This window comes from Acipenser ruthenus, chromosome 3 (assembly GCF_902713425.1).
Source record: "Acipenser ruthenus chromosome 3, fAciRut3.2 maternal haplotype, whole genome shotgun sequence".
Lineage (NCBI taxonomy): Eukaryota > Metazoa > Chordata > Actinopteri > Acipenseriformes > Acipenseridae > Acipenser > Acipenser ruthenus.
The window spans coordinates 63,865,815-64,009,993 of record NC_081191.1 but is presented as its reverse complement, the minus strand read 5'-3'; the positions used below and the strand labels follow the sequence as shown (position 1 = coordinate 64,009,993).

At 38.6% G+C, this 144,179-nt stretch overlaps 3 protein-coding genes across 5 annotated transcripts in view; all 3 read left to right on the top strand.

Moving 5' to 3' along the window:
• The window catches only part of LOC117435657 (PX domain-containing protein 1-like), a 17,337-nt gene extending 4,458 nt beyond the window's left edge, over positions 1 to 12,879 (top strand). Inside the window, exons 2-5 of one of the 2 annotated variants that reach the window (XM_034058996.3) lie at positions 4,903 to 4,994; positions 5,078 to 5,195; positions 6,291 to 6,402; positions 10,388 to 12,879. In XM_034058996.3, the coding sequence (XP_033914887.3) occupies positions 4,903 to 4,994; positions 5,078 to 5,195; positions 6,291 to 6,402; positions 10,388 to 10,508 (443 nt within the window). In that variant the 3' untranslated portion in view covers positions 10,509 to 12,879. The other variant, XM_059014779.1, reaches the window with a different exon arrangement.
• A 13,973-nt stretch (positions 12,880 to 26,852) lies between these two features.
• LOC117435430 (solute carrier family 22 member 23-like) lies at positions 26,853 to 106,958 on the top strand. Of its 2 annotated transcripts, none has more exons than XM_034058576.3 (10): positions 26,853 to 28,016; positions 48,391 to 48,494; positions 52,061 to 52,215; positions 74,548 to 74,716; positions 75,532 to 75,659; positions 87,013 to 87,115; positions 88,927 to 89,195; positions 93,767 to 93,799; positions 99,749 to 99,872; positions 105,244 to 106,958. In XM_034058576.3, exons 1-10 carry the CDS (start codon positions 27,585 to 27,587, stop codon positions 105,602 to 105,604), a joined length of 1,878 nt encoding a protein of 625 aa, XP_033914467.3. In that variant the 5' UTR covers positions 26,853 to 27,584; the 3' UTR covers positions 105,605 to 106,958. The 2 variants fall into 2 exon arrangements, with proteins under 2 accessions (XP_033914467.3, XP_058870748.1); XM_059014765.1 differs by lacking the exon at positions 26,853 to 28,016 and adding an exon at positions 30,076 to 30,161.
• A 15,627-nt stretch (positions 106,959 to 122,585) lies between these two features.
• On the top strand, positions 122,586 to 126,942 carry LOC117394796 (tubulin beta-2B chain-like). The gene is made up of 4 exons (XM_033993376.3): positions 122,586 to 122,772; positions 123,838 to 123,946; positions 124,902 to 125,012; positions 125,669 to 126,942. The coding sequence occupies exons 1-4, from the start codon at positions 122,716 to 122,718 to the stop codon at positions 126,727 to 126,729; spliced, it is 1,338 nt and encodes a 445-aa protein (XP_033849267.1). The 5' UTR covers positions 122,586 to 122,715; the 3' UTR covers positions 126,730 to 126,942.
• Positions 126,943 to 144,179: the final 17,237 nt, after the last annotated feature.

Genomic DNA, 144,179 nt, shown 5'->3' with positions numbered 1-144,179 from the left:
ATATAGTACATATTTCACATACACATTTCCTATATGAATGTTGCATTGAAAAGATAGTGTCAATAGTGTTTATATTTCTATACAAGGCCACTGCAGTTCACTAGTGGGTTTTTTTTTTAAACAATACTGTAAGCAATGTAGTTATGTGTGTTATAGAGCAATCAAGATTCAAGAGTATCTTGTTTGCTTCTAGAAACTGCATGCAAAAAAAGAAAACTCCTTCTTTGGTTACTTGGAGCCCTAGCTTAGCTAAAAATTTCCATTTGTCATTTAAAACAATCAAACGCCATCTGACTCACCTGTCCAGTTCTTGTTACTCAACAAAATTGCATCAGACAGGTGGGGAATAATAGTTAAACTGTGGACTGTAATGCCTTAAATGTAGCAAAATACAGCAGGGGCTTAGCAGAGGTTTGGTCCACATGGTGCTATATCTGCATCAGTAATCAGCATTGTAATCTTGCACTGTTCTCATATTGTCATTGGCATGCTTGGGATTTGCATTGCAATCTTTACATGTTTCACATGTTTTCAAATGCATACTGTGTAACACATGCGTTTTACCATACTTTTACTAAACTTACACTAAATGTTTACACTAAAAGAAACCAAGCTTGTCATTTAGCAATCTTTAATTCACATTGATCAGAATCTTCAAAAACTTCTGATCATAACAACTCAAAGTAAACTATACATGAGCAGCTAATATGAAGTGTAGTAGCTAATCCATCACATTTACTCAGTGGTTCTCAACAGACCAAAAAAAGAGCAAAACTTTTGTATTTATTTAAAATGTATACGTGACATGACGTTCTGTAGATGGCACGGGTTGATACAATGGTAGTATAACCCCCCCCAAATGCCTAAGGCTTTTGCACAGCAGTGTATATACAGTATATATTATAGCATGCACAGGGGTAGGGGTCAGGGCTGGCAGGTGACACCATCAAATATGAAGACATAAGCTTGATACCAGCTCCTGCAAGGGAGTCGGCTCTTTTGTACAACACTATCGGCGCTATACTTCAGAGCGGGAGGTCCCGGGTTTGTGTCCCACCTCTGCTTGTGAGAAAACCCTGCCTACGGGATATATATATACACACACACACATATATATTCTTTTTGGTTGGAGTAAGAGGTAGAAATTCACTCCACTAAATGAAATGGCACAGTAGTTACATTTTTGTGGATATTAGGGGTGTGCTGATTCGTTGATTCACACGGTGAACCGTGATATATTTCTTGACGATACGATTATCGATATAGTGGCCCCTGTATCAATAACATAAATCTGCTAACATAAACTTGAGCATGCATTAAATTGTGTCTACACTGATAATTAGATAATATTATTTATTAGCATGAACTCTAGCAGCCTCACCTACCAATCACTGTGTTAAGGGTGTTTTTGTCAAGTCCGCCGGCAGTGGAGCGAAATGGAAGATGAGCGGAGGCGGGTTAGTAATGTTGATAATCTCATCAGGGCGGTGGCAAAATTTGACCTGATCTGGCCGGTTTAAAATCCACTGTGGACTCTCCTCATGTTCTTGATAAGAGTCACGCTGTGTATAAAATATTCAAATTTGCAGCGCGCCAGACTGGGTCTAAAATGGTTGTAAATGCGAAAAAGAAATAATTTGTAAAATGTTTTAGGGGTTAGGCGCAGTGGTGCCTGTTACACAAAAAAAGCTGCCTCTGTCTTTAAAACCATGTGTCAATATTTTGAATGCGCTATGACGTCGGCCTGTAAGGGGAAAACACGCATTTAATAAACTGAAGTGTGAGAAGGACGGTAACAAATACACTAATACTAATAATAACATTTTAATTGAATACAAATGCTTGTAAGCGCAGATAGGTGCTGTATTAACACCAGTAGAATACGGGCACCCCAGTTTCATGCAGCAGTTGTGATGGTGACCAAACGGGTTCGCGTGTTGTGTAAACATTTAGTATTTAATATCGTAAATAGCAGAACCAACTCCACTGCAATTTAAACTTGTTTTACTTAAAAATAAACTGAAACATGTAATCAATCATATGAGCTGTCTGTGTTACATGCTGTTAGATCAGGACTTCACTGATAGTACTGAGCATTGGAGCTGCTGCATTGCAGCATGCTGTTTCATATATTAAAACTGTACACAATGAGAGGTGCCGTCACAAATTCCAGACACAACACTTGAAAAAAAAAAAATATATATATATATATATATATATTGTATTTTAAGCAGTTGAATATGATAGCAACCAACTTGCTCCTGAAGTGGCACCAGCAATTGGATTTGACAGAGGAGCCATTGGCTCCAAAGGCAACAGCTGTATCTGGAGCCCTGATTTGTAATTTTGTTTTAAAGCTTTGTAGAGGCTGTGTGGTCCAGTGGTTAAAGAAAAGGGCTTGTAACTAGAAGGTCCCCGGTTTAAGTCCCACCTCAGTCACTGACTTATTGTGTGACCCTGAGCAAGTCACTTAACCTCCTTGTGCTCTGTCTTTTGGGTGCGACAAAGTTGTAAGTGACTCTGCAGCTGATGCATAGTTCACACACCCTTGTCTCTGTAAGTCGCCTTGGATAAAGGTGTCTGCTACATAAACTAATAATAATTATGTTTTTCTTTCAGTTACATAAACAGTGAAGGTTTACTGAAATGCAAATGGTTTGACTGAAGTCAGATTACTGCTGAAGAAAAGGGTGTCTAAACTCAATTATATGCTGAATATTTGTTTTATATGTGACTTGTTACCAGTACCTCCACATCATAAATGATGACCTAATACTGGTAACAAGTTAAATCTGAACTCTGAAGATATTTAAAGTACATTATCTAATGTTTGGCTGCTACTAGAAAAGTAGCATGTGAATAAACAAAGGAGTTACTCATTACAATAAACACTCAGTTAATGACAATTAGTGACAGGTGTAATCAACTACTTAAAACAAGCACAACTTTCAATTAGATAATCATGCAGCTTACTCTTGAATGGTATTAAAGTTATTTGGGACTACAAGTTACGTTTAGACTGTAAGTCGTTCCAAGACCATGGAGCAAAATAAGCAAATGATCTTTTAGCAGCCTCAGTGCGCACAATGCTATTTGCAAGTTCAGCGTGAGTTACACAGCACTGATTTCTAAAAAAAAGTGTTTATAAAAACTGCTGTACTGCACTCCCTCGCCCCCCACAAATTCTCCCAAACTAATGCTAAACTCACAGAATCTGCTGAACCAGTTTTACCACAAGGACTGTTTTTCATTTTCTACTTGCATATTTTGGGCAAACCATAGAATCCTGTCATACTCTGTAATAACAGTACTGTAATATATAATGGTACCAACAGTTTTCAGACAGGTACCCTAATATCCATAGTTTCCTATGTGTTTTTATCCAGTCTGTAATATACTGCTAAAAACTTTTTTTTTTCTTTCATTGTACTATAACCAAACAATTAAATACTTTAATAACTACATTTTGTAACAGTAATATGCATTTTCTCTTTTCAAAAAATGGCAGTAAATTACAGACTGGAGTAAACACTTTGAAAATACACTCTCTGTTACCTCTTGTATCCTTATAAAAGTTCACCATGTTAAAAGTATGGTAAATTATGGTAAAACCCTGTAAAGAATAGTAAAAGCAATAAATCACAGGTAATCACATGTAAACACACACACACACCATTATCAACTTAATTGTGCTGTAAAATAGCTTGACAGATTATCCAATTATTTTATTATCTTAATGTTTACATTAACATTAGTTAATGTGTGTGTATGCCGTCCAAACTGTCAGAATAATTTGAAATAATTAACACTTTACTGCAAACAATTGAAGCTAGCTGTAGTATATAAAACAATATGCTTTATGTAAGTCATAGCATCTGACAATGTAGGCATTAGCAGCAGAGATTATTTTTGTGGGATGAGTGAAACAAGAGTGCTAATGGACCTAGAATTCCGGTACACTAATTTGTCACATGGTGATTCAAGTATTCTATTTTGACTTCCCTTATATCCATTAGTCAGAGCTTTCCACTGTGAGGAACTACTCTGATCCCACTTTATTATCAATAAAAATCATTTAAAAGGCAACTGCATTGTAAGTGAAAAGTGTCTGTTTTCCACTTGAATGAGAAACTCATTTATATACAGCCTCGTTTTTCCATCTTTTAAATTATCTGTTTACTGCTGGCCAGTAAACTTCACTCTGATTTGTAGGCTAATAAAGGACATTTATTGATATAGACCTGAAATCTCTTGAAGCAAATGGACAGGAAAGTTTTCTGAAAGGAATACAACTATTTTCACAGTATATGAAACCATGAAACTTACACAAAGGTACAATTTTAGAAAATATGCCTTTGCATGTATGTGTTTCTCACAATTGTACAAAGCCTCACAAATAAGTTTAAACTGTAACTAAAAGCAGATTTTATTTCTTAGGATTAACCTTTTTTGCAATAGCAATCCTTTGCTATTGATATTTTTTTATTTGGACAGATGATTACAACAATGTGTTCCAAATGCCTGACCTGGCAGACTGCCCTCTTTGGGGGTGAGGGCGTTCTTGGCCCCTCAGTTTGCCTGCAAAGTTACTAAGTGCCAATTGTGCCAAATTGTGCAATTATTTTGTGAAATCATAATTTGAATGCAGGCCTCCAAAAGTGGAGTGAATTTAGTGATATATGTATTATTTTCAAGATGTGTCCAAAATGCAGGGGATTGAATTAGGTGGTCCATTTGGTGTAATTATTATCAGATCCACAATTAGAAATAGCTTGCATTCTTTTCATTTTCACCAATGCATGGCAGGTTTCGTGCTTTTTAAATAGTGGCATACATTAAAATGATCTTCACATTATTTTGACGTGTTTTGACTAACAACTGACAGTATTGTAATTGTTTCAGGTCTTGTCAAGATCAAGGAGGCTCATGACATTGAAGCAAGATTAAACGAAGTTGAGAGATTACTGAAAACTACAATAAACATGCCTTGGAAGGTAGGTAATTGCAGTAAAGCAGAAACAGTATTTGTTATAAGCAAGTAAAAAACTCTGGCTAATTGTTGTCTCTTTCTGTCCAGTATGCCAGGTCTGAAGTGGTACTTACTTTTTTTGAACGGTCACCATTAGACCAAGTATTGAAAAACGACAATGTTCACAAGATTCAGCCATGCTTTCAAAGCCCAGTAAAAATATCAGGTAAGCCTTTTAAATTATTACTAGTTCTCTGACTGATAACACTTGAGATGACAAATGCTTTATACAGTAACAATATCTGTAGGTCTTATCGTTCAACATATTACCTTCTATCAATAAAGAGTTTTCCGAAAACTAATGTTTTGCATGCAAGTACTGTAGTAGCCTAAGTACGATAGTACGGAGACCAATCCAATATAGTGCTTTATCGAAGTGTCAGGTCTTAAATTCAAAGATTACTATCCTATACCTCTATTCAGATTCCCCACAATGTGCAATCAGCCTTTCCAACATCTTATCCTGTTCTATATTACCAGTTTCTTTTGCAGACATCATTTTAAATTATCACGTCATTTTAAAGCTGAAAAACATTTGCTGCTTCAGTATGGGCTATTAACAAATACATACAGACTTTAACAAATGTATTACTTTATCCCTAACTAGACAAATGGATGCATGCAGACTGACTACAGATTATTATTATCTTCTCTGTTTTCTTAAACCATGTGCAGGAATGAAGGTCAAAGTTTGCACATGTGCAGTACGCTTTCGGAATAAGTTTTCCAAAAAGTGTGTTTACATGATATACATTTTGTTAGTTTTTGGAATTTAATCAGAAATTTCTAGGTGCTGTTTTCCGAAAACTGACTTTCGGAATGTTCCGATACATTTTCCGAAAACTGTGTTTACATGACTTTTGATATCGGAATTAGTTTTCAGAAAACTTAGTTTTCCAAAAAATATTGGAATTCTTATGCTCATGTAAACGCACTGAATGACTATTTCTGACAAATCAGCCACGTTATATTATGTTTGCACCAGTGCAATTTGCCCCCCCCCTCCCTTTTCTATAATGTTAATATAATAAATAAAACAACTCAGAACGGCTACTACTTTAACATTAGTTCCTTCTCCACTTGCATGCAAAAAATAATAGCAATGTTGTACAAACTGATGCAAATCGAAAAAAATGATAACATCTACTGATATTCTGCATTTTTAATAAAAAAAAGATCCAGAATATTGTGTGAAACTCCTACCTTATCTAACTATATAAACATGTGAAACAGTGTTTTTTTGTTTTTTTTCAATTCACAGAAATCATGAGGTCAAATGGATTTTGTTTAGCCAACACAGAGACAATAGTCTTTGACCATAAGATACCCAACGGAAAAGAGCGACGCTTATCAACGGATTCCACAGAACACCTGTGAGTAAACTAAGATTGTGAATAACTGAAAGGATATGTAATAAACTAGGTAATAAGAAAGTAGAATCCATCAATGCCTGGATTAAATAAAACTGACCACTATAGCCATTCATTGGGCCCTAGTGTGACACTATGAATATAAATCAGTTCCATCACATGAAGAGTAAAACTGAGACGTCAAAAGCAGTCAGTATGATGGGGGGGAGTCACACCCAAAGGGGCTCCTTCACTAAAGGGAGGTAGCGTTTTTACTGGGTGGTAAATGTGTTTACCATGTGGTATTTCTTCTGTTGTATTTACTATTCCTGATAGCACACAGAGTAAATGGGATTTACAGCATGTTAGATAACACATCATATTTTTACCGCTTCTTGTTCATTTGCATTGAATTCATGATGTTGAATTATGTAAAATTATGTAAAACAGCCTGGAAAATACCGCTAATAAGCCTTTGATGACTATATCATGATAAAGTCAACATTTTCTTTTGATTTTTTTTAATCTAAATCATACTGAATTCCAGCCACAACTCACAATCCTCAGGAGCATAATCATTAGCCTAATTCAGTATTAAGCTCTACCCGTATACCATCCTATCCCACTGTCAGTGTCACGCTACAACAGCTCCCACTGGATACGCCTCAGTCACACAGGACAGGCTAGCAAAGGCAAGGTACTGTACGATTTGGATTGGTTTAATTGTCTGTCATTCAAAGCATCTGGTAGTGACGTTTTACATGACAGATAATACAACCAATCCAACTGTAAAATTAAGAGCCCTTATTTCTGGTCATTCGGCCAGTCCACAGGGGTCGCTGGTGCGCGGTGAGCCGAGGACACCCCGGCCGACCTAGGCCCCCCCAACCCGGGCGACGCTCGGCCAATTGTGCGCCGCCCCTTGGGAGCTCTCGTCCATGGTCGGCAGTGGAATATCCTGGTCTCGAACTGGCGATCTCCAGGCTATAGGGCGCATCCTGCGCTCCACGCGGAGTACCTTTACCGTATGCTCCACACGGGAGCCCCTTACCCTCTCATTTTAACTCTGAGAGAGTAAAATGTCTTTTCAGGGGGTAAAATGCAACATTGCCTTGAAGCCTTGAGTAATCTCGATAAATATTGTACAATCTTTAAGGATAATGGGATAGGCATTAAAAAAGAGCCTTCCATTTTAACTGCAATGTTACTTTGAACTACTGTACAACCACACGCGTGGTTCTACAAGGTTCTTTGTCGGCTCAATTTTTCGAGGTATCACACTAACTCTGCAAATTAATTACGTTACTTATATTTTAACATTCAATTCTTAAACTCAGTAAACATGTTACAACTTCAATATAAAGCCATACAGGTAAATAAAATAAGGAAATGCATTAATAAGTTATTAAAGTTTGTTTAATATTATAGGCACTTCTATAATTTTATTTAGCAGTTGGATTTGTAGCTGGACTGGGGTGTTTATCCTTTAACCTGTGTAGCTTCGAATTTTTGGGTCCTATGAGGCAACATGCGATTATGTCTGCTGACAAATCTGTGTGTCAGCCTGTAAGACTGCTTCTGATAACTGTAGGCTGCTAAAGTTTACATCATTTTTCAAAAAATAAAATAGGATTATGTTACTCTTTTATTACCCTGACCCTTTCCCTGACTATCACCCTAATCTCTACCCGCTAACCCATATCCATAACCCTAACATTTACTCCAGTGGTGGCCAATACACCAAATACTGCGATCCATTTTGGTGGATCTCAACAGGATCCGCGATCCACCAGTAAGCTATGATCAATAATTATTAGCAGGATTTAATATACTGTATATGAGTTTGTTATTTTCCTCATATTAGTCTGACAAACTGTCTGGAAACTAGTAGCCATCGCATGAAATCAGTGAAATTGGCAGGGTATGGGATTTGTAGTTTTTAATGTGTGATTAACAGTGGGCAGTGGACACCAATAAACTACATTCCTAGAGTACATTACGATTGAGCTATGAGTTTAGATCCGACTGTGAGGTTTTTTTTTTCTTTTGTTTTATACTTTTCAGCTGAAAAAATAAATCATGTTTATTGTTTATAGTCAACTTTTAGGAATTTCTAGTCGCATATGTGCGCCCAAATTAAAATGTATGTTCGCACAAACATTTTGTTAGTGTCATACGCAGAAACCGTTAGGATATTTTCATTTGTGCTACTGGACGACACAGAAGGCTCTGGCCATCAGCCGAAACAAAATCTGTTGTATGCTTATATGCTTGTTCTGATTTATGCTTAGTGCTTGTTCTGATTTGTCCTGAGATCCACCGAAAATCGCAATCCATGTATTTGCCACCGCTGATCTACCCCAATAAAATAATACATTCCAGGCCCCAACGTTGACAGTTAAGTCTGTTATTCCTGTCATGTTTCACTGCCAATAAACCAGGATCCTACCATGGAAAAGTAAGCACCTGTTATTTTCTAATTATGTGTGGACTGGGGGTTTCTGTAAATGTTTAAGATGGCAAGGGTAAAATCAAACAAAATCTTTTTAAATTAGTCCTTTCTGCAGTTTCTAGCCCTTTATGAGTGTACAAGTTTCACATAAGCAGTCTCATTCTTGAGGCAACAATTTCACAGAAAGGCATTTGTCAGGAAATTCTAAGACACCACTCCTATGACACACATCCTCCTTCCTCACTGGCTTTCCTCCAGGCCTGGCTGTCTTTACTGGGTTCTTTATTGCTTGATGGTACATGTTGTGCTTTGCCATGCACTTTCACAAACCAGCACTAATTACATCTCTCAACATTTGCTGCAGCGGTGTGCAGAAAATTCTGGCTTGCTATAACATTGATATAATAGCGCAATTATAAAATATGACCACAAGGTTAGGTGGTGAGAGACACTTAGTTAAATACCTAATTAACTAAAATAATGAAGCCTGAGATTCAATTTGAATTATCAGGCCAAACAGATACAGTAATAAAGACTGTGTGTTTTAACAGAACATTATGTATTATCTTTCTGATAGTTGTTGTTATTTGCACCTTTTTAAAAACCCTATACAGGTACTAGTGTTATAATTGTATTGTAAGTTAACAAGTTAAAGTCCAAATTATTTGACCAAGAAAGGGCATCGCCATAGCAATGCCCTTATCACTATTATACTACAACTTTTTTAAGTCATTTATTTATTTACTTTGTTTGTCTGAAATAATCATTGTAGTCCACTGAAAGACTTTATTTTCTGAGAGCAAGGCTTGAGTGTCCATTGCAGTTGGTGCCCTGCTGTTGTATAATAACTGATAATAAACCACAATTAAATACATACAGGTGGAAAGGGTCATTTTACAATATCTGTTTTGCTTAACAGTGTACAAAAATCAAAGAAATAATGTGGCAGTAAAAAAAGTTTCCTGTGGCAAGTAGAATAAGATGAACTGTTAAACAGATAGATATACCAAAAGCTAACTTAATACAGGGTGGTCCAATAGACTGAGCCCTACAATATGGCTCTTCTGATTTATATGTTAAGTACCCCACTTTAGGCTGTTAAAAATGGTATTTAGCAAACAAATACTGAATCAGTGTCTGAGTTCAACTCCTTATTTTTATATTTCTTTGCTACCATCTAGCTAGCGTTTTAGTAATCTGACCCTATTGCAGTATGAAGAGTTTCCATTTTTTTCATGTTTTTGATTCAAGAGCCCATCTGTCCTCAACATGGCTGTTTTAGCCAAAAAGGTTGAACAGCTCTGACTAAATAGAAAAACAGAGAGAGACAGACACGTGGGATGTAAGATGCTAGGAGTCTAAAATCAGGAAGCAGATGTGTAGGATATGTGTTTTGATTTGTGTGTCAGCCATTGTTGCTGATATCGGTAGTGTCATCTTAATTAAAAACCCATTCAAATCATAAATAATCCAATGTATTTTAAAGGAAAGGTAGTGTTCGTGATAATATTTTAGTGATGTATTTTTGCATATCTCTCAATTGCTGTTTCGTTGCAGGTTTGAGAATGGGAGTGACAAAACCCCAGAGCTGGACAACAGTGACGAGGACCCGGAGGCATACGTTACCAATCTGTCCTACTACCACCTAGTCCCTTTTGAGACTGATATTCTGGAGTGAACCTGCGGTTGGATAAAGCCAGAATCAGATAGACAGGACTTTTAATGTCCAGAACTGCCTGAAAAACTTTTGTATCTCCATTCTTGGTATAACAATTTTGAGCAGAGCAAACACGAGTGTGTCTCATCATCACATACCTGGATTCAAACTTTGGATGTTCACATTGCTTGTTGAGAGTTATTCCGCTTCTAACCAGATCCCAGTCTTGGCTAGACACAGTTTCTTGTTGACCTGGGGAATTGGCATTACTTTGTAAGTGCAAGGACATAAATAGCTAGCAGCCACCAATACACTGCAGTAAGAATCTTGAACTCATCAAGTATTTAACAAGCCTCTGTGAGAAGCTTTAGTCAAGCATGGAAATCTTTCCAGTCAGCAATCAACAAACTTAGAGGTGTATTTGAAGAATTCAAAAGGAACAAATATGAAACAGCCTATAGAATTTGCTTTAAATATGCTACGCAGGCTGCATGCAGGCACTGGTTCTGTTTTAAGGTCAATTATTGTTTTTTCTACTGAGCATTTTCAAATCTGCTTCTGCAACCTCCCTCAATTTCCTCCCCTGAAGTAAAACACGGCTGAAATTTAATGTACACTTATACACGTGTCCCTTGGGACCTATTCAAAGTCACACCAATAAATCTCTTGTTTTAACTTCCAAAGGTTGCCACTTTGGCTATTATACCCAACAGATTAAACACTGAAAGTAGTCGGCTGTCCTTCTAAATCACCGGAGTGGTTTTGCTGTGATTATTTCGCTAAATGAGTTTTATCTTCCGTACTGTGCACCCATTTAGATGGCCAAGCGTTGTTCTCATAATACACCCACTGTTTATTTTCAGTCCTGGAATTTCAGCAACAGCAGCCAGCTTCCTAAACTCCCCTCACAAGGAGCCAGTGCAGCTTAGTGCTTACAGCTGCGACATGGAGCCAGTAACAAAATTCAAAAGGAAAGTCTTCCGTGCTTCATTTTACAATTAATAACCTTGTGTTCATTTGCTACTCCTTGATAAATGGGATAACATATTTGAAAATGTTACTGATAAAGAACTGTGAAAGGAAAATAGTTGCTGTGTTGTTCTAAGCCAGATCTTTTACTCCATAAACTGCAACAACGAAGCTTTTATGAGAGCACACATTTTTCACCACTTTTTCTTAAGGGGTTGTTCCCGACTGGTTTTCTGCTGGTATTTACAGCAAATACTGGTGTTATTGTGACTGGGAACTGGAAAACATACCGGTATTTGTTGTTGTTGCTGTTGATTATCCAGCACATACTGTATAGTGGAGCCTTGCTACCCGACCTGAGCCCGACGGCACGGGTTCGGGTCGGGTTGGGTGTACTTTGTATATTATAGTTTGGGCTCAGGTTGGGTCATTGTGTTGGATTATGGCGTTTTTAATTTTAAGTGAGTATTCTATTCTTCTTCTGGTGTGGAAGTGCTTCCTAAAACTCACTTCCTGCTTCACAATTTTTGAAAATCCACTTGCCATGCACCATAGGTTTGTTGAGAAATTACGACATTGTTGTATTCAACAATAATAAAATTGTACAATGTAAATCTTGCAAAATATTACTTAAATATAACGGCATAAAGACGGGAAATTCATTTCTGCAGAGGCACACTAAAACGGGATGTCTTGTAGCTGTTTAAACACCATAGTTGTAGTGTAATATTTGTTATTGAACATTAATATAGCAGTTTCATGGGTGTTCAGTCAAGGGAGCTACATTAAATCAAGCCAATATTATATCATAACTATTTTTAAAAAATGCAGCTTTTCTAGTTCATCTGGAAATTACAAGTGCTGTGTTGAAATGCTTCAGTATCGTTTATAAGGCATCTGTTTACTATAGATAAGTCTCCAATAGTTTTGCATAACCCTATAGAATTAACAAATTCAAATGAAACCTGCTGAATAATGTTACGTTAGCATATTGAATTACATACCGCTTATAGTTTTCCATATACTTAAGGAAAAACTGACAGAAATTGAAAAATCTGACATTTCGAAATCTAACAAGAAATACTGTACTACTGTTATGGCCTCTGATAGACTTTTGCAATGTCATTTTTTGGTTTCTATATATATATTAATTATATCTCAGCCTTAAAATTCTAGGTAATGCAAAACTTTTGGCCATAGCTGTACATGTGATAGTAATTATTAAATGACATTTTATTTAAAATATGGATGGAATAATAATAAAAAATGAATACTGGACATGGACCATAGACCTCCCTTCTACGTACAGTTGGCACACATATGCAGGGTATTTCTTGGTTCAATTTAGGAGTTTTTTTTTGTTTTCTTTCCAGAACAAAGTGATGAAAATCTGTTACTAAAGCTCAGTAAACTCTTATACTCACTTCAGTGTTTTGTTTCTTCACTGTGTGAAATAGTTACCCAGGGAAACCAAACAGTTTTATTGACCTGGCACCCAGCCACACCAGTGTAATTACATAACTATATATTTTGCAAAGGAGTAATGTCCATTTGTACTCAATGCTGAATTGTTTATCTAGCAATTAGTCTTCTGACGACCTTAAAAAAGAAGCTCTTAAATTCTGGCATGCAATCTGTTACATCCAACAGTGTTTCTCTTAGTTATAGCAGTTTGAAAGGAGATGCATTTGTATACAGTACAGTATTTGTACTCTTTTGAGGAAATACTCTAATGCAATATCTAATATTGGTAAATGTAATGAAACCATTACATTACATGATCCCCAAATTGAAGTCAGTATCAAAAGTAATAGTTAAAACAAATGGTCTACACAAGCAGTGCGGCTATGCAGCTGAGTGGAAGAAATACACTAACAAAATCTGTCAAATGTTGCCTTGCTAGTTTGGATTAAAGATATTTGCTAAACAGGATAACAGTAGCTAGGATTACATTTTAATTATAGTGCCCCAAACCAGTTAAAAATACTGTGATACAGATACTCTGCATTGTGTAAACAAAATGCCGAACAATAATCTTGATTAAGAGTTTGTTCTTGACTGTTTAGTTATCTAGTGCTTCTTGAAAGCAGCTTCAATGAAGAAACAGCATTGCCATATTGCAGTTTAATCCCAGCCAGTATTTTATGTAAATAAATTAGAAAGATATAAACATTATTGTTAAGATGTTCCTTTAAGATCCTATGAAAGTAAAACAATTTTACACAAATATTAACAGATTTGTAGGATAATTAATTAATAATGTAATAAAGTTATAGTACACTGCCCTTGATTTGTTTGCCATACTATATATATATATATATATATATATATATATATATATATATATATATATATATATATATATATATATACACACACAACAAAATGGGCTGTTAAATGTTGCATTTAATGATGTGTATACAAAATGTTTAATGCATATGTAAAACACCCTAGCAGAACCATTAGAAGCATACCAGTAAAGTCAATATATAATGGATTTTGAATAAAGTGATCTTGATATATATCACAAATGTACTGATATGGAACCATGATAGTGAAATTGGTGTATCGGTCCATACCATTGTGTACCTTTTGTATGTATGTGAAAATATGAAAATGTTTCCAATGTGCTACCATTCTTCTGGTTCATACCATTGCAGCTGTCCTTGTGCTACCATTGTCCTGGAGTACAGAATGACTGTATTTCCACTGTGCATCGCTTTTGAAGATCATTAGGCAAGGGAATAAATACCAAATTCTCACTTTACTTAACTGTTTGCTAAACTTCCTTGAATACCTATGGAAAATATCCAAGCAAAAATAACACACCAGTACTGTATAGCAGAAAGTCGATTATTTAACCAAACACTGAAGTCCAATAACTAGTTGCTATAATTATATGATACTGGTAAACTGTTAAAAACTTGGAGTGTCACATGTAAAAAATAAACACAAGAAGTAAATATAGGAGTGATGTCTTATGTATCTCTACAAACAAATAAGAATGGACTATAGTGGAAGAAATTTAAGGGCTTTTCACAAGGATTAAAAATGTAAGCATAGTTTAACATCAAGGATCTGGTATCCTTTTACAGTTGTGTTTGCATTCTGGCTTTATTTAGGACAGTAAACAATATTTATCATTGTATAGGGGACTTTATAATTCAGGCTGGTTTGTACTCTTCTCTGTATAACACAGCACAATGTACCAATCAGTATTTTCAAATATTTCTGAATGCAATTGTAATTAAAGGACTTGAACAATTATGATGGACTTCGCAGTGTGCCCTTGCACATGCAGTGTTGCTTCACTAGAGGGGGCTGTGCCTACAGGATCTCTTACTGTTCCTCTAAATGTATGTTTTTACTGTTTACCTGTAAGCTTTTGTAAATAGTAAATTATTGTGGTCTAAAAATAAATGTTTTATATAAGAATTTTTAAATTTATGATACAGACTTAAAACAGCAGTGTTACTTGCATTAGACCACGCGTTCCCTGAAACATTTCAAATTGTTGTTTTATTATTATTATTATTATTATTATTATTATTATTATTATTATTATTATTATTATTATTATTATTAATAAAGTTTAATTAAAGGAAATGGCAAGAATAAAGCAATAATGATAACACCCTCTGTATTCTCCATTGCTTCTTTATTTCTTATGTTTTCTGTCTGCTGCATTACCATTCAGGAGGTAGTGTAAGAAAGGCGAACGCTAGTCTGCCTGCGTCTCTTAAGCAAAGACTGACATTTTGTGTGGTCAAATGTTGAGACCTCACACCTCATTTCACTTGGATTCGAAACCAGGCTTCTATAGATGAAAGGCGTGAATGTGAATTCTCTCGATGTGCCATTAAGGCCCCTTATGTTTGGTCATATTTCACAACTAACAATTACACATTCAAAGCAAAGAGTTAAGTCCTATTGGGAATCAGACTAAGATGTGGGGAATATAGAAGCCAAATGTATACATAGGTTTCTTTTTGTGGAAAACCTATATGCAATAAATATCACTGTAGGGCACATCAAGTGTACTTGGAGATAACAGTATTTCAAAGTGGGTAACATCTGCGAGTCACTAGTCTGCTCCCTGTGTTTACAGTGTTTTGGTCTTTCCTTTTTAAAGGTCCTGAATTTAAATTTTAAAAAGTCGGTCTCATGGTAGGTTATCGCAGGTTTAACAGGATTTGCAAAGAAAAGGAGAGGAGGTTCCACTTGAGAAGATGGATTCATATTCTGTACTTTGCACTGATAACTATGGGTGTCAGTGCACTGTAACAAACATGTTTCAATTCAGTTGTCTCAGTATATTGTTGTTCTCTTCTGGTATATAAAAATGTCAAGAGCACGGGTGAAAAATGAAAAGCAATGTTTGAAAAATCACCCAGCACTCCAGAGAGCAAACATATTTACCAGTAGAGGGCGCTGGCAATCCACAATAGAGCAGATCTCTGTTGCTGTGCAATAGGGTTCAGAGTTTTCCCTTCATGACCAATCAATTATTGTAACTTAAGGGCTTTGACAAAGGGGAATATCTGCAGTAAACATTTACTGTCACCTTCTTGTGAAGAAATTGATGTATTTCAGGTGTATTTTAATAGACAATTAAAGAATCCAAGTTGTTTTAACATTTAAACTGCCATGGTGATTATCCACATGTTGAAATATTGTGTATGAGACAGAACCTGCGTCTCTTTTTAAAAAAACAAACCAAAAAAACAAGACCAGCCTCAGCATGGTAGTGTCTATTTTAATGATTTAAACAGAAACACATCTTAATGCCACAACCCTAAACCTTTTCCATTACATCTGTATAGCCTTTAGTTTCCCATTTGTTTTTATTAATTTTTTTTTCAGTAAAATATACAGTTAGCTGACAAATGTAAAATAACTGATTGTGATTAAGTACCTAGATCAATTATTAATAAATACATTCAACATTTTCAGAGTTAAGTTAGAATTTAGATTTTTTCAGAGTTAAGTTAGAATTTATATTTAACGATATCAATAGTGTAGTCCCTGGGCGACATCAGGATTATTAAAGGGCAGCAATATTTGGATCCCCTTTCTACCCCATTTATCAAAAAATTTAACTGGGGAAAACTAAGCTATTTGGGATTTGAAAACAAAAAAAAATCCAATGATCTCTTAATCATTCCTTTATGGGGCTATTGGTTACCTTAGTCAAATAGGTTTTTAATGATGGTTTTTACTAACTTTTAATATTAACATGTGTGATGTGTTGTGTTGCACAGACAGCAGGTGTCTCTACTGTATTTCTCTCCATACTTTATTGGATTACTTGATGTTGTAGTTGGTCTGCCATTTACTATGTCTTCTCTACTTGTGTTACCATGACAACAGGGTGCACATAACTTGTAATAATATTCTGTACATGACAGCAAGGGGATGTATTCAGGGATTTTCATTAAAAATATCTGAATAAAATATTTAGTTTTCGAAGGGTCTTTAGGGGGATATTTGTACATGTATTATCAGCCTGCAGATAATTTCTATGACCAGATTAAAGTAGACATTTTAAAGTCTCTGCCAGTTTCATGGGTTATAACTATTTAAAACAATTTAGGGATTTGAATCTCTGAATATGATTAAAAAATTATTTTTGTTCCACTGCCAAGCTAAATGAAAGAAAATATATTTCCAATTGAGAGGACAGTACAAAACAGATACAAACATGTTTTGGATCATGAGCACTTAAAAATACTGAAAAGCAAGAAATATTGGTAACACTTTATATTGCATGGCATAAATTAATATTGAATATATGCAATTGCATATTAAACATACGTTCAATTATTCCTTGTTACTTTTCATTAACATTTAAACTGGATTAACTGTATTTTCAAATAAAAACATGTAAACAATGGGAAATAATTACATATTTTCAAGAGTAACAAAACGGATGTGATATGCAATTACATTTTCAATCGAAATTTGGTTAACATTTAGCAAGAAACCAGCTATTGCATATTTATTAAATGTTAATTATCCATTTAATATTAATTTATGCCATGCAATATAAAGCGTTACCAAAATATTGATATGTTTCAAAAGGGAAGAATATAATGGAAAACCCCTTTACACTTCTCATATTCTGCATGAATACAGTAGGTGTCACAGTGAGGCAAGGTTTCTCAAAGAGGGATCCAGCTTTGTCCAGGGGATCCAGATGTTTGGTGTCAAAGTAGGAATGAGGCCTCTAGTAGCCATTGGGAGGGATTTGGAAAAGGGCCTCGCTCCATCTGTCCTTGTTCTGACTGCCACAGCTCAGACTGCTCTTGGACGTGTGGCCCTTAGATGGCTGGCGCTTAGAACGGCTGGCATTCTAAGACACTGTTTGCCAGGTTATACTATCCTGTAGGCCTAGAGCCATATACTTAACACACATTTCTAATCAGCCTCCCAATTCAACACAGCCCAGCACACGAAGGAAATCTAAATTACTATTTTTAAGTGCAGTCTGGTTACCTTAGCAATCAACGATTTAAACTATTAAATTAACTGTAATTCACTTACATATTTCAATGTTGTTTTCGCCAATGGCTGGAAACACATGCGTCTCTGCAGTACACGGCAGTGAAAACAAGAACATTATTTTTACAAAGTGATTAACACAGGCATACATGCTTATTCCTCACTGCGCCATGTGTTTTCATTTAGTTTATGTTCAATATGAATCTACAATTGTGTGTAATACGGTAATTTTGTAGCTGTTCAGTTCTAGCAGGATTTAGGCCAGACAGAGCAGGGAGAGGTTGCAAGCATCCGAATCCACCAGGTTAAACCACATCAACAACGTTAATAAATAGATCCTAGTGAGTAAGAAAAGAAAGAAACAAAGAAAAATGCCAAAACCTGAATGTATTTTTAATGATTTAATTTATTACTATTATTATTATTGAAAATATAAAAGTACGCGATACGTATAACACAATATGGCTACTTAAACTTATTAGCCACAAATGATATACCCAGGAGAGTGTACTGAAATTAGCTGGCTGCTTAATTTATTGATTTTTTTAAAGATAATACTACGAGTGGGAGGATGGCTATTTAAATAACCATTAAAATAGCCTATATTGAATGGTTTAATGTCTTATCAATTAATTATTTAACAATGTGTCCCGGTTTTGAGCTTTGAAAATCTGGTCACCCTACTGATAATAAAAACTAGCTTCAGGGGTTGTTTGCAGAGGGTGGAGAGCATATGGATACAGGACATTTATGCTTTATGACTCAGAAGAAATGACAGCATAAGAATATAGTGCCCCCACATACTCTAAGTTACTGGTTACTTAACAAAGTCAGTGGTCCCTTTTCATAAAAACAAAGTTGTTTTATGGAATGTTTTGTTCAGACATTTTCAAGATTGTTTTGATTAATTAAATCACGTCTGCATTATTATATAACCCAAGCCTTTAAAATTAGAAATAAAATGTGCACTCATTAAGCGACAGAGACATTAGCTATAGATGCAATGTGGACTGAGAAATGTGAGATTCCCCAAATAGATGCATCAATGCAGCTTGATGCAAATTTGAACAAGCAGTCCTGGGCTTCTGTCAAGCAGTGTGGTTCCCAGATGTGCTGTTGTTTGTGAGGTCCTTGAGGGCTAGGTTGACCTAGGTAATTTGTGACTCTGATATAATAATAATAATAATAATAATAATAATAATAATAATAATAATAATAATAATAATAATAATAATAAACCCTCCAAAAACTAGAACATAGGAATACTCCACTTCAATTTCAGACTACAGTATATTACCGGCCCTCCCTCTCTCAATCAACTATGCAAGGTTGTCTTTAATAGCCTTTTAGCCATACAAGGCCTAGTGTAAATCTCTCTGGGGCGTCTCTGAGTAAGCCAATTTAATGTTTAGTACATGACGCAGCGATGACCCTGGTCTCAGCACAAACCTTATTAAAAAGCTGTAGGTCGTATCCAATTGCAGACAGTTATGAATTATAATGTATCCATTATTGAGAAGAGGTAATTTTGAGTGTTGTCCTTCGATTATCCAGTAGCAGAAGCCATCAGGGCAGGTCACCATTCTTCTGATAATTATGCATTTCTGTAAAAGAAACCTAGGTAGCGGGTTCTTGCTTACATTAGGTATATTTAATATTACTTACGAACAAGGTCAGGACACTCTACTGCGATAGTGAATCTTATCTTGAAATCAAAAAAGAATCACATTCTTTTTTTCTGGTGAGTGTGTATTAATAAATTGAAAATGAATGGTTATTTAAATAAATCAAACCATCTTCAATTACAATGCAATCGATTTATAAAAAGAGGGTATGGTAGTACCCCAAGGGTAGCTATAATGGTATGAACCTTTAGTATGACAGTGAAAATATTTTCAAATTGAACCAAAACACACTTCTTATCTTTTGCAGTACCGTATCAGGACCATTGTACAATATCTAACCTAAATCAGTTGTGCTCCTTGCTCTGCCAGCTGTGCAAATGTGGAGCTATGGTGCTAGAGTACCTCATATAGCAACATTACATTCAGCCACCAGTAGGCATGTTAATTATTATTATTATTTTTTAGCTGCTTAGTAACCATAGATGATGATAGTTTCCTGTGTGGGAAGTTGTGAGGGGAGCTTGATTAGGACAGGGTTTGATCATTTAGCACCAGTAGGCTCTCTGGTGCTAAACTTTCAAAACAGTTTAGCACCAATTTCCAAAACGATTTGCACCCCTGTCTGCTGGTGGTCCTTTTACATTGTATTCAGGTAGAAACAAAATACTGGTACAGTATGTATTTTAGAAATACATTGAAGTTTCCTGTAAGTTGACGCAACATAAATTGATCCAATTTTGAGGTAAAGCTAATTCAAACTAATGCCTTTATCTTTATCTCATTATCCATGGATACTACAATATGATTAGTTGTGTCTGTTTGAAAATGTACATGACATTTTAACCATTTGCAGTATGTGTACATTTCTATCAGGTTACTGTAGAGTTTCACTAACCAGGTGAACAGAAGAGTAAGTGCTAGGAAGATATCAAATGCAGAAGGCTATGATATTGAATTTACGTGATGAAGTTAAAGAGGATTTAGAGTCAAGCACCCTGAGGGGTCCTGCATTGCCAGTATCACTCACAGCTGTCACTCTTTGCCACGGTTGTTTGTTGATATCCTATTATTATTATTATTATTTCTTAGTAGACACCCTTATCCAGGGCGACTTACAAGATATCACATTATTTTTACATACAATTACCCATTTATACAGTTGGGTTTTTACTGGAGCAATCTAGGTAAAGTACCTTGCTCAAGGGTACAGCAGCAGTGTCCCCCACCTGGGATTGAACCCACGACCCTCCGGTCAAGAGTCCAGAGCCCTAACCACTACTCCACACTGCTGCCCTGCATTGTCTTCTATGTCCACCTTGTACAACACAGGTGGATTTGCAAGAATAGCGGATCACCAGGGTAAAGCTGCTTATCCTGTAATTATACACTCAGTGTTTTTCATTTTCATAAAGTGCAACCGGGTACGGAGGATATTTTGTGCCAAAATGAAATATAAATAAATAAATAAATAAACATGTCTATATATTTATTTATGTATTCCTATATTTAATTTTGGCATAAAATATCTGCCAAAACCGGGTACATGAAACTATAATTTAATTAATACAGAACATACATTCAAAATTAGGCTACATTAAAATTAGTTTTTTTTTCTGTCCTGACATACTTTTATTGTTATGTTCTATTAAATGTATCTTCTCTTGTTTCTCCGTATCTCCTGAAACACACGTCTGTTTTGTTTTTCTCCACCTTTACTACCTTTCAATCCTACCTGTCCATTGACTGAAATCCTGAAATTGCCTCATTAACATAAAGGTTTCTCATTTAAATACTGAATAGTTATTCCCTCACCTTTATGTAAATTGCACACATTGAGCCTGTCTGAAAACAGCAGAAAAGTGTTTCATTTTATAATGGAAACAACGTTCGGGATGTACTTGCTTTATTATTATGTTCTATTAAATGCATCTTCACTTCTTTCTCTGCATCTCCTGAAACACATTCCTGAAATTACGTAAAAACTGTAATTTGCATCATTAACATATTGTAACAACCCAGACGATGGCAACCTGCTGGACTCTGTGTTTGTCTTGTTGTTTGTTTGTCATGTCTTGTTTTGTGTTGCATGTATTGTACAGGAACGGGGCACACCATTAGCATTAGGGTAGTTAGTGTGTGTGTGTGCATGTGTGTGTGACTGTAGTTACGGGACACTGATAGCCGAGCTGAGAGTGTGTCTGATGGGAGAACATAGAGTTAAGCCCCTACATGGGTCCCGCGCTGATCGCGGGCGAGAAAATGAGAAGAGTGTGAGTAACATGATGCCAAGGGTGAGCAGGCAGGCAAGTCCCCCTGGGAGGCGTACCACACTAAGTTCAGCATGGCAGCGCTCATTAATGGCTGGGGGCCTACTGAGAATGCTGGACAGCTGGACCTGGGCCCAGACGAGATGGTCCAGTATGATGTGTTAGCCACTGTCCTAGAGCGCTGCTTCAGAAGAGTGGAGTCTGCAGTCGACCTGCGCCTACACCTGGCCAACTGAACCCGAGGCCCAGGATAAAAACTGGGCACACTGGCGGCTGATGGCCCAAAGAGGGTACCACGATTTCCCCGACTGACCCCAACTGCCCTGCATCAGCAGTTCTTGCTTGCTGCCCCACCCTCCCTAGAGCTCGCTGTGGCTCATGCAGAAAGAGTTGAGGAGAGGGAGCATGACCGGGCCTCTGGGGTGGAACAGAGTCGGCAGAAGCGGAGGCCCGATCACACACAACCCAGTGAAAAGGAAGCCCCAGAAGCCTACAGTGCTGGTCACCCTTATAAGGGTAGCGATCACCCAGCCTGCCCAGGTGCCTGAGCCCCGCTTGCGGCTGTACTGGGGCTGCGACCAGCCAGGCCACCTACAGCGCCACTGCCCTGTCATCAGGACCCAACAGTGTTGCTGGGAGAGTGGGGTCTCACTCTCACCAGAAGCCGCAGACCGCAGACAGCACAAGCTGGCTGTAGTGGTTGGGAGGACCACTGCAGGGGACTTCTGCCATGTCTCTGTCCGAGTAGAGGGGCTTCCGTGCACTGCTGTAGTGGACACAGTCTCAACAGTGACTCTAGTCCTCCGTAATGCGATCCCTGACTAGGTAAAGGCTGTGCAGGACCCCTGCATACTGGGCCTGGACTTCCTGCACTACACAGGTGGGTAACTAGACCTCTGGACTGGGACATTGCACATACAGGGGGGTATGGCCTTGGCCTTAGTCGACCCGAGGAGGCCAGCCTTCCCAATAAGACCGTTAGTCAGAGTTGGGACCCCACTGTTCAACAACTCCAGGCTCTGCCGAGGGCCCAACGATAGTGAGACGGGGGACCTCAGCCCTCCACCGGGCTCCAACAAACACCAGGCCGCCAGCTCCATTATGCACCAGCGTCACCAGGGACAACGCAGCCCTTTGACGAGCCCAACACCGCAGAGGACTTCAACCTGCGCCACTGCAATCCTCTGCCCACCCCGAGGGACCTCAGCCCTCCCTCGGGCGTCATCATGCACCAGGCTGCCAGCCCCTTCATGCACCAGCGTCGCCAGGGGCAACGCAGCCTCTCTACGGGCCCAACACCTGTGCCACCACAACCCACAGTACACCCCCGGGGGACCTCAGCCATCCCCCAAGCTGCTCAACCAACGGAGTCGGAAAACTTCAGCCACCACCTTGCCGCTGCTGGAAAAGGCAGCCGTCCACCGCCGCCAAAGCTTACAGCCTGCGAGCTCTGGTCCCCTTGTTTGAGGGATGGTGTCCCTGCCCTGGAGCAATGATAATGACGGGATGGAGCTGCTGGAATGGGGGAACTCAGCCCTCCCCCAGCCCAGGCGAGCTCAAAGGAATCAACCCCTTCCCCCCTCTCGCCTTCTACCAGCACCAACTTCATCAAGTGCTCTCAACTGGGCCTTGCCAGCCCCTGTATATTATCCCGCTGTTGCCACGGTGACCACAGTCTGGCATCAGAACTGCGAGGGGCTTTACCCTGAGCAACAGGCCCAGTTGTGGGAACTGTTATTCACGTATCGATCCAGCTTTGCTACCACTTCGGACGACATGGGCCAGACACACCTGGTCCAGCACCAGATCGAGACAGGGGAGGCTTGTCCCATTAAGCTGCGCCCCTGCCGACAACCACTGGCATGTCAGGATGAAAAATAGGTCCTCCAGGAGATGAGAGAAGCTGGGATCTTTGAGCCCTCGGACAACCCCTGGACATCACCAGTGGTCGTGGTCCTCAAGAAGGACGGCAAGTGGCACTTCTGTGTCGACTACCGGCGCCTGAACGATGTGACAGAGAAAGACTCATACCCCCTCCCCCATATCGATGAGTCCCTGAATCTGGTGTCCAGATCAAAGTGGCTCTCCTCTCTCGATCTCCGAAGTGGCTACTGGCAAGTAGCTTTGTTCCCCTCTGCGCGACCCAAGACCGCCTTCTCCACCAGCCGAGGCCTATGGCAGTTTACTGTAATGCCATTTGGACTGTGCAATGCCCCCGCAATGTTTGAACAGCTTATGGAGAAGGTGTTGGCTGAGGTGCCCCCAACCGAATGCCTGGTTTATTTATACGACCTGCTGGTCCATGGGATGACCTTTGGATTCCCTCCAGGAGGGCTCAAGCTGCACCCTGAAAAATGCCAGTTGATGTGCAGAGAAGTCACCTTCCTGGGGCACCAGGTTGGAGAGGAGGGCATCAGCACGGAGGCCAGCAAGATAGAGGCTGTCTGGGACTGGCCCAGACCCATCAACCCTGGCCCACTCAGGGGCTCCCTGGGGCTTGCCTCTTATTATAGGAGATTTGTGCAGGGCTTCGCCACCATCGCTGCTCCCCTGCACAGCCTCCTGCAGAAAGAGGAGCCCTTTGTTTGGACCCCTGAGCGCCAGGAGGCGTTCAGTCGTCACAAGAGCACCCTGTGCCAGTCTCCAGTGTTGACTCCACCGGACCCTCACTTTCCCTTCCTGCTGGACAGAGACGCGAGCGACGAGGGTATCTGAGCTGTCTTGTATTGTACAGGAACAGGGTGCTCATTAGAGTTGTTAGTGTGTGTGCCTGCGTGCGTATGGTGTGTGTATGGTTGGAGGAACCCTCCCTCGAGGCTATAAGTAGGGGTCGGGGGTGGGGGGCATAGACTAGGGTTACCATACGTCCCTGTTTTTCGTGTCCCCGGAACAGTATAAGTAATATAAATGCGTTAATAAATATCAATGTTTCTATCATGATTCATCACTGACATTCGTAGTAACCAATCAGGTTTTGAGTTTAGTTGACTATCCAACCTCCGTTAAAATAAATAAATAAAAAAAAATAAAAAGTTAACATGAGTTGATTGACAGAAATTCCTACCACTCAGTTTCTTTGTATAATCACTGACATTTTACTGTCTGTAGGCTATCGGTCTAGTTTGTTGAGCTGACCCGCTCTTGTTTCAACTGCCAGTAAATCCATCTTCAGTACACACTGGAGCGAGTGTGAAGTACTAGATTTATGCGTTTGTAGCGTTCCTGGTTCCCACAGGCAGGCGCATCACACAGGGCGAGGCAATCCACGCACAGGCGGAGGGCGGGCGCGAACCCGGGATCTCTCGCACTGAACATAGCACCGATACCACTATACAAAAGAGCCGGCTCCTTTGCAGAGCGTATATCGGGCTTATGTCTTTGTGTGTGATTACGTCACCTAAAAGCCCAGCTACTGCCTACCCCCATGCACGCTACACATTATTTAGATTACTTTGTTTTTTTTTAATAAATGCATTACCGTAGTTATGTATTTTTGTCTGAAAACAACAACAACAACAACAACAAAACACGCGTTTAAAAAAAACGTGTCGGTTTAGATAGGCTAACTGCATCGCATGACAAGAAAAAAAAAACAGCTGCATGAGGATTTTACGAAAATGACTAGTGAGTAAGTAAGCTTTATTATAATATATAGTATTTAAGTTTATCCTGGTTTTGGCTCGTTGTCCCGTTTTTCATAAACGCCTGTCTTATGGGCATTAATAAGTGTTCTTGCTTGGTGTGTATGTAAATGTGTTAAACAGTGTTGAAGAAAAAAAAAAACATCAAAATACAAGGGTTTTTTTTTTTTTTTTTTTAAATACTTTTTTTCCTTCTCTAAATTGACATGACATGAAAACCCATAGCAGCATACTGTACAGTAGGATGTCAGTAAAATTCGATTTTATATTTTCAGGAATCTCCTGGGTTTCCATATCCCAAAGTTACCAGTATGTCCATGTGTAACCCTGGCTACTTAACTTTGGCTTGAAGGCAGCAGGAGAAGTAAGCCCTTGCATATTGCCTGTTTTGTATAGTTTGGGGAAGTTTTAAAATGTCTGCTTTGTTTTGAAAATGTAAAGTTTTTTTGCAATTAATCCTGAGTGTGTGTTTGTTTCTGTAGGTTATATGCATATTTGTTTTTTATTTGTAATGGATATGTGCAACTGATAAGATATAAGCTGCTTGCGATACACACTGCAACACATTTCAGGGGACAGACTAGAGAAAGTGAGAGAGAAAGTGAGACTCGGTAGAGGAAAGATAACAGTGAGTGAGGGAGTGTGAGACGATGACAGATTTTATTATTTTTGGCTTGAACCCTGACCCAAAAAGGTATTCGCTGTTATTTTATTTAGTTCAATTAATAATTAAAAAGGAAACATCCCATCTGGTCTCCCCGAGTCCTCTTGCAGCGCGACGAAAGCGTTACAATATATGTTTCTCATTTAAATACTGAATAGTTATTCTGCCACTTTTATGTAAATTGCACCCATTCCACCTTTCGATAAACAGAATAACAGTGTTTCATTTTAAGATAGAAACAACGTTTGGGATAAGAGAGTCGTGTTAAAACAGACGGAGACAGCGAGTTTCGGTTCGGAAAACACTTGATATTTAGGGCCAAGTATTAAAGCATGCGTTTTGGGATGTTAGTGTGAATTGTGCAGCAATTAAAAAAAAACAACAACTATTCGACAGTTTAGTCCCAACGTATGTTGCTGTTAAATCAGAGATAGTGGTTTATAAATAATTAGAAATGTGCGCAATGTCTGTAATTATCTGGCTGATTGTTTTCCAGTAAAGGCAATCTCTTACGTCTTTTGTTCAGGCATATGAACCTCTGGTTGGTATTTTTTACCCTGACCAGACGCAAAAACTCGACTATACATTACTCTAACACCCATATGCGGCAAGCCCCTTGTTGCTCTCGTTCCACTGATACCCAGTATAATTCTGTGCAATTATCATCCCTATGTGTGGTAAGCTTAGTTGGTGATTCAGGGGGGCGGAGGTAATTTTAGGTTGCTTGTTATGCGAGACTGAAACCACATGCTAAGTAGACTCATTGCATTGCATTTTTTTAAGCGGAAACCATAGAAGAATAAATTATAGCTTTATTGATTTTATTTGTGTGAATGTCAAAATAGTAGTAGAGGGCACCACACGTGCAAGTAAGCAGATAATTATTTTAGAACGATGACGACTCTCTCCCACTGAAAGCTTTGTGTGTTGTATATACAGGTGTGTTACCTGCTGTAGTCTCATCAGGAAAGGGGCTGGGTTTGCACTTTCTAGAATTCGTTTACAGTCCGGTTTGTCAGAATTCTTCAGTGCTATTCGTTCAAATGGAAAATGTTTTTCTATACGTCCAGCCTCGATGATAAGGATTCCGTCGGCTTCGCTCTCTCTCTCTTTCTCTCGAATCAGCTGTTAGCTAGAAGAGAAGCGTGAATACATTGTGTACCCGACTCGTGTTACATGAACTCGTTCTTTAGTTTAAAATATATATTTTTTATTAATCTCTTAGGAGTGTACTTTTAGATTTTTTTTCTCCAGATTTTGATTCTTATTTGTATATATATATACATATATATATTTTTTAAAATAATTGACTGCGTTGTATTTTCTTTGTAACATAACAGCGCAGTCACGGAGAGCCAACGACTTAGTGGATTGTCAAGCACAGACGTGCTTTAAAAATACCATTGATTTAAACTGACAATAAAAACACGATGGCCGTAGAAAGACTGGACTCTGAAGAGGTTCACCCAGAATTTCCAGAAAATGGCTTTGTGGCTACCGAAAAAGCTTCTTCGGGAGTGCTCCGTGAATATGACGAATCTGTGGCGCCTTATCTTGGGGGATTTGGGAAATACCAGAAACAACTAATTCTTCTAACCTGGATCCCCGCTTTGTTTATTGGATACAGCCAGAATTCAGACTCTCTTCTTTTAGCCCAGCCCGGCTACACGTGTAAATCTGTGGCTGTGAGTGTGGGAAATAGGACAATAAATCCGGTTTCGTATGTAAATACAACAAATGGCAGCAGGACTGCTTATGTTCATGGGAATGACAGCAGCAACGATATCAAAAACGCAGACTGTCTGTGCAACGATAGGAAATATAATATAAGCATTGGGCTCGTACAAAACGTGGTCACTAAGGTAAGTGCATTCCTCTGTAAAATCATGTGTTCTTTGTAATACTCTCATATGAAATTAAGTGTTTTGCTTTTCTGGACAGACAACTGGTGACGCTACACTGACGTGGTGTCTTTAAATACACCTCCATCAATAATTTGAGAATAAGATAGCAGGCTTTCAGCACAGGGTTTTTTTCTCATTTGTGTGACATGAGGCAACATAAAAGTTGCACATCTGGCCAGGGAAAATTGAGGTGGTCTCAAAAAAGAGGCCAATGGTAGAATGAAAGTGGACAAAACACCCTCATTCCGAGGAAGGAGTTCCAAAGAAGCTAGTGGCAATTTGTAAATTGGAGCAAATAAATGACCAATGCTTCCAATACAGGCCTTTTCAGGAGCACAACGTTAGTGATAATAAATACAAAAATATATATGTAGCCCATTATTGTGGTTGTTGTGTAGAATCGAAATTAATAAACAGAATTGGGCCAAAAATCGAGCCCTGCAGGACCCCACAAAAAAAAATTACAAATTGAAGCATGTTTGAGAGATAGGATCAAAACCAAAACAGGACACTACCTGACAATCCCACCATATTTTTAAGGCGATCAATTAAAACCGAGTGATCAGTAGTGCTATACTTTTATTAGAAATATGCAGGTGTTGCAGTTCAAACTCGCTCCGATGGACTATCAAATCATGTCACCTACAGAAAAGGTACCAGTATGCAGTGGGTGCTATTTAAAATAAATGTATTTGCATATCCTGAATTACTGTTATGCAGATAACCAAAAGAAAGACAAACACAATAAACTAGGACCAGTAATAATGGTATACATATAGTAAGTGGTAAGGACATTGACTTGGTTATTGTTTTGCGTTTCTTTAAGACGACTGTGATCTGAAGACCACCTATAAGGAAAATGTGATCTTATTTAATTGTGGCATACACTTCAAATGTTTCTCCTAAATCCTTATTGCTTAAACGATATAGACCTATTTAGGATGTATATGCTTAAAAATAATGACACATTTAAAAAATGTATGTGAGCTACACATGTAAAACGAGAGACACAAAAGAGAAATGGGTCTACTCAAAATCCTACCATTTTACCCCCTTTACCCACAATATACAGATAACTTAATATTTGTTTATATCTGCATAATTAACTGTGTATTGAAACAATTTCTTTACTTAATACATTGGAAAGCCACCAAAGTTTTGTTTCTAGTAACTCTGAATACACAGAAGGGTAACCTTATAAGAATGTAGTAAACCATCACCAATAATATATTTTTTATGGTTAAACATAAAGAACATTTCATGAATATCAAACCATATTTAAATCGTTGCAGCAGACTTTTCAGGTAAAGTTTTGTGAAAAGTCCATAATCCATAAAATAAGGCTCTGTAACCGACATATTCAGCAGTGTGGAGTAGTGGTTAGGGCTCTGCACTCTTGACCGCAGGGTCGTGGGTTCAGTCCCAGCTGGGGGACACTGCTGCTGTACCCTTCAGCAAGGTACTTTACCTAGATTGCTCCAGTAAAAACCCAGCTGTATAAATGGGTAATTATATGTTAAATTATAATGTGAAATAATGTATAATGTGATATCTTGTTACAATTGTAAGGGTGTCTGCAAAGAAATAAATAATAATAATAATAATATTCATGGGGACAGGAGATGTTATGTGCTATGTGCCATTTTATTCAGTTAGTTTGCTCCCAGTTTACATTTGACGTTAGCTGTGGTGGAGTAGGCCTACGCATTGTATTTAACATAGAACAAAGAACATTGTATACTAGCTTGTATGCAGCTCTGTGTATAACCAGCCACTTGTTTCTGCTTTGTTAAATGGAATGCGGTGTAAATCCGAGGAGAATCCCGGGCCATTTTGTATGCAAATACAGTAGTTCAATGCTGTACAACATTTGCAAAAAAATCCCTTTGACCTTTGTCTGCTGTGAAGTGGCCTTTGAAATCTGGCTAATACTGGTTCTACTGGTGGAATTTGCAAACCAAATCAGCTGCTGTTTCACATATTGTTTTTGAATTGATACTATTATGTTCAGTCTTTTAAGAAATAGGGTTGGAAAAACAAGCATTGGTAAACTGCTGACTGAATACTTGTGATCGGATAGATTTGTGCTCTGTATATGGTGAAGTAAGTAATCCCATTGTTCAACTGCTTTGTTTGCATGTGCTCTGTACAGCTGAAGCCAGATTTAACTAGGTATTTATGCTAAAGAGCATTTGGCACCATGTTTGTTTCTGAGTTACTTGTTTAGTAACATCTACATACCTGTGTATTTTTTCCTGTCACAAAACAGGAATGTGTATTATTAAGTGCTAGGAAATGCATCAAACTACATTTTTAAAGCAGATATTTTAAGCGAAAATTTGAGTTAATTGTATAATTGGCGCATCCTCTAGTTACACATTCAGTATGTTTACATGCAAGAGAAATTTGGAATTATTCTTGATAAACTAACATACAAGTGGAATTTAGTAAGAAGGTGATGACAGAGCACCATCTACAAGACTAGTTTAACAGGAGTAATCTAATGGAGTCTGATTTATTATTATAATAAAGTAAACACTGCACAGACAGTCTCAGTGTGGTTGCAACTCTATTCCGTCCAATAAACTGCTTCTCTTATCCACCTATAGCTGAACTGTATCTGTAGTAGATCAAAATACTGTACAAAGCAAGGCAAACTTCAGTCTAACACTACTGTATGACTATAGTATTATTCATAACACTTAAGGAGTTTAGAATGGTTCTCCGGTAATCTTTGTACATGCACTGTATTTCAATTTCGTGCTGCAGCATCAACCTGTCGGCTATGGAAACAGGCCATTTTTTTGGTAATTAATAACATTTAAGCCCACCATTTTAAACAAATGCTGATATAAACTATGCAAAAAATATAATACCTTAGCTGCTATAAACACACACATTACAATATGTATTGACAGGGAGTTCCTGTCGCTGGTTCTTGAGTGCATGTGTGCCTTTATGGAAGCAGCTGGGACACGCGTTGCTAAGGAACTAATTGAGCAGGTAGGCCTGTCCTGTGATGAGTTGATCGGGAGGTCCTGATTTGCTGGGGGACATGCCCGGGCAGGCTGTGCCACAGCTCAAGGTGTCTGCACCGCCATGCTACACAGATGGGTGCTGTGTTTACATCAAGGATTAGAGTGTCCGCTCCACGGAGGGAACTACTGCACGAAACCCTTCCACTCCAAGACGGTGCTCGTGAAGGTGTTGCCTAGCCGAGGCTGTGTGAAAAGGCTGTTTGAAGGCCGGAGTCGCTGTGAGGATGCCGGGACTCTGGGAGCCCAGAGTAGTAGATTCCTGGAGCCGGACATTCCTTTTAATGGGACTAGTGCTCGCCTTGTGTGGGAAACTTTTATTTTTAACTTTGTTTAGTTTTGTTTTCTTTATTAAATGTGACACTAGGGCTACCATTACTGGTAGCCCTAGAAATATGTAAAAAAATATATATATATAAACAAAATAAAAATACATACATAAAAAATACTATATAAATAATGATTATATATATATATAAGGAGATTTGTTGGTCCCAAACTCAAAATACGATCTTTTAATTAAACAAAACAGCAGTAGACCATGTAGTCAATGTAGTTACACTGGCCTGGTGCAATCTTGCTGTGGACCTCTCCATAAGTTAAATTTCTAAGAAATAATGTGTAACCATGCACAGTTATAGAAAATTCTGGGTTCTACCCAGCCCTTCGAAATAGCCTTCTTAGCTGTTGTCAGCCCTGCCAGTAAGTGTCGTCTGGAATGTAAATTAAGAACAACTTGAGAATCATCTCCAAGCAGGAGCAGACCGGGACACAGAGGAACCTCTACATTGAGAAGTTTAGAGAGAGCTGTGACTACAAAATTCCAAAAACCTATGATAGGTGGACATTCCCAAAACATGTGGAGATAGGTGCTGACTGTCCCTAGAGTGCACCCATGCCACAGATTATCAATAGAGATTTTCATTTGGAATCGATGATAATGGGTAGCATAAAATGTATGTACAAATTTAAAATGAATCGGCACTTGTGTTGTTAATTAAATCTGTGCAGCGTGTCAACACCCACTGCTCTATGCCTGCCTCAGTATTATTCAGTTACATAAGAACATAAGAACGTTTACAAACGAGAGGAGGCCATTCAGCCCATCTTGCTCGTTTGGTTGTTAGTAGCTTATTGATCCCAGAATCTCGTCGAGCAGCTTCTTGAAGAATCCCAGGGTGTCAGCTTCAACAACATTACTGGGGAGTTGTTTCCAGACCCTCACAATTCTCTGTGTAAAAAAGTGCCTCCTATTTTCTGTTCTGAATGCCCCTTTATCTAATCTCCATTTGTGACCCCTGGTCCTTGTTTCTTTTTTCAGGTCAAAAAAGTCCCCTGGGTCGACATTGTCTATACCTTTTAGGATTTTTAATATTTGAATCAGAGCCACCAGATTTCTACATTCTGTCATTGATTAATTCATGATCTTTACATAACAAATTCAGAAAAGTTTTTTCAAAGTAGCACAATATCTTATAAGAGAGAAAGGGTTACAGTGTTTTCTTTTGCTCTTGGGATGAAGCCATAGCATTTGTGTCATTCCACTGAAGCTTCATAGAGCTTGTGTTTTTTAGTGACAGCCTGCCAAATCATTAATGCAATGCATTCTTCCTCTGCGCTGCCTTGCACCCACTCCTGTTTGGGTGTGAACAAAGTACAGCTGTTCAGGCTTTGCTGTGTCTTATCACACAATAGTTTCATTGTTTAAAATACAATCTTTTTTGTACTGTAGTTAAAATAAGAATTTATAACTAGTCGGTAGTGGATCGCTATACTATCAAGGAACTTTGTTATCAATGACAATTGTTGTTGTCTAATTTTGTAACTAAGTTTTTTTATAACTGTATGGTTAATACGTCTTGTTTATTGAGTTGCCAGCTGAAAAGCAGATGGTGACAGTCTGCTTTACAGCAGGTGCCCCCCATCAAGCTCTGCTTTTAATCTTAAGTATACAGCATGAAAACTGAGATACTTCTGACAGCTTCAGCTTTTCTATTCAAATAGTATATTAATGGTAAAAAATGTAAACATTATACTACATGTCCTTGTTGCTTTATCTATCCATACAACTTGGTATTTTTATTTGTAAAGTGTTATGTGGTGTGAGCGTTATATATAATTATTTCCATTACACAAGAGTAGATGTTAAAACTTCATGCTGATTTGAACTCGGCTATCACCAAGATAAGCACCAACTAAGACGTAGCTTTACAGTAAACTAATGTGATCCATATGCGACTCCATCCATTTGCGCTTCCTTCCATATGATGATGTAGATATCCTTCTGTCTGGTGTTAATGGCTGAAGTGTAAAGCTGGCTCCAGGGATCAGCTTATTTTGCCTCCCTGGCGCATCAGCACACACAACGGCTGCGATGCTGGCTCCGGGGATCAACCACATTGCGGCCTCCCCAGCGCATCAGCATGACAACCGTCTGGATTGAGCTAAGTAGGGTACATCTCTGGGGTCTTCAAGTGGGCACCATCCTCAGTGTTTCGTCGACTAGCCCACGACACCTCAAGAGGGCTCAACGGTGATTCTGGCGTCCCAGAATCACCCCCTTCCGTCTCCCACTCAACTCAGCCCAGCTTACTTACCTGTACATCAGCGTTTCTTTCTTTCTATTGTGCTTGAGATCCCCAGCCAGAATCTTTCCGTCTCAACCACAGCCAGTTGCTGCTCCTCTCTGCTGCTTCAGATAAGTTCTTCACTGTGCGACACAACTCTTGGCCACTGAATCCGACGTCTCTGAGAAACCGGGTTGTAAAGTGTGCCACAAATCCTCGACAACCCACCTCCATTGGGTAAACCCGGACTCCATCCTCGCTGTTCCTCTTTAGTGGCTAGTTGAGCATACCGCAGTTTCTTCCTTTCGTACGCCTCATCTACAGCATCCTCCCATGGCACTGTTAACTCTACCAGGTGAACAAGGTGTGCTGATCCAGACCACAAGACAATATCTGGTCGAAGGTTAGTGGTGGCAATCTCAGGTGGAAAAATAAGGCATTGACCAACATCTGCCAGCATTTTCCAGTCTCTAGCAGCTTCCAGTTGTCCTGGGCGAGGATTGGTTTTAACACCTTTTTTTGGTGGTTGCTCTCCTGGGTGGATTAATGTTGTCTTTTGTGTGTAATGTTTTAATGGAACAGGTGGCAACTTATTGGTCATGTTACGCTTGTCTTCCAATGCTAAGGCCAAACATTGCAGCACCTGGTCCTTGGCTAAGAGCCACCTTACATCCTGTCAAAATGTGCCTTAATGTTGCAGGTGATGAACACAAAGGACATGAGGGATCCTCTCCTACCCAGAGGTTTAGGTTCTGTGGTGATGGGAGAACATCATATGTTGACCTGATGAAGAAACTGATCCTGCTATGTTCCATTGACCATAGCTCTTGCCAGCCAATCTTGCGTTGTTCCACACTCTCCCATCTCATCCATTCTCCCTGCTTGGCCTGGGAAATGGCCTTTATACACCTCATCCTCTCCTCCTGCTTTTGCACCTCGTTGATTACCAGCTTCCTCCTTTGAGCTGGGGCTGCCTTGTGCCATGTAGCAGGAGCTGAACTGAGACCAAGACCCCCTCTTCCATGCTGAACTTGCCGCATGATATCACCAATTCGAAGGGCAGCCTTTGCATCTTCCACAGCTTTCTTTGCCGCCCACTTTCTTCCAGTTTTCAACACAGGTGCTGCCTCCCTTACGCATTTGTCGCGTGACTCTGCTAATGTCATTTCCAGTCTGACCTTGGCGCACTTAAACTCCTCGGTTAGAGCGGAGACTGGTAGCTGCAGTATTCCTTTACCATAAAGTCCTACTCTGCTGAGGCAGCGTGGAACTTCCAACCATTTCCTGATGTATGAACTGATTAAAGCTTCCAGCTTCTTGTACACAGTCAGTGGCCACAGCAACCTCGGCAGTAGACCAAACTGAAAGCACCAGAGTTTTAGTTTGCCTGGTAGAGCGCAGCTGTCTATGCTCTTCAACCCTTCCACTGCTTGTTGTCTAACTTCTCCCACACGAACTGTGTCCTTTAGATCCCCGTCGTACCATCTCCCAAGACTCTTCACTGGCTTCTCAGACACTGTTGGTATTGCCTCACCATTAATGAAGAATGTTTTATCTACTACTTTACCTTTAATTATAGAGATGCTCCTTGATTTAGTGGGCTTGAATTGCATTCGTGCCCATTCAATGTTATTGGTTAATTTGCACAATAACCGATTAGTGCAGGCTACTGTTGTAGTCATGGTTGTCATGTCATACTTCCATTGCCATGGTAAAAGCCAGTGGAGAAATGGTGCATCCTGCCATTATTCCAACCTCTAGGCATTGCCATGTAGTGCTGAATTCTGAAGTTGATAAACTAAATTGCAAATCTCCGAAGTAGGCTTTCACTACATTTGTTATTGTCATCGGTACACTGAAAAAATCAAATGCTGCCCAAAGAAGTTCATGTGGCACTGAACCATATGCATTAGCCAAATCCAGGAATGTCACATGGACTCCTTCCTCTCCTTTTTAGCTGATTGAATTTGTTGCCAGATCACATTGATGTGTTCTAAGCATCCTGGGAAACATGGAATGCCCGCTTTTTGTATTGAAGTGTCAATGAAGCAGTTCTTTAATAGGTAAGTTGACAATCTCTGAGCAATAATGCTGAAGAAAATCTTGCCTTCTACGTTTAATAGGGAAATGGGACGAAACTGACTGATGCTTGTAGAATCTTTTTCTTTAGGTATAAAGACTCCACCTGCTCTGCGCCATGCTCTTGGTACAACCTGTTTTTCCCATGCCACTTTCATCAATTTCCATAGAATTCGTAGAATTCCTGAAGCACTCTTATACACTCTGTACGGAACTCCATTAGGCCCTGGAGATGATGAAGCCCTTGCTTTTTTCACAGCTTGCTCTACTTCTTTCCACTTAGGTGCACAGTCCTCCATTTGGTATTCTGGTGGATTGATAGGTGGGATGTCTGACGGAATTGACATAGGCTCCTGCCTTTTTGAATCTGTATGCGTTTCCTCCAAGTATCTCTCCAGCTCAAACTTCGATGCTTTTAGTGTGCCATTCTTCTCACTGGTGAATAACTTCTTTACAAAGTTGAATGGGTCTTTATAAAAGTTAGCTCTCGCCTGCTCCTTCTTTTTGTAGCGTTTCCGTAGGCGCTCAGCTCTGCGCAATGTTGCAAGCTTATCTTTTATGACCCTTTGTAAGAGGTTGAGTCCCTCCTTCTGACTTTGTTCTGCTCTTCTCCATTGCTTTCTCAGCTGTCTCTTTTCTCTAAGCGTTCAATCTCCTGCTGCCGTCTAGACTTTTGAGGAATAGTTTGTACTTTTTCCTTCCTTTTTTCAACTCCAAACCTCTCACTTCCATATGCGTAGATGATGTCCCCAAATTTATTCAGCTTCTTTTCAACTGTTCCACTTAATATTTCCAATGCAAAGCAGAGATCTGTGTTTACTGTGTCCCATGCAGTTTTCTCACAAGCTCTTGGCCATTTAACTCCAGACTTGTGCCCGTTGAGGTTCTTTTCTCTCTTATGCTGGTTTGTCTCACCGGGTTCACAAGGATCATTAGGTTCATCACGTCTATGACGGGTGTTGATATCCTGCGAACTGTGGTTTGCATCCTGTCGCTGGATTTCATTCGACTGACTTGACTGATTTAGTAAGAAGTACTGATCAATGCCAGGCCCTTGTCCCTTCTCCCTCAAGCATTTCATTCTGCCTTGATGAATCTTCAAACCCCTGACCGTTGTCGCCTTGCTCCAGCCGCAGACACAAACCTGGAGTTCCATGTCTTTGCTAACTGCAGATCTTGAACTAGCCTTTTGTGAAGTACTCTCCATACTCATATCCGTTTCCGTTCCTAAGTCGTTAACTGTGTTGTCCAACGTTGAGTCATCTTCCGCCCCCGCTGTCGCACACTCTAGGGGTATTTTTCGCTTTAATTTCTTAGAAGCCTTGGGCGGGTGTCTCCAGCATCCTGTAAACACAGAGCTGGATACTGCCGACAAGGGTAGCTAACCCTTACCCGCCCCGATGGGGTCTCGTTCCTCCTGTCAGCTGTCTCTCCAGGCTGTCGCAAAGTCTTTCCCTTGTTGCCAGCTGCACTATTAACAGCAGTCACTGGACGTATCCAGATCTTCATGTTTTTTATTTTTCTTAAAAATATTTCCCAACATAAAACCAATGTCACCTACAATAATTTATTTTGAGTTTCAGTGTTTTAAAATAAAATATCAAACAGAACGACATTTCAATGTACCATTTATAATTCAGTAATATGAGAGAATTGGTCAGGGGTCTGAATACTTTTGCAAGGCACTGTGTATATATATATATATATATATATATATATATATATATATATATATATATATATATATATATATATATATATATGTATGTATCCTAAATTTATTTTTACAATGTGAAGACAGAAAGGGTTAAATAGTTTTTGCACACGCCTCCCAACTTTTTAATCTTTGGCCACAGTACCGGGTTTGTTAAAAAAAATTAGATAGCTTTTTCAGTATATTAGACTGTGTTGTTAATCTAGAAACAAATATTTACTCATGAAGGAGTGTTAGAAAAATATTAGGAACAAAGAAATGGGTTTCAATAAATTTCAGCAAATATAGGATTTAGTCCAAGTCTTGCCCCTGGTAAAGATATTAATTAAAAACTGATTCAAAATATGCCATTTCGATATTGTAATATGTGAAGGACTGCCTCATATATCCGACACATTACAAGCTTTAGTTTATTTATAATGTGTCAGTAAATTCCAAAACTAATTTGCCACAAATTAAGACTAAATTAACCTAAACCAATTTGACTTTTCTTTCACACTACTGTCTGTTAGCCAAAATGTGAGTAATGTTTGAATACAACTGTGCATTAAGGACCAATTTGTTTCAGAACAGTGTACACAGTACACTGTACATGTATTTAAGCGGATCAACCGGAAAACCCATCATAAGAAGCCTTCCGCTAGTGAGTGAGTGAGTGAGTGATTGATTGATTGATTGATTGATTGATTGATTGATTTATTTATAATATAATAAGAAGCGAAGGAAACAAAACAAACAAAAAAAACCTAATAATAATACATACCTGACTCAGAATTCCGCAGAGACAGTGCAAGGCTTTCTTTTGTAGAAAGTTGTTATATTTTGTATTATTGGGGATCCAGTATACCGGTAGTCCATACAAATTTAACACATTTCTCAGTAGATGCTAATCCACCTGGGCATGTTTGTAATTTTCTGGAACTTCGTTCTGTAAGTCTTAAGCCCTGTATTTGTCTTTTTTGAAGAAATTTGTGGAACCAACAGGTTTTTTTTTTTCATTCTTCTGAAACAAATCTTGCTCTATGAATAAGGTTTAAGAGATTTTACATCAACTCTATACACAGTCGCAAAAACCTGGTACTGAGGTCGGTAGCCTGCAGCAATAATACAGGAGATCACTGACCCCAATTCCCAGCTATGCTAATTTTAATAATTTTTGGGATGCACTTGACTTTTTTTGTCCTTGGTTAGTACCCATGATAGAAGCTACTTAAGGCTAGTGTACAATTAATTGCATTTTATTGCTAAGGGACAGAAAAGTCTAAGCGTAAAGCAATCAGGTATTCGATCACCAAACACGAAAATAACAAGTGGATGAAACAAACTTCTATGCTTTGCAAATAAATATTTATTCATTTACTACTTATTTATTGCAGATTGATACATTTTGTACTTTTTTAGTAGCTTCAGTTTTTTTTTGTAACCTTGCTTATAAAACAACTAAACTATATAATCCTTTTATTAGTCACCTGCAAATGGCAATAATTTGAAACGTTGAATAAATGGTGTCACATAAAAACAAAAGCTTGCCAGGGTTAGTGTCTGAATGTCAGATCTTGTTTGTTAATAAAGATTTGCTTGATACTGCCTTATACATGTAGTAGAACGATGAGTGAGGTTATGTTGTAAACGGGGTCTTTGCTGCTGAAGTCTTGTGAACATATGGTATGGCTTTCAGACTTATTTCCACGCAAAGAAACTTCGTTTTTGGTCAATTTGCACAGCTTTGTAGCGTGAGAAGGCGATTTACCCACCTTTTTAAGTCGCACCATGTTTTTGCCATGCGCTTCCTATAGCGTGAGGAATGTGCGTGATATTTACATGCTAGGTCACATTCTCACAACAATGGAGAGTAAACTGCGTGTAACCCACACCATTGATATCATCTGACATGCATATTGTTGCATACTATTTAACAATTAGGCAAAATAATTTTGGCAAAATAGTGTTATGATCCCCAAAATTATTCATTCCACAAATATCTGATTGTTTATTTGTAATAGCCTCTCAAAAGTTTAGTACATCTAGGTGTTAGAAAATTAGATGTACACTCACCAGTCTTCTTTGTGAGTGTGTGTATGTTTAAAATTCTAATCACATTTACAATAGAAACCATTCAGATGTAATGAGACCTTACTTATTCAGATTTCCTGCTGCACTGTATAATTAGAGTGTTGTTTTTTGGGGGTATAACATCAAAAGCATATCTCTAAAGCTAAATGCATTTTCCAGTAGATACTGTATTCTAATAAACATTGCTAGAAGACTTGCTGACCAGGCATCATTATGTTTGAATTCTGTGGCAGTGTTTGCTCTTGGAGTCAAATTGGTGAATGCTGAATGTTTAACTTCCACCACATGATCTGGTGCTGAAATTCAGTTGGTTTGTCAGTGTTACGTGTAGCGTGCCAACGTCTTTAGCAATACAATTGCTAGAGATGTTCATTTCGTTTAGTCCCTACCTCAGGCTTAATAAATGTGTTACTCTCAAGTGGGGTGTACACTTAGAGGTCTGTTCTTTGCAGTAAATCTGATTTGTGGATGTTGATAATTCTGTATGCTGTATACAATATGGATTAGAATCTCTCACTGTTTTTAATTAAACAATAGTGCCCATTGATGAAGGCTCTACCATGTGCTACTTAACTGCAACTGGAGTTATGAGTGCCGAGCTGAAGCCGAGGGTGCTTACGAAAGTCAAGGTTAACTAACACACGGTAGACCCTTCATCGAGAGGGCACTATCGCGATTAGAAAATCATTTTTCTCATTATTTTCTTTAACCCCTTAACTGCTATTGGACGTACCTGGTATGATCTCAAAAACGCTCGTTCAGTGCTGCCGGATGTACCAGCACTTAAAAAAAAGAAAAATAAATGCTGGATTGCCGTTATTTAACTGTAGCGCTATGCATAAGAAATAGTCTTGAAGCCCAGGTGTTAAATCTGGACAAATTTAGACGCCGAACAAAATAATCTGTTATACAATGACATTAGAAATGCGTGTAGCAAAGGAGAAGCCATACAATTGGGGGATTTCAACTTCCCCCATATAAAATGGGAAAACCCGCTGGGGAGCACGACGGACGAAATTGAAATGGTGGAAATGACAAATGACTGCTTCCTAACGCAATTTGTCAAGGCACCAACTAGAGGGGAGGCATGCCTTGATTTAGAATTTTCAAATAACAAAGACAGAAAAACTAAAACAGAGGTCAGAGAACCATTGGCAAACTCAGACCACAACATGGTCTCATTTGAAGTGATTTTTAAAACCCAAAAAGTAATGACTAAAGCTAAGGTTTACAATTTTAGAAAAGCAAACTATGAAGGTATGAAACAGAGACTAACAGAAGTAGATTGGAGTAAAATTAAGAAAACATCCACAGAAAAAGGATGGCTGTTTTTTTAAAAATGTAGTACTAGAGGCACAAAACAATTACATACAAAAATAGCAAATATACAGACGTGCTCAAATTTGTTGGTACCCTTACAGCTCATGGAAATAATGCTTCATTCCTCCTGAAAAGTGATGAAATTAAAAGCTATTTTATCATGTATACTTGCATACCTTTGGTATGTCATAGAATAAAGCAAAGAAGCTGTGAAAAGAGATGAATTACTGCTTATTCTACAAAGATATTCTAAAATGGCCTGGACACATTTGTTGGTACCCCTTAGAAAAGATAATAAATAATTGGATTATAGTGATATTTCAAACTAATTAGTTTCTTTAATTAGTATCACACATGTCTCCAATCTTGTAATCAGTCATTCAGCCTATTTAAATGGAGAAAAGTAGTCACTGTGCTGTTTGGTATCATTGTGTGCACCACACTGAACATGGACCAGAGAAAGCAAAGGAAAGAGTTGTCTGAGGAGATCAGAAAGAAAATAATAGACAAGCATGGTAAAGGTAAAGGCTACAAGACCATCTCCAAGCAGCTTGATGTTCCTGTGACAACAGTTGCAAATATTATTAAGAAGTTTAAGGTCCATGGAACTGTAGCCAACCTCCCTGGGCGCGGCCGCAAGAGGAAAATCGACCCCAGATTGAACAGAAGGATAGTGTGAATGGTAGAAAAAGAACCAAGGATAACTGCCAAAGAGATACAAGCTGAACTCCAAGGTGAAGGTACGTCAGTTTCTGATCGCACCATCCGTCGCTTTTTGAACGAAAGTGGGCTCCATGGAAGAAGACCCAGGAGGACTCCACTTTTGAAAGAAAAACATAAAAAAGCCAGACTGGAATTTGCTAAAATGCACATTGACAAGCCACAATCCTTCTGGGAGAATGTCCTTTGGACAGATGAGTCAAAACTGGAGCTTTTTGGCAAGTCACATCAGCTCTATGTTCACAGACGAAAAAATGAAGCTTTCAAAGAAAAGAACACCATACCTACAGTGAAACATGGAGGAGGCTCGGTTATGTTTTGGGGCTGCTTTGCTGCGCCTGGCACAGGGTGCCTTGAATCTGTGCAGGGCACAATGAAATCTCAAGACTATCAAGGCATTCTGGAGCGAAACGTACTGCCCAGTGTCAGAAAGCTCTGTCTCAGTCGCAGGTCATGGGTCCTCCAACAGGATAATGACCCAAAACACACAGCTAAAAGCACCCAAGAATGGATAAGAACAAAACATTGGACTATTCTGAAGTGGCCTTCTATGAGTCCTGATCTGAATCCTATCGAACATCTATGGAAACAGCTGAAACTTGCAGTCTGGAGAAGGCACCCATCAAACCTGAGACAGCTGGAGCAGTTTGCTCAGGAAGAGAGGGCCAAACTACCTGTTAACAGGTGCAGAAGTCTCATTGAGAGCTACAGAAAACGTTTGATTGCAGTGATTGCCTCTAAAGGTTGTGCAACAAAATATTAGGTTAGCGGTCCCATCATTTTTGTCCATGCCATTTTCATTTGTTTTATTATTTACAATATTATGTTGAATAAAAAATCAAAAGCAAAGTCTGATTTCTATTAAATATGGAATAAACAATGGTGGATGCCAATTACTTTTGTCAGTTTCAAGTTATTTCAGAGAAAATTGTGCATTCTTCGTTTTTTGTGGAGAGGTACCAGCAAATTTGAGCACGTCTGTATTAAATGATTACTTTTCACATGTTTTTACAAAGGAGGATACGGACAACATGCACCACATTTCGACCTGTTCCTATCCAGTTTTAAATAACTTTAGCATAACAGAGGCAGAAGTGTTAAAGGGACTAGGAGCTCTTAAAATAAACAAATCCCCTGGGCCGGATGAGATCCTCCCAATAGTACTCAAAGAAAAGAAAGAAGTTATTTACAAACCACTAACCAAGATCATGCAACAGTCTCTTGACACAGGGGTTGTACCGACAGACTGGAGAATTTCAAATGTAATACCGATCCACAAAAAGGGAGACAAAACTGACCCAAGCAACTACAGACCAATAAGCCTGACTTCTATTATATGTAAACTTATGGAAACTATAATAAGAACCAAAAGGGAAAATTACCAATATTGTAACAGTATCCTGGGAGACAGTCAGCATGGTTTCAGGAAAGGGAGATCGTGTCTAACTAACCTGCTTGACTTTTTTGAGGATGCAACATCGACAATGGATAATTGCAAAGCATATGACATGGTTTATTTAGATTTCCAGAAAGCTTTTGACAAAGTCCTGCATAAAAGATTAATCCTCAAACTGAACGCAGTAGGGTTTCAAGGAAATGCATGCAGATGGATTAGTGAGTGGTTAACATGTAGAAAACAGAAAGTACTGATTAGAGGAGAAACCTCAAAATGGAGCAAGGTAACCAGTGGTGTACCACAGGGATCAGTATTAGGTCCTCTGCTATTCCTAATCTACATTAATGATTTAGATTCTGGTATAGTAAGCAAACTTGTTAAATTTGCAGACGACACACAAGTAGGAGGAGTGGCAAACACTGCTGCAGCAGCAAAGGTCATTCAAAATGATCTAGACAGCATTCAAAACTGGGCAGACACATGGCAAATTACATTTAATAGAGAAAAGTGTAAGGTACTGCACGAAGGCAATAAAAATGTGCATTATAAATATCATATGGGAGATAATGAAATTGAAGAAGGAATCTATGAAAAAGACCTAGGAGTTTATGTTGACTCAGAGATGTCTTCATCCAGACAATGTGGGGAAGCTATAAAAAAGGCCAACAAGATGCTCGGATATATTGTGAGAAGTGTTGAATTTAAATCAAGGGAAGTAATGTTAAAACTTTAGCAATGCATTAGTAAGACCTCATCTAGAATATTGTGTTCAGTTCCTGCTCATTTGTTACAAAAAGGATATTGCTGCTCTAGAAAGAGTGCAAAGAGCAACCAGAATTATCCCGGGTTTAAAAGGCATGTTCTATGCAGACAGGCTAAAATAATTGAATCTATTCAGTCTTGAACAAAGAAGACTACGCGGCGATCTGATTCAAGCATTCAGAATTCTAAAAGGTATAGACAATGTCGACCCAGGGGACTTTTTTGACCTGAAAAAAGAAACAAGGACCAGGGGTCACAAATGGAGATTAGATAAAGGGGCATTCAGAACAGAAAATAGGAGACACCTTTTTACACAGAGAATTGTGAGGGTCTGGAACCAACTCCCCAGTAATGTTGTTGAAGCTGACACCCTGGGATCCTGCAAGGAGCTGCTTGATGAGATTCTGGGATCAATAAGCTACTAACAACTAAACGAGCAAGATGGGCTGAATGGCCTCCTCTCGTTTGTAAACTTTCTTATCTTCTTATCCAGCCTCAATACACCCTTTTTCTGGCACACCAGGTACCAGTGTGAACACAACTGGATTTACTCGAATTAACTTTTACAGTTGTTCATCACTGAAGACATTTTTGAATATTTGGTAACCCAAACCAATTTGTATACCCAACAATATCTGTCACAGCATGGAAAAACCTGGGGCCACATTCTAAGGTGCGCAAGTGGGTCCCCACAAATGTTTTCAAAATGAAAAAGTTCTGGGGTTTATCGCTTCTAATGGGACTAGGGTATACACCGAGAATTGATTTATTTTGGTCCCCCAACCCAATCCATGCTGCCCCAATTTTACCCTCCACAATGAGCCAGGACAGATTACAGTTAATCTTAAAGTTTCTACATTACAATGACAATTCTCCTGCTGTTCAAGGGGAGGCTTTTCTTTAAACAGTATATTCCCATGAAGCGTGCCCATTATGGGATTAAACTGTACAAACTATGTGAGAGTTCCACTGTGAGTGTACACAGGGAGGAACTCTCAGATTGAGCTGTCTGGCTGCCACCCATGCTTCCAGACCACTGAGAGAAATGTGTGGGATCTTGTTTTTCCCCTGTTAAATCTACCATTTGTATATAGATAACTTCTACACAGGGACCCCTCTGTTTAGGGCCGTGTACACATCACCAAAAAATGGCTTGTGGTACAATAAGACCCAACAGGAAGGTATTTCCATGACAATTGGTAGCCAACAAACCGAGGTGTGGCTCTGAACTTTCAGGAACTGCTGGCAATTAAATACACTGACAAAAAAAGATGTGTACATCCTCACCACCATCCACGATGAGGCTACTGTTGCAGTTCCTGTGTGAGCTCAGGACACACACACACAAGCAAGCCCAGGTGTGTCCTGGAGTACAATAAATACATGGGAGGTGTGAATAGGTCAGACCAGATGTTGGAGCCATACAATGCTGCAAGGAAGACCATGGCATGGTATAAGAAGCTTGGCATGTACATGTTCCAGATTTATGTGTACAATGCCTATGTAGTGTACCTACGAACGACATCAGAGAATCGACTCACATTTCTGGACTTTCAGACCTCTGTGAGCTCCAGCCTTTGTGTTTGATACACAAGAAATACCAGAGACTGAAAGATTTGAAACAGTGGAAAGGCTTAGTGAACATCATTTTATTCAAACTCTGTCACAGTCTGGGAGAAAAGCCAAGCCACAAAAAAGTGCTGTGTATGTTCCAGCAAGGGCATATGAGGGGATACACAGTATTACAGCCAGGCCTCTGTTTGGAGGAGTGTTTTGAAAGGTACCTGTGACAGAGAAAGAATGAATCTTTATTATAAATCTCCCTCCCCATCTGTGAGGATGCTGTGTTAAGGGAACAGTGTGCCCTGGACTGAATGGTCTGACAATTAAATCCAGGGAAAAGTGGAAGTCGGCCATCTAGAAAGGGGCGAAGGCACGGTACACCAAGTCATCTCCCCAGACGGGAAGCGATGTGGCAACCGAGGATTGGAGGAAAAATGTTTGCGATCACTAACCAAGGGGGTGTCACTGACGGTACAAAAGGGGACGTGGCTAAGTGATCTGTTCCTTTGTTATGGTTGAGAGAACCGCTGAAGGAAAATAAAATGTAACCGTGAGTGGTTAGTGTGTGTTTTTTTTTTTTTTTGTCGTTTCTAATTGTACTTGTTTGTTCTTATTAGACACCTAACACGTACCTGGAGCTGTCGCTTAAGGCCAGCACCAACCCGGACAGCACTGCACTACTGTTCACTAATAAATTGTATTTCACCACTTGCACGTTAGCACTCACTCTGGACTTGTGATCGTGTTTGTGTCTTTGTGTGTGTTTATTATTTTGGGACTGTAACCCTTGGTTTAAAACTGTGCAATACACATTGCTGTGTATTGCCTGGGATTATTTTTTACTGTCGCCGCGACCTGGATTAACAATGGAACCAACAAAGAATTGTTTGGACCGTGAACTTTGTTGTCTGTCATCTGTTATGCATTGCATCACTTCTACACCTGCGCACTGCAAACCACTTTGCCACAGTACCACGCTGTAAACGAGTACTGGAAGGACTAAATAAACCCCAGAACAAATACATGCTGTACCAGTACCTGAGGTAACATAACCAAAGGTAGTAAAAATCATTCGTTTTTATATCATGCAGCATTACCTTTGAGCGCCAGAGGAATTATGGGTAACAAACCATTGAAGGGTGATTGTTATGTTACCCATTTCTAATATCCTAATTTTGTGCAGTTTAATAAACAATGTATACTTATGCCAGGGTATCTCATTCTTTGGTGGCGTATTGGGCACATGAAATTGGGTTGTATTGCAAATTTGGAAGTTAAAAAGTTAAGGTGGAGTGGTTTTTGTTCCAACCGAGCTCTCAGTTACTTATTTGCACCAATTAATAGCTTAATTAATCAAGATTAACAGGTGTTCCAGCCATTGATGACATAGCCACTTATAAAACCTGAGGATTTGGGGCTCTCCAGGACCAGGGCTGAAAACCCCTGGTCTGGAGCATATTAAACCCCCAAAACCAATGAAAAGAGTTAGGCATAGGCACATCAGGCTGCTTAAAAGTGTCTACAATCTTACACCAAACATTAGGATTTTAGGGACTAAATGTTTACAATAATAGCTGTATTTTGTGGTCACATGACATGCTGACAAAAAAAAAAAAAAAAACCCTATATAGTTTGCCTAGGGTATCAAAGGGAACATATGGCAATTTTGATGTAAAACAGCTGACTCCCAAAATCACAAAATTTATTATAATAATAATAATAATAATAATACAAATAATATGTTCTATCTTGGTATAAAATGTTGTTTTTTAAAAAAAAATTTAGGGGTCCATATTTATTTTATCATGTGAGATGTTTCAGTTTCTCATGCGGATTATTATTAACACAGTATTGACATTTTTGGTATAGTGGATTCTGACTGCATTCATAAAGGGTGATTTTATATAGTACTTTTAAATCATGGGAAAGCTGAGAGGATTTGAGAAAGATACTTTCAGTTAAACACATCAGGCTCGACTAATTTAATCCTGCTTTTATAAACCAGTGGGCTCTTTATTCTGTTTCTATTTATTCCTGTCTTTCACCAGACCACTGAAGTCAAGCTTTCTCCGATCTTCAGACAAAACGCTATGCCTGAACGAGCCTGAATGTATTCCCACCACGTTTCCCATCTTTGTTTTGCAGCAAAGAGCCCCCAACTTGTTTTGACATTTGCGTGCACTGCGGATGCCAAAAATGTCACAAAATAGAAATGTTCTTTACCTCTTGAGACTTTATTGATGTACAAAGAAAGTCAATTTAAACGCATTCGTCCTTCCAGGATATTAGATAGACACAGGTATCTCACGACTTTCGAGCATAACCAGGAATACATTAACTGGTGATCCTTTTACCTAATCTAAACAAAGGTATTTAAAAAAAGAAAAAATAAGAGTAGTGTAGCTTTTATCACTCTTAATTTACTGAATAGAGACAAAGCAGCATATTTTATATTTAAGTGTTTAATTGCCAATAAGCACAGCTGCAATTCATGATACTTAGTATTTTCCACAGACAGATTTATACTGTGAGCTTGATTGGGCCCATCTGAGCTTTTTTACTCGTTTGCCTAATTTCATGGCTGTACTGTACTGCATGAAGTTACAGTATTCCACTGCATCACTGTTGCCTACAATAACATTTATTATCTAAATCTTGGAAATAGTTCAACAAAATGTAATTAATTTTTTTTTAACATGGTGTTTAGAGGATGGGTCTAGAACTGGTTAAATCTTGATGATATACAAGGTATTAGTAAAACGTATCCGATGTGCTTTTATGTTGTGGTAATGCGAGAAGGAGGTTAGTTTTGTGAAGAAACAAATATTAGCGAAATTATTTGTTCCCAGATCTAAAGTTTAAACAGTAATGAGGCCTTTAAAGAAAAGAGGAAGGAGAATTTCAACAGTCTACTGAGATGTTTTAGTACAAACTCAATGTAAAAAAAAAAAGATACATTTTTTAGCAGCATGTGGGGGTGGGGGGTGATGACATAGATGATTTGAACAATAGAAATGGTACAGATTACTTTAGGGAAGGGGAAACCTGATTTACATGGCTATTATAATGACGATTTAAACATTTTTTTTGTTCCTCTGTCTAGTGGAACTTGGTGTGTGATTCAACCTGGAAGGTCCACATTGCCAAGTTTTCTCTACTGGTTGGTTTAATCTTTGGATATTTGGTGATGGGAGTCTTGGCTGATTGGTAAGTTTTTTTTTTTTTAATTTTTTTTTTTATTATTTTATTTTTTTTAAATAGTGTCACTGAACATTTGCAATCCTAAGGTTCTTTCACTTTTGTACATGTGATTTTTTTTTTGTTAAATATCTTCAAAATTTTGCCCTGGTTATGTGAGCCATTTTATCATATTAAAATGACCTAGTGAATGTGGTGTTAAAAATATGATATTTGCTTCTTATGCTTGCTTTTTTTAATTGAATACTGTACAAAACTAGAATTCGTACTATTTGCATAAATTTAAAAAAAAAATATATATATATATATATATATACAAATGTCAACAAATAAATACAACTAGAAACCACTTTCCAAATTTCTAGCTTTAAAAGAATCAAAACAGATACAGTGCTACCCTGTTATAATGCGGTGTCGGGTTCCATAATTAGGAGACTGTGTTATTTATGTTTCGCCTTATAACACATATTGCCATTTTTGTTACTGAAATGATTTATACTCCCCACAAGCCAAATTATTATTGTAGCGTACGGTGGAAAATGAAGGAAGGAGACACACACAATTTGCAGGTACTCGAATCCACGGTTTACTGGGATGACTTTTCCCTGGGCCACACCAAAAACAACAGTCTTGTTCTCTCACAGCAGCACGTTCACACAGCAGCTTGTCCCACTTGGCACTGCCTGCGCTGATGTGGGCACTCCCCTATACTGTATGCTTTCATGTCCCCGTCTCCCTGGACGTCACCCACCAATCCCGGCTGAGGCAAGCTTACCGCTTCCCTGGTAACAACACACACACACACACACACACACACACACACACACACACACACACACACACACACACACACACACACACACACAACAGGGTCTGTAGACCAGTCCTGCAACAGTATAAATCCCTGGTCATTGCAATATATACAGTATAATAGAAACTGCTTTTCCACCAGTTTAAAGTTTACACCACTCTTATTTCAATTGTATATTTTTTATAATAAATGTTGTAAACTGTAAATAAATAACATAGAATCCAAGGATGTTTATACACACTTGTATTGTTTCGTATTTGTTTTGTAATATTAACGGACAGTTTGTTTTTACTTTTAGAAAAAAAAAAATACAGTGCAAGCATGGGAGCTTTATAAGTACTAAGTCCCAGTTTCAACTTAAATGCGTTTAAATACGGTAATGTAGAAACAATAAAACAAAATCACAGTGTTGTAGGTTTTCTTTTCTTGGTTTTTTTTTTCTATTACAATTTATCCTAGCATAATTCACGATAACATCACCAGGATCACTTAAAGTATCTGGAACGTTCACCCAACATTTGCGAGTCAAATTGCATTATGGGGGAAATGGAAGCCACAACCTTACCGTATTATAAGCGGTTCCGCACTAGAACAGGTCGAGTTATAACGGGATAGCACTGTAGTTAGCAAAACCTAGAAAACGTAACCTAATCTTTTAAAATGTTTAAACTAACGTAATGGCACTGGTAATGCCCTCTATCAGGGTTCTGTTGCTCAATAAATAAACAGCACTATGTAGAAAAGGGAAGTATTAAAATGAGGGCTGTCAAGCAATTAAAAAAAGAATTGTGATTTAATCTTGACATTTAAAAAATTATCTCAGTTAATCTTGGTTTTAATTGCATATTTAATTGATACAATTACTGTATCCATCTCAGTTAAAATTGTATTATTATTATTATTATTATTATTATTATTATTATTATTATTAATATCCAGAAAACAACCCAGCATAAAAACCCTGTTTTCCTATTTCTGGATTCTATTTATAGTTTTATATTTATTTACAATCCAGCATTTGTTGTTAAATTGTTTGGACCATCTGCTAAATCACAATAGATGGTAGGGGCAGCAGTGTGGAGTAGTGGTTAGCGCTCTGGACTCTTGACCGGAGGGTCGTGGGTTCAATCCCAGGTGGGGGACACTGCTGTTGTACCCTTGAGCAATGTACTTTACCTAGATTGCTCCAGTGAAAACCCAACTGTATAAATGGGTAATTGTATGAAAAAATAATGTGATATCTTGTAACAACTGTAAGTCGCCCTGGATAAGGGCGTCTGCTAAGAAATAAATAATAATAAATAATAAAATAGATTCCGTTCGAGAACAGTGATTTTGGACATAGCAGTGTGGCATTATGCAGATGTTTGGGCGCATACGGATTATTATACAATGACCAAATACATTCGGAACAGCAAGGTAGGATAGTTTATGTTTTATTTTTCATATAGTGCTGATGTACACTTAACGGGTCTGCAGTCAGTAGCTATCCAACAGCACTGGGTATCGTACTTAGCTTGATTTCATGGGTTTGCAGTGATCCTGAATTTGTAAAAGAGTACTCTGTCGAAACTGATGGGTTTCATTTGTTGTTGTATTGTTGTTTGTAGCAGAAAAACAACTAGAAAGTGTATTGAGAAGTGAAAGCATGTTTAGCATGCAAGTGGTACAGCATTCGAAACTCACTTTGACGGTACTAGATACAAGTAACCCTCTTTCTATCCAATGAATCGTCAGAAAGTTTAAAAAAAATGAACATCCCATTCACAAGTCCTTCAGTTTGAGTGCTTTGCTACATAATGCGGTTCCGTTACTAATTTTATATTCAACCAATGACCACTACACCCATTCAATCCTGGCATGCACTTGAGTGGTATTGAAATGGTGCCACAGGAAATTAATTATGGTATGCTAAGAGGGACATGACAGGAAAGCGATTTAACATGAATTAAAAAAAATAATCTCCCAAAAAATGAACGTGTTTATCGCAGAAGTTAACTGCGATTAATTGACAGTCCTAATTAAAATGCATTTCCATGAAAGTAATCAATGAACCGTTTAAACAAAAAAATAATTATTCCAAGCATAAAATGTTTTTGTCTTAATGACATTAAAGTGAAACTTTTCTTTGCTGAGTTCTGAACTATTTACCTATGGGCAATCGTAACCTGAAATACCTGACAAATGTGTGGGTTTGTGTTTTAATTATATTCTTGGAATGATAGTCTGTGTAGTACAAGTGTGTTTGGTACCATAATATATTTAAGGCCTTTAAGTTTTTACAGATAAAATAAAACTCCAGGATGCAGATGCAGTAAATCAAATGATTTTGCCACAGAAGAAAATATCCGTGACTTAAATTTAACAGAAGGTTGACAAAACTTGTCTTTTTTTTATTGCGATATTAAAAACTTAACACTGATGTATTCCTGCACCATTAGCTCTGTAAAGCCAAGTGTTTAAGATTTAAACACAATCTTAGGAAACATATTGGTGTTTATTTTAATTTAACGTGTAATAAACATATATACTTTTGACACACTCAAACATGTAGTGTCTCTTTAGGAGTGCTATCACTAATTAAATAACAAATACAATATGCTTCTACACATTAGTGGATGTCTTTTTCTCTGTCTGCTGTTTTCCAAAAGATTTACCTTTTTATACATTTTTTTTAAAAAAAATTTTTGATGTTCAAAATCAACTCCGATTTCACAAGACTGGCTAACACTGAAATGTTTTTTTTTCTGTTTTTGTCTTACAGGTTCGGACGGCAGCCTGTACTTATTATCTCCGTTATTTTCATGTTAATCTTTGGACTAACTGTCGCTCTTTCTGTGAATGTGACCATGTTTAGCACACTGAGGTTCTTCGAAGGATTTTGTCTAGCAGGAATCATTCTTTCCCTGTATGTAATGAGTAAGTACTGCTTGAATATTTCCTTTATAAAGCGGGATGATAACTAAATGCCTCTGAGTTTATTTAACCTAGAAAGAAAGAGACAGTTGTGCTGGTCCGGATGTGGCCCTGGAGCCATTAGTCATTTAACTGTCATGCTGGATATTTGTGTAGGTTTTCATTGAGACTTTTTTCCCCTTTAAAAATATGTGAATTATATAGACAATACTGTAATCGGTTAATCGCTTTTAAGATTGTTGTAGCAGTCTCAGTGAAACATCATTAAAGCCAGGTCATTTTAAAACAGGTAGCAGTTGCTCAGCTACAATTCTTGGGGTTCGTGAACTCATTCTCAAAGCGTTCCATGGCACTCTTGTTATTTGAAAACTCCTGGAGCACTCTCAGGGGACATTCATAAACCCTTTCGATCAAGGTCGCAGATTATTCAGAGCGCACTCTCAGTGCTCCAGCTCCAAAGGTAGTGTTTCAATATGGCTGCTCTTCCCTCTGGGTGGTAGGGGGTTTGCTCCCTGGTGGGTTATTACACTAACTATATTTATAATTTACTTTTAAAACAGATCATGTATTTGTATATTAATACTAATAACAGTATTTAAAAATTAATAATAATAATAATAATAATAATAATAATAATAATAATAATAATAATAATAATAATAATAATACCATCTCCTAGGCACTGACTGACTCAATCATCTAAATGTGTGCCTGTTTTCCCCTACTGTCATAAAATTATTATTAGCACCTTATATCTCTTGTTTTTGTGCCACCATGTTTAATCTCGAAAAGCAAACTGCTTTTTGTAAACTCCAACAGATTTTAACCCTCTGGAGTGCTCTGAAAGTAGTGCCCAGCGAGTGTCAGATTGAGTTTGCCAACGCACCCTTAACCCTTTGCAGTCCATTTATTAAGTGCGCGTCAGGCACGTCAGGTCCAATTTATTTTCACATGCGCAGTTAATTTTAGACGCGCTGTTTAAAAGTATTTTTTTTTTACAGTCAAACGGGTTTAAAAGGCCCTGCATATCAACAAAGCACTCACTAGGCATCTCCAGCCCCGCCCCACCCTTTGGTTCGCTATAGCTTTCACATATGCTAAGAAATAAATAATAATAATAATAATAATAATAATAATAATAGTTGTACATACAGATCAATCATCTCCTGATCACTTGTTTTATCACCAAACTCCTCAATAATACAGTCCAAGTCATTATTTTATTACTATAACATCTCAAAAAAGCTCTGCAAATGTCCGTGATAGTCTCTGTGCGCTGTTGCAGTATCAGACAGCTTGTTTCCTTATGACCACCCATATGGGATGCCAGGGGCAGGTATGACTATTCATGACATATGCGTTTTTTAGATGATGTCGGACAGGTTCCGACAATGGACCGGATAGGAATAATTGCAATGTCGGACCTGGTCCGACTATGGACCGCAAAGGGTTAATGTGATAACTTTCAGTTTACTTACAAAATACCAGAAATGCCGGTACTGAAGGGAAGCAAGATGTCAATCATACAGCAACACAAATGATATTCTTGCATAAGATGTATTTTGTCACCAATATTTGAATGCGAAAATCAATGTAAAATGTTTGGGTGGAATGACATATTTTTCACTTTACTTTTGCTCTGGGGCCACTATGGTAAACAGTGTAGGAAAAAGAGCAATGGAAAGGTAAACATCTCCTACCTATAATATCTCATACTTAAACCATTTTAGATGCCAACTTCAAATTTTCAGTATTATGTAAACTCATTCTACAAAATCTTAACTGTATGCTTCGTATTGACTCCTGACCTAATTTGGCTATCGTATTGATGTCACATGACTTGGGTATAGAGACAGTACATATATCTTCTGTGTGTTTTGTATATTTCTCTGTTGTAATGTGTGTTTGGGATTCTGGTGAAGCTGTTTTTTTGCTTGAAGGATTGATGCCCACTCTTCATTCTGGTAATAAACTAAACCCCAACAAACAAATCTGCTTATCCACGCAGTCTTTATCTTTCCTAAACTTAATGGAATTAAATTTTCTTATCCAAGAATAATGATATAAATTATTGTAACCTGACATGCTTTGGTGTTCTCTATGACCTTACTGTGCTTTCTAAATAGTACCAGCAATATCAGATTAATTGTACATTCACACTGGCACATCCGAGCCGGAACCTTGCCTAGCCCACCCAGCGCTGCTCGGGTCGTTTCACTCTGTTCAAGCAGCACTGTCCGTGGGACGTGATGTCGAATTCAGTTGACACAGGCGCGTGGTGGATTTGTTTTGAATTTGTTTTGAAAATGGATCTTGAGGTCATTGTTCTCTTTTTGTTGTTATTGACTGAAAATGAAAACCAACAACGTGCTGAATATGAAAAGAGGAGAAGAAATTGAATGAGAAACATTCAGAGCTCACGAAAGCTGTACTGAATCTGCCCATAGAGTCACAAGTGCCTGTCTTTCACCAGCTTCCCATGGCTGGACTTTTTTCTCCTCTGCATTGATGTTGACATCCATTGCTCTTCTCACTTTTACAATGGACTAACATGACATGATGACGTGCATGTTAACCCCGGCCCCGCTCGGCTCCGAGCCAGTACCAGATAGCTTGTGAGGCCAATGTGTCACGACTTGGTTCTAGCTCGGCTTGACAAAATGACCAGTGTAAAACGAGCTGTACCGTGAGGGCTCGGCTCGGCTTGGATGTGTCAGTGTAAAAAGGATAGAATTGTTTGCTCAGCAAGTAGGTATTTAACTGACTCATAATCGACCTTGCAGTAGATATACTGTCTATCTGAAAAGCTTGGGTAGTAATAAATGTTTCATAATATTGGCAGTAAGTCAAGGGCAGCAGAATTGAGGGCTACACTGTCCTTGTCAAAATAAGTTATGCTTGATGTCCAGCCTTGGCAAATATAAACAATTTGTGATTGCTAAGAATAGTTTTATTTGTGTCCACAGAGTAGTAATGACTTCCTTTCTTGTACACTTGCAGCTGGATAGGAAATATATTTGATGTCTGGGGTGGGGGAGGGATTTGGGAGCATAGCACAAACAAAGGAAAATATGAACAGAAGGTAATTTATTCAGGAATTGAATCAATGTACAGTTTGAATGGATGTTGACTACCACACAGAAAGTGATTTCCAAATTTTGTGGAAGTACCGTTATTTTGTCACATTGCCAGTACATCCTTGTCAAATAGGTTAGTCTCAATAAGGCAGTTTCTGTTTGAAGAGAATAATTAAACAAAATAACTCTGAACATGCTGTTTTTTGTTTGCATGGTTGGTTGGGTACGAAGAACTTTGCCTGTATAGTCTGTTTAAATTGGAGCATACCGCTTAGGCAATCAGAAAATGCTTTATTAGTCTCCATGTCCGACCTTGAGCCTTGTTTAAAGAGACACTGGCTATCCATCTGTGTAACAAGTTCATGTGGATCTTCTGTTTCCAAAGCTTTTGTGTTTTCCTGTTATTTTTAATAGGAAAACTCATAATTTGTTATTTTAGGTCATTGAGCTGGGGCGAGCTCAGTAGAATCTTAGTCTGATCTTGTATGAAAACCAATCTGCCACAACCTGCTGCAATAGGAAGCTGTATTCATAGGGAAAAGGTAAAGGGTCATTCCAGGACAAATCACCCGACAAGTAACACCCTACCCCATCACGTTTCCACCAATCCCGGTGCACGCTGTTGTCCTGAGCAACAAAAAAACCCCACAAATTTACATTTTCAGCTTCATCGGGTCACAGGATCAAAAGTTATAGAGAAGTCAAACTTTAATCAACCTTTTACTCAAAAACTATTTGTTAAGTGCCATTTTATTGGGAATTGCACATGGATTTCAAAAAATGTATAAAACACATTTGCAAAACAAGTTATGCCTTAACAAAGTATTTGATCTCTGACCTTGGGGTGAACCCCCCCCAAAAATAAAAGGTCAGTGCAGCTGCTTCTCATATACAAAGTTACAGGAAGGTAATATTTTCCATTTGCTGAAAAAAAAAAAAAATCACCCCCACCTGCCTTCCATTCCAAAGAAATATGAAAAATATTCAGCTGATATGTCCTGCCTGTTATAAAGCAACCTGCTATAGTGTGGAATTGGTTATAACATGGTAAGGTCTTGGCTCTTATTTCCCCAATAATGCAATTTTCACTCGCAAACGTTGGGTGAACATTCCAGATATACGGTACGAAGCATGGCAGACAGCAAAAAACTAACATCTTTCTCTAAAATGAAACTTGATGCGGTGGACAGAGTAAGAAAAGGTGAAACTCAAGAAGCAGTTTCAAAAGATGCAGAAAATGCAGAATCTACATTGTGTGGATGGCTAAAAGATGAAGAAAAACTAAGAGGTTTTCTTGATAAGATTGACTCCAAAGAGGGCTCCTCTAGGGAAAAAATGTGATGTGCTAAAGACAATGAATTAGACTCTGCTTTATTCGCTTAGTTTCTGCAGAAACGTCAATAGGGAGGTGGGGACATGAAAGCATATAGGGGGGTGCCCACATCAGCGCGGGCAGAGCCCAGTGAGACAAGACTGTTTGTTGTTTTTGGTGTGGCCCAGGCTAACGGGGAGTGAAATAGTCAGAGGAACGCAGGTTTGTGTTCTAGCTGTGTGGGGATTCCACAGGGAGCGTTGCCATGGCTCTTTTCCTCAAGGGGCCGGTAGCTCGCGAATATTAGCTGTAGAGCTCTTGGGTTTAAAAAGGTAATTGGCTTTATCGTGGGATTGGAGGATACCCAATAATCATGTATACTGCAAATCTATAGTGGTATTTTTCTATAAACTGTTTGTTATTATATATACACAGTCACAAGCAACTGTGAGTAACCTGATTTAATCACATTAAAATATATAAGGCAAGAGAAGTAACTCAAAAAGTTCAGGTGAAGGACAGTACAGAATAAATAGGACAAAGGCTATATTTATTTTACATGGAAATATGCGTTTTTGTAAATATGCAGGTCCCCTGACTTTACCATAACAACCTGTATAACACAATCTGTCAACACTACAGTTCAGACCTTAACTGTGATCTACAGTTGATACTTGCCAAGGTTCATTGGTCTGTAGCAGATTCTTGAAAGAACAGATCAGCTAGAGATGCTCTTTCCACAGGGTGAGTCTGGTGAATTTCACAGCTTGTACCTGCAATGTCTCTTCCAGAACAGTTTATTTGAACATGTTGATGTAGGAAATGATTATAGAAATATAGATCTAAATAAACCCCAGAACACTGAAATCTTCTGATTTAAATGCTGGGGAATGAAGCAGTGTCACAAAGACGGCCAGAGTGGGTGGCGTCAGACCAGACAGGAATACACAGACAGAGACGGTGGTGATGATGAGCTGAGTGCAATGGCTGCACTCAGCGTTTATTAACAAATAAAAAGGTTTTAAATGGTACACAAAACAGGACACGGCACTTGCGCCAAAATAAAGAGACAGACAAAACGGACTAACACTAAACAAACGGTGCACGGAGACAAACAAACACGGTGAGAACAAACACTTATATTTCACGTTTTTACTGCTTTAACTCTCCTCTCTCTCTCACCCGTTCTCCTCTTCCGAACACCCAACCCCGACTGCATGCTACGTGTCTCTATATATACTGTTGTGCTGGGATTCAATTACTAATTAATTATTCACTTGAATCCCAGCACGTGAATTAATTCTGTACAACCCCGTGCTCACATATTACATTTAACCAGCACGTGAAGTGATTTGTGCTCTCCTCGTGCCTAAATACAAATCTACACTTTTTAAATATACGTGAAACACAGACCCGTTTATATCCCGTGTACCAATCTATACACCAACATTAACATACGCACGCATACATACATACACAGAACACACAAATGCACACAGGGGCGGGGCACTTTGCCACATATACCCCCCCTTGTGCGCAGCACACATGGCCTCAACGGCCACCTCCCCCCTTAAAAATCCAGCAGTCCAGGACAAAGTCTCGGGCTGGGAAGGGAGGCTTCAGTAGGCCCATGGCTGGCAATGCTGTCAGCTCCCCTGCCGGTAGTGGCACGGCTGACAACATGCTGGTCCCGTCCTGCAGCGAAAAAGCTGCGGGGGGCAGGTGGTCCCCCGACCTCCCCCTTCTTCGTAGCCGGCAGCTCCCTCCTGTGGGGCTCCGGCCACAAGAACTCCTGCAGCGAAACTGCTGCTGGGGAAAGTGATCTCCAGACCTCGTCCCCCTTCTTCGTGGCCGGCAGCTCCCCTTTCTGGGGCTCCGGCCACCGTACTCCCTGCGGAGGTACGGGCAGCAGAGGCAGCTCCTGCTCCTCTGCTCCGGGCGGTGGCGGAGGCAGAGGCAGCTCCAGCTCCTCTGCTCCTGGCGGTGGTGGAGGCAGAGGCATCTCCAGCTCCTCTGCTCCTGGCGGTGGTGGAGGCAGAGGCAGCTCCAGCTCCTCTGCTCCTGGCGGTGGTGGAACCAGCAGGTATTCACCCTCTGCTGGTGGAGGTGGGAGGGGCCAGCAGTCCTCCCACTGCGGTGGAGGTGGAACCAGCAGGTATTCACCCTCTGCTGGTGGAGGTGGGAGGGGCAAGCAGTCCTCCCACTGCGGTGGAGGTGGAACCAGCAGGCATTCACCCTCTGCTGGTGGAGGTGGGACCAGCAGGTATTCACCCTCTGCTGGCAGCTTGGGTCCTAGGGCTGTGGAAGCCCCGACTTCCCTCTCTTCGGGCTGTGGACGCACCGACTCCTCCCTGTTGGGCTGTGGACGCACCGACTCCTCCCTGTTGGGCTGTGGACGCACCGACTCCTCCCTGTTGGGCTGTGGATGCACCGACTCCTCCCTTTTGGGCTGTGGACGTTCGGGCTCTCCCCACTCAGGCGTAGGACGTTCGGGCTCCTCCCACTCAGGCTTAGGACGTTCGGGCTCCTCCCACTCAGGCGTAGGACGTTCGGGCTCCTCCCACTCAGGCGTAGGACGTTCGGGCTCCTCCCGCTTGGGCTGTGGACGCTCAGGCTCCTCCCGCTTGGGCTGTGGAGGCAAAACCAGCAGGAATTCTTCCTCTGCTGGTGGAGACGGGGACAGCAGGCATTCTTCCTCTGCTGGTGGGACTGCTACCTGGGCTGCTGTTCCACTTATAATTGCCTCCAGGTAGCTGAAGACCAAACCCACACCTTCCTCCCAGGTGCTTACGGTCTGCTCCCTTGCATAAGCCTCCCATTGTTCCCTATCCATAAACTGCAGGAACTGGACGACTACTGGTATAGACTGGGCCTCCAGCCCAGCATTTTCCAGCATCCAGTCCCGCACTTTGATGGCGTCTTCTGCCATTTTTTTTATTTTTTTATTTTATATATTTTTTTTTAAATCCAAAACTGCGGTTCCTGCTCTGGCCTGAGTCCTGGAGGCGCTGTCGATCCCACGCAGGTCACCACGTGTCACAAAGACGGCCGGAGTGGGTGGCGTCAGACCAGAAACAGGAACACAAACGACAGAGACTTGGAGTTTGGTGGAGCTGAGCGAATGGTTTCGCTCAGCATTTAATAAAACAGCACAGACAAAACGACTAAACACTTAACAAACGGTGCACGGAGACAAACAAACACGGTGAGAACAAACACTTATATTTCACGTTTTTACTGCTTTAACTCTCCTCTCTCTCTCACCCGTTCTCCTCTTCCGAACACCCAACCCCGACTGCATGCTACGTGTCTCTATATATACTGTTGTGCTGGGATTCAATTACTAATTAATTATTCACTTGAATCCCAGCACGTGAATTAATTCTGTGCAACCCCGTGCTCACATATTACATTTAACCAGCACGTGAAGTGATTTGTGCTCTCCTCGTGCCTAAATACAAATCTACACTTTTTAAATATACGTGAAACACAGACCCGTTTATATCCCGTGTACCAATCTATACACCAACATTAACATACGCACGCATACATACATACACAGAACACACAAATGCACACAGGGGCGGGGCACTTTGCCACAAGCAGTCACAGTTACAAGTTTAAATAACGGTTCTCCAAAAACACCACTTGCTATTAATATAGCAGACGTGGCAGCAGACATCCCCCAGACACAGCAAATGCACATTTAATGAATAGATAAATATTTCACTTCTCTTAGAATGGCTTGGGTTTTAAATTAAGCCCCAACAAAACTTCATCCAAAGCAGATGTTTTAATAGACATACGTATTCAAAACTTTTGTTTAAAATACAGTTTTGCTTTTGAAGAAAACACAGAGCCGTTGTTGTGATGTGCTGTAAACAATCTGGTAAAAGTAACCAGCCTGCATCACATTCCATGAAACATCTTTTTTTTTTGGTTCCTCCCAGCTTTCTGCAACATGATCATTTGTGAGGGCACATCGGTGTGTCTTCCATTTTTACCCTTCTAGTTCAATTGCAGCAAATCTTTAATCTATAATGTTCAGAAAGGAATACCATCTAGTGCAGCATGCTGTTCTCCCCAGCTACATACTGCAGACTCTCAATGCATAGTGGTTTAAGCCATGCCAGGTTTCACAAAGCCCTGGTATTTATTTCACTGCTATGGTTTGACTAAAGGTCAGAGGTCACTCATTAGGCTCATCTTGTAAAACCTGAAATTAACTGATATACAATGGGAGCCTTGTTTCACTGTATAATCAGCACAGTGCTCATGTGGAAGATCTCCGAGATATGCTGGCACCAGACCTATACTAATGCGAGCTGTGAGATGACTTGATCTCAAGCACTGTTGAGTTTACGGATTGGGTTTTGCAGAGCAGTTCACTGTTCTTTTGTTAGAGTCTTGTCTGGTTTGTACATAGCATGAAATCCACTCCAGACAGATAGTAAATATATAGCCTTGAAAGTGCATTTGGCCAAAAAAATAAAATATTTCTTTTTATACCCTGAACTACCTTGACAATTTAATCTGTCTTTAATATAAATAGCAATTAATGGGGTGAAGTAGCCTTGGAGACCTGAAAGCAAAGGAATAATTTACAACAGTAAGTCTTTTCAGTGTCTTAATAGGAGTATCTACAACGAATCGACAATAACAATCCAAAGCAAATGTGCTTTTGTTACAGACTTTCTAGCAAGTCTGTAATTGTTACAGTACTTAATTAACCCTTTGTAAAAAAAAAAAAAATAACACAAAACTGCTTAACATAAAAAAGAACAGTCGTACAGGTAGCACAGTAGCAGGTGCAGTTCACACTGCCTCAGAGTTCCTGATCGCATCATAAATTCCAGATTTTCTAAATCCATTGACGTAAATGTCCGTTCTGCTTTTAATTTTTTCAAGCAAATTGGCTTCATCACACTGCCATTCTCATATTCACTTTGACAATCGAGACATTCTTTCCCTTCCCCAGCACTTCTTTAACCTGTGCTGCATACCAGTCTGTCAGAGGCCGGGATCACTCACTGTATGCCACACTCTGATTTGGTGGAAGAATTATTGGCGATCCAATCAAAACCGCCGATAAAGCCAAAATAAAGTCCCCACCAAAATTTCCCGTTATAAGGTATCCTGAATTGAAGCTGAACTTTGATTGAAAATCAATCTGACATGAATTGTTTCAAAGAATCCCAAACTGAGCTTTTATTCCAAATCAACCCGGCATGAAAAGTTCATCAGATCCTCGTTTGTTGTTGTTGTTGTTGTTGTTGTTTCTTCAATCAATTTTGCTTTACCACATGGTTGCTGAACAAGCCAAGAAACTTTTTGTTTGTGCTTTTTGAAAACCTATATTCATGACAGAGATATGCATTTTTTCAAACAATCAATATAGTTTCCAGCTTTGTTGCAACATAAAATGATTTTCGTTTCTGTAGTTACACAGCGCACACTTTTTACTCAGACAAAAGAGTTGACTTCACTGCCGAGGTGGTATCCTGTGCGTACAGACCACAATGTTGACAGTGTGTGTTTATATTATCTTTTTATTTTTTATTTGTGGTCCAGGGGCCAGGTTCGTTATACCTGAAAGTTTGTTATAGTGAAGGTCGTTATTGCGAGGGTGTACTTGTATATGTATGTGTGTAGGGGGGAAGGCAGGTGTGGCACAAAATGTTTGAGAACTACTGCTCTAGAGAATATGCTGTATTTTGTTTTGAAGTTCTCATTTTATTTCTTTGAGTGCTAATATACTTGTTGAACCATTAGTAATAAGTTAATCAACGTGATCTACTGTACATTGTGAGTGTGGCATAGAGACGAATGGACAGACAGACCCAATATACCCCCATATTATGATACTAACTTTTATGACAATTGTATAAGTGGATAATGTACACTTTATGTAAAAGGCCACCTCCAACTTATCCATGCTTGGTAATGGAAATAGTATAGACCAGGTGTTTACCAACCTTTGTCAAACACCTGGAGCAAGATAAGCTTCACAAAATACTTTCCAAATGGCTCTAGGTTTACATTCAGAAATTCAGTAGCTTTTCTGGAAAGATTCCCAATAATGTTTTATTGTTTTATTGCTGTATTGCTATTTTATTGAGTGTGGACTATTTAGGTCTGTCTGTGTATTAGTGCTTGCACTATTGAGATGTACCTGTACTGGCCATGCAGGCACAAACGGAATAAACTAAAGTAAACTCCCATAGAGAACTTTAAAAAGTGGGTGTAGATTATTTTGTTGAAGTAGGCAGGATGCACCTGTGATACTGTAGAACAGTGCTGTATGTAGTGTTCCACTCTATTAAGTTAGATAAACAGTGGAACAACTTGATAATTACATTTGTTTTGGTTGTTTAGACTTGATAAAGCAAAGGTTGTACCAGTTAAACGTGGCCAATTAAAAAAATAAATAAAATACTTTGGGTCATTTAACTCCTTTTTTTTTTAAGAGGTAAAAAAACAGAACCCAACAACTATAGGAAGTAATATAATCCAAGTTCTCTTACGCACTCTCACTGTTTGTTTATAATTTATCAACATTTACATGATTTTTTTCTCCTTTCAAAAAATTGGAGTTAATTGTACACTGGAGGTAACGCTTTGGCCCTTCCTCTCTTGTCAAATGGGGTCCTGTTTGATCTTGTTGGGTAATTGTGGTCTTGTGAGATCTTGAAAGTAATCAAATGACACATTTAAAATAGTGATGTGGCTGGTTCACTGTACAGTTGGATCTAAGTATATTTTTGCAAGAATTTTTCAGTCAATTTCAACTAGGGGTGAAATTCTGCCGGTACTCACCGGTACTCCATACCGGGACTTACTTTGATGCCAGTACTGAGTACCGGGACTTATTTAATCTGCTTTTCATCCAACGCAAATTCATTCCATCCACTCACACAGTCCACTAACACAATGTTTCTCAAATGCGCTTTCATTCAGCACAGTTCGTACTGCTTCTGTTTCTGTTAGCTGCTATTGGCCGCCATTAACGACAATATAATCACTGCATATTGATTGGCTGAGCTTTCATTCTGACCAGATTTCATTTTGGCATGAGTCACAAATCTCCGGCCATTTCACTTTGTGTCAGTGCTCATTCGTTGATCAACGAGAGAAGACTTTAGCAGTGCAACGTGAAAACAGCAGTATGAAGTAATAATTTTTTTTGTGTGTGGCGGAGAAACTATCTGAAATACTCGAGACGAACATTGTTGCACACGAAATTTGAAGGCAAAAATCCACGTCCGTGTTCGCCATAAATTACATAGTTGATAAATATTAGAAATAATTGTCACAAAATGTTTTGCCTTGCACCGATTTACCACATTGCCAGAATTTGCATGAAAGTTTCTTAAATGACAAGTGATGTGTGGGTCAGTAGGGATTAACAATAGCATAAAAAAACAGGATCAAAGTGCAGCTTCAGATTTGGTAAGCGAGTCAGAATCACTTCATGTATAGTTAACAGAATTTTACAACACAAATGGAGGAAACACACCACCAGCAATTGGTCCACATGAACTGGAAAGACCCAGTTATTAGAGTTTTTTTCTTTATCAAAAGATAAGAGTTAACTGGTGTAAACACCTTGAGGTTTTTTTTGTGTGTTATTATTATGGCAGTCAAGAGGTTAAAACATATTTCAAATGGATGCTTTCATTTAAACCATGAGTTATTCTTTGTGTGCTTCAGAGTCATAGATAAAACTTTTTTTTTCAACATGGACTTGTGATATTGTCACATCTTTATCAAAACTGTTTTGCATGCTGATAATAGCAAAAGGAAAGTGCCCACGCTTAGTAGAGAGTAATTGTTCCTAATATTTGTAGCAAGCTGCAGATATTTGTATTTTAAGTTTATGGAACATTTGCCAAAATGTCTACCACCATATAGAAATTCGATCCTTTATTCATGCAGATCTATTTGGCAGGCAGCATCTGTCTGAGCTGGACTGTTTTGCTAGACTGAGTCCTGAGTACTATATTCTTTAGATGTAGCTGTCCATTTTAAGTAGTTAACAAAATAACTCCATAAATCCTAGCCATTTTGCACTTATATTAGCTACGTATATATTTAAATTTTAAAACATGAAATCTGGTACTACTTTAAGTTAAAGGAAATGATCGGTTTCTGTGCCTTTTTCTTGGGTTAACTGTTTGCATTTGTGCTCCCTGGGTCACTTCACCTCAGCAGTGCACCTCAGCAGAGACATTTTCTGGAATGTCCAGATTTTCTTAGCTGCAATTACTTTAAAGAACAGCACCATGCAGGTTGTGCTAATTCCTGTTACTGCACAGTTACAGAATGTCAGGAATTTCCAGTATGTTTTTAAAAAAGCAGGATGTATCAATCGCTTGTACAGAGGGCTTAATATTTTTATTTTGAATCTGTTCTTATTTTATGCTGTTTGTGTGCAAAGTCTGAGAAACTCCAGTTTGTGCAACTCTTAAATGTACCTACGTTGTGGAGCACTGTATTTGTTTGTTCCTGGTGTGATCAGTTTATTTTCCTTATTTACCACTGTGATGGGGTGCTAGCTCGCCCCTATAAATTTGTGTTTTGTTATTGTTGTATTTTTACTATTTTTATTATGATATTTGTGATTCTTGTTTTGTTTTGGATTGGCAGGGAGGGGGTTAAATTCCTCCCTATAAAATACATGTGAGAATGTGGCTGGAGCCTTAAGTGTTTAATTGTTAATTATTAGTTAATTGGGCTCCAGCCACAGACTATAAAAGGGCAGGTGAAACCCTTTGTGGGAGAGGAGTTTTGGGTGAGTTTGTTTGTTGGTGTGCTGTGCGGTTTAGTTTTGGAGAAGGAAACTGTAGTGAAGGCTAATGCCCAGCCTACATTTCTGTATTTTGTTTGAACCTTTTTTGTTGGCCCTTGTGCCTGTTTATTTGATTATTTTTTGTTGAATGTTGATCATTATTTTGCCCCTTCCACTGTCTCTGAGCCTCAAACCTCTGTCATCCTGCCACACGTGGTGTCAGTAGTGGGATAGCGCCACCTAGAGGCTCAGAGCAGTATTTTTTTTTTAATTTTGAATTTTTTAATTTTTGGATTTTTGGAGGTTTTTTGGCGGTGCGCAGAATGGGGAAAAAACAAAGGCAGCGAAGAAAGCAGCAGCAGCTACCAACCCCGTCGTCGGCAGCCACCCCACCACCACCGCCTTCACCACCATCACGGGAGATCTGGGAGTGGTTGGTGCACCCCGAAGCGGGTGGGGAGAGGTGGGAGGAGTGGGAGAGAGAGCACCACCCGGGGTCCCTCCAGGAGATAGCCGTCATGGTCCTGGCATACCTGGCGATAGACATGGGGGAGATCCCCCTCCTTGAAGAAAAGGGGGTGGAGCCGCTGCCGTCGCCCGAGAGGGAGGAGCCCGAACGTCCACAGCCCGAGAGGGAGGAGCCCGAACGTCCACAGCCCGAGAGGGAGGAGCCCGAACGTCCACAGCCCGAGAGGGAGGAGCCCGAACGTCCACAGCCCGAGGGGGAGGAGCCCGAGCGGGAGGAGTCGGTGCGTCCACGGCCCGAGCGGGAGGAGTCGGTGCGTCCACGGCCCGAGCGGGAGGAGTCGGTGCGTCCACGGCCCGAGCGGGAGGAGTCGGTGCGTCCACGGCCCGAGCGGGAGGAGCCGGAGCTGTCTCTCCCTCCACCGCCAGCAGAGGGGGAACATCCGGAGCTGTCTCTCCCTCCACCGCCAGCAGAGGGGGAACAGCCGGAGCGGTCTCTCCCTCCACCGCCAGCAGAGGGGGAACAGCCGGAGCTGTCTCTCCCTCCACCGCCAGCAGAGGGGGAACAGCCGGAGCTGTCTCTCCCTCCACCGCCAGCAGAGGGGGAACAGCCGGAGCTGTCTCTCCCTCCACCGCCAGCAGAGGGGGAACAGCCGGAGCTGTCTCTTCCTCCACCGCCAGCAGAGGGGGAACAGCGGGCGCTGTCTCTCCCTCCACCGCCAGCAGAGGGGGAACAGCCGGAGCTGTCTCTCCCTCCACCGCCAACAGAAGATGCTGGAGGTCCCTCCCAGCCTCTGTACCGGCTGCTGAAGGGAGCGCGGGGACAAACTGCCCGGCGGCTAAGAGGCACAGCACCGCCCAAGGGTGCCTGCCTGTCCGCATCGCCTGGGGTTGCCTGCCTGTTCGCATCGCCTGGGGTTGCCTGCCTGCCCGCATCATCTAGAGAAACTCTCAGTGTGCTTTCTCCTAGGGATGCTGGTCCGTCGTCGCCTGGGGTCGCTGCTGGTCCGCCGTCGCCTGGGGTGGAGCTACTGTCCCGAGCGCCAGAGGGGCCAGAGGGTCCCGCGCCGCCAGGGGGTCCAGAGGGTCCCGCACCGCCAGGGGGTCCAGAGGGTCCCGCGTCGCCAGAGGGTCCAGCGTCGCCAGAGGGGCCAGGGGGTCCCGCGTCACCAGAGGGTCCAGCGTCGCCGGAAGGACCAGCATTGCCGTTCCCGCCTCCGCCACCAGAGGGAGACGAGCTGCTGTTCTCGCCTCCGCCATCAGAGGGAGACGAGCTGCTGTTCCCACCTCCGCCATCAGAAGGAAACGAGCTGCTGTTCCCGCGTCCGCCACCAGAGGAGTTGGAGCGGGCTCTACCTCCTGCTGCCAACAGAGAAGAGGAACTCTGGCCACTGCCACCCTGGCCGGAGGTTCCTGCAATGTTGGCCACGCCCAAGGATGCCTGCCTCGCATCGCCTGGGGTTGCTTGCTGCTCTGCTTTTGTTCCTCCTAGGGTCGCCGAAGGTCCTGCTTCGCCTGGGGTCGCCGAGGGTCCTGCTTCGCCTGGAGTCGCTGCCAGTCCTGAATGGCAGCAGGAAGTACTGTGGCCGGAGCCTCACAAAGGGGAGCTGCCGGCCACGAAGAAGGGGGGGGAGGTGAGGAGACCACCTCCACCACAGCCCCGACCACCACCCCTGTGCCACAGCCCGGCGCCTGGGGGTGGGATCCCTCGGCCTGGGCTCCCGGACACCCAGGCTCCATGTCTGGACCTTTGGTCGCTGGGCCTGACTCCCAGGTCGCAGCACCACCAGGCACAGGAGGTCGCCTCATCTCCTGCTCCGCTCCCCCTGGTTGCCCAGACGTCGCTGCACTGTCGCCTGGGCTCGCACCTCTGCCTGGGGCTGCAGCTGGCTGGTCGCCTGCCTGTGCTCCCGACGCCCCATCCAATGCACCTGGGTCCCCTTTCGCCAGGTCTCGGTCCCGCCAAGAGGGCGCCGGGCTATGGACTGACCCATCCTCAGCAATGGGAGAAGGAAGACCTCCCACCATGGCCGCCCCCATGGGCCACTTGCTTCCCCTCGTCCGGGACTTTGGGACAAAGGGGGGAGGTGGCCGTTGGGGCCAAGTGTGCTGCGCACAAGGGGGGGGGAATGTGATGGGGTGCTAGCTCGCCCCTATAAATTTGTGTTTTGTTATTGTTGTATTTTTACTATTTTTATTATGATATTTGTGATTCTTGTTTTGTTTTGGATTGGCAGGGAGGGGGTTAAATTCCTCCCTATAAAATACATGTGAGAATGTGGCTGGAGCCTTAAGTGTTTAATTGTTAATTATTAGTTAATTGGGCTCCAGCCACAGACTATGAAAGGGCAGGTGAAACCCTTTGTGGGAGAGGAGTTTTGGGTGAGTTTGTTTGTTGGTGTGCTGTGCGGTTTAGTTTTGGAGAAAGAAACTGTAGTGAAGGCTAATGCCCAGCCTACATTTCTGTATTTTGTTTGAACCTTTTTGTTTGGGCCCTTGTGCCTGTTTATTTGATTATTTTTTGTTGAATGTTGATCATTATTTTGCCCCTTCCACTGTCTCTGAGCCTCAAACCTCTGTCATCCTGCCACAACCACACACACAGGAAACTTTCTAGCAGTCAGTGTTCATGTGAACAGCTGAGCCAGTGTGCTGGCAGCAGCTTTTCAGCAGAGCAGGTTATTATGGTGTTTTGAAGCATGAGGGAGTCTCTGTTTGGTGTTCCAGCAGTAATAATAAATACATATTTAAAGATTTTGAAAACAGTTTTAATCTATGCTTTAAGATTGATATGTGTTGGACAAAAATACCATATGTGATTTAAAAGTAACAAAGTGGGTTCTACTGGTGTAGGGGTTAGGGAAAGAAAATACCACGTAATGAAAAGTACTTGGTGAGTTAACACGTCTCCTTTATGGTAACTTCAGATTTTCTGTGGAATGGAAACTCCTGTGAACTCCTTGTGGGTCATGTGACTTTGTTTTCTGGATGATAAAGCACATGCTTAAAGATATTGGCTTCATCAAGGATAGAAATAAGACTCCTATTGCATAGCAATTCCATCCATTCCAGGTTTTCATACACGCTTGATTAATCACAGTGTATAGGTAACAAGCTGAGGTGTTTTCTGATTTAAACTCTTAGTGAAACCAGGACTGGATCAAACTGTTGTGCAATGGGGGTCTTACTTCCATTCAGTAGGGGCTGGTGAATTTTGAGACGTGGGCTGTTAATATAAAAACTATATATATACACTACCGGTCAAAAGTTTTAGAACACCCCCATTTTTCCAGTTTTTATTGAAATTTAAGCAGTCCAATCCAGTGAATAACCTGAAATGGTACAAAGGTAAGCGGTAAACTGCCAGAGGTTAAAAAAAAAGTTTAGGTTACCAAAAACTGAAAAATAAAATAATGTACATTTCAGTTATACAAAAAGGCCTTTTTCAGGGAACAAGTAATGGGTTAACAACTTACAGCTGTTCTGCAGCAATGGAAGTAAATTAAGCCTTGAAAGTTGATGCTAACAATTCCTACAGGTGTCCCAACTTTTGTTGATTACTTACAAACCCTCTGTCTGTATAAAAGCAGTGTTGGAACAGACTGTGTTACTACACCCTCTTAAGCATTATTTGGACAGTATTGTACTGCAGGAAGTAGTATATTGCTCTCATAATGGCGAGAAAAAGGCAATTAACAAAGGAAGACAGACAGACAATTATAACCCTTAAAAGTGTAGGTCTTGCCTTTAGAGAAATTGCAAAGAAAGCCAAGGTGTCAGTGAGTACAGTTTCCTATACCATCAAAAGGCACTTGGAAACTGGAGGAAACTCTGACAGGAAGAGGTCTGGTAGACCCAAAGCCACAACAGAATCAGAAGACAAGTTTCTGAGTCAACAGCTTGCGCGATAGGCGGCTCACAGGACAACAGCTTCAAGCACAGCTTAACACGAAGTAAGCAAGTCTCAGTTTCAACTGTGAAGAGAAGACTTCGAGCTGCAGGTTTGACAGGTCGAGTGGCAGTAAGAAAGCCATTGCTAAGATGGCAAAATAAGAAAAAGAGGCTTGCCTGGGCCATGAAGCACCGCCAGTGGACTACTGAAGACTGGAAGAAGGTCTTCGGTTCATCACGCAGGGTTTTTGTACGCCGTCGAGTAGGCGAAAGGATGGTTCCTCGGTGTGTGACACCAACTGTCAAACATGGAGGAGGAAGCGTGATGGTCTGGGGCTCTTTTGCTGGATCCAGAGTCGGCGACTTGCACAGAGTGAGTGGCACCCTGAACCAAAACTGCTACCACAGCATTTTGCAGCGCCATGCAATAACCTCTGGTGTACGCCTAGTTGGTCAGGGGCTCATCTTACAGCAAGATAATGACCCAAAACATACCTCCAGGCTATGTCAGAACTACCTTAGAAGAAAAGAACAAGACGGTAGGCTTCAAATCATGGAATGGCCAGCACAGTCTCCAGTCTTAAACCCCATCGAGCTGGTTTCGGATGAACTGGACAGAAGGGTGAAAGCAAAGCAACCTACAAGTGCAACACATTTGTGGGAACTTCTGCAACAGTGTTGGGAAGAACTTTCCGAACAATATTTGATTTCCATTGTAGAAAGAATGCCATGAGTGTGTTTGGCTGTTATATCTGCAAAAGGTCAAAAATTTAGATTAAATTTTGTTAAACAAAACGATTCCATGATTTCTTTTTTATCTCCAATTGTTTATTTGTTCTTTAATTTCAGAGTACATTGAGACATTAAGCTGCGTAAATTTAAATAAAAACTGGAAAAATGGAGGTGTTCTAAAACTTTTGACCGGTAGTGTGTGTATATATATATATATATATATATATATATATATATATATATATATATATATATTAAGAAGGGCAGGTTTTGGAAGAGTGCAATTTTTCAAAGCTACGCGCAGATTGGGGGGGAAAAAAGTCACAAAAAAAAAAAAAAAAAAAATAGATTTGAAGTAACACGATAACGTTTCTCTCTTTCACACCCACACGCACATTATATATCACAATTCACATTATACAATCAGAAACTTAAATACAGCACAATATGTAACTGACAAGTCTGTGTACGAGCATCACCTTAAACCTTAAATCAAAATGTACTCACCTACTCACGGCTGTTTTACCTGCGAAACACTGTGCTTGAGCGACAGATAACATGCCCCATAGAGTACTGAACACATACAGGCATTGCCATTCAACACAGAGCTCAGGAATCACTGCTGTGTATGTGCTACAGGGGCAGCAGGAAAAGTGCCCAAGGTCCTCACTGCACATGCTCATTTGCGATGGTATCAGTAGGCAATGTAATTACTGTAATGATTTCCATAATGATGTTACTAGCGGCCAGCAAGAAAACAGCAAATTATTATTGAATTCAAACCAGTGGGGCGGTGCCCCAATGCTCCTTATGCACCAGCCGCGCCTGCTTCCATCCCTGTTCATACTGTGTAAATAATATTAATTGATTTTCTAGTTCAAGTTTGATCGTGGGTTGGACGGACGGATCGGGTTTTTTCAACCGGGCGGCGACATTCACTTCGCCAGAGAGCTCGTCCAGCTGAAAAGGCCTGGGGAGAAGCCTGGTTGCTTTATTAATGTCAGGGCATTCTAAGTTAATTAGACACACTGATGTAATGTTAGCTGTGCTTTTTCTATTGCCCTACCATTGACAATGTCAAGTACGGTACTGCAAACACCATACAAAGAAAGTCAGTGAAAATTATTGCAGAACAAAGTACTGTAATACAGTATTTAGCAATTTTAAAAACTTCATTTCAAAAACAGTTCTGTTCCATGCCAAAGTAATCGGACGGATAAGTAATTTGAAACCGCAAAAAAACACAAACACAAACTGGCCTTGGAGGCTGGGGAAAAAAATCTTGTTTCGGCTTTTTAATGGTACAATAATTATAATCTGTTGCTATTTTGTTTTCTTTTATTGAACATTCTTAAACTGGGAAGTTTGTTTTGGGTGAAGTGACGGCATGCAAAAAGTGAAAATGAATTCCCAACTCCATTCTGTCCTTATAAGAGCTGAATTTACTGTTGTAGACTCATAATAAAAAGTACATTGATCGGTTTCCATCTGCATCGTTCAATTGGTACCAGCCAATGTAAATGACACCTGCCAGAGGTCCATCAGTTAATAGAGGATTTCGTATCTTACAGCATCGGATAGGATAGTTCTATTGTATAACTATATTATAGATTCCCACCAAATTTTAAATGGTGAATACCTTTAATTGCCAATGTAATATTTTCTTCTTTGTTTTACCTTCTTTTTTTCAGTTGATAATTTTTTTCTTATCTTGTATTGTGCTAGCTATAGGAACTCTGGTTGCTTGGCAACTGTCGTTGCTTCCAGACAAATGATTTGATTCTAGACAAATTACCTGCTTTTATACCACACCCACACACACACCCACACCCACACACATATATATATATAATATATGTTGTAACACGGCTGCTCTCTCTCTCTCTCTCTTGTTCGTTTGCCCCTATAAAAACATAGACCCAACATAAAACTTGGTTTTAAGCGCTTATGCCTCTCTACCTTTTTAAAAATACGGCTGTACATAGACACACAGTCAGGCTTCATCACTCTGCAGCCCCGGGCAGACTGACTGCTGCCCTTAAATATTGGCAGTTGGCTGTAATTTGTAATGACATATATATATATATATATAATATGTGTGTTATGGACCGATGCTGAAATCCCCAGGCAGTTCATGAAGTGCCCAGCTGCGGTGGGCTGATGATGATACTTTCTGACAATGCAGTTTAGAGCAGTGGAACTCAACAAAATATCAACCCACAGATTATATCATGGATTAGATGGATTAGATCTCTGCACTGAGGTCTGTATGCACCTAGATGCATACAGATCTCGGTGCAGAGTTGCTTTATTTGAATGAGAGATCATAAAACAGGCAAAGATACGGAAGCTCAGTTATGCTCAGTCATGCTTTTAAACTTTAATTTCCACAAAGCCGCGTCCTGGTTAAACTTCACTGGCAACATTTTTCATTCATTCCTGTAGCACTTCCTCTCTATTCCAGTTGTATTCCCAAAATACGATTAATATTGCTATGATAAATGAGTTTCAGGTAACTGTTTAACTGGGTGGCTTTTACACATTTAAACTGTGATTATTAGTCTCTTGCTGATATTGAATGATCTCTCATTCAACAGAACTGCACAGAGATCTATATTGCATTACTGCAATAAGAATACAATACAATATTGTTGCATTTTATTCTGGACTCATTTTTTCCTCCAATTACTCTAACCTCTATATCTAACCCACGATGAAAATAACCTTGTGCATTGATATTTTGTTGAGTACCATTGCTCTAAACTAGCGTTGTCAGAAAGTATTTAAGTTATTTAAATAAACATGGCAATGGGTGGATCCATGGTGGTGCACTTTTGTTCTTAAAGGCAACAGAGGTAATTCACTCTCTATTAGTAGTATACTGTATCTGATAAAAATCTTTCTTCGCCATCAGCCCGGGTGGCGGTGGGCAGTTGACGAAATTACATAATTTGATGCTAATTCGGCATCTGCCCACCGCAGCTGGGCACTTCGTGAACTGTCCGGGCATTTCAGTCTACCTCGGTTAAGTCGACTGGTGGATAACTCGACACCTTGGCTTAATTCAACAGTCTTAGTCCTAGGTTTTCTCCATATAAAATATATGCACCCTGCCTCTTTTTAAATTTTTTAATTCGACACCACGCTTTACTTGTAAGTCAACACTTATTACCGGTACCGAAGGGATAAAAACTATTAAAGACTCGTGGATAACTCCTGTCGTTTCATGTGACTGACCTCTGACTGGAAATGAACCAACTACCAAGTGCAGCTGTTTACAGTATCCGTTCGCAATGAGTGAGAAGCGAAAAATGAGCTCTCGTTCAATTGGCTTTAAAGCTCAGGTTATTCCAGATAACAAGCTTGTCAGCAGAATTTAAGTGCATGTTTTTACATGCGAAACAACTGACAATGCTTGATTTCTGTGTGAAACTAAGTTGTTTATTATTTTTGTTCACAGAGTTAATTCTTTATAATGTAGCCGACATGTGTTAACTTTTGCTATTTAAGCCATCAAATTGGACAGTACAAGCCAATAACTAAAAGTATAGTCAACAGTTTGTGGTTGGATTGTTTTTGTAAAAATAACACTGTAGTTAGTTATTTTATTAATTCTTATTTCAATCGAACTATACGAGTTGTACCAAGTTTGTACAGTACTGTGTACTGTAATTGATTCATTAACTGCAGTTTTTCAACCTTTCATAAGGACATTTAACTAAAAATAAACTTGTAAATACTGTAAACGTGTGAGTTTTGTTACTTTTATATGCAACTTGGATAAGTCAACACTAAATGGTTTCCCTGTGGGGTGTCAAATTAACCTAGGTTGTGTTTTATTTATTTTTAGCATTTAAGAAATTCAAAGTTGTACCAATTAAGGACAAATGGTAATCCTCTTGTATTGTGTAGTATTCTGTAAATTGCCATTAGAAACTAATTACTCTTTAGGGAAATTGTCTTAATTTCCATACTGTGTTGCTGTGTCTAAACTGCTGTGACAGAGTCCAGTCATATATTCAAAGCAGCATGTTTTTAATAAGTGCTCATTTTGTATTTTCATTCTTCAGGGATTGAGATCTGTGATCCAGGAAACCGGTTTATGATGACCATGGTGGCGAGCTTCATTGCATTGCTGGGGCAGCTTCTTTTACCAGGCCTGGCTGCCCTCTGCAGGGACTGGCAGGTTCTACAGGCAGTTATCATCTGTCCCTTCATTCTCATGATCGCGTTTATATGGTAAGAACAATTGGAAACCACTCTTATTTATTCCTTGTAACACTTCATGACGTTCAGGAAACATGATAGTTGTTGGTCATTTCTCTGCACTTTATTTCCTTATCAATACCTGCAATGTAAAATCAAAATGTATTAAACAGTATAAATGCATAGTTAATTATATACAAGCATGTAGTTGAAAAAAACATGATAAAACACAGTATGAATGTATGTGGGGAAAGCATAACAAATTGCAAGTTACTGTGCAACTTGATCATGGCAAACCTTTATTAGGGACGTCATTTGAGCAGTTTGAGATTTCAGCAGAGCTGCAGCAACCTGTCTCAAGTGGTTTGGGCGTATGTGATGCATTAATGAAAGATGTGTTCTTTTAAACTGTCAGATTCTTATTGGTGCATCCTGTGCTCACTTTAGACATCCAGTCGATAAGAACCAGATGTAATACATATTGTTCTCCAACTGTGCATGTACAGTAATAGTTATATAAAAACCTTTTTTTTAATACATCTGATATTCATAAAGTACTCAGATGTAATGTTATTGGCTGGGTGTCGTAATGGAAAAGAAAGAGAGTACCGTGTTCCATTTCTCAGCAGGCATGCTTGAACAAAAAAGCTTCAATGGCCCACGTTGCTCAACTTTCTCAAAAACTATTAAATCAAACATAAAGAATAATGAAAACTGTGGCCAGTATTTGTTATGATTATCTCTTACTGCAGAAGAATGGAATACCTCCCTGAAAAATCTCTATGTAATTTGTTTTATACTTTTTTTGATGCAAACTTTTTTTTTTTTTTTTTTTTTTTCTACAACAGCATTTTTCCAGAATCTCTGCGCTGGCTTCTGGCCACACAGCAGTATGAGAAGTCGAAAAGCTTAATTCTCCACATCACCAAAAAGAACAGTGTGGATACAGAGACTGACGTTAAGGAGATAATGCCTGGTAAGGAAAACAAAAATAAAAAAACTGCCTACTCCTGCAAGTCCTGATACTTAATTGTGAGGTGGTGTTAGATGTCCACAGAGAGTTGATTTTAAGGTAGTATGTTTTTGTCAATTGCTTACATTGTATTACAATGTTTTCATTGTATTGATAGTGGTCAGAAATCCAAGGTTTATGTATGATTTAAGATGATGTTCATTCCCCTAAAAATAAGGTATCTATTGAACAATTTTAATTTCTTCTGTAAAAAAATGCAGCATATAGGAAAGCGCACAAGCTGTTGGGGGCAGAAGCTTTTAGTTTTTCCAGTTTAACCAAGGCATTGAAGTAGCTCATGAGCCAAAAAGATAGTCACTTTGTCATTTTTTTTTTTCCTTGAAGTAATTTAAAACCAGCGCTGGTTTATACTTTTACCTCTGACTGATGTGGCTGCCATATTGTGGGTCATATGTCTTTTTAGTTTTAGAATGATAAAGACCTAATGCGTTTGAGATAATGGGCTGTTAATGTACTTTAAAGAAAAAAGTGGACATTCATTTTAAGGAAATAAGTAGAAAACAAATCAACAACATAAGGGAATTTTATGCCAGTGCAAGAAGTTCAACTGGGGACCAGTATTCAGTCTCCAGTTTTATATAACGCTAAATGCTGACAGCGAGTTTAAAACCAACAAGAATGTATTCCTGTCAGTCATGAAAACTTTTAGAAAAGCAGGTAAAGACAAGGCCAGACACCACCCCCCGAATTACCGGCCTGGATTTTCAGCATCTGCGGGAAAGTGAGGCACTGTCCCCTGACACCGTGGTCGGATTGGTGCGTAAAGTCTGGTTTGATCGTCAACTTAATCTGGCACAACTTGGACACAAGGGTGTCCGCTAACTAACAAAAACATCTTTTGAGATCCGAAAGGATGAAAACGGACTTGAATATGTGTGCCTCGCATCTAACACAAACTTACCTGATACAGATACAGCTTCAGCATCCATGGCAGCTTTTCCCCTTACTTCCTCGGTGTCATTTGAAACTCCACCCATCATCAGCGTGTGTTCAGTCCTCGTAGTTTCTAGTGAGATGCCACATTCGATGCAGAAATTCACAATAAACGGACATGTGCCATTTATTTAATAATAAGCGAACAATAAATTAAATTAAATTTGGGACTATTACACTGTGGATGTATGTTATTATTATTTATTTCTTAGCAGACGCCCTTATCCAGGGCGACTTACAATTGTTACAAGATATCACATTATACATTATTTCACATTATACAGATATCACATTATTTTACATACAATTGCCCATTTATACAGTTGGGTTTTTACTGGAGCAATCTAGGTAAAGTACCTTGCTCAAGGGTACAACAGCAGTGTCCCCCACTGGGGATTGAACCCACAACCCTCCGGTCAAGAGTCCAGAGCCCTAACCACTACTCCACACTACTCCACACTGCTGCCTGTATACACAATAAAAGTTTCTGGTTTTGTCTTAATTTAAATGTGTTTTAATTATTTTTCATTCCTCAAATGACAGGGAGCCGTGTTATAAGCGGTATAAACCTCTTCGGGCCGTGCGGTTCCCATGATATATACCACCCCAAGCGTGGTATATATCATGGAAATATTTTAGCTTGATTACCCCTGTACTGTACCTTGGCTATTTAATCCCTGTACACAGTTTGAAAAAACAGCACTGACTGCAACAGCAAGCAAGCAAGGCTGGAAAGAGAAAAGAAAAGAATTTTTGCAAACCCCACGTTGATTTAGAGGAGTTAACCACCTGCCTGTGGATTACCGTGCAAACAGAACCGCCTGGATGACTGGGGAATGTTTTAATGAATGGCTCCGTATGTGATTTTTTTAGAAAACGTTTTGCTGTCCATACTTGCAAAAAAAGACCGTCCAGATGTGTATCACAGAGTTCTTCGCTGGAAACAATTTGCAGTAATGTAGCCTACCTGTACTGTACATTTCTGCACTTGCGGGTTAATTTGGTCTGTGGCGGGTACGTTTCACATATACTTATACACCACAGTGGCGGGTACATTTTTGTACCCTTAACACTTTGAATGCCAGCGGCTCTGTGCCAGTGGTGTGAATTTGCGACAGACCGCTGTACCTTTTAATAAACAGAAGCTGCTGGCTAAAACAAGAAGAAACTTGAAAACAATTGTCACCACAACTTCTGCTTTCAATTGGTCTATTATTTAATATATGCTGTCATTCAAGTTTTTTTAGCAAATCACATATGAAAGTGATGTTGCTGACAAACAAAATGGAGGTGGTGCTTACGGTTAGTTTCTGATACTTGCTAAATTAAATCTAAAAGGATTTTTATAAACTACTAAAATATTATTTAATTATGTGTGGAATATTTTTTGCTGGATAACCGATCAAGAAAATAACTTAGTTTTCAGTGTCTGTGTGTGAAGAGCATAGCAGGCAGCTTGTCAGACTGAGTGCCACAGGAAACTTACACAGGTTCAAAACAAACCCCCTCAAACACGTTGTGGGCTGTCCTGCCTTTCTCTCCGTGATTACTTTTTACAAATAAAAATGATACCACAGAACAGCAAAAATAGGTCAGAAAAAGCTGGTGAAAAATGCTGAAAATTATTTTCGCTGAAGAAAATAAAATCGCCCTGGCAGTGCCGTCTATTTATGTCTTGAATTACTCCTCTTGTTTATTTTTTTATTTTTAGAATGGCGAAAAAATACACTGCCCTGCAGGCTGCTGGTTTTCTATTTGTCGACCAAGATAGTGAGCCCGAAAGTGTAATCCTATTTGTTCTACAGATCTACCAAGTGAAGATTTTCTTGTATTGTTGCATTATATCTGTATGGCCTACAGTCCTCTGCTTGCATATCTTTTTAGGTACAGTATTCGTATTCTTTATGGCCACACCTTCTGTTAGAACCTTTGTAATCTGTAATTTACACATTATATTTTATAACAAAAAAAATAATAATAAAGTTTAGCAAGCATTTGAATCACTGTTCCCATGTTGTACATTTTTTTGTGGAATAATGATCAGACTTGTGAATGAATATTATGCTACTGACAAGCTCATACTGTCCAGACTGTAACATCCCAATTTTTCAGTGTGTGGAACTTTTTGTGTTGAAAACAAACAATTTAAAGCCAATTAATGACTCAAATGTGTCATTGTTAGATAAAGTAGTGTCACAAAGACGGCCGGAGTGGGTGGCGTCAGACCAGATCCAGGAAATAAAATGACAGAGACTTGGGGTTTTGGTGAAGCTGAGCGTGTGATCGCGCTCAGCATTTCATAATTAATTGACAGAACAGAAAATAAAAGGTTTGAACACAAAACAGGACACGGCACTTACGCCAAAATAAACAGATAAACAAAACGAACAGACACTGACACACAGGGACGAACACTAAACAAACACGTACCACGTAGCAATTGCTTCTCTATTGATTATCTCTTCACTCTCTCCCGTTCCTTCGCCCTGAACAGACAACCCCGAGTTAGTGCTACGTGTCTCTATATATACTGTTGTGCTGGGATTCAATTACTAATTAATTATTCACTTGAATCCCAGCACGTGAATTAATTACGTGCAACCCCGTGCTCACATATTACATTTAACCAGCACGTGAAGTGATTTGTGCCCTCCTCGTGCCTAAATACAAATCTACATTTTTAAATACACGTGAAACACAGACCCGTTTATATCCCGTGTACCAATCTCTATACACCAACATTAACACACGCACGAAACATACAACATATAACACACAAATGCACACATTAATTTATTTATTTGTACTAAATGAAGTATGAATTATATTATAATAGAGATCTCTCAAACATTTAGTTTTAGAGTCGGATTAATAAAAAAAATACCTAGTATATAGCATATTACATAATTTTCAAACGTTATCTTCTCCTGAAGACGTACAGTGTATAAAGTACTGTATAAAATAATTTATTAGGAAATTATTTCACATTTACATATATTGTATGGATTTTTACCCAGTTTTCCAATCAAATGATAAAATGCATACCTTTACAACCAACCATTTTATAGCCTGCAAGGTAGGGAACATATTATCCATTTGTACTTTTGTTGTATCTTTTTTTTTTTTTTTTTTTTAAATAGATATTGAAGGATATATAAAACCACGTACTAAATTTCTGTAATCCTATTGGATTATTTTAGTTTCTATTAGATTTTCTATAAGGTTCCTACAGGATTTCATTTGTTTCCAGCACAATCCAATAGGATATCTATAATCCTATTGGATTCTTTTAGTTTCTATTGGATTTGCTATAAGGTTACTTTAAGATCTTTTATATCAATAGGATTATTTAAATGGGATTCAGTAGTAGGTGAGTGGAGTATTGTTTAAACATTAGATTTAAAGGTATAGATTTAAATAAGATAGTGGGTTTGTGGGGGGGGGGGTTTAAAGGTGCATCTGAACATTCTGTTTATTTATATAAAGGGTTAATCAAGCTCAATACTATTGGGTTGCAATGAGACATAGCATTTGTTAATTCTATCGATTTTTCCAATATTAACAACTTTCCTTACAATATCACATGGCTTTACAGCAATTATTGTCTCTTTCAGTACAACTTATTTGATATGAGATGCTGCTGCTCTTCCTGTGCTAGCATCACTCAAAACAGGTGCAATCTCAGTTTCATACAACTGTACCAAGATAAAAGACAAATTTGAAGGCAGTGTGGTACATGCACTATAGACTTTATCAGACCAATATTCCCAACTGTATAGCTATTGTGTTTGTGCCTGTAACAGGGCGAGCAGCCCTGTACATTGTTTTGTTTATTTTTGGAACAGAGTCCCCTCCGCCCCTGTGCAGATTATTTATTGTTTTTTGTTTATTATGATTTATTGTATTTGTCGGCGAGCGCCGTATGTTTTATTGTTTTGTATTTTGACGGCGTAGCCGATTTGTTTTGTTTAGCGTGGATGGGTAGCCCCATCCACAACATAATTAAAACTCGTGCAGAAGGTGGCCATCTCCCGAATTAATTAGGTGATTTAATTTGTTGCTAATCGGGAGATGGTCACCTGTTATAAAAAGCCTGCAGCTCTCTAGCTCGGTGTGGGTGTCAGAAGGAGAGAGTGTGCGAGAGGAGTGACGGAGAAACGAGAGAAAGAAAGTAAACATAGGAACAGTGAAGGCAATCTGCCCAGCCTGACCTGTGTTTGATTTATTTTGTGTCCGTGATTTATTTTGTTTAAACCTTTTATTTTGCTTTGTGAGCGAGTGTTTTGTGTTTGAATATTTTATTTATTTTTGGATTATTTAAATAAATCGGCGCAAGCCTTTTGAACTGCAGTACTTCCCCGGTGTCAGTATTTTTGTTCCTGCTTCTGCCTGACGTCAGACCACTAGCCATTCCTGTCACAGTGCCCTTTCCCGTAATTTTCTGTGCAGAAAACCTTTCCTTTTATTATAGCTCTCTGAAAGAACTCTGCTCCAACAACATTGTCATTGGCAGCTGCACTACATAATGGTAACAAAGTTAGTTCCTGTGATGCGTTCACAGTTCTTAGGGCGGGACTGCCAAGTAGCACAAAGTTTTTTTTCCCAAGACTTTTGCATTTGTAATTAAAGGATAGCCATGCACCCATGCATTTACATACCTTTCAACTACATGGGAAATGTCATTCTCTGTTTTAGATTCTCAAAAATTGAGGCACAGACTTCAAAGTTACAAACTGATGTGTGATCTGTGTTGGAATATAATGTGTTCCATGGAACAACTTTTTAAGTTTCTGTGCCCTTCAAAAGGAAAGGCAGAAGTACACCAAAGGGGACTGTGCACCTTAACAGCATTGCACAGATGTATAAGCTGATGTACATTGTGGGACATGAATGACATGCCGTACATTACAGGAATGTCTTTCACAAATGTGCTAATTTTTTATGTTGACATTGCCAAATCATGTTCAGATACAGTCTCTTTAAGAAAGCAAAATATGGCACTGACTACAAGCACCCGGTGTCTCAGGAATTGCTTTGGTAGTATTTTGTCTAACACAGGCAGGCTGTAGAACAGTAACCAACTATGACATCTGAAGCTTTCCGTTTCTGAGCTACTGTCACACTCCGTGGTAGCCTTGTTATATCAGCAGGTGGTCTGATGGAGAGCAACTTTTGGTCTATCTGATTTTTTGATGTGCCAATGTACCATGGAAATTCATGGTTCTTGCTATTCAACCACATATCAAGAAACTGCTTAGTGACACCTAACAAAACACAGTGCATATAATCGACAGGAAAGCTTTCTATCGTGTCGAATCCTGTTGATGGATTTAACAGAATTTATGGTGATACTGTTTTAACAACAAGTACATGCATTTCTCTGTTTTGTAAGGCGCTTTCACCACATTCTATAAGATGCTCATGGGTGCTTGCTGCAGCTTCATCAGGTGGATAAACCCTTGTGAACCCTCTTCCTTTAGATACAACTACACCTTTGCTTAAGCAATAGCTGCATCCATAGGCTCCATTGAATTGTTGGATACCTTGAAGCATACATCGAGTCACTGCATCACAAGAACAGATGACAGGGTACACTTTTGAAACACATGTGCTCTTGTTTTGTGGATGCACCCATTTGACACCACCTGTATTTATCTGTTCAATGTCATCAACAAACTGTTTTAAAAATGTTGACATTTCAGGCTTCTCCTTTCCAAACCAGATACAAGCAAGAAGCACATGCTTGAAATGAATAGTTGGTGGTAATTCATTAATCACGCACCGAATTGGCCACAAAGAATATGCAGATGACTTAAATGCGGGTACCCCATCACAGTTTCATAGTAAGGAAATGTCACTCTCTGTGAACTGGGGGATGATTTATAATATGCTCCATTATAAATGTCACTCTTAGCAGCATTTCTTTCGTCCCCATCAGATTTAACAGATTCTTCTTTTTCTAATATATTAGCAATCTGCTCTTTGAGTGATACTTACAAAGAAATGACCCTCTTTCATGCTACCTTCTCTATTCCACTCCTCATTACATTCACCGCACTGAGTGCTTTCAGATGGCAGGTAAGCCTTGCACATTTTACAATAGAAATGTATATTTAGGGAGTCTGAAGGATTTTTAAACATCTTTTTGAACATGAACAATGATTGTGGAATGAGGTTGTTGTTTGGCAGATTTAGACTCATTAATCTTAACAGGTCCTCCAATGCACAACATTGTACGGGAAAACAATGTGGCATTCAAAGTGTTAAGGCTGGTTTATGTTCCATCGTTCGACTGTCGTTGAAGAGCAAGGCGGCCTGCGATCATCGCTGTCGTGTCGCCGTGCAGTTTATACTTTCTACTGGCAGTCGTCCTGCTCAAACTGCAGTCGCTGACAGTTCAAATCATCTGAACTTTGACCTCGTCGCTGTGGTTATTACAACGCCAAAATGGAAGCTGCTCAGTGTTTATCCCTGTGTATGTGCAGTCGATAGAGCTGATTATAAAGATCAGATGAAAAAGGAGAACGCATGGGTTTCAATTGCTGAACAAATGCAATCAACTTGTGAGTATTTTACACTCACTGAAGTGTAACCGGTGAAGTTTTAATTTTAATACAGTGACTGCTGTTTTAAAAACATTGTATATTAATTACGAAGTGCCCCAAGCAAGAGTATTTATGGACTACATTGCTGAGGTAGAAAGAAGGCAGCTGCAAGAAACTAAAAGGTACAACGTTCCTGTCAGTGATGTCAGATGGTTCAACCGATAGCGCTGTCATAGAAGAGTAGCTAGTATATGTATGATTCTGCCAGAAAGGGCTGGTGACTGTGCAGTTTGTGCGCATGCAGTCTGTGGAGAGGGCAGATGCCAAACACATCTCAGAAGCTATATCTTTACTCATGAGGCAGATTGTTTCAGACCCTGTTGAGACGGCTCATAAATGTTGCTTGTTCTTGTATTTTCTTTTGTTGTCATTTCCCCCAGGAACGATGTTGGCCGGTAAAATGTCTGTGTGGCTGGTGCATGGAAAAGTTAATTTCAAGCCCTGATAGATACTGATTATATATATATATATATATATATATATATATATATATATATATATATATATATATATATCAGTAGTTGACTGTCAGTTAAAAAAAAATGAATGCAGCAATATTTATTTTGTCTTAGAAAAGACAAAACAAACCGACCTCAGCTAAGTAACAGCAAAAATGTTTTTGAGATAAACAAGCATTGCCTCAGCTTTCAGGGCTTTGCTCTTGATCTGGGATCATAACTTGATGAGTGAGACCATTCTTTTAGTTTGTTTCTGATTCTATTTAACTCCTCAACAAACATGGAAACACACATAATTACTGAGTCCAGTGCAATAAATCAAGAGACATTGGAAGGGGTTAAACACAAGAATGTAAAAAATGTAAGTGGCTTAACTTTGTTTTTACTTTGACTCTGGTGGAGATGTAACCATATTGTATTGATCCTGTGTGCTGCAAAGAAAGTTTAAGGTGTGGGGCCCTAATATCTATTGTAGGTGTAGGTTAAATGGGTTCAAAGTGGGTGGAAAACTAAATCATAGACAAGCCATCAGAGACTTGTGAGAATATGTTATACAATTTTTAAAAAGCCTTGGTATGAACTCCTTTATGTGCAGCCTCCACCTTCACCAGTATAAGTCACAAACAATACATGTTGTTCTTTTATTATTATTTCATTTAAAAAAAAAAAAATAATAATAATATTTTACAGATAGGTGTATTTGCCATTATTTGTATAAGAAACGTTGTCCATAAATGACATGATCTGCGGATTTATTTGATTGATCAAAGCCTTTGCCAGCGAGCTTGCCTTGAATGCCTATCTGTTGTGATTACCCCAGGTGTTTGTGTGTTACCAGTCTTTTTATGATACATGGTTAAATATGAATAGTTAAACAGCATAGCTAATCTTAATGTAACATAATTACCATCTGATGCAATCTATCTGACACATGGAATCTGATAAAAAAAAAATACTGTACATTTCTGGGATATCTAATCCTTAGTTATAACATACAAAAAGAATATTGGCTTAATAAAATAATTATTTTAAACAACTTTTCAATAATTGTCATTTTATATATTTAACACAAATTTGTCCAAGACCCGAAAAATGTGATTTGAACTCAAACCCAGATATAATCTGCTGTACGGACTACTTTTTACAGTTGCCAAATAGGGATTTACACTAAGCAAACAATGCACATTTCTCTAACAAATTATTAATAAAAGAAAGCCTTCTATGATCATTTCATTAAAGATGGAAAGTTGCACCTGGTTTGCATTCATAGATTCTGCATGAAGTTCAGTATCTGATAGTTTTAACAAATCATTTTTTAACATGTAAGCCTTATGTATATATAAAGGGTAAAGATAATGGGAAAAGAGAAAAGGTAATATAATAGTGCTGGCACCTCTGTGAGCTATGCAGTCTTTCTGTTGCTGTATGTGTTAGTGTTTTTTTTTTTTTTTTAGGAGAGTTGAGGGTGAGTAGTTTCCATGGAAACCTGTCTGATCCTTACCTTTCACATCAGTAGTGAGTCATGGCCATAGGCAGTCTTTGACTAGCTGATTTATTCATTCTTGAAAACAAAAAGAAGTGAATCAGGCCAGAGCCAGTACCACCAAAAATACCATAAGAAGAAGATAAAGTGCAGAATCACCCTGTACATTTCAGAATACATTACATGCATGTTATTTGCATTACAAATGTGTCATGTGATAGAATGTCCAGTGACATGTATTACAGGTATGTTTCATTTTGTGAGCCCAAGCTCTGTAGTCATTATTTTGTTAAATCCTATGTGTCATCCTTGTTATGTCTGGAACTCATAAAATTCTTGTTTTTTGCAACTTGACACTGCTTGAATCGCATATCTTTTTTTAAAATGTTGACTAATGTTTTTTTATTTGAATCTTGGGCCCTTTCCACACTATGCTTTTAAACCGCATAGTTGCCTTTAAACTGGCTTAAAAGTGCTGAATACGGTTAGCGTCCACACTATGCAGCGTTTAATACCGTACTCGAGACCACCTCAGGAGGTAGTCTCGAGTCCGGTTCTAAATTAGATCGCATCAGGTAGTGCGGTTTGTCAGAAGTGTGGACACTGTAATACCAAACTACAAACTACTCCGCACTAAGCATTCATTTTTATGCTTAAACAAAAATCTGTCCGGACAGCTCTGTTAAACTAGTGGGGAAAATAACAAAAGCACAACGTTAAATTAGGCGACTGCAAAAATTAAATGCAGGTTAAAAGCAGGATTTGAAATCAAATTAAGTGGACCACAATTAGGCTCAGGCAAGATATGAAGGTAAAAGCAAAGATTGTTTTGTAATTTAACAGCTTTTTCTGAGTTTAATTATGAAACGGAATCAACTCAATTTATTTAAAGGGACGTTACCTGATTAAAAATAAAACCTGAAAACTTCAAGCCCTACTTGTGTGTGTGCTTGCATTTACTTTTTCTAAAATACTTGTTTTGTTTCTTTTTAGCAATATGGATCTCTGTTAATATAGGGCACAACACATTATTTTTAAATAAAATACAGTGCATGGTAGGCATAGTATCGTATTCATTTCCACTGTTCATGCGCTGCTAGGAACTGTAACCAAACTATTTTAATAGTGTGTGTACGCATTAAGCACGACTAAACATGAAACAGTACTTTAGTGTGGATGCTTTGAGCTGGATTAGTTAAAAGGATTTTGAGTATGGTTCCCTAGATCGGTTATGTAGTGTGGACAGAGGATTGGATAAATAACTGTTACTGTGCAATAGCTTAGTGTTTCTGGTTGCATTTTTCTCCATCAGAGCTTGCAGGCAGATGATTTCTGTAAACCTCATCAGATTCTGTACACATATTTGAACCTTGTATATGCAGTCAAGCCTGCTCATAGCGATCTCTAAGGGTAGTATTAAAGCTGTATTCTTAGACAAGTGATCTTTAAATCCTGCTGCTGTAACATACATATAGAATACTGTAGAAGGTACTATACAGTACAGGCTAATACTCGTTAAGACTAAGTGGCTCACTACAAGCCTGAAAAGATCTGCTTGTACCCTATACTATATTTTTGTATAGTTTAAATAAGAATGAATCAGTAGTATAGATTTAATGTGACTGAAAGACATCTGATACAATGACATTTTAAAAGGCTATATTACATCAATTTTGTAATCTACCATGTGCAGTAGTATAAAAGTGTCACTTTGGACAGTATAGCTGTGGCTTTTGATACAGGTTTGACTAATTTATACTACACCACCTGTATTTTGTAGTTTAAATAGGTTAGTCAACCCTTTTTTTTTCTTCTAGAACTGGAAAGAGAACTTACTAAGAAGCCTAAGAAAACGTGTATCGTGAAAATGGTGGGGACTAGAAACCTATGGAAGAACATCTTGGTTCTCTGTGTAAACTCGTAAGTAAACTTTATCATTGTTTTTGTTGCTGTTAATGTTTTTTTGGTTTTGTTTTTTTAAATAAAATGTTGCTGCCCCCAGTATTGGGGGATAATGTGGTTAACCAGTGGAAAAAATGACAACCCAAAAACCTTTTTTCTGTGAAAGCATGGTTGCAGTTGTAGCAGTTTGTTTGGATTTTGATGATCTGAGGAGACGATTAGCAAGTAGTCTGAGTGAGGAAATCCGGCAACAAACGCCCTGTCCCCAGCTGTACTGCTTTCCTAGAAAAAGGAGAACACTATGGGGCGGGCTACCATTATACTGATATTTTGCTCTACTGTGTGTGAGAATATGTAATCCATTATAACAGTACCTTAATATTAAAGTGTGCTTTGCCTATTGTTATGAATGGATAAAACATCACTCTTGCTGCGATGTTTTATGAGCAGGCCATAAAAAACTGACAGATTTGGACCATCAACTACTACAAATGTTTTTGGTGTACAATTATCAAATATAATACTCGCACCTTTTTACATAACAGTATTTGGGGAATACAGTATAGTAAAAAAAAATATGTATACATGAATGATTGCATCTGGAAATGTAAATGTAAGGTCTCAAATGTGCAGTTTTGAAAGAAAACGCATGCTATAGCAAACATTTATTTTCATTTTACATCATGATATCTGTTACTAGTTTAGGTTATAGGAGGTTTCACCTCAGTAGTGTCTTCTGGGTCATGGAATGTTACTCAGAAATGTCTTCATCTAGACAATGTGGGGAAGCTGTAAAAAAAGGCCAACAGGATGCTTGGATATATAGTGAAAAGTGTTGAATTTAAATCAAGGGAAGTAATGTTAAAACTTTACAATGCATTAGTAAGACCTCATCTAGAATACTGTGTTCAGTTCTGGTCACCTCGCTACAAAAAGGATATTGCTGCTCTAGAAAGAGTGCAAAGAAGCGACCAGAGTTATTCCGGGTTTAAAAGGCATGTCATATGCAGACAGGCTTAAATAATTGAATCTATTTAGTCTTGAACAAAGAAGACTACGCGGCGATCTGATTCAAGCATTCAAAATTCTAAAAGGTATTGACAATGTGGACCCAAGGGACTTTTTCGATGTGAAAAAAGAAACAAGGACCAGGGGTCACAAGTGGAGATTAGATAAAGAGGCATTCAGAACAGAAAATAGGAGGCACTTTTTTTACACAGAGAATCGTGGGAATCTGGAACCAACTCCCCAGTAATGTTGTGAAGCTGATACCCTGGGATCCTTCAAGAAGCTGCTTGATGAGATTGTGGGATCAATAAGCTACTAACAACCAAACGAGCAAGATGGGCCAAATGACCTCCTCTCGTTTGTAAACTTTCTTATGTTCTTATGACAGAAAGTGTGTCAATCACCAGGGGAAGCTGCTGATTGGTTATTGACAGAAAAGAAGCCATTGAAAGGGTTGGGAGAATTTCACACTTCAGCTGAAATGACCAAGCTAGTGCAATAATATCTGAAAGCATTGATACCAAACAGAGGTTTCTTTAACCAAGTGCAGTACCAGGTATCATGTGTTAACCTGGACGTTTGAGACCTATATAACAGGGTTTACTTATAGAATTATTTTGTTAGCTGCAACCACTTTAATGACAGATATAGAGAAAAACAATTCAATTGAACCAAGAACCACTCAACATATTGCAAAAATCCCCAAAAGAAAGGGAAAGAATAAATAACATGAAACCAGGAGCTACTTGCTCAGGCACATTACCACAGTGTTTTTAATTTGTGAACTATTTCTCTTCCATCCCCTCCCCCATCCCCCCAAGGCTCACAGGGTTTGGGATCCACCACTGCTTTGCTAGGAGCATGATGAAAAACAAATGGGAAAATACTACAGCTTCACACAACAATGACATCCACAACAACATGATGCTCAGCAACTTCTACGCAGACTATTACACTATGGCGGGGATTGCTGTGGCTTCCTGTCTGGCCATGTGCCCTGCAGTGGGGTTCATGGGCCGGAGGGGGGGCCTGCTGATGTTTATGATCCTCACCGCCCTGGCCTCACTGCTTCAGCTGGGCTTCCTAAACTGTGAGTCCCTGTGCTGCTTGGATGGGGGTTGGGTTGGGGTTGGGGTAGTGGAACGGGGCAGTTTAGAGGATATCTGTGTAACCGTTCAGGGGCCAAATTTGATGTTTTTAGATATTAACTTCATTAAGAAAAATAACATGGTTTATTTGGGTGGTTTAGTAAGAAATATTTACTTGTACTTGCATAGTTCAATAAAGACCTTCAAATAAGCCAAATTTGTGGTACTGTTCTAGGTATCAAATCAGAATCAGGTAGCTTCAATTTAGCTTCAAGGATTTTATTAAACATTCAAATTGTGTCTGATAGTTTTACTTATACTGGTTATGATTAAATTGAAACTCCCTTTTTTCATCAGTTTCCGAAGATTTTATTTACATATTTAATGTGGAAATGTAGTTATTCAGCAGTGTTTTCATGTAGTCAGCAGTCCAGATTTCAAGGGACCAACAAAAAATGTCTCATCAATAATTCTTATTATCAGAGTGTAAGCCATATATTTGCATGCTGTCATTTTTTTGAAGTTACAGTAACACTGAAGTCAAATTACAATTACAGTACAATGAAAAGTATTATACATTTAAAAGTACTTTTCATTTAATTGAAAATATGGTGTTTTTGCAATGTCTACTTTTTAAAAGTTTACATTGCAAAAACACTTTCATAAAAGAAAAACAGCTGCAATGGCAACAGTAAGTTACAGTATATTGCATGTGCAGTACTACATTTTTAAACTGTTCAAACTATCCTGAACCAGCTGCTGTGCTAATTTCTCAGTTTTAATCTGAGTTTGTTTTAATGAGAATTGACTCTGTGTGCATATGTGTGTGTGTCTATATATATATATATATATATATATATATATATATATATATATATATATATATATATATATATATATATATATATATATATATATTACACATACACACACAGTCAATTCTCATTAAAATGAATTCAGATTAAAGCTGCGAGAAATTTATATATAAATTTTATATATATATATATACACACAGTGCCTTGCAAAACTATTCAGACCCCTGACCAATTCTCTCATATTACTGAATTACAAATGGTACATTGAAATTTTGTTCTGTTTGATATTTTATTTTAAAACACTGAAACTCAAAATCAATTATTGTAAGGTGACATTGGTTTTATGTTGGGAAATATTTTTCAGAAAAATAAAAAACTGAAATATCTTGCTTGCATAAGTATTCAACCCCTGTGCTGTGGAAGCTCCCAGTTTACACCGATGAAAGAAATTGCCCTAACGAGGACACAATTACCTTACCATTGGCCTCCACCTGTGAACCATTAAAGTTGCTGTCACATTTTCTGGATAAAAAACCCTACTGTTGAAGGATCATTGGTCAGGCTGTGAATCTGAAGGAAAATGAGGACCAAAGAGCATTCTACAGAAGTTAGAGATAAAGTAATACAAATGTGTAGATTAGGGAAAGGGTACAAAATAATATCCAAATGTTTGGATATCCCAGTGAGCACAGTTGGATCAATAATCAGGAAGTGGAAGCTGCATTACACCACCCAGGCACTGCCAAGAAAAGGCCGTCCCTCAAAACTCAGCGCTCAAACAAGAAGGGGACTTGTGAGAGAAGCCACAGAGAGGCCAGCAATCACTTTGAAGGAGCTACAGAGTTCAGTGGCTGGGAGTGGAGTACTGGTGCACCAGTCAACCTGATATGACCATATCATAACACTGGCCTGTATGGGAGGGTGGCAAAAAAGAAGCCGTTACTCAAAAAGTACCATCTGAAAGCACGTCTGGAGTTTGCCAGAAAGCATGAGAGTGCCCCAGCTGCGATGTGGGACAGGGTTTTGTGGTCAGATGAGACCAAGATAGAGCTTTTTGGCCAAAACTCAAAGCGCTATGTGTGGTGCAAACCTAACACTGCCCATGCCTCAAGACACACCGTCCCTACAGTGAAGTATGGTGGTGGCAGCATCATGCTGTGGGGATGCTTCTCATCAGCAGGGACTGGGCATCTTGTTCAAATTGAAGGAAGAATGGATGGAGCAAAATACAGGGAAATACTGCAAGAGAACCTGCTTCAGTCCGCTAAAAAACTGAAGCTTGGGAGGAAATTCACCTTTCAGCAGGACAATGATCCCAAGCACAAGGCCAAAGCAACATTGGAGTGGCTCAAGAACAAAAAGGTGAATGTCCTACAGTGGCCCACTCAAAGTCCTGATCTCAATTCCATTGAGAATCTGTGGCACTATTTGAAAATTGCGGTCCACAAGCGTCGTCCAACCAACCTGAACAACTTGGAGCAAATCTGCCAAGAAGAATGGGCCAAAATCACTCCGACACTGTGTGCAAAGCTGGTACATACTTACCCCAAAAGACTTAAAGCTGTTATTGCAGCGAAAGGTGGCTCTACCAAATATTAATGTGGGGGGGTTGAATACTTATGCAAGCAAGATATTTCAGTTTTTTATTTTTCTTAAAAATATTTCCCAACATAAAACCAATGTCACCTTACAATACTTGATTTTGAGTTTCAGTGTTTTAAAATAAAATATCAAACAGAACAAAATTTCAACGTACCATTTGTAATTCAGTAATATGAGTTATGAGTAATTATGAGTAATATTTGGTCAGGGGTCTGAATAGTTTTGCAAGGCACTGTGTGTGTGTATACAGTGCCTTGCGAAAGTATTCGGCCCCCTTGAACTTTGAGACCTTTTGCCACATTTCAGGCTTCAAACATAAAGATATGAAACTGTAATTCTTTGTGAAGAATCAACAAGAAGTGGGACACAATCATGAAGTGGAACGAAATTTATTGGATATTTCAAACTTTTTTAACAAATAAAAAACTGAAAAATTGGGCGTGCAAAATTATTCAGCCCCCTTAAGTTAATACTTTGTAGCGCCACCTTTTGCTGCGATTACAGCTGTAAGTCGCTTGGGGTATGTCTCTATCAGTTTTGCACATCGAGAGACTGAAATTTTTGCCCATTCCTCCTTGCAAAACAGCTCGAGCTCAGTGAGGTTGGATGGAGAGCATTTGTGAACAGCAGTTTTCAGTTCTTTCCACAGATTCTCGATTGGATTCAGGTCTGGACTTTGACTTGGCCATTCTAACACCTGGATATGTTTATTTGTGAACCATTCCATTGTAGATTTTGCTTTATGTTTTGGATCATTGTCTTGTTGGAAGACAAATCTCCGTCCCAGTCTCAGGTCTTTTGCAGACTCCATCAGGTTTTCTTCCAGAATGGTCCTGTATTTGGCTCCATCCATCTTCCCATCAATTTTAACCATCTTCCCTGTCCCTGCTGAAGAAAAGCAGGCCCAAACCATGATGCTGCCACCACCATGTTTGACAGTGGGGATGGTGTGTTCAGGGTGATGAGCTGTGTTGCTTTTACGCCAAACATAACGTTTTGCATTGTTGCCAAAAAGTTCGATTTTGGTTTCATCTGACCAGAGCACCTTCTTCCACATGTTTGGTGTGTCTCCCAGGTGGCTTGTGGCAAACTGTAAACGACACTTTTTATGGATATCTTTAAGAAATGGCTTTCTTCTTGCCACTCTTCCATAAAGGCCAGATTTGTGCAGTATACGACTGATTGTTGTCCTATGGACAGAGTCTCCCACCTCAGCTGTAGATCTCTGCAGTTCATCCAGAGTGATCATGGGCCTCTTGGCTGCATCTCTGATCAGTCTTCTCCTTGTATGAGCTGAAAGTTTAGAGGGACGGCCAGGTCTTGGTAGATTTGCAGTGGTCTGATACTCCTTCCATTTCAATATTATCGCTTGCACAGTGCTCCTTGGGATGTTTAAAGCTTGGGAAATCTTTTTGTATCCAAATCTGGCTTTAAACTTCTCCACAACAGTATCTCGGACCTGCCTGGTGTGTTCCTTGTTCTTCATGATGCTCTCTGCGCTTTAAACGGACCTCTGAGACTATCACAGTGCAGGTGCATTTATACGGAGACTTGATTACACACAGGTGGATTCTATTTATCATCATTAGTCATTTAGGTCAACATTGGATCATTCAGAGATCCTCACTGAACTTCTGGAGAGAGTTTGCTGCACTGAAAGTAAAGGGGCTGAATAATTTTGCACGCCCAATTTTTCAGTTTTTTATTTGTTAAAGTTTGAAATATCCAATAAATTTCGTTCCACTTCATGATTGTGTCCCACTTGTTGTTGATTCTTCACAAAAAATTACAGTTTCATATCTTTATGTTTGAAGCCTGAAATGTGGCAAAAGGTCGCAAAGTTCAAGGGGGCCGAATACTTTCGCAAGGCACTGTAGTAACGTGGATTACGTGGTACAATAGATACTGATTTTAGACACAATCCTGCTTGCTAAGTGCACCACTTTCTCCAGTGAACATGGCAATAGGGACCTTTTACAGTAGAACAGTAATACTAATAAAAAGCAGAGAATTACAGAATTAAAGTGCAGATTATTACATAATTATTCAACATCAGGTGTCCAAAGTGAAACCCATATTGGACTGCAGTGAATGAAACTGCTTTACTAATTATGTTTTCTTTTTGTTCCCTATTGTAATTGTCACTGTGGATCCAGTAATCGGGAAGTACAACCTTCATCATGATACAGGTATGCACTTCGTTTTTCTCTCCGTTTTAAGATACATGTGTAATGTACTCTCAACGCATCTACTGTATTCAGGAAATAGTATTCACAGTATGACTACCAGTATCTATCAGTGTCCTATTGTAAGTGACTCTGCATATCATGCACAGTTCACAGCCTAGCTCTGTAAAGCGCTTTGTGATGGTGGTCCACAGTGAAATGCGCCATATATATATCTGTATTTACAAGATTATAGCATGCCAAGTTATCATTAAAACAAACCAGCTTAGTAAATGCCAACTATGGTGCAGTTTAATGTTATCATGCGTAAGTAATTAACTCTCAGTAGGACATGAATTTATAAATACTAAAAGAAACTTGACAAATGTTTCTTTTTCATTGAAGACATTGAATAAGACTTTATAGTTTGGCATTGAAATATGGTTTTTAGGTTTACCTTTTATGTTCCTGGTGTATCAGATGGTCTTTATAATGTGAAGAGATAAGCAGTATACAGTAAACTATTGTAAAATCATTGCAAAGTGCAAAAATAACTTGTTGGATACACAGTATAAGCAGCATGTAAACTGGAAAAAATATAAGCTAAACTTTTATGAGAGCTAGATAACAGAATAAGCAGAAGTCAACAGTCTGTATGATTGGTTTGAGTGCTAATGTTTGACTGCTTAACCATGAATTTATATAATAAATGGTTCAAACCAAAAATGACAGTCAGAGTGGATCCTGAAACCAGTCTTCCTTATTCTGCATGAAATGCTACCTAATCCAAATGCACTGCTCTCTCTTTTCTCTCTCTCTCTCTCGCTCTCTCTCTCTCTCTGTCTCTCTCGCTGCCAATAGCACCTTAAGCTCTTGGACCTGGCGCACACTATTACACAGATTGATGTGAATGTGGTTTGTCCCTCGTGTTGCTGCAAACAGTACAAATAGTATTTACTTTAGAGTCTAACGAACAAGCTTAGTTTAAAATGGTGGAGTAAGCCAGAGAAGGGAACACCAATGCACGTAAACTCAACTAATGAGGTTTTATCGGCTTATGAAAAGGATTCAATAGGAAGAAGTGCAATGCATTTTTTAAACCTGGAAAGTAGCCACGTCCCAGGAAATACATTTAAAAATCCTTCCCAAGTTTTTCTTCTTCGAATGGCTGTTGTGATGTCATTGTGTGTATCACCGAAGTGTGAACATGATGTTTTATCCTTTGGTGAAATGTATTTTAATTACTATAAATCAAGATTCACAAAATTGACAAAGCTCATTTACTGTGTCTTTTAATGTACCGGTACTGTAGAATGTACGTACTGTAATGCCCAGTATTTGTCCTTTGATAACATGTATGCCGTCTAGTTTTGAGTCTCTTGAAAATCCTTAAAATGTTTGCAGATATAAGTAATAAAATAATAGCAATAATTAATATGTTGCATCTAATAATCTTAAAGGTGTGTTAAAGTTTTAAAATCAACTTATGTCAAAGGATTATAAAAAAAAAAAAAAGTTTTACTACCCTGCTGTCCAGTATTAAATAAAAACCTTCTTAACAGTAATGGACCACAAGGGAGAGAAGAGAGTCTTGTACTTTTCATAGGCTAATCTAAACTCTCATCTTTCTGAATCTGCAGCTACAGCAGGTGATTCTTGCAGTGATGTTGTTGTGTGATTCAGCAACCACAACTCTTTTTGTATTTGTCTGCCTAAGTGTGCATGGCGCTTTGTGCATGGGAAACCTGTCTAACGCTTAATGTGACAAGAGGTTTAGTCACACCAATTATTCGTCACTCCACACCCGGAAACACAGACATGTTTACTAACCTGTTTAAAGAAAGTCAATATACAAATACCAATGGTATTTTTCATCCCATCTAAGAAGGCAAAAAGCAAACCTCCTTTAATCAATTTTGGTGAAATATGCTGAGTTGTAAGCACCATACAGTATAAGCACCTACATTCATAAATACTAAAATAACTGGGCTGTAAACATACTGGTTTGAACTGAGGACTGTGACTGTTTTAAATGTCAAACCACAGCTGCAGTACTATCTTATTACAGTATGTAATCATTTAAGCAAGTTAACTTATTGTCCCATAGAGTTGTACACACATTCCTCTCTTGATAAATTATGGACTGGAATGTAGCTCTTGTTTTTTCAATGATTTTTTTCTTCAGAACTGAAGGCATCTCCATTAATGACAGTTGTAGCACTGGGAGAGGTTTGTTATGTTAAAACCCAACAACATCCTGTACCATCGCATGAATCACCCGTCCCCCGGGGAGTGTTCAAGAATCAATAAGAGATTGTTCCTCTGTGAAAATCCAGGGCTCATTAGAATTGTTTTGTGCTGTACTGACTTCATTACAATAAGCACAAAGCAGTAAGCTATTTGCTATTTCCTACATACGTGCTGCTCTGCATTTCCCTTCAGAGCAGCTGCAAGAAACATTTTGTGACGGCTTTCTCTAAATTGCTTGTGAAGTAACTTTACTATTTCATATACAAACAAAGTAAAATCCAAGAAAACAAGGGGCAGTTGGATAAATATAGTACTCCTAAGCTTCTTGGCGTAAGCTTTGAGTTTCAATTCAGATCTTAAGTACCTGCACTGAACACAAGCGCCAAACCAGGTAAAAGGAGATTTAGAGAAAAATGTCAATTTACTATTGGAGCTGCTGAACTCAGAACCACTCAGAATGATTGCTAACATCATCAAATAGTAAGGGAAATGTAATATATATATATATATATATATATATATATATATATATATATATATATATATATATATATATATATATATATATATATATATATATTAGTGACATTTGACGCTGCTTGCTCTAAGTTTATTCCATGCAGACTTTGGGTAGTTTTTTATTTTATTTAATTTTATTTCATTTAATTTTATTAGATATACAGTCACATATAAAAGTACTGGCACCCTAAACTTAATATAAGATCAATCAAGGAAACATGTTAAATACAAGCATTTAATAAACATTATCCAATAAATAATATTACAAGGACCAATATACACAATGGCTGGTAGTTTAACAAACAGTCTTTATACAAACAAATTAAAAAGGCACTTAACAATTTGAAATGTGTGTGCATTACAAAAGTTTTGGCACCTTTACATTAAAAGTCTGTAAAAATGTAATAAAATTAATTCAAATATACAGACGTGCTCAAATTTGTTGGTACCCCTCCACAAAAAAATGAAGAATGCACAACTTTCTCTGAAATAACTTGAAACTGACAAAAGTAATTGGCATCCACCATTGTTTAGTCCATATTTAATAGAAATCAGACTTTGCTTTTGATTTTTTATTCAACATAATATTGTAAATAAGAAAACAAATGAAAATGGCATGGACAAAAATGATGGGACCGCTAACCTAATATTGTTGCACAACCTTTAGACGCAATCACTGCAATCAAACGTTTTCTGTAGCTCTCAATGAGACTTCTGCACCTGTTAACAGGTAGTTTGGCCCACTCTTCCTGAGCAAACTGCTCCAGCTGTCTCAGGTTTGATGGGTGCCTTCTCCAGACTGCACGTTTCAGCTCTTTCCATAGATGTTCGATAGGATTCAGATCAGGACTCATAGAAGGCCACTTCAGAATAGTCCAATGTTTTGTTCTTATCCATTCTTGGGTGTTTTTAGCTGTGTGTTTTTGGTCATTATCCTGTTGGAGGACCCATGACCTGTGACTGAGACAGAGCTTTCTGACACTGGGCAGTACGTTTCGCTCCAGAATGCCTTGATAGTCTTGAGATTTCATTGTGCCCTGCACAGATTCAAGGCACCCTGTGCCAGGCGCAGCAAAGCAGCCCCAAAATATAACCGAGCCTCCTCCATGTTTCACTGTAGGTATGGTGTTCTTTTCTTTGAAAGCTTAATTTTTTCATCTGTGAACAGAGAGCTGATGTGACTTGCCAAAAAGCTCCAGTTTTGACTCATCTGTCCAAAGGACATTCTCCCAGAAGGATTGTGGCTTGTCAATGTGCATTTTAGCAAATTCCAGTCTGGTTTTTTTATGTTTTTCTTCCAAAAGTGGAGTCCTCCTGGGTCTTCTTCCATGGAGCCCACTTTCGCTCAAAAAGCGACGGATGGTGCGATCAGAAACTGACGTACCTTCACCTTGGAGTTCAGCTTGTATCTCTTTGGCAGTTATCCTTGGTTCTTTTTCTACCATTCGCACTATCCTTCTGTTCAATCTGGGGTCGATTTTCCTCTTGCGACCGCACCCAGGGAGGTTGCCTACACTGTTGTCACAGGAACATCAAGCTGCTTGGAGATGGTCTTGTAGCCTTTACCTTTACCATGCTTGTCTATTATTTTCTTTCTGATCTCCTCAGACAACTCTCTCCTTTGCTTTCTCTGGTCCATGTTCAGTGTGGTGCACACAATGATACCAAACAGCACAGTGACTACTTTTCTCCATTTAAATAGGCTGAATGACTGATTACAAGATTGGAGACGTGTGATACTAATTAAAGAAACTAATTAGTTTGAAATATCACTATAATCCAATTATTTATTATCTTTTCTAAGGGGTACAAACAAATGTGTCCAGGCCATTTTAGAATATCTTTGTAGAATAAGCAATAATTCATCTCTTTTTATAGCTTCTTTGCTTTATTCTATGACATACCAAAGGCATGCAAGTATACATGATAAAATAGCTTTTAATTTAATCACTTTTCAGGAGGAATGAAGCATTATTTCAATGAGCTGTAAGGGTACCAACAAATTTCAGCACGTCTGTATATTAACTGATTGAAAACGATGCAGTAAATAAGCTACATTGTAAAGTCAATAGACAGAACAAGAGGTCATTATTTAAAACATCTTTTGAAGAAGAACATTTTGGCAACACAGCAGATGAATGTCAAGACAAAAGTGAAGAAACCCTTGTACCTGTTGTTACATAGGGCAGCAGTGTGGAGTAGTGGTTAGGGCTCTGGACTCTTGACCGGAGGGTTGTGGGTTCAATCCCCAGTGGAGGACACTGCTGTTGTACCCTTGAGCAAGGTACTTTACCTAGATTGCTCCAGTAAAAAAAAAACAACTGTATAAATGGGTAATTGTATGTAAAAATAATGTGATATCTGTATAATGTGAAATAATGTATAATGTGATATCTTGTAACAATTGTAAGTCACCCTGGATAAGGGCGTCTGCTAAGAAATAAATAAAAAAAAAAAAAAAAAACATAGAGGTGGTTCGATCATATGGGGGAGTTTTAGCAGTTCAGGGACTGGAGCCAGTCATGTGATTGAAGATTGAATGAATGCAGCCATGTATCAAAACATTCTACAAAGTACAGTGATACCACCTGTTTGTAGGCTGATTGGCAGACAGTTTGTCTTACAAAACAACAACGACCCAAAGCATACGGTTAAGTCAACTGTGGAATTCTTGAAGAAAACGAAGATAAAAGTTCTGTAATGGCCTTTGCAATCACCAGGTCTCAAGCCAATAGAAATGCTTTGGACTGATCTGAAAAAAGCTGTCGCCAAGCACTGTGTATCCAATCTGACTGAGCTGAAGGAAGTATGCAAGACAGAATGGGCCCAGATTTCACAAACAATATGTAACAAAGCAGGGGTGCCAATACTTTTGTCATGAATGAATACTTTAAATTAAATAAGTTTTGTTTGTTTTTTGATAAACATTATTTGTTAAATTACTAGAAATAGTGTATTTTTGCTTTTTGTTTTATTAAAAAGTGGTTACATTTGACTAAATGCTTGTCCTTAATCTCTTACCTTGAATCATGGTATTGTCTGCGAGTGTAATTGTAGCTTAGACAGTCAGGAGTCAGCTGGATGGTTATTACCAAACAGACAATGACGTTCCTGTCAAAAGAAATATTGTAATAATGTAAATATTACTGATTCTGCCTCAGATTCGCAGGATGCCAATCAAGGTTTTTTCACCTTCTTTTTCAGATTTAAAAGAGACTATCAACAGAAAGTTCTCCATTGCCTTTTCCATCATAGGAATGTTTTCATCCCATGCTGTCGGGAGCCTGAGCATTTTCTTCTGTGCTGAAATCACCCCCACAGTCATCAGGTGAGTGAACTGGGCATAGGGTGAAAGGGAGGGAACCCAAAACTTTAATATACAGTAGAACCTGTCATGTCCGATTTAATTGGTTCCAGAGGGCCATCGGATGTGAAAATTATCGTATATCCGAGGGAGTCGCTGTACTACATTGCAGTGGGTTTATTAATGCTGGTGCATTATAAATTAACAATGTCAAGTACATCAGTGTGTCTAAAACACCAAAGTACGGTACTGCACATACACTATATAAAGAACATCTGTGAAAATGATTGCAAAACTGTAATACAGTATTTGGCAATTTACAAAACAGCATTTCAAAAACAGTTCTTATCGTGCTTTCTCAGTCCATGCCAAAGCGTGTTAAACTGAGATAGAAATGGAGTTTTAAAAAACAAGAAGAAAAAAGCACAGACACAAGAACAAACTGGTTTTGGAGGTCAGAAGAAAATTCTTGTTTGAACTTTTTAATGCTACAGTAATTATTCCCTTGCTTTCTTGTTTTCTCTTCTTGAATGTGGTTAAACTGGGCAGTTTGTTTTACGTGAAGTGACAGAATGTCCACCAAAGAGCTGTATTTACTATATTTTAGACCCATAACAAAATATTAATTGAGCAGTTTCCATCAGTACCTTTCAGTTTTGTAGCAGCATGTGTAAATGACACATGCCCGAGGTCCATCCTTTATTACAGGGTATTGATCTTACTGAATAGGATAGGTGTAATATATTTGTATGAACCTAGCAACAATAGTGGGGTCTAAATTAATGATCTAACAGCTGCAGATATCAAAACTGTCACCCTAAATCTTAACCGTGCTGTAACGCGAACCCCTTTACATTGTATTGTTGTATTCTGTGAAGTTAATAAATTCCTGAAAAAGGAGTGCCTCCTCCCTTATTTAACGCGCACTGACTCTGCAAATTAGGATATGCAGGAAATGGATGAATCTTGTTTGGGCAGAAACCAGTATATAGGCAGGTTTAAGCCATGTGAAGCAGGTCTAAATATCCTTGTAATTTGACTGTTTTTTGACAGTGTATCTCTTGTTTCTCTAATGTAACTAAAATGTAGGTCCTCATTAATGCTGCAAAAGAATCTTAGGTGCATATTTTAAAAAATGTTTAATTGCTGTTAGTAAATTCCTATTTCTTTTTAAAGGAGGCAAGCACTTATTATTTTACAAAACTAGAACCAAACAACTAAGTAATACATTTTCTCTTAGTTGAGCAATTACAGAGTGCAGGCCAAGCCTTGCCCCCTTTAATCAGTTCAGCTTTGTTTAGTTTTTACTTTCTAAGAAATGTTTTATAAATCTTCAAACCTCTTTTGAAGGTACAATACAATGCCTACCTTCTCTCAATGTTGCCTATAGGTATTGTCTCACAATGCTCTCTGTGCTGCCACTCCTTCAGAAGGAAATATTTAACTGTGTGTCATTCCCCTCTCACATAGTCCCAGTAAATCAAGATGGCATGTAGTCTGAATCTAACTGGAAAATGATTCTCTCCATCTAGCAAAAAACAATGCTGGAGCAACATGGTGGAGAGAAATGTTGTCTATAATGTTGTGCCTTTTGTTCAGATTTAGTGAAACTTTGTATTTTTATATTTGAGGTGAATCAACAAAGAAATACCGGGAATTTGGATGGATTCCACAGTAAGATTAGTCACCCCCTTCTGTCTTTTGCCCATTAGCCACTGTTAGCAGAGGAACCCTGAGAGATCCATAAAAGGCTATCCTATTTCCAAACCAATCTTTCACCCTATCCTGGGAGACCTGGATTGTTTGGTTCATTTAACTCCTTCAATGATTCTTTCCTGGACAGCAAATCTATACAGTAATTAATCTATATAGGAATTCATCTTATAAACCAAAAAGCAATGGAGGTGTGTGTGAAAGTGACTTCCTGCCATAGTGACCTATGAAAAACATGAATGGCTCTCATTGGCATTGAGGAGTGGGTTTCATTGGGCAGCATTGCGTGTAAAAGGACACAAAACACTAATGTATAAGCTTAGTACCATTTGTGTAATGCTATTTGCATACATTGTTCAAAAAGATTATAGAAGCTGAACTGCTTTGCAAACTAAACAGTAATATCTCACAGCTCTATTCAGCTATTGTGGCTGCTGCTACAGTAGGTTTCCTGTCCTGTCTTAATTAAAATTAAATTAAGCAATTCAGCATTTCTTACTGATGCAGTGTTTGATATGATTGCTGTTTGAGATAAGTACAGCACTTTTCTGAGAAGCATAATGCATCATAGTTGCATTCAGACACTATCATTGTAAGATGGTAATTTTGTAAAGGTTAGTTCATGATGTGGTCAGATTAACTGGCTCTCTCTATACTTGTCAATAAGTGGGTGATGTATCATTTAGAGAGCTCCTCAGCTGGATGCATACTTGGTACATTGAAATACATGCAGTTGCAATTGCAGTTCTTGGAAGTCCCCTTTTATCAGCTGGCATGTAATAAAACAGCCTAAAGAGAAGCAACAGCAGCTGCTTCCTTCCAACCCCAGCTTTATCGAGTTGGTGCAGCATTGCAGGGACACTGCAGCAAGACAGGGATTTTCAACTGTGCACTGTAGACTGTTTTGCCAGAAAAAGAGGATACTGCACTATACAGATAGAAGTATTTTTCAATGTCTTCTGATGTTTGCAGACATTGAAAAAGACTTCTAGTCTAAATGTTTGTTAATGAATTTCAGTTTATTTTAGGATTCAGCACTATTGGATGTTTAATGGCTATGAATGGTAAATGATTTGATATCAGGGCATTTCAAGAACAAATAACAATGTTGATAGTTACATCTGGGTTAGATACGAGTGCAGGTGAAATACAAAATACTACACATTGGGTTAAGTGCAGGATTAAATACAGTAAACTAGGGAGCAGATAAGTGCAAGCGGAAGTGCATTAAGGCAGGCTGCTATATTGTCCAGAAGGGAAGAGTTGAGTTTTACAGGTGTTGTCTGAAGAGGTGTCTTGAGGAGGTGCCGGAAGGTGGTCAGGGACTGGGCAGCCCTGACATCCATATGAAGGTCGTTCCACCACTGCGGGGCGAGGGTGGAGAAGGAGCAGGCTCTGGAGACAGGGGAGCGTAGAGGAGGCACAGCCAGTCTTCTAGTGCAGGCGGAGCAGAGAGGTTGGGTGGGGGTGTAGGGAGAGATGTGGGTCTGGATGTAGCTGGGTGCAGTCTGGTCAAGGCAGAGGAACAAGACCTCATTTACGAGTTTTTCCTTTGTTTGATAGACACTTTGAAAACCAGAATTTGTGATGACGCAGGCTGTGCTGTGACACTGCTGTTTCTGCCATTGCTGGATTCAGTCTGCAAAGAGTCTTTTTGCCTTATTGACTCTGCTATTGAACCAACAATTAATGTGCTATTAGGCCTGGTCTTTTGAATATGAAGCCATCTTTTCTGTACTATTTTATTTTAGCTGTAGTTGATGGGCAGGTGTGGGGATTACCTTGATGTTTCCTGTCCAGTGTTGAAATGTTTAATCAAAATCAACATTTATTTTATACATCTAAAAATGAGGTTTGCAGCAGCAGCTTCTTCTTCCATTGTATTCACACAGCAATTCATTCTATTCCTCCCAATGTCGTTAAATGACTCACAACCAGAGGGAGATGTTGGTCTGCACTGGGACCAACTGTGTTATACTTTTAAAACCAGACATGTTTAAAGTTATAGAAATGTATTGCACACAAGGGCCCATTTTCTTTTCATTTTCATCATTATTGATACAAATAAAATGTGTTAATTTCAGTTTCAAAAGAAGTACTTTTTTGAAAATTATTAGTAGCTTGACCTTGCATCATACCTTGTGATATTTGGATCAGTCCACTGGGTGTTAGTTCAGTATGGAGTGAATGTAAAGCAAGTGTATTCCCAGTTGCGCATCAATGTCTTTTTAATATTCCCTTCAAAGCAGTCTCTGTGTATTTACTGTTGTGGTAGTCGTGATCATGAATGTTGCCTTACGTGCCAAATCGAAAGGTGTATAACTCCCTCTAGTGGTGCATGTTGCTTTCTGTTAATGAATATATAACACACGGTAGGCCAAAATACAGGATATGAAATGCAAAGCAAATTAAATCACAAGAGCACTTTTGGCTTTGTACACATGTGATTTTGCTTCTAAATCTGCTAAACAAGTGAGCATGCTTTCTGTAAGAATAGATTTTGTGCCTATAAAGTGTAATTTTATTTATTTATTTTTTTTAAGAATTGTTAGTGTGAGGAAAACAGAGTTGTTCTATTTTTAACGTTAAGGTGGAAAGTTTTTGAAGCAATATGCCAGTCTTCAGTTAACTCCTATTTTTCAACCAAATACCCAAGTATAACCAAACAATACAATATAACCAAACAATATAATTCCAGGTATCTTAAGTGTATACTGTTGTAGGTCTCTTTTTAAAACTAGAAAAAGTCAAAAGTCAAAAGCATTTGACAACAATTTGTATAACTTTTTAATAACATAAAATAATCATTTACGAGGAACTGTTAGAATTTTATACCAACAATAATTAGCATACAATTAATCATTCAAGAGCCACTGGGCAAGCTATAGTTAGACTAATGCATGCCTTTGTTTCGTCTAGAATTGATTATTGTTATGCACTTTTTTTCTGGTATCCCAAAACGCGCGGTGTCCCGTTTTGAAGCTTATTCAGAATACCACAGCTAGAATTCTGACTAAAACCAGGAACAATTACACTGGCTCCCTGTGCAGTATAGAATTGATTTTAAGATTTTGCTGTTGACTTACAGGACCGGGAATGGATTAGCACCTAGTTATTTGCAGGAGTTATTGACCCCGTATCTTCCAAACCGCACTCTGAGATCACAGGATGCAGGGCTGCTGGTTATTCATAGGGTCAACAAAAGCAACACGGGAGGTAGGGCTTTTTCTTGTAGAGATCCTAAATTACGGAATGTTCTGCCTTCGTTTGTCAGGGAAGCTGGAACCGTTACACTTTTCAAGTCCAGACTAAAAACACACTTTTATAAAATGGCTTTCTTATCTTAGTGGGTTTTAATGTATCTTGTATTATGTGTATACTGTTATTTAAATGGTCTGATTGTGGCAGTTGTATGTGTGACATGCTATACAAATGTATTGTGTTTTTTTTCTTTTTTCTGCTATGTGCTGTGCAGTGTTTCCGATACTTTTGTATAAAAAGCGTTATATAAATGTAATAAATAAATAAATAAAAATGTGTGGTGCAACAAATATAAATATTATAATTCACCAGAACACAAGAAATGAATTGTTACAGTGATACTAAAGGTTGGTGTTCCCCAACCTATACATTAGCAGTTGCAGGGATAGCTTGTAACTAATTGCCTGCTTTCTGTCAACAGGGGTGGAGGGCTGGGCTTGGTTCTGGCAAGTGCTGGGTTTGGAATGCTGACCGCCCCCATCATGGAGCTGCATAACCAGAAAGGCTACTTTCTGCACCATGTGATTTTCGCCTGCTGCACCCTTATCTGCATTATCTGCATTCTGCTGCTGCCCGAGAGCAGGCACCAAAACCTTCCAGAGACCATTTCGGATGGGGAAGGGTACATGCGACAACCCCTGCTGCCGCCAAAGAAGGGGGGCGAGCAGCCTCTTTTGTTAACAAACTCTGAGCTGAAGGATTATTCAGGGATCCACGAAACTCCTGTCCGTCATGCAGCCAGCTCTGAAAGCAACACAGCTAATGTGGTGAAATCCTCATGATTTGTTTGCCTCCCTGTGAATCTATAGTTTGTGGCTGAGGAAGCAGATATTGTTTTGCACTGGTCTGAACAACAACAACAAAAAACTATAATAAAAATTACTGCTTTGATTCAATGACTTCATTTGATTTAGCTGAACACTGCTAACCATGTCGGGTTCTTGTACAACCATCACATATAAAGTGAAGGACGTGGCAGATGTCATTGAAGAGTGTTTTTTTAGGATAAAACGAATATTTGTAATGTGCATTCGGGCTTAATTTATTGTTCGTGCTGAATGTTCAATCAACTGTGGAAGTGTGCCATAGGGTTAAATGCCTTTACTCATCATGTTGCCAGTTTTTATTTGAATGATCTGGAAATTCAGATAAATCATGAAAGACTTTTCATGCATTTAATAAACAAGGCATTAAGTCCAATGTGGTAAAACACAAATTGAGTGGTGGTGGTTCAGTGATCTCACTGGTTTATTAAATAGCGATACCATGATTAATCATGAAAACTGGTGGTATGGTACTGACAGCATTTAACCAACATATAAAACACATGACTGGGTTTTTGTTTTTAAAATAATAATAATAAAATAAAAAAGGATAGGCTAAACTTCAAACCCACTGGTTGAGCTGTATAATATGTTGGGGCTGTTTGGGCAATTTTTACAGCCAGTTGTAAGTGCTCTTGAGTGTTTTATTGTGATGTTACTGGTTCTGTTTTCAGGTCATTAGTTTCAAACCACTCTTTACTGGAATGTAAAAAAGAATGTAGGAGTTGACATTGTTTACTGTGTTATTTCAAAGTGAATTCTATCCAACATTGCACATTTTACAAGTCATGTGGTTATGTTTGCTTGAATATTTGAGGATTTGGTGAGAGCTTATAGTACTTAAACACTTCTGAGCAATTCTTGGTGATCACAGGGTTTGTTTTCCCTCCATAGCTGTTTATAGAGCTCAACCTGCTGAACAGCTAAGGAAATGCCACCCATTACAAAGGTTAGGGATGAGCAGATCTTTATTAATCAAGCCACAAATGCTCATATATAATATGTAACACAATACCTAGGCTGTCAATGAGAAAAGGGGCCCATTGTAATTGATTATAATAAAGCACAACTTTTTTCTTTATTATAGTTTGCATTTTAGCATACACAGAACATGGACTGCCAATAGAGCACTGTTCATTACTGAAGCCAAGCTTGGGTGTTCTTTTCCTTACCCTCAACCTGAAAAACATAGATGTCATAGGTGGGTTTGGTGGCGTACTTAAATCTCAGGCCCACATATAGTTAAAAATAATAATAATAATAATAATAATAATAATAATAATAATAATAATAATAATAATAATAATAATAATTGAATACGAACCGAACTGCAATCTTAAAATTGTGGTGAAGGATTTTATTAATGAATGAATGAGTGAATAAATGGATGAATGTACAGCACTAATCCCTTTCTTTTTAAAATCACTTCTATATATATATATAAATAAATGTGTTATTATTATTATTATTATTATTATTATTATTATTATTATTATTTATAAGGGGAGGAAACTTATGTTTCAGAAAGTTTTGTAAAGTGCTTCTGTTTCTTTGTTGCTATGGAATTTGATGGCTCGGGTTCTGCACCTGTTGCAAGTTTAGTTAAGGGTTTTCCTGGACAGTGCATGAATCCTCATTTCCCAGATCAATTGGACCACATAGGAACTTGTGGATCCCTAGCGTGTTTTCTCAAACTGAGAAAAGCTTTCCTGCTACTGCATACTCCTCTAATCTAGAAATCAAACCCATAACCACTTGGCAAATTTCTTGAAATGACTGGTGTAAAAGGGACCAAACCACTACTCCTGCCACTCAAAGAAAAAAGCGCAGTGGTGACAGCAGTTCCCCCTGTCACAGCTACACTTCACCTTATTCATGCCACTTTCCAGTCACAGCACAATTCAAACAGTCTCCACCACTGGCACGGTCAGTAAGCAAACCAGAAGAAGGAGGGGGTCAGTAGGTTGCCATTTGTCCATTTCAAATACAGCTATGGCCAAAAGTTTTGCATATAACATTAACTAATTTTGCTTCATAAAGTCGAATGAAACCTGCTGAATAATGTTACGTTAACATATTGAATTACATACTGCTTGTAGTATTACATATACTTAATGAAAAATGTGACATTATGAAATGAAATACTGTACTACTATTCTGGCTTCCGGTAGACTTTTGTGATATAATTTTGTAGTTTATTTGATTTCATGATGTTAAAAAACATTTAAATTATGTTTGTATATGTGTGTGTGTGTATATATATATATATATATATATATATATATATATATAATTTTATTATGATGTCTCAATCCTAAAATTCTAGGTGATGCAAAACTTGTGGCTATATATATATATATATATATATATATATATATATATATATATATATATATAATATATATTAAACACCTGCTACCATTCATTGTTTAAATGACGGGTGCTTGTTTCATTGTTAAAGCATGAACTCTTTGTCCCTTAAATACTGATAAAACAAACTATACTTTGAAAAAGACACAACTGCATCGCCGCAAACAGAAGTCCGTTGAGGGATAGAGATAAGACTCCCATTACACAGCAATTCGAGCTATCCCATTTTTTTTTTTCAGCCCCGTACTGCAATACATTATGCGTCTTCCATCTATCCCGGTAGGAACCATGGGCTGCATAGTAATAATGTCAATAATTCCGAGTGTAGATAAAAATGTGCAGGAATGTTTGCAGTTGGTGAAAAGGTTTGAATACATGGCTGCTACTGCATCTGAAAACCCCATTTTGAAATACTCCAAATGGAAAAGGTTGTGTTCCAAAATGCACCCATTCAGATATTCAGGTCGATCTAAACCTGACCGCCCAAGGGTAACAGGACTGGTTGTGAGAACTTATTTTTCCACCAATCAGCCATGCAGTTCCAACCAAACGTGTGCCCTTAATCTTGAACTGGAATTTCTTTAACATGAAAGAGCTTAAATGTATACAACCTCTTAAACCAGGACCATCATTGTTTTCAGAGCATGCCAGTAAATGCACTGCAGCCCAATGTGTTTACAGTGATGGTTATGCTTATGCCATGCAGGTTAAGGTTTTGCACCACCCTGGACGTCAACACGCCTGTAGTCTGGCAGTGGAAAATGACCTCTTTTCATAAACATGCTCTGTTGACACTGTGTTGGCATGGCATGTGACTGGTGAGAAAGCACTACTGTTAATGTTACCACATGTGATTTTTCTTTCACTGTGTAAGCAGTAGGCAAGGCTGAGCCATTTTTGATTAACTTGAAAGTGTGTTTTAGAAGTACTGTTGTGCTGTTGTAATGCTCATGCGGACACAACCTGAAATGAAGTACTGGAAACTGTTACATGTTTGATGTCTGCATGACATTACTTTTGTGTCAACTTACATATTTGTATGTATACAAATAAAAAGCAATGTCTGTAAAATTTATTTTATATTTGCTTGCTTTTGGCTGTTGAATTGGACAGGCTGTGTGGACCCTGCCCACAACACTAACCAATGTGTTTTCTTAATTCTATATTATACAGATACATCCTTTTTATATAGATATACTGTAGACTTATAAACAAGAGTTTAGAAAAGATGCAGGAAGGGTAGATGGTAGATTAATTAAAATACTGGTAAATGTGTCAAACTGTTATAATAAATACTTACTAAATTTAGCACCAACCATTCGATTTTATACAGTGAATTAATGTGAAATTCTTATAGTACCGCTGTCCTAGAAAAGTACTGTCAAACGTGGTTGGTGTATGTGTTTCTAATAGAATATACATTGTTACTAATATTACACTGAGATGTGCCATGTAAAGCCAATGTACATTGGATGAATTCCTTCATTTGCCAACAGTCATCTGTAAATTAGATATACACGATGCATTTTGTTTTTTATTGTGTTCAGTACAAAGGTGACTCATTTTAAACAACTCTTACTATTCCAGAAAGGGCAGGTGTCGTCCTACAGTATTGGTTTTGGACTTGTATGACAGTTAGGGCCTTGGTACATTAACAAATGTTTATTAAATTAATATTGGGAGGCTGTGTGGTCCAGTGGTTAAAGAAAAAGGGCTTGTAACCAGGAGGTCCCTGGTTCAAATCCCACCTGAACCACTGACTCATTGTGTGACCCTGACCAAATCACTTAACCTCCTTGTGCTCCGTCTTTCGGGTGAGACGTAATTGTAAGTGACTTTGCAGCTGATGCATAGTTCACACACCCTAGTCTCTGTGAGTCGCCTTGGATAAAGGCGTCTGCTAAATAAACAAATAATAATATTAGTACCAGTAAGATAATTATGCATGTTAATTTGAATAGCGACACCCAGTTTGCCACCAATCCTGTTCCAGCAGGGTTTGCTGTGGGGAACCATGACTATCAGCACGAAAATGGCGGCTCGCTGGACACCACCAGTATTGGAACCTTATGGAGGTAATCATAAAAGAACTGTGTGTCAACTATAAAGACCCTATGTCAAAGGTGAAAGGATTGCCTGTTACTGGACAGCACTCGCATGTAATGAAACTCAAATAAGAAAATTACCAAACATTAAGTCAATAACTCAAAAGTGTACTGTCTGTATGCAGCTGTAGCTTAAGAAGTCCTCTATATGGCAGTCATGTTAAGTAATCAATAGCATGTCCAAATAACCTTGCAAATTAAGTCACCAACTCAAAGGCTTTGGCACTTTGGCAATGGCAGCATTGCAAAAAAAAGAAACAGAAGTAAAGGGTTCATTCTTCTCTGACAATACCCACAGTAAAACCTGAACACATAATACATATGTATACCAATACCCTGAAGTGGTCTTCATCATCCAAAAAGTCACAACCCAATATGTGGCTGCAGGTCCAAATGAGGGGTGCCGTTAGATTTCAACCAAGAAGTTTCCTTAGCGCTGAAAATAGTTTCCAGATGAAATGGTTTATTAGATATTAGCAGTAGTAAGTGTGTTGTCAGAGGATTTGCAATAACATTCCAGCTTTCCCACAGGGATTCTAATTATTAGACAAAAAAGAAAAAAAAAAAAGAATTCTATAACTTTATCCAGAATTTTTTTATTAGTATTTTGGACCAAACTGAAAAGTAACCCAACTTTTTCAGATTGTGATTGTAAAGGTATGCTAATGAATTTTCTGAAAAATATTCCAGCATGCTTCTAGGACTCTAAATGAGATTAGCGTACTGCCATCTTTTGGGTAAAACTGGAACTGCACAGGACTAAGTTAATTATTAGTGTAATACCTTTAACAACCATATTCCAATAGCTAAGGCTTTTATAAAATATTGTACATATGGAAGACAATTTTGCACTCCACTGAATTAAAATCAGAACTGTAACCTGCATTTGGTTTTGTTTTTACTAATATCTTCAAAATGAATACCATAGAATCCTGTATCCACTCATGGTTTCACGCCTGCGCAGATTAAGATTGCTGGACACTAACACATGCTACTTCGTGCCTGAGCCCCACTGTCTACATGCAGCAAGCAGGATGGACATGTAAGGCCATCTGGGTCAAAAACTCATTATTTAGTAAACGTTCTAATTTGACTTTAGTAGGCTAAGTGTTGTAATTCTGTTTTGTACTCTTTTTCTTGTCATACCTAACAACGCTGGTATAAAGAGAGTTTTGGGGATCAGCAGATAATGATTCATAGTCCTCTATAAAATTCATACAGTGTAGGCAGTTTTTAAAAATAAACAGACAAATAGTACTTCTTATTGATTATTATGATTATTTAGAACTTGCCTAAAGTGATATTATCGATTCGGTGAAAAGCAAAACAGGAACCCTACTATGGAACCCTTCAACTGCAAGATGGTGCTCGTGAAGACATTGCCCAACCGAGGCCGTGTGAAGAGCCAGGAGTCGCCATGAAAAGGCCAGGACTCCGGGAGCTCAGGAATAGATTAATTTAGGGGATGTTGATCCCAAAACAGCATATAGAGAGGGTTGCATCGAGTAGTAAGTTCCTGGAGTGGGGCGTTCTTTTTAGTGGGACAAGTGCTTGCCTTGTGTGGCAAACTTTTATTCTTAGCTTTGTTTTCTTTATTAAATGTGACACTAGGGCTATCATTGCTGGTACCCTAGTGGCAGCACTTGTGTTGTTAATTAAATCTGTGCAGTGTGTCAACACCCACAGCAACCAAGGTTATATTCAGTACATAACGTAGTACTGAATGTCATAGATCAGCAGAACCTTGGTTTTGGGACCAGTGTGTTAAGGGTAGCCACTCATTCTGCCTTATAATAATAATAATAATAATATCTTTATTTTTATATAGCACCTTTCATAGTATACCACCATCACAAAGTGCTTTACAAAGGTAGGCTGTGAACTGTGCATTACATGCAGAGTCACTTACAATAGGACACTGATTTAACATCTCATCCTCAGGATGGAGCACAAGGAGGTTAAGTGACTTGCTCAGGGTCACATAGTGAGTCAGTCAGTAGCAGGGGTTGGATTTGAACCGGTGATCTTCTATTTACAAGCCCTAGACTTTATCTACTGGGCCACACTGCCTCCTTTTCATTATGTTCCGTATAGCCTTGCAGCATATACACTTCATGAGGGCCCTCCCTCACTGTACTGTGGACCATATGCCATGGACCCTCAATTAGTCTTTGGGCCAGAATGCTTAAGGTAGTTTATCTTCCTTTTTAGCACATCTGCCAGTGCTGAAAGTCCTTTGCTTGCGATGGCTTGGGTATTGTATCCCATTTGGTAATGGTTACATTACAAGGTTGCTCCGTTCACTCCAACGTAGCAGGCCTGAAAAGAAAATGAGGCCTGAAAAGAAAATGGTGCCTGACGCAAGCGAGGCTCTTAAAGGAGCAGCTTTGATATACTGTAAGTGCTCAGGTAATTTAAGCTATAAGAGATATATCTCATTCGATAATTGTTATATTTCTATTTCAGGGAACCAGGGTTATGATAATAACCTAACGTTTTCCTTATTTCAGGAAACTGAACCATGGGAGCTGGTAGGTACGGACCTAATTGAAAAACTCTCCAAAACTAAAAGACATGAATACATCTGTACGATCATAGACTATTACACCAAATGGGTTGAAGCCTTTCCCCTAAAAACAAAATCTGCAGTGGAGGCAGCTGGCTGTATAGTAAAATTATTTTATCAATTTGGAGCACCAAAGCGTATTTTGACAGGCCAGGGAAGAGAGTTCAATAATGAGGTAAAAACCATTTCCGTTCTAGATTGAAGAATTATTGTTAACAGTATTGTTATTTACTGTATCATATATTTATGAAACCCCTCCCTTTTTGTGTTACTACTATAGTACTTGTAGCTGAACTCAACGCTGTGCAGTTTGCTCAGCATTAAAATAGTCTGTCAGCACCGTACCAGCCACAAACTAATAAATGACACAATACAAAAGTAAGTACAGGTCTATCTGAAAAGTGGGGACATTTATGTATTTATTGCAAGATATAGATTACAGTACCATGACTTTTCCCATCTGTTTTATCAGTATTTTGTAACCCTGGCAATCTCTCCTTAAATACATGACACGTAATTAAAATGTGCCTTTTTATGTTTAAGTACTGCAAAACAATGTTGCTATAAAAAATTTACAATTTGTAATAATTTACGTTAATACTTTTTATTCAAAATCCATAGAGAGCGCTCAGCAAATCAGTGGGAAGCAAGCCTGAAAGCTGGGACCTGTATGTAGATGCTGTGTTTTGCTTGAGCACAAAAAAAGCAACTAACTACTAAATACAGTCCATATTTTCTTATGTTTTGACAGACAGGAGGCTCAATATCCCTCCAAAGTGCCTGAAAACTATGAGGTTTGTGGGTTTTTTTTGTAATAGGCTTTCCTGCATGTTGTTCGTGCATTTTACCCCCTTAAGTTGAAGCAACAAAATTAGCTAAGTATCTAATTTTGAGCAACTTTGAAAAAACTCATTGATAACAATTGCCTGAAGTAGTTGCTTGAAAGTTGCCTGGTGTTATATCGGCTTTAGTTTGTGTTTTTCTTTTTATTGCAACTTCATGTTTAATTAATAATAAACCTTTAGCTAGTCTGTGTTATTGTACAAACATTAGGTGACACATAATGTAACTATTTACATTTGGTATATACATATTTAAAAAAGAAATCATTATTGTGCTTTGCATATCTATCTATCTATCTATCTATCTATCTATCTATCTATCTATCTATCTATCTATCTATATATATATATATATATATATATATATATATATATATATATATATATATATATATATATATATTAGGTTGCTTCTGTTGATATAGAAGGAACTGTGAGTGAAGAAGCAATTGCTGACTGCATAAAGCTACATGAAAAATAACAGAAATAGTCAAAAGGAACACAGAAAATGAAACAGAAAGAAAAGAAAAGCAAAGAAAATAATTACTACCTGTTCTCAAAGTTGGAGATAAGTTAATAGGACTAAATATAAGAAGCCAGCAAAGGAAAGGGGGAAAGTTGGACACAGACTTTCTGGGGCCTTTCATTGTGGAACAAATAATTGGAAATCTGGTGGATTTTCACAGTGAAAGTGGGAAAATTATCCCAAGAGTAAATGTGAACCACCTGAAACAATTTGAGGCATCGGCTCCACGTATACCACAAAAGCTTATTGAAGCTAAAACCAAAGTTACCACTCTGGACACAGGAGAGACACCCATACAGCCTTCATCTGAACCAGTGGACACAGAAGAGACACCCGTACAGCCTTCATCTGAAACAGTAGGCACAGAAGGGACACCCTTATAGCCCACATCACAATCTTCTGAGACACATAACATATTAATTATTACATGTATTTGTAGTTAAGTTAATTAAAATGTCTACTATTATTTGTACAGATATTTATGATGCATGGAGTGGTATTACTGGACACAAATTGCTTTCCAGAATTGTGAAGTATAAAATACGGACATTGAAAACCTGCAACCAGAAAAAGAAAGTGAGGTGATTTAAATGTTAGCTTTCGCAGTTCTCGGGGCGTGGAGCTGGGGGCCTCTAATTTCCTGTCAATTAGTACCTATTTTCCTATTTAAACCCTGATCACTTGCTGGAGAACTGGAGAACCCTACTTCTTCAGCTCCACCTGCCTTCAGTTCTAACACTTCTGCCTATACTTTTGGTATGTCCTCCTTAATTCCCCCATTACTCTTCCAGAGTTCAACTTCACCTCAGCCACTGCATCAGCTTCCTCTTCTCCCCGTGCTATTCCCAGCCATTGTTTCTCCAAAAATTAGGAAGCAAATAATTGAAGGCAAGAATGTCAATCTGGTTTCCATTCTCATCGCCACCTCTGAGTTCTTGGACCACAGAGTGGTTGACTGCAGAGATGTTTCAGTCACTCTGAAGTCCCGTGACCCACGACTCCAAAAAAGCCTTTCCATGGAAGAATTCGTCCTCGTGACATTCTCTGTTCTGCTTATCCTCAGATTACAGGAGCTCAATCAGTATCTCTTCCTGGTTGTTGAATTGTCTGTGAGCTGTGGGGGCACCTTGTTCTATCAATACCACCGCGCATTCTCAGCCAAAGCTGCTGCCACCCTTTCTGCTGACAACCATATCGTGGACTGATCCTGCTCCGACCCAGATCTCGTATTCATGCAAATGCCTGCAGATTGTGTGCCTCTACTGCACACTCCACCTACCTATGTCCTAAGGCAGCAGTTGGTTATTTTCAACCCAATGTTCGCTTCTTTCTTTCTCTTCTCAGTTCAAGGCAACCTGCACCTGCTTCCATCCATGCTTCAGCTCCACCTGCCAGGTCTCAAGCTCAAGACATTTATGGTCGCCCCATCAAGTTTTCAGGTGGCAGGCAAATATGCAATAATTTTATTTCTTCTGTCTGCTTCAACCGGTCCTGCAAGAACCTCCATGTCTGCAGCTTCTGCAAAAACGCCCACTCCCGGTCCATATGTCCTCTTACAGCTAAATGACAATCAAAGCTGCTTAAGGTTTCCACTCCTAACAATGTTCCGGCTCTCGCTAACGTGCTTCAAGCGCTTTGTCTCCTATCTATCTAATCAATGGTCTTTCAAATGGCTTCTCTGGCATTTCTCAAGTTCCTTCAAAACCTCTGCACTGTCATTTCAGAGCCACAAGTCGTCAGTTCCCTTATCCACGCCGAAGTCGACAAAAGGCTTCATGGTCGGCCCCTTTGCAGCACCTTCCTTCACAACTTACCTCATCAATCCCATAGGCATCGCTACCAGCAAGTACTCTGGCAAGAAACACCTTATCATCGATCTCTCTGCTTCTCAGGGCAGTCACACTTGCAGCATTAACTCCCTCATTTCAAGCGAGGAGTTCTCTCTTCACTACATAAAGCTGTCCAATGGTATTAATTCCATCAAAATTGCAGGTCACGGAGCCTAACTTGCCAAAGCTGACATCTCCAATGCATTCAAGGTTATGCCTATTCACCCTTCACTCCACACCTTTTCGGAGTCTGCTGAACAGACAAGTTCTATTTCTCCACCCAGCTTACTTTCGGTTGCCGCAGAAGCCAAAAAATATTTGATTCCTTGTTAGAAGCCCTTTGCTAGATTCTGCTTAACACCTACTGTGTTCCTTTCCTCCTCTATCTGATGGACGACTTCCTGCTCATTCCCCCCCCTTCAGATCCTCCAGCCCAGGCAATTAATCAGCTTAAGACCCTCTTCTCCTCAGTAGGTGTCCCTCTTTCCGAAGAGAAAACCATCACCCCTGTCAACTCTCTGGAATTCCTCGGCATTACCCTCGATACTGTGAAATTTGAAGCCAGCCTACCTCCTGCCAAACTCCAACGTATTCTCTCACTCATCAACAGTTTCCAGATCTCTTCTTCCATTAAGAAGCGCAACCTCCTGTCTCTCCTCAGTCATTTGAATTTCGGCATCCGCATCATTCCTCAGGACAGAACATTTATCTCATGTTTCTAGCCCTCTCATCCACTGCCAAGAACCTGAATTCCTGTGTCAAAATCTCACCAAGGCCAGAAAAGATATAAAGATGTGGATCAATCTCCTTACTAACTGGAATGGTCTCTCTCTATTTTAAGATGACTTCATTTCAGATCCTCACAATCTTGCCCACTGATGCCTCATCCATCAAGGATCAAGTCTTATATCTGCCCTTTCTCAGCAATGTCAATATATCTTTCCAGCATGAAACCCTGCCTTCCTGGACCCTCTATTCATCGATTACTCCCTCCATTATCACTCGTGACTGGTTCTCAACCCACCTCTCCACCCTCATTTCTAGAGCAGGCCTCCCTACTCGGCTTTACACACCCCATTCATTCTGTATAGGTGCAGCCACCTCCGCCGCAAGGACCAGCATCAATCACAGCCTGTTCAAGAATATGGGGCGCTGGTCATCTTCTGTGGTGGATTCTTACATTCATCCTCCTCTGATATAGTCGCAACCTATTCTAAAATTGCTAGTATGCCTGGAGTGGGGGCTTCCTGTCCGCCAGGCAATCAGAGGTTTTCTCCTAACCAGCCTCAAGAGTTTTTTTTTCTCTCCAATGAGCGACAGGTATACACGTAGTCACACCTTACTAAAATCACTAACCATGCCTCTGTTTGTCCCGTTTGTCTTTCTGGTCTTGTGTCTGTGTTATGCGTTGGCATGTGCTGTCTTTTGTTTGTCTCACAGTGTGGGTGATTTCGCTAGGAGTCAGGGGTCCATCCTTTGGGGGGCAAGTGAGTCTCACTTCCCCGACCTCAGGGCTAGGCATCTGCCTCCCTTATCTTCAGGGGGGTTCTCATCATGTGAGTCAAAGCAGACCCCCGGCCACACTGTGTCCTTTCGCAGCTCCTGCGCTTATCTTAACCTCACCTTGTGAGGCTCTGTTATATTTCCTGCCTTTCTTTTGGGACGTGGCCGCTTTCAGTGCTTGAGTCCCATACTAACCTCCATGCTTTGTCCTTATTTCAGGTCCCAGTGAGCATGAAGTCTCGGCCATTCAGGGGGTTTAATGAGCGCCCCTTTACAGACATCTCAGATGCTGGGTACCTTCTCTCTTTCATACCTCCTTTCGTGTGCTGGTCTACTGGGCTCACAACAGGGCTCACAAACTGAAAGAACCTGAACAGACCACGGATGTTTTCTGAGAAAACTGCATTACTCATGCCCCTTGCTCACTCATTACCTTCCCTTGAGAGGCAGAAGTACTATGTTTGCCATCTTAAGGATTGTCCCAATTCCTTAGGGAATGAGTGAAGGGAGTTTTATGTGCCCTTCACTGCACCCTTTGACTGAGTGTACAAAACAGTGGACTTCTGCAGAAGTGTTTTTGTCCTGAAGTCCCAGAACTCTTTGCGTTAAAGGCGGAGACAAGTTGGAACAATTTGCAAATATGGCAGACGTGGCTGCACAGAGATATAATGTAAATGTAGTTAGCTAGGAAATTGTAGATATTGTTAAGTTATTTAACAAGCAAATTATTTGTGAAATGTATGTTGTATTAAGTTGCTTAGCTAATAAAATTAATATTCCTGCACACTTTTATCATTTCCATTATATGTTTTTGCAGTGATTAATAAATTAGTGTAGAAACTTTAGCCATTTCTCAGTGATACTGAATATAAAGCAAAATATATTACCTATTGGATTTAAAGTAAAATAGATATATTATTTAAAATATAATTTAAAACAAATAACAACACGTAAAATATTAGACTACATTATTAAATACATATTCGTAAGATGTGTCAAAGTTTGCATTTTATTAACCAATATCAAAGTTTTTCAAATAATTTAAAAGTTTAAAAATAACCATATACATGTAAAATGTTCTAAATACGACTTGTTCGCTCAGTAGGGCAATAGCGTGGTGAAGACGTCTCCTACTTGCCGAAATCCTTGCCACAGTTCTTTGGAACAGGAATAGTGCAAATGCTACAGCAATTCTTCCAAAGTACAATCTGACAACAAAAGACTGTGTAGCTTCTTGCTCAGTCAAAGGTAAAGGCGCTGAATGATGATGCTGAAGTGCATCCCATTTAATGCTTTTAGCTCCACCCTACTCCATCGCTCACCCAAGTGCACACTCTGTGACGTCAGTAAAACATCACTCGAAGTGTACACTTGTCGAAGGGTGTAGGGTGCAAGGGAATGGTTTGGGATGCAGCCATGGAATACTGAGATAAACGCTTAGCAACACAAACTAGTTCTTTATAAAATCAGGATAAAAACGATGTATTTTTTTTATTTTTTAATTGCTCCATATTCAAATAGTGCTCCTTCTGGTTCGAATGCTTAAATAAGTTTAACATTCAATTGTAATATTTATGCTATAGACTACATTTATGCCTCATGTTCATGATAGTGTATACATGGTATGCTGTATGGAGTATTATATATGTTTCACTAATAGATGATAACTAGCATGTTTTTGCAGTTAGAACATTTTGCACACAAAAACAAAGCTGGTCTCATTACTGGATTGTTGTAGTGTATGATAAAGTCGTGTACATAGGGACAGAATTTTTCATAAAGCCAATTGACACATTTCAGTAGCTGATCTCACATTTTCATGTCCCTGACCCTGGGTAAAAAACAACAAAATGTGTTGGGATGCAGTGTTTTACTTAGATCTCTTAGAACAGTCCTGTTTCACCTGCATTATACCAGGCTGGTTGCCTTTGTTTGTGTGGTCTCCACTTCATGGGTTGCTGTACAACATATTTCCTTCCACGTGTGTTAAGATTTTAGAAGCTGATACTGTAGTAGATTCAGGTAAAAAAAAAAAAAAAAAAAAAAAAACTATGGAAATTCAGGAACAAAAACTTTGTTAAAATAACATTAAGGTTGCAGTTCAAATTCACGAAAGTCAGGAAATGGGATGTTAAGGTTACACTCAACCTTAACTCACCCATATTATGCCTATGCATCACATCAGATATGACATCATACATGACATCATACATGACATCAGTAGTGACTAATCACATGACAAATGTTCCACCAAGACTGCCCAGAGGGACATTACCAAAATAATAACCTTTGCAGAGTTTCTGTGATGTCATCATAAACTAGGAGACCTTTAGTTCACAGTCACAGAACCTTTAACTCACTGAAGTACGTCTTTTATTTTTTATAATACCTGGATATTAGTATATGTTAAAAAAAGACAATGTAAAAGTGTCTTTGCTGAGGTCAGAGGTCAAATCTAATTGTCTAGAGGAATATGTCTTTTGTTTTTGTAATTAAATTTAACATGAATGGTCACATAACTAATCACATAACAAATGCTCCACCAAGACTGTCCAGATGGACATTACACTGGACATACAACTTTGATAAGCACATACAGTAGTCTTCGCCTATAGGAACACCTCTTAAGAAAACACTTCGGCTAAGAGAACAACCTTGCAGTGAAACAGATTTTTGTAAATGCTCCGCCTTAAGGAACAAGAACTTTGCTTAAAAGAACACCTTTTTGGCACCGATAGTGATTCTTTCACAACTGATATAGTTGGCCTACTGTTTTGTAACCTGATAACGCATCAGCATCAGACTTAAATTAAAATAAGGTAGTTTATTGAATCTTTTCACAACTGACTTGTCATTGCGAGAGTGTCTATGATTAGTTTATTCAATCTTTCAGTGTATCATTGCCTCATTGTGTATCCTGATTTCCACGAGTGCACCTCATCACTACAAAATGGCATATGTAAACAAACGTGAAACACGCTGCTGTTTCTCTTGCTACAAAAAGTTGGAAATTGTTCTAACTCTTGAAAAAAAACCTGAATCAGACACAAGACGCTGAGCAATTTGATGTTTCCCGTTCTGGTGAGTTGCTTCATCATTCTGTCAAATAATTTTGGGCGTGTCTTGAATACTGCTCCTGTACATGTATTCATAATTAATCTAGAGATGCTGCTGCATTTTTTAAACATGTGTAGGGGTGCTGTTTTAATTTAGTTTGACAGTTAATTTATTAACATTATCTTGTCTGTTACTTTATTATTATAGTTTATTAACATACTAGCCTATTGCTTTTCTCATACATATTCAGTTCACTTCATATGTTGATGCACGTGCGTCATGACAAGCAATAAATATTTATTTATTGACTGATTCATAGTGTGTCTGGTGGTCAACTCCGTCTTAAAGAACACTTCGCTTGCTTCCCGAGGGGTGTTCTCTTAGCCAGAGACTATTGTATTTATGAACAATTTTGTTCAACCTTAATTATAAGCAATATACAAAAAAAATGCATTTTATACTCCAGTACATTTCTCTTTTAAGGTTCCCTAGAGACAAATCTTTCTTCATGAACAACAACTAGGGAAGCTGTGTTTGTTTTTTTTCACAAAAACTCTTCTAATTTTTCTGGTTGGTATTTGATTATTTGGTCTCACTCCAATGCATATGACAAGAAAGCCCTTCATGTAGCCTGTGGAATAATCACCTTTGACAATTGAACAATACAAAAATGTACAGGTAAAAGACCTAAAATATACTGCAAGTATTGCAACAGCTTGACATGGATTCTGTTTAAAATAGGTCTAAATAAGTATGAAATAAAGATACATAAAAATGTATATCCTTATTTAAAAGCTTAAGAGTTTGAATTTGAGAAAGCTTAACAGTTCCATTATACAACAGTGTATTTTTTAACATATAGTTGTTGGTTAACTGGTAAAAGGGAAATAGGGTAAAAGTGACTTAATCCTTTCTTTTCATTTTGTTGACATGTTTTGATGTCAGTTACATAACATTTGATAGGCCGAGACAGGTAACTTCCTTAACCAATGAAGTTGTTAATGTACCATATATAATATCTGTCTATCTGTCTGTCTGTCTATCACAGGGGTGTCAAACTCCAGTCCTATGAGGGCCGTTGGGTCTTCTGGCTTTCATCCAACTTAAGCTCTCAATTAACATAATTTATCTAATTATTTGTTCAATTGGACATATTTAATATTTTTCAAGGTATTTTTACGGTTGATAGTTTGTTTTTTTTTTAAATGCACTTGATTCAAGGTGCACTGCTTCTGAAAGATTTTGAGGCCTGGAGAGAAGTGTTAACGTTAATTAAATAATTACGCCAATTAAGTAATTGGGAGCTCTGGTGGACCAAAAGCCAGAAGACACTGCGGCCCTCCAGGAACTGAGTTTGACACCCCTGGTTTACCTAATTGTTTTAAGGAGGTTAATGTGAAAAAAAAGGTATACTGATATCAAGATGGTCATGCTCAACTGTTCCTCCTCCCCTACAACAGGACAGTGTCTCATGTGTATTTGTTTGCCAGGTAATATTCATAACATTTGTATCAGCTGCCTCTTGCCAGGGCTCCCTTAGAAACAATAGTTGAGTCTTAATGATGCTTAATACTTTGGATAGATAAACTAATACAATATGAATCAAATAATGAAAATAGTGTTTGGAAAATAGAGATGTTTTTGGAATTTTGAAGAAGCCTGACTTCATGTTTCATGACATTCTGTACAAAAAAGTATCACTCCCCGTAAAAATAATAATTTCTGTTACCCTCACAACCCATCTGTCTAAACACAAATGATATATTAGCATCACATTTCTATTTTTACACTAGAAAGCCAGGGGATAGAGATTTCCATAGCTTAAACACTGCTATGGAATTGTATACCCCCCTGCAGCTTTACTCATATCAAGGAGTTCAACCTGTCAGTATATGATTGATAGTGAAAATAAAATTAGCAATGTTACCCTTTGGTAAATAATAATCATCATTTATCTTAACCTAAAAAAAAAAAAAATCATACAGAAATCTGCGTAACACCATACTGTATTTCTCTAATGCAAAACCCCTCTAGGTACCACACTGACAGTGCATCAAAACCCTGCTGCACCACGCTGATTGGCTAGTGGTGATGCGAGTATGCGCAGTTTGTGATGACATCAACCAACCGGCTTTTTTATACCAAGGTCGTGTATGGGCATGGCTGGACGAGATTTATAAATTGCAGTTTTGGGTGCTGCATTTAACTGGAGACGGGAGCATCTAAAACAGTCGAGTAACAGCTTTCAGCGGCAAGTCGACAAAACTCAACATGCGAGAGATCGTGCACCTCCAGGCTGGGCAATGTGGGAATCAGATCGGTGCCAAGGTATGAAATGAGAAAGAAAGTAACTAACTGCATACTGTTATTCTAAGTAGTTAACAACTGTCAAACAACAAATACTGTAATTCTGTAGGGGTGTGTTTGGGGGCATTCTTTAATTAAATAGTATATGTTTATTTACACGTATTTTTTTTGTTTGTTTATTACATGCTGTACATCCCCATAAAGGCACGGACAGCATAGAGATTTGGATATGTGTTATTCTTTACATCATTGTACACATACCTCTATTTCCAAATGCCTAGTACTAAATAGCATAACGTCAATGACCAATAACTAGCTATCAATCATATTTTTGGTTGGCATGTTATTGCATTTTTCAAATCTGCTTTTTGTGCTCAGTTTATACTTAAACGCAGCAAACGCAAATACATTTTAGGCGTCTTGTTGTCCTCTATAGGCATTTCACTAGGTGATAGGAATTTTAATTCAGGTGTACGCTGATGTACTATAAAGTGTTTCTCTAAATAAACTACTTCAATTGTTGCATGCTTTATATGGATTTTTTTTTTTTTTTTTAAATCAGATTGTATTATTATTAACATGTAACCTATAGTTCAGTTATTACAAAAAAAGAAAGTGGCAATTTCTATGGCTGTGGTGTAGGAGATGGGTGTGGTCTCATTGATCAGTGTTATTTTGAAATTTTAATATAGGCCTACTGCATTCTACCGTTTAATTAAGAATGTAAGTACCTGTATTTGTATGTATACTCGCATTGTTATTTCATTTCTTTTGGCCTATTTCACGCCAGTGTTGTGTATTTTGAAATAGAGTGGGTTAGTATTTTAGGACTGTAGAGCATGCTGTTATTAAAATACAATTCATATTTCATTAGCAATTTACGCTTTAATTGACAATTTCACAGCTTTTGTAGTTCTTTATTTTAATCGATGTCCGCACGTACAACCGGATTGGGACCTGCGAAAATAACCTCTCTATAGACCCCTACCATATCTTCAGCAAATGACACCATCAGATGAAATGTTGACTTGGTAAACGGCTGACACAATTAAATTCAAAATTGCGTTATGTGTGATTGTATTCCAGTTTTGGGAGGTGATCAGTGATGAGCACGGTATTGATCCTACCGGTAGCTATCATGGAGACAGTGATCTGCAATTGGAAAGAATCAACGTTTACTACAATGAAGCCTCTGGTAACTTCTTATTATTTATCAGACCCATTGCTTTTTTGACCGAAATGTAATCTTTATTGATGCCTCATGTAAGTCCTTCACAAATGACCATTCAAGCTTTTTTCATGTAGAAGGAAACTGTTGATCAAATGTTTAAATTATCAAGTTAAATACACTTTAAAAACAACCTTTACTTGCCTAGTTATAATAAATACAAAAGTTATACAAGTGTTTAGAGAGAACGCATACCTAGTAAATCTATTACAGTGAAAACGCTTAATAGAATTACCGGTTAATGAAATCAACTGTATATTGTAATCATGCATTCATTGCCCTTGCTGTTTAACCAATACAAAGCCTATATCTTTATTGTATCACCTACTTTATATGATCACAGTGAAGGTGTACAAACAGGAGGTTTTCACTGTACATTCATATAACCCCATTTCAAAAGAAAAAATATACCTGGGAATTGCTGTAGTTTTATTTAGTCAGGCTTCACAGCCCTCTGTGCTAAAGGAAGACACTGCAGAATATGAGGCAGAAATACATAATTCATACAGGAGTGAGAAACGCAGAGAGAACATCACGCATTGTAGCTACATTAGCACTTTGCAAAACTAACTTGCTTGTTGATAATTAGCAAATCCACACAAAATGTAGTTTGTACCAAGCTAAACGTGCCATGCTGTACACACTATAGTAATCTGCATGACTAAACGAGGAGTGCAGACACTTGGAAGAACATGGACAATGTTGATTATGCAGAAAATGAACACAGTGAAGATAGTTAAAAGACAAAGACAGCAGTTCCTATTGATTTGTCAATCTGATGAAGCTCAGCAGCTTTTTTTCCTGGTAGAAGCAGTTTTTTTTTTTCTTGACTGCAGTTGGAACACTAGATTTCTTGTTAACAGTAATGCTGACTGCATGGCAAGCTTTGTTTATTGATAATGTCACATTTCTCATCTCACAGGTAACAAATTTGTACCCCGTGCTATCCTTGTGGATCTGGAGCCTGGCACAATGGACTCTGTCAGGTCTGGACCTTTTGGACAAATTTTCAGGCCAGATAACTTTGTCTTTGGTAAGTATTCAGTGAAGCAGTGAAAAAAACAGAAACGTTGGTGCCTCTAAACGTGGTTCAGTAGCCTGTATATGCTGATGGGAAATTTAAGCTTGCAGCCCTTGAACATACTCCTGTTATATTTTATCCTATAGCTGTGACCCCTTGTGTTATCCTAAAGGAATTTCTTTGCACTATTGAAGCAGAAATATGAAAGTCCTTCAGTGAATATTATTGTTCCAACTGGTGTTTTAACTACCTTGTGGAAATGAGGTCAAATCGTACTATTCACTGCAGGATAAGAGTAGGTCTGCTGCAGTGCAGGCTTTAGAAATATATTGCCTGTCAGCAAGCTAAGCAATAACTTCAAGCACAGCTGATTTGCTGTGCAATTTGTTGTTTCTGAATACAGGGTTGCTGGTTGCTTGCTGTAGCACGTTTCTTCAGGCTAAATAAACAATGATCATTGTAATAATAATAATAAGTCTTTTAGAGACCCACAAAGGACAGTGTTAAGTGTGCATGCATAATTCTATAAGAGAGAATATATAGACTGGGTCTGTAAGTTAAAAGAAGTATTTTCAATCTTAACAGGCTTGCTGGTTCAAGACTCATCTCTTTTAATCACACATCAATTAAATTCTTTACTCTTTTTATTTGTTGTTTGAACTCTTCAGGCCAGAGTGGTGCTGGTAACAACTGGGCAAAGGGTCACTACACCGAAGGAGCAGAGTTAGTGGACTCAGTGCTGGATGTGGTACGGAAGGAGTCTGAAAGCTGTGACTGCTTGCAGGGTTTCCAGCTCACCCACTCCCTTGGAGGTGGCACTGGCTCCGGTATGGGCACCCTCCTTATCAGCAAGATTCGAGAGGAATACCCCGACCGCATAATGAACACCTTCAGCGTCATGCCGTCCCCCAAGGTATCGGACACAGTGGTCGAGCCCTACAATGCCACCCTCTCGGTACACCAGTTGGTAGAAAATACTGATGAAACATACTGCATTGACAACGAAGCCTTATATGACATCTGCTTCCGTACGCTGAAGCTCACCACGCCAACCTATGGGGACCTCAATCACCTGGTGTCTGCCACCATGAGCGGCGTCACCACGTGTCTCAGGTTCCCCGGCCAGCTGAACGCAGATCTCCGCAAACTGGCTGTCAACATGGTGCCTTTCCCCCGTCTTCACTTCTTCATGCCTGGTTTTGCGCCTCTGACCAGCCGTGGCAGTCAGCAGTACCGTGCCCTGAGCGTGCCAGAGCTGACCCAACAAATGTTTGATGCCAAAAACATGATGGCTGCTTGCGACCCCCGCCATGGCCGATACCTGACTGTGGCTGCCATTTTCCGTGGCCGCATGTCCATGAAGGAGGTGGACGAGCAGATGCTCAATGTCCAGAACAAGAACAGCAGCTACTTTGTGGAATGGATCCCCAACAACGTCAAGACCGCAGTCTGTGACATCCCACCCAGAGGCCTCAAAATGTCTTCCACCTTCATCGGCAACAGCACCGCCATTCAGGAGCTGTTCAAGAGAATCTCAGAGCAGTTTACAGCCATGTTCCGGCGCAAGGCTTTCTTGCACTGGTACACTGGTGAAGGTATGGATGAAATGGAATTCACAGAAGCTGAGAGCAACATGAACGACTTGGTCTCAGAGTACCAGCAATATCAAGATGCTACTGCAGATGAACAGGGAGAGTTTGAGGATGAGGAAGGTGAAGATGAGGCATAATTGCCCTTTATTGCCAACAACAGGCATGTCAATTACTGCAACCAAAAGCACATCATTTTAAATCGTGCCTTTAAACAGGCATGATGGCGCATGCTTTATTGTTGTTTTTTTTATTTTATTTTACTAATTTAAACAATGTGAAAGTCATGTCCTGTAACACACACAAAAGTTTGTTATTTAATAAGTGTAAACCATTAAAAGCTTTATATGCTCCATGGACTGTTTTGTTTTTATGCATTGTTTGTGTTAATTTAAGAATTGTGCTTGAGTATTTATCACTGGATTTGATCTATAGCCCACAATAAAGACAGTATAAAGGTTAATAAAGGGCAAGTATGTGTCATTATCAAATTGTCAGATTTTCGTCAAAGCTGTGATGGTTGTTTAGTTATAAAATATTTGTGAATTAAGAAAAAATATCTATTTACTGTACAAGTACGGTATTAGAGATTAATGTTCTTTAAGAAAATTGATCAGAGATTTCCTTTAACCTGATTGGTCAATACGAGGGCTTTAATTTCTGATAAAGGACCTTGAATGTTACCTTTCAAATTACGGTTGCCACAGCTACTAAGAGTTTTTTTTTCTGCTGTCATTTATCAATGAAAAAGCTGTACAGTACAAACAGCCAACTGTAAAACTGCTACAGATGCACATTAAGTGTAATAATGTAGGATACTGGCAGATCCTCATCTTAACTGTCATTAGTGGTATTTATGGGTTATTTGTTAAACATAATCAGTAGTTTTTTTGTGAGGATGATGTATTGACCTTTAGATGAATTATTTATCGCACTCTGCTTTCAAGTTAAAATCACAGAAGGATCTGTGTATATGCTTCTGTTTAAACTTGTGGTTAAGCTTCCTGTTTGAGGTTCAAAAAGCTTTCAGATTATACTATCAAAAAGCTATTTAACTAAAATGATAATAGAACACTGTAAAAGTGCAATTGTTACTGAGGTACAACAGGAACACAAACCTTCCATTTAAGTGGCAGTCAAAACGTTGAGATGTGGTACTACAGTGAGAATGTATGCTTTGATTTATGGTTTCAATACCCTAGTTAAATGTATCCTTATGTGTTATGCTTAAACGTAATACTTAAGGTGTTTTCTACCTACGAGAGAGAGTATTGAATAGAGCCACTATTTGGCAGTGACAGTATTGGGCACAGTAGATGCTAAATTGTGTCACTTTGCCAAATAGTGTCACATTGTTATTTAAATCTACAGTAACTGCCTATGTTGGGTAAACATAAAACATTAAACTGTAATTGTTTTTCCAGAGGATCATTTTTGTAGACTTGCCTTGTACAATAGGCCAGGCAGCTACCACATAAATGAGTCGTTATTATTAACATTAACATTAACATTATTAATAATAATAATAATAATAATAATAATAATAATAATAATAATAATAATAATATACAAAAAAGCCTAGTTACTGAGCAGTAGAACAGAGAAAGTTGAAGTTGTTTGTTTGGTTGCTGGTTTGATGTTAAATAATGTACTACATACTTTCTTTGTCTCTGTTTCCTGATACAACAGCAAATAATAACAACAACAAAAAAAACAAAAAAACACAGCTAAAACACCCCAGGCGGGTCTGGTCTACCCAGGCGCCTCCGGTTCCCTCAGGACTTTAGGTGACTGGAGGCAACTGGAGGTGCGTTGGACTATATTTGAACGACCGGGTGTTTTAGCTGTGTATATAATTGTACTTATCATGCTACATAATAGTATTCCATGGATATAAACATTACTATATACTATATAATGATGTTTTGTCATGAGTTTATAGGCCAGTGAGCATGGAGGTGGTGCCGAGGCATGTGTGTATCTGTTGGTGTGGGGAACATGGGTTGGCAGGGAGGGTGTTATATTTCTCCCTGTCAAAACACATGGGAATGTGGCTGGAGCCATGAATTAATTAAGGCTCCAGCCACAGGTGTATAAATAGGCTGATCACAGGTGTTAGTTAGATAGAATGGTTATTGAAGGTGAAGGCGAAGGCGTTCCGCATTGTATTATTGTGAGTTTTTGTAAACCTGTTTATTTTGGCCACCGTGCCATTTTATTTTGTTAGTGTGTTTTGTGCATGTTTAGTGTTTTGTTTATTTATAATTAAAGTGTGCATTAGCGCGTTTGAAACGGCAACTACTGTGTCCGAGTCTCTCTTCCTGGTGGAAACAGCTTGCCAGTGACGCTGTCCTGTCACATATACATTCTCGACTAGGGCTGTAAATACAAATCTAGAGAAAAAAAGAGTGTTTCAGTAATAATGTAAGTGATCAGCATCTCTATATATGGAAAAATGCAAATACATACATATGTGCATACGTACATAAAGACAGACCTCTCAATAATCTGTGGTAAGCAAAATGTTGTAGTCCCTATTTAATACAGGGAGGGACTTAAATGGCATGCCATTGCCACATGTCCACGCATGCATTCAGCTGTATTGTAGAATCCAGCTATCACTCAATCCAGATGTAGGATTCATTCATGTATGTATCTAGTGTGTCTTTTCACTATATGTGAAACTTTATATGCAAAAGTGCGACAAATATATAGACAGACAGGTCCCTCAGCAGGAAATGATTAAGGAAATTTAATATTTTTCCATAACCCTTAATGATTTACACCAGGGATTCTCAAACTCGGTCCTGGGGACCCCCTGTGTCTTCTGGTTTTCATTCCAACCGAGCTCTCAATTACTTAACTATACCTTTAATTGAACTAATAATTTGCTTAATTAGACCTTTTTACTTGTTTTCAGCTCTTGAACAGTTGCATATTTCAAGTTAGCTATAACATTTGATAAGTAACTTGAACTGTTACTAGCTGAAAACAAGTAAAAATGTCTAATTAAGCAAATGTCTAATTAAGCAAAAAAATGTGGCAGGCCCCATCTTTTTATTGAATGATTGTAAACACAATGTTCAAGCATCACTTGTCATTCAAATGTTAATTATATATGAACTATTACATTAATATGAAGTAAACATATAATCACAATACATTATGCATTATTCATAATTCATCCAAAGCATTAAGTCCTGTCAGAGTTTGGGCAGCTGCAAGGTAACGACACCCTGATTGTGCCAAAGAATTGTTGCATTTCTGTCTGATGATGATAACCCATATTCTGAACTTCGTCAATGTTGTTTAGCATCTATATTTGATGCCACTTTCTGGTTTCCACTCTGGTTTGTTTTTTGTGAAGTAAAAACACTGTAGTTGTGTTGCTAAGAGACACAAGCTAATACAAACAAGCCACATATGTCAGCATGACCTACACACAGAATGTCTATTACAACAGACAAGTGGTTCTCAGTATATGGCTTTTAATAGCGTCTATTTACAGCATGTTGAATAGCAACACATTCACATTAAATTCAGGCAAATGTAGCCTTCAAAAGCTAAGCCAATCAGCTCCTGACCGGCAAAGCGGTTCTCACACACATACAAAAGGTCTTCATAATCTTGATTAGTGCCTAAGGGTGCACATTTTAAATAAAAAAGCTATAAAACATGTACATATCTTTACGGAATGTCTGGGAATTCCAAGAGTGAGGAATTATTGCTTATATGAGACAGACATTTCTCAGATGATTTGATTCTTAGTTTTCCCAAAATTACATTTTTTCTGATACAGAGAGACAAATTATTATTATTATTTATTATTATTTATTTCTTAGCAGACGCCCTTATCCAGGGCGACTTACAATTGTTACAAGATATCACATTATACATTATTTCACATTATAAATATATCACATTATTTTTACATACAATTACCCATTTATACAGTTGGGTTTTTACTGGAGCAATCGAGGTAAAGTACCTTGCTCAAGGGTACAACAGCAGTGTCCCCCACTGGGGATTGAACCCACAACCCTCCGGTCAAGAGTCCAGAGCCCTAACCACTACTCCACAATTACATGTTTAGGCCATTTTTAAGGAGGCTACCCATTTTTAAATCATCTTAAAAAGCTATCATTATAGGAAAATATTAATAATGATACTATAATATTGGGAGAGACTGGGTTATAGCAGGGGGTAATAGCAGTGGGCCTTTTAAAGTGTTGTTCAAAAAACACCAAATATCAAGCTATTTTTAACAGCCTAATGCAAACATATTCATTTTTTTTCTTCCCAGGGATTCATGGTTTTTCAATCTTCAAATGTCAAGGTTTTTTTGTTTTTCACTTTTGAATACAAAGGATCAATGTGTCTGTCGGCTTAAAAACCCTGCTCTCCTCCTATCTTTACCCTGTTTACACCAGCCACTTTTGAAAGCTTAGGCCCTTTTTTGTGCTGTAAATGCAGCATTCCTAGGTCCAGCCCAGGTCCTAAAAGTGGACTGCTCCAGAGGGGGTTCTTCAAAGACTTTGGTCGTTTTTTGGGGGGGGTTTTGTACTGTGAACTATCAGCGTCAAACAGGCACAGACAACAGAAACAGGAAGTTGGGATTGTTACTCGGACAGCAGAACCAAAAAAATATCTTTGACAGAATGCTGAGAGAGACAGAGGCAGAGGATTCCAAAATACAAACAGAATTTTATATTTGTGCTATATTGTGAACAACATAGTGTACCGTACAATGTTAATATTTATTGGGACTTGATAAAAGATGCAACTTCCCTTCTGCCCAGCAGGTGACACTCTTTCTCTGTACCTTATCTACTGTATGAGGTGTCTTATGCTACGTATTTACTGAAGTGAAGTGTTGGAATATAAATTGTATAACAATGTGACTATATCTTACAAACAGTGGCAAACAGAACAAGTGCTGGAAGATGCAAGTGGTTTTATATAAAGACGTTTTGTTTGTAGCCCCATTAACCCGTGGGTTAATAGACTGTCTTGGAAAGGAAACTACCAAAATGTCACAATAACCAGTTTTGAATGTAGCATTTTTGCTTTGCACGTGTTCAACCCTTTTACATTGCTAGTTGAAGGATACATGTTCCAGCATTTCCCCCCCCCAAATGAAGAATTCAAGAAACATCATCAAAACATTTCTGGTTTGTGTCAAACTTAATGATACATTCAACTTGTCGCTTCAAAAGGTTCCTTATGTTTCATGACATTAGACTAATAGGCTTAGAAATTCTAATTCACTTTAGAGTCTCTTATTACTGCCAGGTCACTGTATCGGGGCAGCAGTGTGGAGTAGTGGTTAGGGCTCTGGACTCTTGACTGGAGGGTTGTGGGTTCAATCCCAGGTGGGGGATACTGCTGTTGTACCCTTGAGCAAGGTACTTTACCGAGATTGCTGCAGTAAAAACCCAACTGTATAAATGGATAATTGTATGTAAAAATAATGTGATATCTTGTATTATTATTATTTATTTCTTAGCAGACACCCTTATCCAGGGCGACTTACAGTTATAAACAAAAATACATTTCAAAGAATCACAGTACAAGTATTAATACAATTAAGAGCAAGATAAAATACAATGACTTTGGTTCTACAATTGTCTGTAACAATTGTAAGCCGCCCTGAATAAGGGTGTCTGCTAAGAAATAAATAATAATATATCCTTATACAAACAATTAAAGAACATCCACTGCCCTCAGTGATTTAGAATAGATGATACCATCATTGCATAATTTGGGGTTAAATGGCAAACACATCTCCCACCCAATTAATCTGCATTGATAGTATTTCAATAATATTTGAGGCATGCCTTGAAAATCATTTGAACATATCTGAACATTAGCCGTTCATGGATACCAAGATATTTAGAAAGCAATGGGTCTGTCTTTTTTTTTTTACTGTGGTCAGTGCAGGACTAGCAAATTACAACACATGACTTGTTTCGAATTGGGTCTGTCACTGAGAATGGCAGCCATGGAATAAGCTTTATAAAGTGGATTTTGAATCATTGTATAAAATTTAAAAATAGAATAACAAACTGAATTGAACCCGTAAGAGTGTTGGACTGCTCTGCTCTTTCTGGTGTGGAATTCAGACTACACAGTCTGACATACTGGCCTGTGCAACCTTGCTTCTGTTTGGTTGGAATGGACTGATTGCCTGCCAGATGAATCAAGTGCAGGGGGGCCAGCTGTCTTGAGCTGAGTTTCCACTGCCCACTGTTTCTGTTCTCAGATGCATGTAATAGATATGTTCTTGATGAGCACCATACAGCACCATACACCATACAAAGAATTGCTACTGACAATGATAGGTAGAAATATAGCATATTCTTCTGATTATGCTTATCTTGTTAACCTAAACATATACTGTAAAGAATCAGTCACTAAAAAATAATAAGCATAGAAAACAGTAACAAACAGTATATTGGTTATATATTATATCACTCAAAAAGGACACATTTTTAAATTTAGTTTTTCAAAATAAATGTAGGATTTTTACCTTAAGCAACTGTGTACAATGCCTTTCCTGGGTGCTCACTCAACCTGCCCTGAGAATGCTTTACTATTTAATGTTTACTGTGACATCCTAAAATATAAATCCAAGTCTGTGCAAGACATCAGTTAAGAACTGGTTTAGGATCTCTGTGGTTGCAAGGAGAGAACTGATGTATATGAGAGGAAGTATAACAGCTTCTGGGGATGAGATGTACAATAACTTTTGGGTACATTAGCCCAGAACTCTGTGGAACACTCTATTAAATTATATGATGTGGCTGCACTCTGTTCCCACAAAAATATGCTTTGTGCTCTATTTGCATAAATGAATGAATACATTTTATTAACACTGCATCACTCTGTGTTGGTGTATTGTCTCCTGGGGTTCTCATATCTGAAACACACAAGTTATCATTTAAGAGACAATGCTGTTACCTGATGAAAGTCAAGTTGCAGGTTATAACAGAGGTATAATTGATGAAAAAAAACAAACAAATAACAGTTATGCTACTTTAGCTAGCATTGATAAAAAGATAAATAAAAAAACTGCATTTTAGTCTTGCTTAAAATCAATTAAGCTGATTTAGTATTAAAAATCCAAGGTACATGGCATTTTTATTTTTACAGTAACATTTAATTGCATTTTAGCATTTAACTTTAATGCAGTTCACACAATCAGGTAACTATGATTTTTACATAAAGAACATTCACATTTTCATTTGCCCAGCTGCTGAAGCTGAAAAAAAAAAGTTCAAAACAGACTTTAACCTGTGATTATCATGTGAATAAAATAATCAGCTTTAGATGCAAACTGGATTATGCTTAAGTAGAGCAGTGCTACACAGGCTAGTCATTTAACAGTGTCAGCATAATCACTTTTAGATGAAACACTAAATTAATTATTGTCATATTATCTTGTAACAGGGGGGTTATGTTACAGTGTGGATATCCGCAGAGAAACAGAGGGTATGAGGTTGCAAATGCCGCTCAGGTGTCACTGGGGTACCAGCAACGGTAGCCCTAGTGTGGAAGGACACACACAAGTGTACATTATTACAACATACAAAACAAAACAGCGAGAAAACAGCTACAAAATAAAAGCTGGCTCACCACGGGCCGAGCACTGCTCCCACTATAAAGGAGGTCCCGCACCAGGAACCTTCTCCCTACACAAACTAAATAAACTTCGGTGGGATTAAAATCCCCTAAATGAATCCCTACCTATGCACCTATGATCCCAGTTAAACACACAGTGATCAGTGGTGAAGCTCACCCTGGTTCCACACATAGTGGTGAGGGGGTGGGGTCTGCCTCTGCCTCTGCCTCTGCCTCTGCCTCTGCCTCTGCCTCTGCCTCTGCCTCTGCCTCTGCCTCTGCCTCTGCCTCTGCCTCTGCCTCTGCCTCTGCCTCTGCCTCTGCCTCCAAAGCACCAAACAAAAGAAACACCAACAAAGAACAAACAATTAGAGTTCCAGACCCTTTTTAAAGGCAGGTGACCAGGGTTAATTGATGATCAATTATACAATTCACACCTGGCCACCTGCTGCACATTGGGATTCAATTAGGCAGGAAGGGGAGTTTAACCTCCCAGCCCTGTCATATCTAATCAAACAAAAATACATTTTATTCACAAACCACCACCAATACACTCTATTTACTGGGGCAGGCCTCAGCCCTGCCACATATGTAATAACATATTATTGTTGTATCTTATACAGCATTGACAAATTGATAGATTTCTTCTTTAGCACTACTGTATACAGTGGCACAAAACACATGTATACAGTTTCCATAAATATAAATATCTTTATTGGGACCTGTACCTAACAGTCATAGTTTGCGCTGATAACAATGTGACACAGACTCCACAAGGTGTTGGAAGGTGTCTTGAAAGTTTTTAATCCAGTCACTCATTAACATTTCACGCAACTGGTTCAGAGAATTAGACAGATTATTGTGATGATGCATTGTTCAAGTTCATGCAAACATGCTCAATTGAATTGAGATCTGGGGATTGTGGCAGCCTTTGAAGATGTTTGATGTGTGAAGAAGATGTCATGCTCCTCAAACCATTTGAGCACAATTCTGGCATGATGGATGGTGCAATATAGTTAGGGCTTCTGTTTTTTCGGGTTTTATTAGTGGGGCTTGTGAAGCAAGAGTCCCCCCTTTAAATCTTCAACATACTTCTTATTATTATTCGTTGGCACGCTTACACTGTTTAAGCTAGAAACGCCGTTCTAACTTTAAAACATGTAGACCGGTCTGGAATAGTGTGCTTGTATACAACGTTTTTATATCTTTTATACTTTAAACTATTAAGCTTTTTGTCCTTTTTTGTCCATCATTCACTTTAATGGGACTTTTTTCAACATTCTAAAGCTCCCCATTGTTTTAAAACTCCCAGACTTCCAACATTCTATTTACTGTAAATGATGTAACTTTTGACACAAATCAGCTACTTTGACCACTTTCCCAACAAGTAAGACAAAAAGTTAGAACATATGGAATCTTCCTCTACTTCTCTGCTATTCAAATCTGAAATCAGTTCAAAAATATCTTCTACCAATCAAACGGTACATGTCTGATGAAATGTGTGATCTAACTGCCCCACAATCCAAAGTAATAAGGTTGATATAGGAGTCTATCAAAGTAATCAGACCAATTATTTTACTAAATTGAACTTTGACTGTATGTAACTGCTTTGCTTTAAAAAGTCAAACTTTTTAAACTTCTTCCACTACCACAAAAATACTTTTAAAGAGCTAAAGCAAGCCACACAACTTTACTTGTAAAGTTACCATCTAGTTAATTGTATTTTTCGGTGCTTATTTTTAGCAATTTTTGAGTTTTATATAAATCGTTTTTTTCGGGGCTTTCGTTATTAATATACTGTATGAAATTAGTGTTTTTTGTTACTTTCCAAAATGCTTGAGCGTTTTTTGTGTGTGTGTGTGTGTGTCAAAATATGTATAGTAACTGGACAGTACTTGCACACTTAAGTTATATCTTCTTTCCTTTGCTGTCTTCCACAACAAAATCCCTATGGTCACAGGCACATTCTTCTGGGGTTTTTGTGTGTAGGAATTTTTGTACATTTCGCCACAATTCTGTTTTAAATCCTCCATATCTTAACTGTAATACAGCTTTAATTTAAATCCCGCTAAATCTTGCAAGCAGAGTCTCCAATAGAAATGTAGAAATGTGCTGTCACTCAGTAGTTGGGGCGGTTTTAAAGTAGTCAGAATGAATCAATGATAGATACAAGTCAGGAAGGCTCGACATTGCCCAGCAGCCCTGGGAAATGTATTTATTATTATATTTGTAGTAGGTTTTATTTTTTTAATGGGAAAAGGGTAAAGTCAACGTGAATAGATTAACCATTTCCACAGTTTTTCCGGTGTTTTCCGGTGTTTATTGGCTATCCACCGATTTCATTTATTTTGTATCGGGGGTGTTTTATCGGGTTTTATCGGTTAAAACCGAAAATCAGAAGTCCTAATTATAGTCATGTAAGTAGCCATTGTCATCAGAGTACAAGACTACAACACTGTTGGGTGGACTTAATCTGCAGCGATGCTTAACTGTGCCATTGTATTTTCAGAGTAATCAAGGGACCCAGTCCTTATAAAAGTCTACCCTAGCATAGCAAAACATAGGTAAGCATTGTAAAAGAATAGTGAGGCATGGTAAAGCATATTAATAAACATGACAAACCAGGGTAAATTATGGTAAATGCATAGTAAAACTGTGGGAAAAAACATGCTAAAAAAATACATGTCCCACAAATGCCAAATCCATCAGGTAAAGTAAAACCAAAACCTAGCTTTAATTCCCTAAAAAAGCACACACATTTGGTCAATATTATCAAAATAGTTTTAGCTTGAAACCTTCTTGCCACTTTGTGCCTTTGTGAGACAAACACGCAGTAGGATGTTTAAAATGATGCATTTAAGCCTTTAATATGCCACAAAAATAAAACAGAAAGTTTAAAAGCACATCTTTTTTTTCCAAATGGTGTTTTTGTTAATGGGGCAAAAGTGATCAATTGGAGCCTAAACATTGATCTTTCTCATTGATTTTTCTTTTTTTTATATTTAACTAACTTGAGTTACTAAGGAGCAGCAGTCTAATTTGCTCTCTGATACCCCTTCCATGGCACCACTGTTAGAAAGTACAAGTTGCAGATAAAATGTAAGTTATATAACATGAACTTTACTAGGGGTCACAGTAACCTAGTTTATATAATCACACCACTCTGGTGCAATCATGTTAGGACAATAAAGTACCTGTTTTGACATTGGCCTTTGATATTAGATGTTTTTGTGTTTAGGCTGTAATTTCCAATAATTTCCTGTCTTACCTTTCACACATATTTTCTGTTGAATATACTGTAGACCCATCCGAAGTTTAAAAAAATTGCCATTGCTACACATTTAAAACATAATTATTAATCTAAAGCACTTATCTTCACAGGATTAGTAGCTGCATATAGACATTCCAAACATATTGACAAGAAAACTGTGATAAACTGCTTTTAAAAAATACCTGCAAAATGCACATTACCGTTTAAAAGTATAATATTGCTTTCAAAATATGATATACATAAATCCAAAAACATACTTTTAAAGACTAGCAATATTTTGTTGATTCTCTTAACCTTAAATCATTAAACATCACTGAAATGGGGAGCATGTATGACTTTGCAAATTTGCTACGACAACTAATAATATCTCATAAAGAATATGAGCTAGCAGCTTCATATTTTCAATGTTACGAGAACTTCTTGGGCAAAATGTCACGGCACCCTTCACTTTGACTAGACCAAAGATGGCTACCATATAGAGGTCATAAGACTTTTAGCTTTCAGGATGATAAAGACCTAACATTTCGAGATGTTGGCGTCATACTCACTACACAACTGAATTCTGTGATTTTAATGGTCAAGTTTTCGTAGTTTGTGGATATTATACAAGAAAAAGTAACCCTTGTATGCCAGTTATTTTATAAAACTGCAGCTGCCAAAATCTCAAAGCTTAATATCTCAGAAATATCTCCCATTTTAAGGAGTGACTTTACATTTACAAGATGATATAAACCCTTCTTGGTAAATATGTTGCCAACCATGCCATTGACCTAGTATAGCTGCCATATTTTAGGCATGGAATTTTCTGCTGTATTTAAATTTAATTACTGGTAAAAATGAATCCTTTCCCCTCCACAGTGTTTTAACATCTGTCCATATCAACGATACAGACCACACGCTTTGACAGTGTCTTTACAGTTAGTACGCTGTGTATTCTAAGATTCTGTCTATACATTTCCATTAGTGGTTGTGCGCAGTACCTATTAACCATTTCACTACCACGTTCATCTGGACAGATCAATGATACACCAATAATAAATTACACCCAAAGACACAGTGTTACTATCAGTCTCATTTGGTTTTATTCAGTTTTTATTTTGCATGCACTTAGTGTTTTTAGTATATCCGTCTTAATTAGGGATGGATCGCTCGATCACACATACACATCAATGATGTAGTTTGAAAGTTTAAAAATACTTTTGGACGATATGCAGCACAACATTGATTTCAGGTAATCATTTCTTAATTATTTCTAAAGAGAATACTTCATTTAAATTGTTACAATTCTTATTGAAGTGTGAAAGAGGTTTGACACAGGCATTACTGTGGTTCCATAAGTCACCAAGGGCATATTTGTGATCAAGCTTTATTAATTAAATATGGCCTAACATCACAGGCCATTTCTGACAAAGTAATAAAAAAAATGAAAGCATGCCAGAATGCCAGTTTGTTTAAAGATAAAAAATGCCTGTGGTATGTATAATCCAGATTTACTCCATTCTCTTTTAGTTTTTGTGTGTGATTTGGAAATACCAGTGTTTAATTAAAACAAGTTGCCTATTTAGAAACACTCTGTGTGTGTTGCACTGTCAGCTTTTGATTAGAAGGATTAGCCTAATTTACTAGGCTTGTATTACTGCATGCAAAAAGGAGAAGGACATGGCCTTACAAAGAGCAGACACATTTGCACACTCACTCTGTTCCTTAAAGACTGTAATCTATAAACTGGTGGTGTTTAACATAAATAACCTAGAAGAAAAAATCAATATGCATATTGCATACCAGAAAAACCCACAAAAAACTAAAACTTGGTTCATGGTTAGATTTTTGAAGGTAGGAAAGTAGGTACTGTAGGAATTGACAAGGACCTTATTACCATCATATAGTAATCAGCACTGGATTCAAGGGTACCATGTAAAACTGTAATAAATGGTTGAATTTGATCAACCTGTATCCTGCTGAGAAAAATCACAACTGGATTTTATTAGCGCCTTTTAGATCACTGGGGAATCACCATGAGTTATACCAGCCACTTGTCTGTGGTTACCCTTGGATTACCCATAATAACAGGAGGATGCAACCCAGGGTAATTTCACAGTACTGTAAAATGTTCTAGTGCAATCCAGCAATGTCCTAACCAAGTGGAGTAAAGGTTAATCAAACTGACACCAGGTGTTTCAGCAAATGCCTTCTTGGTGCTTTCAAAAGTATGCAAGGCCAAACATTGACCAGACACCTTAAGGCCAAGGGGAAATTCATTTTAATGTATTTAATACATTTAATAGGCAGTCGAGATTCATGGATTTTATCATTACCGGTATTAAAATGAGCAACTGCATGAGTCCAGATTATCTGTAGAAATGCTAGACATCTGTGGGTAAATTCACCAAAAAGCAATCATAGTTTATGTTTACTTTTTTGTTAATCCAAAAATCCCAATTGCTATCAATCCTTTTATTCCCCAGTGCTATTACATACAGATTTACATAACTAAATCAGACACAATGTACCTCCCTCTTTGGGCTACACATACCAAAGTGCGTGTATACAGCTTTACATATCAAGTGTGGATAAGATAGCGAAACAGTAAATTGTAAAATGGGTCGGTTAATGATGCTGTAGTAGTTGATTAAGGAATGAACTTTCTTTAAACCAATGCAGCTTTGTGCTGATGTATAAAGAATTCATTTTGTATAGGCCTAGGTTAGTACCTAGACACAAATAGATAATGTGTGTTTCATTATTTCTTTATTATACACTTAATTCTTTTAGCACAAAGGGTTTATTTCAACCATCCCTTCTGTATAAGCCACTGCTGGATTTTACAGCAAAGGAAATTACCCTTAATTGAAGCAAGCCTATTCGTGTTGATCGTGTTTTATCCTTACAGGGTATAGACTGATCAAATCAGCCCCCAAGTAACTAGTAGTTGTACTGTCGTATACTGAAATAATATATATATATATATATATATATATATATATATATATATATATATATATATATATATATATATATATATATATATATATATATATATATATATTAGTACATTAGATTATTATTAATAGACTGCTATCTTTATTGGTCATATTTCCTTCTTTCCTATAGCACTGTTTTGAGTTATTCTATCAAGACATAGACATGTCCACAGTGTTGACAGAGCTTTTTATTATTATTATTATTATTATTATTATAATTATTATTATTATTATTTCTGTGGCATGTTACAAGGTAATAGATGAAGTCCCGGGTCAATAAAGGCAGTTCCATTATCACGAGGAACATGCCACAGCAATGTCATGATCACATTATTTAAGTTATTCAAGTATTTACCTATGTTAGTATGAAATAATCATTGTTGTTCATTGCTTTCAGAGCAGGGTTTGAGCGTTCCTGTGAAGTGTTTCATCAGCAAGCAGTGGTTTCATTTCTGAGTAACAGCAGAACAGCTACCATCACAACTAGACTGAGGTGTACTTTAGCTAACAAGCATTCAAACCACCCTTAAACAACATTTGGGTAGCAAAGAAATTAAAAAAACGCTTTAAATCACATTGGGCTAGATTGTCAAAGCAGTTTACTCTGGAGAGTGACATATTTTTAAGAATGGAGAAAACACCAATTAGAATTGTAAAATGAATAAGTAAAAGCTTAGCCTACTTAAACACCCATAAATCAGATGTCTGCATTGTTTAATTTGTTCTGGTCTGGAAATTTTATTGGGCCTGTTTTTCACTTTTCAAAAATGGGGCTAATCACAATTTTTGAGACTATAGCCCATTGTGTCTATTTTCATCCATCCATCTATCTATCTATCTATCTATCTATAGTTAGAAAAAATAATCAATCTGAGGTATGTCCATCATTTGTTGCTTACTTATAGAATGACATGACTGTTTTCAACTAGTCAGTATTTTACTTTAGTCACAGGGATGTGATTGGTTGAGCCATCTTGTTTGGTGTACTTCAGGCTCTAGATGTAAGATAAGGTGACCTACTTTCTCATGATACTGACACCTGCAATGTATTATTTATAACCTTGGTGGAGGATATACTGTGTATCTACTGTAACTAAAACCGTTTTTTCTTGCATTAACAAAATCAGTTTTTCTTTTAATTTGTGTTTTTTTTTGTCATGTAATGTTGCATGACCATTGCTCAGTTCTCCCTATATTACCTTTTTGCTTTCCTTGAGTATGGTGATGGAATAATTAAAGTTGCTGACATTACTTGGTTTTAATCATCTATCAAGATATTTTGAAGAAATTATTTTTCCATATTAGTAATTTAAAGCACAACCACTTTTATCCCTGCTAACATCAGGGTACATCTTAAAACAAGTTTAATGTTTATTATTGACTTTTAAGTAGGGTAAAATACAGGCATATTAAAAAATAGAATGTTTTTACTTTGTTACATTTCTGCTGTTTTTCTTTTTCTTTTCTTTCCAGGGCTACAGTAGTGGTTTTATCTGTAACCTCTGCCGGTCATGTCTGTTTCCTTCAAAGAGACAAGGAGCAAAAAGGCGATGGGAGGGGACTTTTATGCCTGCCTACGTTGTACTGAGTTTGGCCCTTAAAGTTATTTTTAAAGTCATTTTTTTCACAATTCAGCAAATTTATTTGACTTTAATTAGTGTGCAACAAAAATTGTAACAGGATTTTGTGGGTGATCTACAGTTTGTCTTGTTCGTAGTGATTTGTGCAGTCATCAATCACAGCACTTCCTAAAGGGGCAGTTCTGGAATTTTTTTTAAAAGTCTAGAACATTTTAAATACATAAATAAATGATCGCTGAAAGCACTAATATTTTTTAATTTAAATCAAAAATTTGGCCTAGATTCAAACAAAAAAGAGTCCAGATTTAGTTAAATACATAAATGTAACAAACACTTTCTTAAAAGATTGTTATCATACTGTATGTAGTACAGTTTTGCATTTTAACTCTGCTGACCCGCTATGTCTCTGGAACTCTCTCCCCAGCTTTAGTGCGTGCAGCTCCCACAGTCGCTCGCTTGAAATCAGCTCTCAAGACCCACTTGTTCTCTCTTGCTTTCAATGCTCTTTAAGCCTGAAATCTGTTATTAGCTGTTGTCTAAATTGCTATTTCAGGATTTTCACTCCATCTTATTCATATGATTCTGTATGACACACGCATCCACAATGTTTAGAACTCACATCCTAACCTTGTATTTAATGTACTATGCCCTGTATTTCACTGTATTTAAGTGTATGGGACCGGCAGGGACTGTTTCTCCTCATTGCTCTGCAGCGAACCCTGCTGGCCAGGTGCCCAGTGAGCTCAGAGCAGACACCTGCAGGGCTGGCCTTTGTCCTCCAGAGTTTGGTAGTTTGCTGACATCTGTTCTTGAGTTCCTGTGAAAAAGGAAGCTGGCTTGGTCGTGGGATTGGAGGACGCCCACTGAATCTTCTGAGCCATGTGGGGAATTGCTGCGGTGATTGGACAAAAAAGCGTGGAAAAAGCGATTGGACATTTCAAATTGGGAGAAAATCACTGGAAGATTTATAATTGGACACACTAAATAAAAAAAATAATAATAAATAAAAAATATATATATTTTTTTTTTATTATACTGTTTTTAATTGTTCAATTTTTACAAACAGGATTTTTATTTTAATCACTACGGATTGGAACATCCCTTAACATGGCCGCTGCCCACTTCCGCCCTTTGAGCTTCACTTCGTAGGATGCCTTTTCATGAATTGGAACACCGCCAAAAATTCCATGAGGCTAGCAACAATAAACCCAACTACTTCCGGCAAACTTGGGAAAAGTGAATTTGATGATGGGTTTTAATTTTAAATAAATGTTTTAATATTTATATTCACTTTTAATTTTATTTTTAAATGTATATTTACATATCTCAGTTGTATTGGTTAGTATTATGTTGTGTACATAATTATATAGTTGTTAATGCAGAAGATAACTTGTATGTTGGCATTACTGCTTTCTTGGCTGAGTCTCCCTTAAGAAAAGGAATAATAATTGGAATTACATTTTTAACTCTTTATATGAAGGTTAATTCCGCCTGGTTTTACTGTTTTCACTTTATTATGTATATTTCCTGACTGGTTTATGCTAGATATATGTTCTCTAGGTCAAATGAAAGGCAACAAAATGAACTTTAAAATGGTATACTTTAAAATGGTGTAAGTGTTGTACATAGCATTCAATTACCATGTAACAGTATTCATTATTATGATTATTACGTTTTTTTTTTGTTGTTGTAGTGAAGATCCATACAAAAAGTGTGTTCCAATTGAAACACTTTTGTGCCCCCTACGCCCTACTCAGGAGTGATCACTTTGAAGGGAGTAGTGCATAGAGGCGAGGTTTTGGAATGCAACACAGCATTTACGTTCTATTGTATGTTCATTTCTTTCTCCTGAAACACACGTGTTTTTTCTCCGCATTTACTTTCAATCCCACCTGTCCATTGACTTAAATCCTGAAATTACGGTTATATAAGGTTTTCGTTTAAATGCTGAAGTTATTCCTCCACATTTATGTAAATTCCACCCATTGCACCTGTCGGAAAACAGCAGAATATTGTTTCATTTTATGATTGTTTCATTTTAAAACACACGGAGACTGCGAGTTTCGGACTGTCGAAAGACACCTGTGATATTATAAGGGCCAATGTGTCTGCCTCTACCCTCTCTAGTACATTAGCTA

Excerpts from the sequence above, each read along its gene's own strand:
- LOC117435430 (XM_034058576.3), top strand. The coding sequence starts at position 27,585 with ATGGCCGTAGAAAGACTGGACTCTGAAGAGGTTCACCCAGAATTTCCA. Across the intron at positions 74,717-75,531 it reads CTCATGATCGCGTTTATATG|CATTTTTCCAGAATCTCTGC; the intron begins GTAAGAACAATT and ends TTTCTACAACAG. Across the intron at positions 93,800-99,748 it reads CAACCTTCATCATGATACAG|ATTTAAAAGAGACTATCAAC; the intron begins GTATGCACTTCG and ends CTTCTTTTTCAG.
- LOC117394796 (XM_033993376.3), top strand. The coding sequence starts at position 122,716 with ATGCGAGAGATCGTGCACCTCCAGGCTGGGCAATGTGGGAATCAGATC. Across the intron at positions 122,773-123,837 it reads GGAATCAGATCGGTGCCAAG|TTTTGGGAGGTGATCAGTGA; the intron begins GTATGAAATGAG and ends ATTGTATTCCAG. Across the intron at positions 123,947-124,901 it reads TTACTACAATGAAGCCTCTG|GTAACAAATTTGTACCCCGT; the intron begins GTAACTTCTTAT and ends CTCATCTCACAG.